Source organism: Trachypithecus francoisi, unplaced genomic scaffold, assembly GCF_009764315.1.
Source record: "Trachypithecus francoisi isolate TF-2019V2 unplaced genomic scaffold, Tfra_2.0 Lachesis_group2, whole genome shotgun sequence".
NCBI classification, from domain to species: domain Eukaryota; kingdom Metazoa; phylum Chordata; class Mammalia; order Primates; family Cercopithecidae; genus Trachypithecus; species Trachypithecus francoisi.
This window is the reverse complement of record NW_022681465.1, coordinates 50,883,030-51,027,208: the sequence shown is the minus strand read 5'-3', so window position 1 is coordinate 51,027,208 and position 144,179 is coordinate 50,883,030. Positions and strand designations below refer to the sequence as shown.

Below are 144,179 nucleotides of genomic sequence, written 5' to 3'. Positions count from 1 at the left end.
GATGGGACTTGCCTTGTCTCAGATGAGACTTTTGACTGTGGACTTTTGAATTAATGCTAAAATGAGTTAAGACTTTGGGGGACTGTTGGGAAAGCATGATTGGTTTTGAAATGTTGGACATGAGATTTGGGAAGGGCCAAGGGCAGAATGCTACGCTTTGGCTGTGTCCTCACCCAAATCTCATCTTGAATTTTAGCTCCCATGAGTCCAATGGGTTGTAAAAAAAAAACTGGTGGGAGATAATTTAATCATGGGGGCAGTTGCCCCCATATTTTTCTCGTGGTAGTGAATAACTCTCAGGGAGTCTGATGGTTTCCCAAGGGGTTTCCCTTTCACTTGCTTCTCATTCTGTTTGTGCCTGCTGCCATGTACGATGTGACTTTTGCCTTCTGCCATGATTGTGAGGCCTCCCCAGCCATGTGGAACTTTGAGTCCATTAAATCTCTTTTCCTTTATAAACTACCCAGTCTCGGGTATGTCTTCATCAGCAGTGTGAAAATGGACTAACACACAGTTGCTCCATGCTGGGAGTCTGGACCTGCTTCTCGGCCCCCACAGACAATCCAGTCTGGAGACAGCAAGGTAAGGGCTGCAAGACAGCAAAGATAGCAACCTGACCCTACCACTGCAAGTTCTGTTCCAGGGAGCTGCAGAGCTGACGAGGAGTTTCTAGAGGACTGAAGGACCTGCCGAGTAGGGAGATATGGGATCGGAGGCCCACATAATGAACAGTCTGGCCACTTAGGGCTGCTGCTGTGTGCTGGGTGTCCATTCTAGTGCCTAGTCACCTCAAATGTTCTGGTGTTCTGGTACCTAAAGGGATCAACAGTGAAGGCTGCCAAATAGCAAAGATGGGGGCCTGCCCCTCCCTCTGGGAGCTCCATCACAAGGAGGTACAGGCCTGTTGCCAGCCCTAATACACCTGCAGGAAGTGGCTGGAGACCCCAGGAAGAAGATCCCACCCAGTGAGGAGGAACAGGATTGGGGACCCACATAAAAAAGCAGCTTGGCCATTTTTCCATAGGGTAGCTGTGCTTTGTTGGGGGTCTGCTCCAGCCCTGGTCACTTCCGACTCTCTAAAGATTGAAGGCAACACCAGCTAAGGCTGCTAAACAGCAAAGATTGTAGTCCACCCTTCCCTCTGAGAGCTCCTTCACAGGGAGGTTTGAAACTGCTGCCAGCCAGAAAACACCAGCAGGGTAGCTGGAGACCCCTGAGGATCTCCTGCCCAGTGAGGAGAAATGGGATCAGGGACCCATGTAAGAAAGCAGTCTGGCTGCTTTAATTTAATTTAATTTTATTATTATTAAATTATTTATTTATTTATTAAATTATTAATTTAAATATTATTATTATTATTATTATTATTATTGAGACGGAGTCTCTCTGTTGTCCAGGCTGGAGTGCAATGACACGATCTTGGCTCACTGCAACTTCCACCTCCCTGGTTCAAGCGATTCTCCTGCCTCATCTTCCTGAGTAGCTGAGACTACAGGCACACATCACCAAGTCCAGCTAATTTTGTATTTTTAGTAGAGACAGTGTTTCACCATGTCATGCTGGTCTCGAACCATGCTAGTCAGACTGGTCTCAAACTCCTGACTTCATGATCTGCCCGCCTCGGCTTCCCAAAGTGCTGGGATAACAGGCGTGAGCCACCACGCCCAGCCTTGACTGCTTATTTTGTAAAGCAGCTACCCTGTGCTGGTGTCCGTTCTATACCCTAGTAGCCTCAGATTCTCCAAAGCCCAAAGGCAAGAATATCTAAGGCTGTGAAACAGCAAAAATGGCAGCCCAACTCTCCCTCTGGGAACTCCATCCCAGGGAGGTTTGAACTGCTGTCAGTGGGAAAACACCAGCAGGGGTGACTGTGGACCCTGGTCTGGAGATTCCACACAGTTAAGAGAAATGAGATATGTGTTCCATTTAAATAAAGTATTCTGACCACTTCTTCGTAGGGTTACGAAGCGTACTGGAAACCTCTCCAGTATCTAGTTGCCTCGGCCTCCCTAGAGCCCAAAGGCAGCTAAAGCTGTGGTACAGCAAAGATGGCAGTCTACCCCTCCCTCTGAGAGCTCCATCTTAGGGAGTTGCAACGCTGCTACTGATGGCTGTGGGTCTTATCCTGCACGGGGTTTTGGAAGTGTGACCGACAGACCATTGCTGCTCAGCTTTCTGGAATAAGCCCTTTTCCTGGCGGTATGTATGGGGATTCAACCTCCCACTTTGCAGGAGTTGCAGTCACTTATCCCAGGAAGCTTGGGTAACTAAGGCTCCCGGGGCTCCACGTGTGCCTGAGTGGCTGTTCTGTGGAGTCTCCACATAGCTCTGCATGCCAGAATGAAGGCCCTGGTGGGGTGGATTCATGAGGGGATCTCCTGACCCAAGAGTCGCAAACATCCTTGGGAGAAGCGTGAATCTCTGGGGTTACTCACTGAGTCATTGCTTTCCTGGGCTTCTCTGGCGCTGTGTTATTCCCAAGTGGGCTGTCATGCTGCCTTGCTTTACTACTTTCTCTGCGGGTCGAGTTGTTTCCTGGATGAGACCCAGTGCATGCACCTGGATGTTTCAGTTGAAGGTGCTGTATTTACTCACCCCTTCCATTTCTCTCCATTAGAGAGGTGCATGCTAGCAGCTTCTAGTCAGCTATCTAGGCCATAATCTCAGAATTTTCTTTTACTGTATTTATTTTGTTGTTGTCTTCTTCTCCTCCTTCTCCTCCTCATCCTCCTCCTCCTTCTCCTCCTCCTCCTCCTTCTTTTTCTTCTTCTTCTTATTCTCCTCCTTCTCCTTCTTCTTCTTCTTGAGTTGATCTCCATTGTACTTTGCATCTGGTTCTATCTACTTACGAATTAAATGTCTGCTTTCATGCTTTGACTGTGATGCTAAAAAGAGACACCTTACATTTTTTTCAACAATAGATAACTTTTATGGATAACCATTAAACAGTGGCAGAAATTTAAACAGTTACCTACAAATATTATATGAAAGTGGAGCAAAGCATCATCATATTTTAGTTATGATGGAGGCATACTCTATGAAGAAACAACAAAAGAGAATTTTACTGTATTAACAAATGTGTTCAATTTTGCATGAAACTGTTTATCAGTAAAATAATGCAAGTAAAAATAAGGCAATAATTTCTTTCCAAAGTTTTGGAAAATGTTGGTAATCATAAATGTTGACAGTTTTTTTTTTTTAGTTTGTGGTATATACATTCTTGGTATTTTGATTGTAATTTTTTTCAAGGTAGCTTTTGTTCCCAGAGTTGTGAGAACAAGTCTGTGACAATGATCCAGTAATGATGATATACCTCAGAATAGCACTACTTAAATGCCACCTGTAAAAGCAGCAGGAAGGCAATATAGTGAGGAACGGAACAGCAGGTAAGACGGTGTTTGTGTAAGTGCTAGCCATGTAGTTGTTAAAGCTAATGAGGTGTAAAAGGTAATGCGACTTATCTTGTCTTGTCCAGAGTTTGGAAGCATATTGTAGAGTAAGTCCCAAGAGAAAATGATGGAAAATTGCCTAGATAGAGTGAAATCAATGGCCAACAGAACGAATGACTTTTGTTTCTTGAGTCTACAGTAACCAGGTGCCGAGTTAGTAGAAAGGAGTGTGTTGACCTACAGGTCCTTAGAGATATATGACATATGATATCATATATGATATAGGGATATTTTATTATTTTTAAAATTTATTTAATGCCTCCCAATGCTGAAAAGAGATCTCCATGAATGTGTGAAATTTCTCTTTGAAATTAGGCAATAAAAAGTAAACCATGATGAGTTTCATCCCCAGGAATTAAAGCACTAAAGGAAAGTGAGGATGATATTTTGTTTCTTATAATCAGTCAAATAAGGAGGTAGAGTGAGATCAAGTCATGAAAAGTTTCATTATTTGTTGATAACATCAGATATTTTTTCCTCCTTCTGTCCCAACAAGATGAATCTTTGCTTAGTCATCATATTAAGCACAAAGGTAATAGATACTTAATATTAAAACATAATGGTATAAACATAAGCCCTGTATGTAAATTTGTAATTACCTGTATATCACCTAGTAACTGTTAAAGATTAGAAAAAGTTACCTTAAAAGTTAAATATTTTGAAAATTCGGATTTTTATTGCTAAATATTTCTTTCTTTCTTTCTTTCTTTCTTTCTTTCTTTCTTTCTTTTCTTTCTTTTTCTTTTTCTTTCTTTCTTCCTTTCCTTTTCTTTCTTTCTCCTCCCTTCCTTCCTTCCTTCCTTCCTTTTCTTTCTCTTTCTTTCTTTCTTTCTTTCTTTTTCATTTTGTAGCTTGATGATTATCAAATTTCATCATTCACTTACACTGTGGAAATCATCTGTATATAAAAAAACTATGTATGCTATGCATGGCAGATTTAAGAAAATGTCAAAAAAAAGTTGCATAATTTAAAAGTATTTGATGATAGCCCATATGAGACTTTATAGTCTAATTCCAAGCAAAACACAGTCTCAGCTATGTGAATATATTCTGTGTGCATATATATGTGTGTGTATTTATATATATGTAGTGTGTATATATATATTTATATATATAATGTGTGTATTTTTATATATAAATATATACATGTGTGTATATATATATAAATACACACACACTATATATAAATATATATAAACACACAACATACATAGTATGTGTGTGTATATATTTATATAAATACACACATTTATATAAATATATATACACACACACACACACATACATACTGTGGAACTGGTTCACTCACGTGGGAACTGGGAACCAGCTAGGAAGCTCCAAAATCTGTGTAGTGGGCCATCAGGAAGTGCAGGTTGAAACTCTTGGAGATGAGCTGACTGCAATGTGAAAGCAGAATTTCTTCTTTTTCAGGGAAGCTTCATTATTGTTCTTAAATGACTTAACTGATGAAATCAGGTGTTTTCCCAGATTATCTGTTATAATCTCCTTTATCAAGTCAATGTATTACATAATCATATCTACAAAATATTGTCACAGCTATACCTAAGATTTGTGATTTGTAGAATAAGTGAACACTATGGCCTAACCAAATTGATACATAAAAAATGACTAAAGCAACTATTTATTTCAACTATGGAATATATCATATTTTTCCAAGAGGCAAATAAATGACATGGATGATTTGTTTTAGGGCACATGTAGTATTAAAACATTTTGTTTTTCTCCCAATTTTGAAACAATAGTCATTGATTTTGAGGACCATGTGAGCATGTGTACATTTTTATTCTATATTTTAATTTGTAGCATGAAAATTTTCAAACCTATATGGCTATTCAGAGAATAATACAATGAAGTGCAATGTACTCATAACCTGACTTCAGAATTTAAAATACAAACATTTATTTCTTTAATCACTAAGATATACTACTAACTGGATTTAGTTATCAATTTATAAAAGGCATACGGGAACTTAGTCTCTCTGAGGGATACTGGACTTACATTTTTCATTTATTGGTTAACACAAGAGAAAATCCATGTGAGTAACAAGGTGGACAGAATAACCTGCACTATTATTTTCTTTTTATTTTAGCTTTTTCACCTAATGAATGCAGTTGAATTTTATGACATCACCATTTGTTGAACAGATGTAACTTTCCTACTGAATCATATTAAGAAAATACTAGAGAAAGACGATACTGAGTAGTAAAAATCAAGGATGGCAAGATAGAAATATATGATAACTTTTTAACTGGTGCATTTTAAGAGGGTATAAAAATAATTCCCTTAGCAATATAACAAAAATTATGTTACTGGATTATTAGGGATAGGAAACTCAGGTTGGAGAAAAGACAAGGTATTTGCTTGTTTATCCATTGTAAGTTTTCAAGATATAGCACAACTGATGAACTAGTGAAATACCACACTGCTTCTACTCAGTGCAGTATTGTTTTAATGTAAAACGCATGCTCAATTGCCATTTTCCCTCTGAAGGTTTAAATGAGCCAATGGATTTTGAAAAATGTACTGAGCAGCTAAAGTCTTAACAGAGTTATGGTGTTAATAGCAGTTGAGATCTCTCTATTCTGCACCAGAAATAGGTATGGTAGAGTCCATAAGGAAGGGGGAAAAGGCTCTTTAAAATTATTTAGTAACAAAAGTGAATGTCACATGATTATTACCCTTGTCTTAGGGAAACATGCATGATAATGTCTTCGTTATTGATTGTTTCTCTGTAGGACTTCTGCTTTGGCTCATTGCTCATTTTAAATGGCTCAGTATGTCACAAGTGTTGTCAGTGCTTCCTCATTTAGTTTTATATCATTTGTTTACCACATCTGTTCAACACTAGCCTGCATTATGGATGAACTCCTATAGTCTGTGAGGATTTAATGCATAATGCAGGTTTATATTAAATATGTTACACGTATGTCATAGCCACAGTGGAATTGTTTGAAGACAACTGTAGATAACAGTGCATTATTTTATTCTGTATCCCAAAGGCTTAGCACAGTGCTTAGAACATAGTATTAATTCTATGAATGCTTGTTGAATGGTTGGTGTATAGATAAATGAATGAATAATAATAAAAAAACTCTGCTAATTTTTATGTAAAACTTTGCACAGTGATATACATGGCATGCTGCACTATTGTCCTCTGCTTGGAATTCTAAATAATTGCATTTTTTCCCCTATCCAAACCCTCTTCTTCAAGGATTTGCTTTGCCTTCATGTTCTCTATAACTTTTACTTTATCACTTCATTGAATGTTAGTCTGTCTTTTGTTAATCACTTAACACTTTACAATAACTTAGTAGGAGAAAGAAGACATAAACAAGTGATGCATTAAATTATAATATATGAACTGAAACATTAAATCAATATAGTTCCAGATAGGGACTGTGTTGTACCTTTAAAGAATACAATATTAATGTTTGGATTCAGGTCCTGTTTATTCAACTAAACTAAATCACTAAGTATTATGAACAGACATCTTTCCCTAAGCACCTTGTGAAGATGAGACACAGCAGTTTCTGATCATGATGAGAGACACAAAGTTTTTGTGTTAAAGAAAACTCATTGCAAATTTTTCTTTATTTTAGAATATCTCTTACCTGAAATTATGTTTTTCATATAATAAACATATATTTGAAAAATCATAAATATTGAACAGCAGAAAATTAGCTTTTTATCACTCAAGGCAAAGATCTAGAACAGCTTGACATATCAGTAGTAATTTTGATCAGGAGATTAGCATTGAAATATTAGCATTCTGTTCTTTCAAGGAAATATGAAAGATATAAAGTAGTCATACCACTATAATGTTGAAATTTCATCTTTTAAAGAAATTGGAGCAATTATTAGCTCTCAATCTTCATACAGAGCTTTGGTGCTAAAATCTTGTATTAATTATTCCTAAGAATGTCCTGCTTTTTTGGTAAGTATGAAATATGTTGTTTGAATTAATAGAAGAAATTATCAGTGGAAGAGTAAGTGATGCAACATTCATTCATTCATTTATCTATTTAATCTATAAACATTTAATGATACGATACTTTCTGGAGACAAAATTACTTTCATTTCTTATTTCTGAAATAAAGTAAAATATTCAGAATCATAAGTCCCACAGTAATATCTTAGCATGGTGACTTACTTATACTGCACAAGATAAACTTGCAAGTTTAAAAATACTCATTTAATGAAATGATATCACAGAGAAGTCACTATTGAGGCTTTCATGAGATCATGGCTAAGGTGTGGAAGGTTTCCAAATGGATACTCTAACATACCCTGAACTGAAATTGGTCTGCTCCTTTATGGATTCACAAGTACAGTTGTGCTTTACAAAAGCAGTAACATTATAAAAATACAAGTCTTCTAGACTTCTTACGTCTCTACCACCTCCCTTAAGATTCACACTCACTGCCACCGTTTGCCTTTTATCTACCACTCATGATTCTGATTCATCTCCCTTCTAACTTCTTGCTCTATATTTCAGGCATTTGTTTACATCATATTCTCACCTGGATGGATTTGTTCGTGGGATGTGGGTGTGAGCTGATAATGTAGCCTTTTCTTCATAAAGACCGTGTAATCTTTAGAAGTAAATATAGAACGATGGGATTAAAAAGTGGCTTTCTTAAGATGAGTTAAGAGTAAGAGAATAAAAGTCTAGAAGACCAATACACTTTTCTCTTGCTTAATCTGATAGTGTGTGTCCCTCATAGCATAATCCTCATTGTTACAATTACAGAACCTCTGCTAATTTTAGGGTATCTAAAGAAAAATATCATTAAATTGCATTTAGAAAGAATTGATGACAAAAATAACTATAGCTTCATCAGAACACCACATCAACACTGTATGATTGTTGTTATGCAGATTTGGTAGTGAGAATTTGTCCATCTGTGACAGACTGGATTAAGAAAATGTGGCACATATACACCATGGAATACTATGCAGCCATAAAAAAGGATGAGTTTGCGTCCTTTGTAGGAACATGGATGCAGCTGGAAACCATCATTCTTAGCAAACTATCACAAGAACAGAAAACCAATCACCGCATGTTCTCACTCATAGGTGGGAACTGAACAATGAGATCACTTGGACTCGGGAAGCGGAACATCACACACTGGGGCCTATCATGGGGAGGGGGGAGGGGGGAGGGATTGCATTGGGGAGTTATACAAGATATAAATGATGAATTGATGGGTGCTGACGAGTTGATGGGTGCAGCACACCAACATGGCACAAATATACGTATGTAACAAACGTGCATGTTATGCACATGTACCCTAGAACTTAAAGTATAATTAAAAAAAAAAAATCCCATAGATAAGCATTATCTTCTATCATTGGAAATTGCCTATCTGTTGGACAGACACTGAACTTTCCAGCTAACTGTGCTTTTGACTGGCAAATGTGTCCTTTCTAAGAAAAGAAGCGGATGTAGGGAGATTGGAATAAAAATCCCATCCTGCTAAAGATAGAGGAAGCCTTTAAAAATTGTTCTCAGAGATCTTCATGATAACTAGCACTTAATTACAATAAAGTTATCATGTCCTGTTATTAAAAGAATGGACATACCGAAGAAGTTGGAAGTAGGCCACTATAGCCTGTTTTCTTCCTTCAGTTTTTGATATAGTTTGGATATGTGTCCTACCCAAACCTCATGTTTTATTTTAATCCCAATGTTAGAGATGGGGCCTTATGGGAAGTGACTGCATCAGGGGAGTAGATTTTTCTTGAATGGTTTAGTACTATCCCCTTGTTGCTGTTCTCACAATAGTGAGTGAGTTCTCATGAGATATGGTTGTTTAAAACTGTGTGGCACCTCCTCATTCATTCTCTTTTGCTCCTTTTCTGGCCATGTGATGTGCCTGCTGCCCCTTCACCTTCTGTCATGATTGCAAGTCTCCTGAACCTCCCCACAAGCTGAGCAGGTGCCAGCATCATGCTTCCTGTACAGCCTGCAGAACTGTGAGCCAGTTAAAATTATTTTCTTTATAAATCGCCCAGTCTTAGGTATTTCTTTAAAGCAATGCAAGAAGAAACAAACACAGTTAAACACAGTTATAGAAACATTTTCTTTTCCTTTTTTTTTTTTTTTTTTTTTTTGTAGAAAGTACCTGATCTATACAAAGGAACAATGAGATCAAACTATTTCAAAAGTTGGTACTTTTTAGACAGTTGGATGATCTGTTTGGGAATAATTGGCTGAATCTGCAGGGTTGCTGTGCTGACCACATTTGCATGGTTCTGGGATTCTGTTAATAAGGCAGAGATTAGGTCATATATGCAAAGAACCAGTCTCAGCTAACTGGTTCCACTGGGCTTGGCATAGATTTAAGCTTTCATGACTTTCTGAAAGATCATAGCCCCATCGCAATACACCATTTAAGCAAGGACACTGTTTTATTTACATAAGCAGAGACAATCAGCAGTGCATTTTTTTTAATAACGGTGCTTAACTTCCCAATAAGTGAGATTAATATCAACTTCTGAAGCATAAAAGATTATTACCTTACCATTAGGTGATATTGAGAATAAGTAAACAAGCTTTCTTTTTCCCTTTTGGTGAATGTATATGTATTATTTCATTCTCACATTACTATACAGAAATACCCAAGACTGGGTAGTTTATAAAGGAAAGAAGTTTAATTGACTCACAATTCTCCATGGCTGGGGAGGCCTCAGGAAACTTACAATCATGGCAGAAAGTGAAGGGAAAGCAAGAGCCTTCTTCACATCATGGCAAGAGTGAGAACAGCAAGCAAGAACAGGGAAAACTGCCTTATGAGACCATCAGATCTCAGGAGAACTCACACACTATCACGAGAACAGCATGGGGGAACCCCCTCTCCCATGATCCAATCACCTCCTCCCTTGACATGTGGGGATTACAATTGGAGATGAGATCTGGGTAGGGACACAGAGAAAAACCATTTCAGAATATATACGGAAGTAGGAGAGGGAAACACTTAAGTCCCTAGTACCAGTGATAAGTTGCTTAGACCAATGCATATAGAAAATTTTGTATTCACTTTCAATAACTAAATGACACAGACCTTGGAATAAAAGAGAAGCTTGAGAAAGAAGGAGTCTAGATGTAGATTAATAAGGAAGGTGTCAAAAATTTATAACAGATTTCATCTAGAAGTGAGTTTTTACCTTACGTTTTTAGAGCCAATTACATAATGACTAGCTAGAAACATAAGGAGATGTTAGTTACAGTGAATTTACATCCTATCTCTTAATCAAGGAAACTTAAGCAAAGCAATTAGATAAAATAGGTCAACATTTTCTGCTAAATTGCAGATAGAGTTATGAACGAAAGGAAAAGAAACAGGTAAAACAACAAGCAACAGAAATAAATCCAGTGTCATATCTAATTAGTGCAAGCAACTAATTGAAAATTGAACCAGTATTATAATAAATTAAATTCACAACCCTTATTTGTACATCAGCAAAACCATACAATGAAAACAGCATTTGGGAAGATTCACAATTAGAACATTTAATGATACAAATGATACATAATATCTAAAATATCTGCAGTTTAAAAAAATACTTCATAATAACCAGCAAGAATTGAAAAGTGTTTATTTCTAATTATTAAAACTCTCTTAGTTGAGATGATTATGGAAATAAAGTTAATTCACATGTTAACAGAAATGACTTCTCTAGATAAGAATTTGGATTGACACCAAAACTTAAAAGCTGTATTATAATATTCCATTTCATGGAATAAATAGAACCATCATTAAATTATTTCAACAATTTTGTTACTGCTTATAATAGCATTTAAGGTAAAGCCACATTATTATTCCTATTTCATTAGAAATCATGGTGTTTGAAACTTTAAAAAATTATAATGGTCTGTGAACTGCAAATACTGGAATGAGTTCAAAATCACTTAAGAACACTCAGAAGAACTATCACAATGCAGTCTGTGAGGAGTGTGTTCTCTTTCTTTTATCCATTCGAAATAGAAATTGTAAACTACTAATTTTGAAATAGAAACTGTAGAAACTAACACACATAGAAATTACATGTTTATATAAATGATTATTTAATTCAGGGTCTTTTGAGCAGTCACAAGAGTGGCTTCTTTTGCAATACATTTTTATTGTTGTTTATTTTATGTATTGTTTTTAGAGATAGAGTCTCGCTGTCTTGACCAGACTAGAGTGCAGTGGTTTGATCATTGTTGATTATTCATAGTACAATACCGAGTTTCATGTGCTAAATATTGTTCCAATTTAGCCTTTAGAAACACTAGGTATATATTAAATATAATCAGTCTTTCATATCTGTGGATTCTGCCTGTGTGGATTCAACCAACTGTGAATTGAAAATTTTGAGACAAGGCCGGGCGCGGTGGCTCAAGCCTGTAATCCCAGCACTTTGGGAGGCCGAGATGGGCGGATCACGAGGTCAGGAGATCGAGACCATCCTGGCTAATATAGTGAAACCCCGTCTCTACTAAAAAATACAAAAAGCTAGCCGGGCGAGGTGGCTGGCGCCTGTAGTCCCAGCTGCTCGGGAGGCTGAGGCAGGAGAATGGCGTAAACCCGGGAGGCGGAGCTTGCAGTGAGCTGAGATCCGGCCACTGCACTCCAGCCCGGGCGACAGAGCGAGACTCCGTCTCAATTAAAAAAAAAAAAAAAAAGAAAATTTTGAGACAAAAAGTATGATTGTTTCAGTACTGAACATATACAGACTCTTTTTACTTGTTATTATTTCCTAAAAAATATAATATAACAGCTATTTACATATCATTTACATTGCATTAGGTATTATAAGTAATCTAGAGATAATAAAAGTATAGTGGAGGATGTGCATAGGTTATATGTACATAGATTAGTTTTTATAAGGGACTTGAATATCAGTGGATTTTGGTACCTGTAGAGAATTTTGGCACTCTCATGTATATTGAGAGACTACTGTAATTCATATTTAAAAGTCACGTATGACTACTGTATGTTATTATAGCAAATATTTCTTCAGAAATAAGCTATAAACAGATATTTGCTCTTCCTTGTTGTAGTTATGTTGGAGGACACTTTTGTAATGTGGCATTTGCAATATGCATGGGCATGAAAATGTTTGTTGTGCTTCCAGTCTGTTCTCAAAGGCAATAAGAAGACCTTTTCTCTTGTACTGACAGCCAAAGATAAACAAAAAAAAAAATAAAATAGAGAGGCTGAATCAACAGAAAAAACAAATACAATTACAAAACAGCAAAATTTTTCAAATTGGGGGTAATTCACAGAAATACAATAAAAGTTTCCAAGATAAATTTTTGTTTAGTGAAACCTTTATAGAATTTTTAGGATGAATGGGACGTATTTGAAAAGACAAGCCTAACTCAATACATTTATTTTTTCAGAAATATGAGTCTAAATTTTGATAACTTTCTTAATTTTAAGATCTTTTTAATAACAGTTTGATTTTGTATTGTGAAATAGCATACTTGAAATATATGATTGTTTCTTGTCCTTGTCCTTAAGAACTACCAAAATTGTTACCTTGGCTAACATATTGAGTTCAAGTTGACAAAACTTTCTGATTTTTCAAAATAGATATTGTTATTTATTTCATAGGGCTATGATTAGAATTTAATGGTAGCATGTAGGAAGCTCCAAACACCTGTTACTCTCACTGAAGCATTGAAAAACAAATAGTAACTGTCAGAACCAACTTTGTCAGTACTCTAGAAAACAGTCAAATGTATACAACAAATAGGCAAATACGGAACAAAGAAAGAGGTAATATAAAAATAGTGGGAAAGCTTTGTGGCATTTTTACTTACCTTAACACCACTACTCTGAAGCTTGATGATGATTTGGAAGACTGAAGGCAGAATTCTGAATGTGGGCCCCTAGTTTCTGCTTCCAGAGGGAGCAGAACATACCTTATTGAACAATGAGAATACATAGACACAGGAAGGGGAACATCACACAGCAGGGCCTGTTGGGAGTGGGGGACGGGAGGAAGGATAGCATTAGGAGAAATACCTAATGTAGATGACGGATTGATGGGTGCAGCAAACCACTAAGGCACATATATACCTATGTAACAAACCTACATGTTCTGAACCTGTACCCCAGAACTTAAAGGTATAATAACAAATACATACATACATATATACATACATACATACATACATACTGTGTTTCGGCCAGGTGCAGTGGCTCACGCCTGTAATCCTAGCACTTTGCAAGGTCGAGGCAGGTGGATTTCCTGAGCAGAGGAGCCCCAGACCAGCCTGGCCAATGTGGCAAAATTCCAACTCTACTAAAAATACAAAAAATTGGCAAGGCATGGTGTCAGGTGCCTGTAGTACCAGCTACTTGGGAGGCTAAGGCACAAGAATTGCTTGAATCTAGGAGGCAGATGTTGCAGTGAGCCAAGATCACACCACTGCACTCCATCCAGCCTGGGAGATGGAATGAGACTTTATCTAAAATAAATAAATAAATAAATAAATAAAATAAAAATCCAAAACACTACTGTGTCTATTTGTTCTAACATGTCCAGAGGCAGAGACATTGATGATGGAAAGGTGCTCATCTCTGTTTCCCCCAACTTGACACTAACTGCCTGCAGAAAAGTAAGTGGTGGGCATTGTTCAAATAAAAGTAAGTTGATTGAAAAACCTGTAGCTCTCAGAGGCAAAAGATTACAGTTAAAGCATAAAATTATGTATATCAGGAGAGAATTTTCCTCATGAAATTAAAGCATTCAAAAGTGCCCACATAGACTGGACAATTTAGAAAACTACATGCATGCTTACAGGCAAGAGACACATTCTGAAAAGGACTAAGAACATTTCTATGTGATCTCTAGACTCAGTGCTAGCAGGAACTGAACAGTCAGTGAATGAAATATAAAATAATTACAGGGGTTTCACAGCAGATCTGAGCAGGCAGAGCAGAGAATCAGTAAACTCAAAGACAGCACAACTGCAATTAACTAGTCTAAGAAACAAGAAAAGAAATGAAGAAAAATGAACAGATACTAAGGAAAAACGACATTCTCACATATACAGAAAAGTCGTTTGTTAGCAACAGACCTAAGAAATGTTAAAGGAATCCCTTACACTTGAAATAAAAGGACATTAGGTAGAAGCAAAAATCATACAAAGGAATAAGAAAAGGTGAAGGTGACTATGCTGGTAAATACAAAGGCCACTATTATAGTGATTTTAATTTGTAACTCCCCTTTTTATTTTCTACATGATTTAAAAAGCAAATGAACAAAAATAGTTATAAATCTATCCTGTCAAATAATGTATACAGAAGTAATTTGTGACATAAGAAAGATAAAGGGGAGAAGCAATTCTACAGGAATAGAAATTTGTATATCATTGAAGGTAAATTGGCTTTAGGGAAAACTAGATTGTTATACATTCAGTATATTAATTTTAATTCCTGTTAGCCACTAAGAAAATATCTATCTATTTATTATCTATCTAGCTATCTATCTAGCAATAGATACTTACATACACATCTACAAATGTTACATATATATTATCTTCTCATTTCCTTTTTTGTGTGTATACTATACACATAACTGTATATAACATATTTTTTCTTTTGTGTTTATATAAGTACCTGTATAATGAAGAATGAATAAACATTGTGTGTGTGTGTGTGTGTGTATGTGTAATATGTATGGACAATTACATACACACAAAATGAAAGATGAAGGGACTCGAAAACAGTATACTACAAAAACAACAATATCAACTAAACATGAAAGAAAGCTGTAGTGGAAGCACTGAGAAATGAAAAGGCAGAAGGCATTGAAAATAAGTAATAAAATACCTGAAGTAAATCCGTCCTTATAAGTTATTACTTTAAGTGTAAATAGCACAAACTCTCTAATAAAATTGCTGAGATTATCAAAATGGATTGGGCACAGTGGCTCACACCTGTAATCCCAGCACTTTGGGAGGCCAAGATGGGTGGATCATGAGGTCAGAAGTTCAAGACCAGCTTGGTCAAGATGGTGAAACCCCATCTCTATTAAAAACTACAAAAATTAGCTGGGCGTGGTGGCAGGTGCCTGTAATCCCAGCTACTTGGAAGGCTGAGGCAGGAGTATCACTTGAACCTGGGCAACAGAGGTTGCAGTGAGCCTAGATCATGCCACTGCACTCCAGCCTGGGCGACAGAGTGAGACTCCATCTCAAAAAACAAACGGAAACAGTGATCCAATTTGTATATTCTTTACAGAGATTTACTTTAGATCTAGTGACACAAATAGGCTAAAAGTGAACGAATGGAAAAATATGTTTCATAATCAAGAAGAGTTGGGATGGCAAAAATAATAATGTACAACATAGAATTTAAGCCCAAATCCTTTGCAAGAAACAAAGTAAATTAAAGGGCCAACTAATTAAAACAACCATTTTTCGTATATACACCAAATAACAGAGCCCCAAAATATGCAAAGCAAACACAATAACAGTCGGAGACTTCAATAACCCACTTTCAATAGAGATTACAACATTTAGACAGAAGGTCAATAAGAAAATAACTTGAGCAACAATACAAACTACCTAGATCTAACAGACATAAGGAGAATACTCTACCCAACCATAGCAGAAAACATATTCTTCCCAACTGTTCATGGAACATTATCTAAGACAGACTGTATGTTAGTCCACAAAACAAGACTTATTAAATTTAAAAATACTGAAATTATACAACGTGTCTTCTCCAAGCACAATTGACTAAAGCTAGAAATTAATATTTGAAAACAGCAAAACTCACAAATGGGAGTAAAATAACACAGCACTAAAACAATGGGTTAAGGAAAAAATGTCAAAGGGATTTAGAAAGCACTTTAAGCAAAATAGAAAGAAACCAACAAACAGAAAACACACCAAAACTTATTGATAGCAACAGGAGACAGACAAATTCCCAGGCAGACAGGGACAGGTCCCCAGTGAAACCCGACCTTAAAGCCAAAGACAGCTTGAAGCCTGAAAACCGATCTGCCAGTTCCCTGTAGAGTCCACGACCAGAGTGAGAACTTCCTCTATGCCTTTTAGCCAATTGAATGGTGCTTTCTTCGGGCCCGCCCCTGGACCTTTCAGCAAGTACTTCCCCATTCTGGACCTTAAAAACCCCAGACTCAGCCTCACAGCCTACTTGCTTTTGGGCCCCCTCTCACACAGAGGACTACCCACTCTCAGGTCCTTTGTTGGCTGAAAGCTTTCCTTCTGTTAATAAAATTCTTTTCCTTCCTAGTTACTCTCCACTGTACAACTACCTTATTCCTCTTGGTGGAGAAACAAGAATCCAGAACTTACCAAATGGCAAGTGCCAAAAGAGCTGTAACACACCCCAGTTCACTGAGCTGTGGGCAGCGAGAATGAGGTAGAGCTGCAACATTTCTTGAGGGTTCAGACCACAGAACTTCCCAGGAGGGAGCTGTACACCCCTTTGGGGCTCCACAGTTGCTGGCATCTCCGAGTTTTCTGGCGCCACCACATTCCCCTCGCCCAGATGCCAGTGTCCAAGCATGCCTGGTTCAGCCACAGGCTGAGCGTGGATCCTACTGAAGGTGTGGGAGCCAGGCCAGGGCACAAACTGAGTGCAGCCTACTGGACCAAGCAGTGGAGTGAGCCCAGCAGCCCCGAGTGAGGCACAGACAGAGGTAACGGTGGCCGCAGAGATTTCCAGCTGGTGAAGCAGCACCGAAGAAATCCTGTAACACTGTAACCCTCCCTCCTACTCACTTAACAAAGCAGGATAAAAAAAGGTGCTTGAGAAAAGAAGATCCCTCCTGCACACCAAACTACAAAAGCTACAAAATTACGAGATGTTTTGAAAGCAGTGTTAGGAAGTAATCGTAAACGCCTGCATTAAAAATGAAGAAAGATCTCAAATGAATAACGTAACTCTACAATTTAAGGAACTAGTGGGGGAAAAGTAACAGACTAAACCTAAAGGTAGCAGAAGGTAATAAAGTTTAGAGAAAGCTGACAAATTAGAGAACAGAAAAAAAAAATAGAATCAAGAAAAACAAAAGTTGTTTCCTTGAAAAGATCAACAAAATGTATAAGCCTTTAGCTAAACTGACAAAGAAAATAAAGAAAAAGAATTAAAATCTAAAATAAAGGTGGATATGTCACTACTGACCTTACAGTAATAAAAAATACTATAAAGGAACACTATGAAAAAAATGTATGCCATAAAATAGATATCCTAGATGAAATTAACAATTTTCTAGGAACACACAAACTATCAAAAGTGACTCAAGAAGAAATACAATATCTGAACAAATCTATAACATGTAAATAGATTAAATCAATTAAAAAATAGAAAGGAAAGTCCATGATGGACCAGCAGGCTTAACTGGTGATTTCTAACAAATATCTGAAGAAAAATTAACCAAAATTTTAAAATAATTTCCAAAAAGAGGAGGGAACATTTTCTAGCTAATTCTTTGAGGCTAGATATCTAAGCTAACAATAGCAAAAGAAAATAAAATTACAGATCCATATCTCTTATAAACATAAATTCAAATGTCCTCAACAAAATACTAACAAATAAAATCAAAGAACATATTTAAAATATTATACAATATAACCAAGCAGGTAGTACCAGGAATGCAAGGGTGTTTCAACCTAAGAGAATCAGACTGTGTAATACAAGTGCACTAAGAGGACATAAGGGGAAAAACACGTGATCATATCAATTGAAGTGAAAAATTATTTGGCAGAACCTAACATCTTATCATGTAAAAAAGGCTCAGACAACAAGGAATAGAAGGAGGCTTTCTAAATATGAAGTACTTTCCATAAAAACCCCACCTAACATCTTGCTCACTAGTGAATACTGAAAGCTTTCTTTTTAAGATCAGAAAAAGGACAAGGATGCCTACTAGTCAACATTTTGCTGGAAGTTCTATCCAGAGAAATTAGACAATAAAGAGAAATTTTAAAACATCCAAATTAGATAGGATGATATAAAACCATCTCTCTTTTCAGGAGATATGACGCTGTTTGGGATGGTTAGTTTTACTTTGTACCAACTTGACTAGCCAATAGTACCCAATTATTTAATCAAACACTAGGTTTTGCTGTAAAGGTCTATTTTTTAATAATGGTGTATAATTTTTATTGCATTTTAATGATCCTCCAAAAGATAATATAAACAAAGTATATGCAATCAAATGTGGTTAATATCTATAACCATTTGATTTAGAGCCTGTGCACCCATATAGTCTGAATAACGAGGATTTAGATGACATCCATGGAAACCTGAAAAGGTTTTGAGAATTTTGTACCAGCAGAAACACTGCCAACTTGGGCTGACAGGAACCGAAATGGGACAAAACGAAGTTATAATGACTCTGAGGCTAGAGACATGGATGCAAAGGCCAGAGGGCAAAGCAAGGATTCCAGAAGTCAGGCTGAAGAATTCTGTGAGAGGCATGGGCTGAGAAAGCCTATGCATGCAAGATGCCAGGGCTGTCATCCAGGAGAACCAAAACAGCAGAGCCACCACCCTGGAAGACTGAGAGAGGCCACTATCCTGGGAGGATAAGAGGGCAGAACACTGAGCCACAGGGCATTCCCCTCAAATTTTAGAGGCTAATAGATATGGCCCTGTTGGGTTGTAAACTTGCTTTAGACCAGTAACACCTTTATTCCTTCCACTTTCTCCCCTTCAGAATGGAAATGTCTGTCCTGTGCCTGCCCCACTGTTGTACTTTAGAAGCATATAACTTGTTTTCTAGCATCACAAGTCTGTCAGTAGAGAGGAATTTTGTCCCAGGATGTACCATATTCAGAGTCTCAGTCACACTTGATGTAGATGATTTAAATGATGAAATATGGGGATTTTCCTGACTTGATATTTAGATATTTGGGTTTTAGAGTTGACCCTGGAGTTGTTTATACATTTTTGTCATGTTGGGATGGAGTGAATGCATTTTGTATATGGACTGGATGTGAATTTTGGGGGTCCAAAGGACAGACTCTACTAAACCGAATAGTGTCTTCCCCCAAGTTTGTGTTTACTCAGAACGTTAGAGTGTGATCTTATTTGGAAATATAATCTTTGAAGATGTAATTTGTTAATATAAGGTCATCCTGAATTAGCATGGCCTTAATCCAATGGCCATTATCCTTATAGGAATAAATGAATACAGAAGGGAATACAGGCATTCAAAGTTGGAAGCAGGAATTGGAATTATGCTGTCAAAAACTAAGACATACCAATAATGTCTAGCAACTACCAGAGGCAAGCAAGAGGCATGGGGAGATCCTTTCCAATGCCTTGAGAAGACATGGCCTTGTGGAGACTGGTTTTAGGCTTCTAGTCTCAAGAACTCTGATGCAATAATTTTGTTGCTTTAAGTCATTCAGTTTGTGGTGCTTTGTTATGACAGCCTTAGGAAAATAATATGTTACATATAGAAAATCCTAAACAATTCACAAAACTACTAGATTTAGGAAATTAATTCAGCAAAGTTACTGAGTATGTGATCAAGAAACAAAAATCAGTTGTGTTTGTATCATCATCAATGAACTATGTGAAAAGGAAAATAAGAAAACAATATCATTGACAATAATCAAAAGAATTTTTATTCAAAAAAATGAAATAACTAGGAATAAATATAACCAAAATGGTGAAAGACTTGTACAATGTAAATTACAAAATATTGCTGAAAGAAATAAATAGAAATATATTCTGTTTATGAAATAGAAGATGTAATATTTTTAAGATATCAATAGTATCCAAAATGATTTACAAATTCCATGCAATTTCTATAAAAACTCCTATGACCTTTTTGTAGAAATTGACACGTTAATCTTCAAAATCTTATGGAATTGCAAGGAGCTTTGAATAGCCAAAACAATCTTGGAAAAAAGAACGAAGTTAGAGTACTCCCACTTTTCAATTTCCAAACTTACTACAAAGTTCAGTGATTAAAATAATATGGTAATGGAATGAGGATAGGCATATCCACTCAATTGTTCCATTTACAATTGTTATATTATATAATGAATTTTACTTTAACTTTATTTAATAATATTTCCTGTAAATATTTCAGCATACTATCATCAAAATAATATACTAGTTTGCTCTATCTAGCTTCATTCTCTTTGTTTTAGTTTCACTCATTTATTTCATTAATTACCATCAACACAATTTCTAAGTATTGAGTTTATTTGCCTTGTCTCACTAACGTAATAATTGATGTGATAGACTCCAGCACCAGGAAGGTTGAGCTAATACCATATTGCCCAAGTTATATGCTTGTTCAACCAACTTTATTTGTTGTTATTGTTATTTTTGTTCTGCTTTGTTTTATTTTAGGCTTTTAGCAGACTGAAGCCATGATTTTTAGTTTCTGTCTCTAGTGATAAACAGAAAGAGACTTTACCAGAAACAAAAACTCAGAAACTTTTCTCTCACTGAGAGGGACACTCACAGAGGGACACCCCTCTGGCTTGGCCTAAAGCCCCGAGTAAACAAGCTCTTACCATGAAGGATGCTCCAAAGATTTACAGGTCAACTCCCAGGAGTTGAAAGCAAAGCTCAGATATATTTTGGGCAGGTTAATATTTTTAGTAACTTTTCCTGCACAGCCTTAGTGTCTTATGTAGAAGAAACATTCAGTAATGCCATTCATTGCTCAACTCTTTTCTAGTATCTGATTGTTTAGAAAAGTATTGCAAGCTCGGTGCAGTAGCTCTGAACTGTAATCCCAGCACTGTTGGAGGCTGAAGCAAGAGGACTGTGTAAGCCCAGAAATTTGAGGTTGCAATGAGCTATGACCCTGCCACTGCATTCCAGCCTGAGTGACAGAGAGAGACCCTGTTTCCAAATAAGAAAAGAAAAAGAAAAACTTTGTAAATTAAGCTATAGAATACTTCATTCAATTTATAAAAAGATTAACGTTTAAGACATTTATTACAACACAAATTATTTTTATATAAATGTACATAATTCAAATTATATATAAAGCAAATTTAAAGTTTTATATAATATATATGTATACTATAAACCTTTAATTATCAACCTAGGACATAATCTAAATTGTTGAGAGCTAGGTAGAAATTTGAATATCATGGGAAAGTTTTTTATCTCTCTAGACATTTTTCTTACTAATAAATGAGAACTAGAAAAAATCTAGTTTCATGCTTGTCTGCTTTCCACAGTGCAGTGCTCCTTATAACAGTAGCATTTTGTAGACAGTGGTTCAGCTTAGATTTCACTGGAGAAGGAATATTAAGGACCTTGTCTAACTTGTGCATATTGGTGTATTGGAAAATGAAGAAATGTAGTTACAACTTCACACTACATTGCTCAATTGTTCAAGGACTGTGGAATTGGAAAAACAAAATTGACTTCCAGAAAATTTTACAAAAATAAGGATGATTAAAAGCAAACTCGGATATCTCTTTTCAAAATTTAAAAACTGTGTTATTTGTTACAGATTTCAGGTGTCATGCCTGCTATTGCTCTTTTAATGTAGGTAAAAATAGTGTTGGCTTTCAGTCTTATGGAAAAAATGTATTTAACAAAAAATAATGGGAACTATCCTCATGCAAACAAAGTGCTGGTCTTTACATTTTCTTTCCAAATAGAAAAAATATTAAAATATGTTTTACTTGTCAAAATCTCTTATAATAAAATATAAATAGCCTTGTACCTATGCTAGTTTTCATTTATATAAGTCAACTCACAGGTGAGTATATCAGAATGTCTTTATTCGTCCAGAATGGAGATGCTGTCGGTATTGATGCAACCTGTTTGATGTGTCATAGAGGAGAAAAAAAAAAAAAACTTTCCATGACTGTTCTGTATCAGCAGTTAAGAGATCAGTCATTTCCTGTAAGGACAATTTTTGTCCTTAAATAAACAAAAGCATCACATTTTTAAAAATCCATACTGCAGACAAACAAAATATTAAGCACTTAACAAACAGTTTATGTTACTATTTGTCTTAATAATTTAATAATTATTAAATAAATAAACAAGTGCAATTTGTTTCCTTTTGAGCTACAGAAATTTCATCAAATGGCTACAAAGACTAATTTAAACAGACGTTTTATTTTTTTCTTCTAAATAGTATCTATTTTACACATAATATTTTATTTTTATTTATTAATTTAAGGGAAGTGTGTAAATTTAGCCACTACTTACCAATGAGTTAAATTTACTTAAAAACATTTAAAAAGTAATTCTCAATTTTTAAATTTCATTTATTTATTTTTACTTTTTGTATGTAGAAAAGCAATTTATTCCATTTTGAGCACTTACACATTTAGTCATGGAAAGTAACAGGCTTGCTGGTGAAACAGGTCACACCCAAAATGGAGACGGTATCGAACTAGTAGCCAAGGACTAGCTCCTAACAAAAAGCAGTTTTTATCAAGGATTAATTTAAAAACAAATACCAGTTATTGATTTACTCTTCCCAACCTGACAGTCTACCTGTGGTATAACTGTCAGGTAAAATCATACATCCCTACAAGTTCGTGTTCCTAAGTTGTTTTTAAAATAAACAAACAAACATCATTTCATAGAAAGGAAAAAAAAAAAAACAGCTCAAGACAAACACTAACAAGCAAAAATGTATAGGGGAAGAGAAATGTGTAGTTTTGAATTAACAGAAGAAAACAAGAGGAAACTGGTCTGCATACGAAAATGTACATCCTGGAAATTCAGGTGTGAAGATTTCAGAGCAGGAATCTATTTGACTTGAATCTCCCCTATTTCCTTAATAGAAATGATAAATTACAGTATTTATATTTCATGGCTCAGAGACCTATCTCCTTTGTCCCTATTCCTTACTCACTTGAGCCTTTACTAAAATCACTCTGAAAAACTTGAGGACAGTGCATAAGAAGAAAAGCAATCACACATAACATTTCCCTTTCTGCAACTGAAGTAGTTTCTTTGGTTTCCTTTATCCTTAACAGTTTTTCTTATCCTTTGGACCTAAAAAAGTTTCTGAGTTCCTTTTATTTTCTTCTTGTGATCATGAGAAACAGAATATATTTTACAATAGTCCCAAGGGTCATCTGTACCTTTTTAAGCTAAGTTTCCCTTTCTGTAACTTTATAGAAAGAGGAAGTTTATGGGTTTGTTACTAGAAAATTACTGAAGAAAATTAAAATGTAAGTATGTGATTTTGGTGCATCAGGTGTCTCCTAGTTAATATATTTAGAACATACTCATTATTTGGGCTAATAGCATTTTTGGTGGTACTTGTTATACAGGGATAGTGTGTTTTTAAACCACTGTTAAATCAATCGCAGGGTTGAGCAAAAAATAAAGAGGAGTCTACAATCACAAGAAGTACAGACATATCTAGGACCCTTATTCTTCTGAATCTATGCTTCCTTCAAGGTCTTCATCACTATAAATGCTCTGTACTATTTGCCACACTACTTGCAGGACATTGTCTTGTGATACACGACAAATCATCAAAGTTCATTGGGATTCCATGAGAAATCAGGTATCTTGGAAATGAAATGACCATGAATAAACAACAATTCTGGTAGCCCATTTTCTGAATCTTACGAGGATTATTCCTCCCCAATTATAGTTAAGTCTCAGACATTCGGTCTGTAATCAGTACCACTGGAAGCCAACAGCGTCATATTCTGAGGCGACCACTGAACCTGGAATAGCACAATCCTTTTGTGACTCAAAGGAATGCGACTTAAGTTTCTCAATTTACATGTCATTTCATTGTAAGGAAAATGAAGAAAAAATATTATTTAAAAATATTTAGACACTTCAGTGTTTGCCATGATATACACTTTAGAATTCAGCAGGGGTTCGAATTTTAATAGGAACATTGAAATAATTTTCAGACTCTGAGCATAGCCTCAGATCTATCCATATACATATTTAGGACATGATTAAAAGGAAGATGAAGAGTTGAATCTTAGGGATCAATCAACTATTGCCAGGTTAAAAAATGACTTTCATTTTATTTTATTTTATTTTTATTAAACTTTAAGTTCTAGGGTACATATGCATAATGTGCAGGTTTGTTACATATATATACTTGTGCCATGTTGGTGTGCTGCACCCATCAACTCGTCAGCACCCATCAACTCGTCATTTACATCAGGTAAAACTCCCAATGCAATCCCTCCCCCCTCCCCCCTCCCCATGATAGGCCCCGGTGTGTGATGTTCCCCTTCCTGAGTCCAAGTGATCTCATTGTTCAGTTCCCACCTATGAGTGAGAACATGCGGTGTTTGGTTTTCTGTTCTTGCGATAGTTTGCTGAGAATGATGGTTTCCAGCTGCATCCATGTCCCTACAAAGGACACGAACTCATCCTTTTTTATGGCTGCATAGTATTCCATGGTGTATATGTGCCAATTTTCTTAATCCAGTCTGTCACTGATAGACATTTGGGTTGATTCCAAGTCTTTGCTATTGTGAATAGTGCCGCAATAAACATACGTGTGCATGTGTCTTTATAGCAGCATGATTTATAATCCTTTGGGTATATACCCAGTAATGAGATGGCTGGGTCACATGGTACTTCTAGTTCTAGATCCTTGAGGAATCGCCATACTGTTTTCCATAATGGTTGAACTAGTTTACAATCCCACCAACAGTGTAAAAGTGTTCCTATTTCTCCACATCTTCTCCAGCACCTGTTGTTTCCTTTTTAATGTTTGCCATTCTAACTGGTGTGAGATGGTATCTCATTGTGGTTTTGATTTGCATTTCTCTGATGGCCAGTGATGATGAGCATGAAGTCAATATAGTATCTCTCAGCTCAGAGATTTACCGACTGTGTAGAAAATGAAGACAGAAAATATGGGAAGTAGAAGGATTATAAACAATAATGATATAGTTAATGAAGAACTAATATGTATTAAAAGCTTTTGATTTTGCATGGCATTTAAACAGACACCACCCTCCTGTTTCTCCACAGTAAACGTCTTAGGTTTGTATCTCATCAAAACACATTTTATGAGAAAATGTTTTAAATATTCATATTTTACTGATTTGTAGTGAGGATCAGAGATTAAATGACTATGTTAAGGTCAGTAGCAATGTACCAGGATTTAAACTTAAGTACTCATCTCAAAACTTGCCTTTTTTTATTAAACAAAACTGCCTTTATCATATTTCAGGGTCACCAAATCAATACCATTCCTCAAAAGACAAAATTGAGACTAGCCTGCATGTCTCCAACATTCATGCCAGGCAAATATTTATTTCAATATTATCCAGCTTATTCCAACATATTATTTATCTTGAAAAATAAGCTGACAATGAGTATAAAATGAGAATTTAACCTACAAATGGTGTATTCTGTGAATTAGAACTTCCGACATTGAGGACATTTAAAATAAGTTATATACAACTGAAAATACTGGAACAGTTTTACTTATCCTTTAAACCTAAAAAAAAAGAAGTTTCTCAGTTTCTTTTAATTTCTTCTTGTGATCACGACAAACAGAATATATTTTTTAAATTGTAGTAAGGGTCATTTGCACCTTTTTAAGCTAAGTGATGTTATTTTTATCTTTCTGACAAAGCAAAATTAATCCTTCCTAATTTTTCAAGAAGCTGCCATGTGCCAGAGAATGTTCCTATTGTAATATCCATAACACTCGAAGAGACATTCAGGATGTTATTCATCAGCCAATTCAATGTTCTTGGATTCTAACATTCCATTTTAATTTAATATGGATGATGGTTCCTCAGCTTGGTCAGCAAGGACATTTTATATAATCAGTCAGCAATGTAGGAAAAGATATGACACTAGGTTATGCCTTCATTGTTACTGACTGCATAAGCACTTTCGGTATTTAACTAACAATTTCTCCACTTGATGTAGAACAACTATAAAGTTAACACGGTGGGAATATTTAGCAATCTGTTTAATTATTATTTGAAACAAAATTAGAAATCTAATATAGATATAGAAATATCTTTCTGATATTTCTTTAAAAGCATACTCTCATATTTGAGTAATTTAATCTCTCATATAATTCTGACTTGCAAATTTCCACTTAACTTATTTGTAAAGTAATGAACAACAATTTGGCATGTAAGTTGTGATGACTGACAACCAAATGATCAAATTGATTCTAGGTGAAATTCCTAATGTGCCTATTTATGGTTCTGGGACTTGATTACTGGTCTAACGTCATCAAATTTGTAGCATGCTGGTCAGTGGAACTGGGAAGCTGAAAAACCATTCAGATATTCATTTCTTATATGAAACTATGTCTAAATAGTTTACCTAATCCTTATTTATTTTCTAATTCAAAGGACTAAATTTATATATAAGATTTTCCCCACTTAGATAATATAATGTGAGTTCATTACAATAACAACTGTTACCATGCTGAAGGTAATAAACTAAGACCTCAAAGGGACTAGGATTTTGTCTCTCTATGAAGTGATAAAGGAATCATAATACAGCAGCTTAATTCTAAGGTTCTATTATTGTTGAAAGTGTTTGATATTTTTAATTTCTTGAGGGAATTAGAAAAATACACCTAAATCCTACAGTTTTAAATTTGAAGACACTTGGATTTAACATTTACTGAACTCCTAATTTACAAAGAAATGCAATGTCCTATAAGACACTGTAGTGGATACATAACAATGTACCCATTGCACCTGTCCTGCCATAATAAATCTAGTGGACAAGATCAGATGGAAACAGTTCCTGAAATTCAAACACTAAGGGATTAGTTCCATAGAAGCGGATGTGGTAGATTGACAAATGGACAGAATTACTTATTCCCTTCTATCCAGGTCCATTTACAATGTGATGTTTTTTAGCTTCTCTCGATAACAAGTAAAATTTATGGCTGGGCGCGGTGGCTCAAGCCTGTAATCCTAGCACTTTGGGAGGCCGAGACGGGCGGATCACAAGGTCAGGAGATCGAGACCATCCTGGCTAACACGGTGAAACCCCGTCTCTACTAAAAAATAAAAAAAACTAGCCAGGCGAGGTGGTGGCCGCCTGTAGTCCCAGCTACTCGGGAGGCTGAGGCAGGAGAATGGCGTGAACCCGGGAGGTGGAGCTTGCAGTGAGCTGAGATCCGGCCACTGCACTCTAGCCTGGGTGACAGAGCGAGACTCCGTCAAAAAAAAAAAAAAAAAAAAATTTATTTCTCCACCCCTCAAATGTGCATTGTCCTAGTGATAGCTTTGACCAATAGAACGTGGCAGAAGCAAAGTTGTGTTATCCTTTCACTTTCTTTTTAAAACCTGGCAATGCAATCATGTGAACAAGACTAGGCCAGTTTTCTGAAAAATGAGCTACCACATAAAAGAAAATCAAAGCAGCCAATACCAAGTAGATTCTCAGAAGCAGACCCAATTAATTTATCATCAGCTTACAGTAAATACATGGAAGAGAAGGCCCAGGTATAAACAAAAGAACCAGACAACTGGAACACATTAAAAGCAATAACAAATGGTCATTGTTTTAAGCCACTAGGTTGTGGAGTGGCTTGTTAGGCAATGACAGCAAACTATTGTAGAGATCAGTAAAATCTCCTTAAATGTGTCAGACTGTACATCTGAAATTTATAGGTAGATGCACAGAGGTGAAAAAGATGCATCAGAAGGAGAAGTTCACTTTTGATTAATACTATGGAATATGTGTCTAGAAATAAAATAGCATGAACTTCATTTTGTATTATCTGTTGATGTTTTTAATAGACTATTTTTTAGGGTTTAGATTTGCACTGAGAAAACAGTTCCGAGTTCCCATATATTCCACACCCATTTCCCTCATTTTAAAAATCTTATGTTAGTATGTTATAATTAATGAAACAATATTGATACATTATCATTAACTAAAGTTTATACTTTATTCACATTTTCTTAGTTTAGTCTTAAGTCCTTTTTCTGCCTCTCAATTACATCCAAGATACTACATTTTATTTGGTCATCTGGTCTCCTTAGGTTTGTCTTGGTTGTGGTAGTATTTCCGACTTCCTTGCTTGTGATGACTTTGACTGTGTCTAGGAATACTGGGTGTGTATTTTGCAGGGTATCTATATTTTGGAATTTGTCAAGGATTTTGCATCATAGTTTACTGTGGTTATGGGTTTGGGGGCGGAAGATCACAGAAGTGTCATTTCTTTATATTGTACCTACTTACAAGCATGATATGAGGGTATTGAAATAATTTTTCATGGTTGATATTGACCTTAGTCACCTGCATGAGGTAGTGTTTGTCAAGTTTTCCACTGCAAAGTATTTCTCTTCTCCCTTCCCAAATTGTCATTCTCAGAAAGAAATCACTAAGCATAGTCTACCCTGAAGGGGTGAAGGCTTATGCTCCCCAACTTTAGGACAGGGCATATAAATATATTAGGGATTCTTCTGCATGAGATATGTCTCTTCTCCCATTATTTATTTATTCAGGCTTTTATTTATATCAGTATGAATTTGTGGATATTTATCTTATAATTCGGATTAAAATCATAATATTTATTTTATTACTCAAATGTTTTCTGCTTTGGCCATTGGGAGATCTTTCTCCTGGCTCCTATTTTCCTTTACTACCTCCTCATTAAGGTAACTTGGTTTTGTTGAGGGGGACTTCCTTATTTTCTTTCACAACAAGATGCTGAAGTCTCATCTTGCATATTTTCTTTTTTGCCTTAGTCTTGGCATCAGCCATTTTTCCAAGGAAACTTTTACTATAGAATGTTATTAGAAGCTGAGATCTGAGTGCTGAATATGCTTGTGGCTACTTGGATGCCCTTGCTTCTAGGTTTTCTTTACTATCAGAGCAAGAAAACATCATATAGACAGACAGATAGGATAGATAGAGAGATAGATAGATAGATAGACCAATAAATAGATGATAGACAGACCTATGTTTATAGATGTATAAATAGTTCTATGAGTAACTGTCTGCACCTACATTTTATGAAACGTGAGTCCACACTGATGTCTCCAGGTCTACTGCATTACCACATAGATCATTTTAGATCTTTCCCCCTGCTTACATGTAAACCCTAACTCCAACAGAAGTCTGTTGGCAAAAGCATACCATGCATATATTGGCTCATTTCCAGTAAACATGTATGGCAGATACAGAATCATTAACCTGTATTCCCATGGAATGAATTTATCAGTTAAAGCAGTGATTATTCTACATGACAGTAAGGGCCCTTCGCAGGAAATCCCTAAAGATGATGTAGTTGTCCATTAATGCCCTGCTATAAAGAAATGCTTGAGACTGGACAATTTATGAAGAAAATAAGTTTAATTGGCCGACAGCTCTGCAGGCTGTAAAGGAAGCATGGCTGGGGAGGCCTCAGGACACTTACAATCATGGTGGAAGATTAAGAGGAAGCAAGCACATCTTCACATGGTGAAAGGACAGAGAGCGAGTGAAGGGTGAAGTGTCACACCCTTTAAACCATCAGATCTCATGAGAACTCCTCACTATCAGGAGAACAGCAAGGGGGAAAATCACCCCCAGGATCCAATCACCTACCACCAGGTACCTCCCCCAATATTGGAAATTACTATTCAACATGAAATTTCGGTGGGGACGCAGAGTGAAACCATATCATATGATTATGAAAATATCTTAATTCTAATATTATTTTAGGATTTATTAGGCATACTTTAGATCTACGATTTTTTACATTGAGTCACTAAAATATTATGCTTTTACAAAGTCTAATATCCTGAAATAAAATTTGAATAAGTTAAATAATTTATTAATCTATGTTGCATATATATATATGCATATATGTATACCTATATATATACATACCTATATATATATATATACACACCTATATATGCCTAGGTATTATATAATATATTATTATTATTATTATTTTTGAGATGGAGTCTTGTTCTGTCACCCAGACTGGAGTTCAGTGGTGCAATCTCGGCTCACCACAATCTCCACCTCTGGGTTTAAGCAATTCTCCTGCCTCAGCCTCCTGAGTAGCTGGGACTACAGGTGCGAGCTGCTGAGCCTAGCTAATTTTTGTATTTTTTTTTTTTTTTAGTAGAGATGGGGTTTCACCATGTTCGCCAGGCTGGTCTTGAACTCCTGACCTCAGGTGATCTGCCTGCGTCATCCTCCCAAAGTGCTGGGATTTCAGACGTGAGCCACCACACCCAACCTAAAATATATTATATAATAATAATAATAAATCATTATTATTATTTATTAGTCTAAGAATTATCAGTCTAAGAAATATATATATTATATATATTTTATATATATAATATATATAATTTAAGAAACTATGTCTCTGCTCTCACAGAAATCTTAAGTAGCAAATCCAATACTTTAGCTAACACTAAAGTTTACCAAGGTCTACTTCTGTCCAAAGACTTTTCAGATACGTTCCAGCATCTCCAAGGTCAGCACCTTTGTGAAAGCAATATATATATATAGTCAAATTATACATCACATTCTCCCTGCCCCATCCTAGTACTCTGTAACAGGAACTAATATGATTAGTTAACTAATCTTGGTCCATTTGAACCTCCTGGGAAAACTAAGCCTTGTTTTATACAGTTCAAAAGTCTTTAAATTTCTGTCACAATATGTTATTAACAATTATCTTAATTATATGCCTGATTTATGTAACATCTAAAAATCAATGATCCCAATTTAAGAAGCTGTGTCTCTGCTCTCACAGAAATCTTAAGTAGCAAATCCAACACTTTAGCTAACACTAATGTTTACCGAAGTTTACCTCTGTTTAAAGACTTTCTAGTTTGTTCCACCATCTCCAAGGCCAACGCCTTTGTGCAAGCAATCTTCTTTCCTCATGTGAACCAACTGCTACAATTGGTCTCAAAACTGATTTTCCAATTCCCACTTTGATATTACAAACTATTTTCCACACAGCAGAAAACATAGTTATTTAGAAACAATAGAAATTACATTTCTACCACATTAGGTACCTTTTGTTGTTTCTCATTATACTTAGAATAAAATTCAGACTTTCAGTCATCAGTTAAGAGGTACTACATCAACACATCCCAGCTGTTCTCCATGCCACAGTGAAGTTTCAAGAAAGAGTACTTCATTTTTGTTTCTTGAAAATATCCCCGGTTTTGTTTCTTGTTTTTCTCACTCTGTCGCCCAGGCTGGAGTGCAGTGGCCAGTTCTCCACTCACTGCAAGCTCCGCCTCCCGGATTTACGCCATTCTCCTGCCTCAGCCTCCAGAGGAGCTGGGACTACAGGCGCCCGCCACCACGTCCTGCTATTTTTTTGTACTTTTAGTAGAGGCGGGGTTTCACTGTGTTAGCAAGGATAGTCTCGATCTCCTGACCTTGCGATCTGTCCACCTCAGCCTCCCAAAGTGCTGGGATTACAGGCGTGAACCACCAGCAAGGCTCGAAAATACCTTTTTTATAATTGTTCACTTGACTACTCGTTACTGTTCTTTAGCTCATGCCCTGACTCTTTGAGGTGAGTGCTATGATCCCTTCCTCTATGCAAACCTCTCTTCTCTGGTCCTCTCTATCAAATTTGAAAGTGTCTTGTTTGCTAAATAGTACATTCTAATTTTTTTTTTTTTTTTAATCCCCTTCTGGTAGATTGTAACCTGCATGAGAAGTTCAGGTCATTATTGTGCATGCCTAGATTAAATCTAGGTCAGTGACTATCGTACACCTGTCACAGACTTGCTATCAAAGATATATAACTGAACTACTGGGTGACCAAAATAAATACAATAACATTGTTCCAAAGCATTTAATTTGGGGCTAATATAAAGCACATTTGGGTCAATTTTCAACATTTTCTAGCTTTTTCTGCGAGTTTAAATATAGCTTTAAATATAGCTGAAATTAATAAAGGGTTACTAATGTTGAGCAAAGGATTAAAAATTGAAGTAACTTGGTGTAAAACATTTTAAATTTTGCCAAAGTGATTGTATAGTGAACTGAAGAAACTGACTGTAAAGTTATTTTTATTTGGGAAATAATTCAGCAACTTTAGTAAAATCATAAAGGCCTTTACTTTAAAGCAAAGAAAAAGTTACTTTTAAACAAAATTAACGATCCCCGATACAAGGATCCCAATTATTTATTAAATTACATCAAACCCTTAATAAATATAACACATAAGAAAATCACTTATTTAAATATCTGAAATGAAGTTTAATTTTTAAACTTGGTTTTATTTAATGAAAGTACACAGAGCAGTTCTGTGTAATGCATGTTATAATAAATTATATTTGTGTAGTTAATTCCACGTGTGATTTTTCTTGTTATAAATACTAGGAAAATGTTCCATAAAATTTTTATTTTTTAATGTATGACTTTCCTTGTTCATTTGTTTATGACGCGTTCTTTTTTGCTGTTGTCATTTATGTTTGTTACGTAGACAGATTTGAGACTTTTAAATTCAGTCAAATCTGCTATTTTTAGATGTACAGAGGTATTCAATAATATAATAACTACTACAATCAAGATACTGAATATTTTCAAAACCTCAAAAAGTTGCCTAAAGTCCTTCTGTAGGTAATTTTCTCTCCTTACGTGCAGACCCTGTAAATCAGTAATCGTTTCTTTCTTTACAGTTTTTCCTTTCACAGAATGTCGTGTATATAGAATTTTATTTTTAGCCTTTTCAACCTGGTTTTGTTCAAATTGCTTAATACTTTGAGATTCATTCACATTGTTGCATTTAACAGAAGTGTGTTCCTTCTACCGCCTAGTAGTATCCTATTGCATGGATACATTGCAGTTTGTGTAATTCAGTCACCAGTTGATGGATATTTGAGTGCTCTCTAGTTTTGGTGATTATGGATAATTCTGCTATATACATCAATGCAGAGGTCCTTTTGAGAACATATGCTATTTATTCAAGAGTAGAATTGCTAGTAAGACTATGTTTAACTTTGAAAGAAATTCTCAAACTGTTTTCCAAAGTGAAAGTATTATTTTTACTTATCACCATCAGTGTATAAGCTTTCCAATTGCTCTGCAGCCTTAAAAGCATTTAAAATAGAGTTTATGCAGTTGTTATCTTTACATTAGTAGGTGTGTAGTTGGCATTTATTGTGATTTTAATTTGCATTTTCATAAGGACTAATAATGCTGAACAATTTTTCATAAGTTTTTTTGCCATTATTTCTCACCTTTGGTGCATGGTTCATTTTAATAAGTTGCCCAATTTAAAATATGGATGATGTGTCTTCTTATAATTAAATTATTAGGGTTCTTTAAATGATCCTCATAAAGATCCTTTACCAGACAAGTGTTTTGAAATATCTTTGAGGTTTGTAGTTATTGTTTCAATTTCTTAATCTTTTAAATAGCTGAACCTTTTAAAGTCAAATTTTATTTCTTTTGTGGTTCGTATCTTTTTATGTACTGTATAAGACATCTTTGTCAAACTCAAGATTGTAAGAATGTTCTGTTTACTTCCAGATGTTTCATTTTCTTAACTCTTACACTTACAGCTATGAACCATATCAAGGTAACTTTTTGTATATCGTCAAATAAAGGTCAAGAATTTCTTTTTTATTGAAATATGGATGTCTAGTTGCTTCAACATCATTTATTTAAAAGACACATCTTTTTCCATTTAATTATCGTGATACATATGTTCAAAATTACATAAATGTGGGTCAGCTTTTGTAATCTCTATTCTGATCCAATTGTCTCTAGGGCTCATGGTTCTCTTCTTTTTTATTGTTTTGGTTTTGATTCACCTTTTTATTTTTAAATTTGATGAATATATAATATTTTCATATACTTATGGAGTATACGTAATATTCTGATACAAAGAAACAATGTGTAGTGATCAAAACAGGATAATTGGGATATCCATCACCTTAAGTATTTGTCATTTATTCGTGTTAGAAACACTCCAACTCTACCTCTCTAGTTATTTTGAAATATATAAATAAATTATTGTTATTTATAGTTATCCTAGTGTGCTACGAAACATGAGTTTTTATTTCTTCTACCTGACTGTATTTTTGTATGCATTAACCAATACCTATTTATTATCCCCTCCTTCCTTATCTTTCCAGCCTCTGGTAGCCATCATTCTACTCTCTACCTCCGTGAGATCAATTTTTTAAGCTCCCACATATGAGTGAGAATATGTGATATTTGTATTTCTGTGCCTGGCTTATTTCACTTAACACAATTTCCTTCAGTTCAATCCATGTTGTTGCAAATGACAGCATTTCATTCTTGCTTATGACTGAATGACACTCCATTGTGTAGACATACCACATTTTCTTTCTTCATTCCTTGATGGACATTTAGGCTGATTCTGTATCTTGGCTGCTGTGACTCATGTTGCAATAAACATGGGAATCCAGACAGCTCTTCAATATACTGATTTCCTTTTTTGTTTTAATATACACAACAGTATGATTGCTGGATCATATGGTACTTTTATTTTTGTTTTCTTTAGGCACCTCTATATTTTCCAGAGGGGCTGTACTAATTTACATTCCCACTGACTGTGTATGAACATTCTCCTTTCTTCACATCCTTGCCAGTATCCATTGTTTTAAATCAAAGTCATTTTAACTGAGGTAAGATGATATCTCATTGTGGTTTTGACCCTCACTTCTCTGATGATTAGTGATGTTGGCAATTTTCACATATACCTGTTGGTCTTTTGTCGTTTTTTGAGAAATGTCTGTTCAGGTCTTTTGAGAAATGTCTATTCAGGTCTTTTGTCCATTTTTAAATCAGATTGTTTTTTCTATTAAATTATTGAAATAGTAATAACACATTAATATGTATTCATACATTCTAGCCATTAATCCCTTGCCAGATGGGTAGTTTGCAAACATTTTCTCCCATTCTGTGGGATGTCTTTTAACTTCTTTGAGTATTTTCTTTGTTATACAGCTTTTTAGCTTAATATGATCCCATTTATTCATTTTTACTTTGGGCACCAGTGCTTTTGAAGTCTTACTTAAAAAATCTTTGCCCGGATCAATGCCCCGGAACATTTCCCCAATGTTTTCTTCTAGTAGTTTCAGAATTTCAGATTTTAGATTTAAGTATTTGATCTATTTAGATTTGATTTTTGTATTTGATGATAGGCAGGGGTCTAGTTTCATTCTTCTACATGAATATCCAGTTTCCCCAGTACCATATATTGAAAAGGCTGCTCTTCCCTCAATGGATGTTCTTGGGGCCTTTGTTGAAAATGAGTCAACTGTAAATGTGTGGATTTGTTTATGGGTTCTCTGTTCGGTTCCATTGATCTATATGTCTATTTTTTTGCCAGCAATCTATAGATTAAATCCAATCCCTATCAAAATATGAATGACATTCTTTAAAGAAATAAAATGTATATAGGAGCACAAAAGACCCACAATAGCCAAAGCAATCCCAAGAAAAATGAACAAAACTGGTGGCATCACATACCTGACTTCAAATTATACTTCAAAATTATAGTGACCAAACTAGCATGGTACTGGCATAAAAAACTTATGTAGACCAATGAAATACAATAAAGATCCCAGAAATGAAACGTATCGTTCTTCTTATGTCAGTAGCACACTGTCTTTACAAGTATTGTTTTATTTATGGTAAACTTTGAAATAAGGTAGTATGAATTCTCCCAATTTTTTACATTACTTTAGAAAATCTATATCTTTTGCTTTTCCATATATTTTTATTTTAACTAAGTTTCTAATTTCACAAAATATCTTGCTTCAAATTTTGTGTGTGAGTGATTTCACTGATTAATTTTTCAATTAGGGGAGAGTTGATACATGAATGATATCGGGTCTTCTTATGGATTATGGATTATCTCTCCAATTACTTAGGTCTGTAATGATTTTTAATGAGTATTTCATATTTTTCATTATCCAAATGCTGCACATATTTTATTAAATGTTATTACATTTACCCTTGCTTTATTTAATACTTGTTGTTGCTCTTGTGTATGGTTCTGTTTTTAACCTCAATATATAATTGTTCATTGATATTATGTAGAAATATAGTCAATTTTATTTACTAATCTTTTGGTTTAATTTGCTCTTTTCTACTCTCATTAGGAAAAGGCTTAAATTATTAATTTTTTCAGTTCAAATGCAAACATTCAATATTATATATTTCCTTTTAAGCAGTATTTTATTTGCATCCCTCTGGTGCTGCTGTATTGTGTTTTACATTTTCTTCAATTCAAATACTTTCTATTTTCTCCTGCTAATTCTTTAATTCACGTATTATTTGGAAGTGTGTTGTTTAATTTCCAAATATTTAGCGATTTTTCAGGTATCATCCTGTTATCTATTTCCGGTTTCAGTCAGTTAACGACAACATTTTTTGTTAAGGTCAAATAACATTCTTTGTAGGATTTTAATTCTTTTAAACTTTTTGAGTTTTGTTTTATGGCACATATTGGGGCTATGTTGCCTAAATAGAATATATATCACTCTTATATTCTATAAAGCAATTAAGTTGGCTGTCATATTGTTGAAGTCATCTATATACTTTTTGATTTTTGTTGGTTTGTTTATGTGTTAGATCTACTATGGAGAGCAAGTGTTGAATGTCCTATGATTTTAAATCTTTGTGTTGTTTCTTTTAGTGCTAAGATATTTGGAATTGTGTATTTTTCACATTTTTGCCATTATTCTCTGTAATATATAGAGAGTAAATCAGGTCATTTATTTTGAACTCCCTAAAAATCTTATTTTGATCTTTCTTTATCTGAAGTTTCATGTGTGCATTCTTTTTACATTTGATTATGAGATTTGTTGAGTTCCTTAATTGGTATCTTCCGTAGTATCTTTCTTCATTTCTAAAATTGTTGGCTACTTTCTCTGCAGCCACTTGCCTCTGTCATTATATCTCTCTTTCCTCTCAAATTTCAATCAGGCATTCATTCTGTCTTTGGAAATTTTAATATCTTTAGTTGCTATCTTTCTGTTTCTTCTATAAATTACTTTGCTCTGGCTTTCTTACACGGTACTTCTATTTAAAAAAGTATTTTTTGACTATGAGCTTATGTGTCTAACAATATTTTCCAGATTTGAGGTTCAGTTGTGATTGGGTCCTTCTAGAGGGGTTTTCAATTTGCTTCTGTTAGCCATCTGAATGACCGACTCTCCTTAAGTAGTTCAAACTAAGTTCTAGGATTGAAATGGTTTAGGCATCCCAGACATATGAATTAATTTTAGGTAACCCTTTGAAGGCTAAATTATTCTTTCACATTCTCAGAGAAGTGCTTCATATTTTATTATTTAACTTAATCTATTGTTTAAAAATGGGCGATTTTCCTTGATGTTTCCTATGTTTGTTTCTATTTCATCTTTAATGTGATGGTATACATCTTTTGGTTTAAGTAAGGATATAATTTTCAAACTCTTCATGCTGAGTAAGACCTGAGTTGTTTTTTTTTTTTTTTTAACTTTTATTTTAGGTTTAGGGGCACATGTGCAGGTTTGTTATATAGGTAAATTGCATGTCATGGAGGTTGGTATACAGATTATTGCATCACCCAGATAATGTATATACTACACAATAGGTTGTTTTTGTTTATCTTCACCCTCCTCCCATCCCACACTCTCAAGTAGACTCTGGTGTCTGTTGTTCCCTATTTTGTGTCCATGTGTACTCAGTGTTTAACACCTATGTGTAAGTGAGCACATTCGGTATTTGCTTTTCTGTTGCTGCATTAGTTTGCTTAGGATAATGACCTCCATCTGCATCTGTGTCGCTGCAAAGGACATAATCTCATTTTGTTTTATGTATCCAGTGTATTACCATTGATGGGCATTTAGGCTGATTCCATGTCTTTGCTATTGGGAATAGTGCTGTGATAACCATACATGCACATGTCTCCTTATGGTAGAATGATTTATGTTCCTTTGAGTGTATAACCAATTATGGGACCTCTGTTTTTAGGTCTTTGAGAAATCTACAAACTGCTTTCCACAATGACTGAACTAATTTACATTTCCACCAGCAGAGTATAAGCATTCCCTTTCTCTGCAACCTTCTCAGCATTTGTTATTTCCTGAGTTTTTAATAATAGTCATTCTGATTGGTGTAAGATGGTAAGTCATTGTAGTTTTGATTTGCACATTTTTAATGATTAGTAATGAACATTTTTTTATATGCTTGTTGACCGCAGGTATGCCTTTTAAAAAGTGTTCAAATCCTTTTTACATGTTTTAATGGAATATTTTTTCTTGTATATTTGCTTAAGTTACAGATTCTAAATATTAGACCTTTGTCAGATGCATAGTTTGCAAATATTTTCTCCCATTCTGTAGGTTGTCTCCTTATTCCGTTGATAGCTTCTTTCATAGTGCAGAAGCTCGTTCGTTTAATTAGGCCTCAATTTTTGGTTTTGGTGAAATTGTTTTTGGCATTTTCAACATAAAATCTTTGCCAGAGCCTGTGTCCAGAATGGTATTTCACAGACTATCTTCCAGGGTTTTTATAGTTTTAGGTTTTACATTTAAGTATTTAATCCATCTTGAGTTGATTCTTATCTATGGTGTAAGGAAGGGGTGCAGTTTCAGTCTTCTGCCTATAGCTAGTCAATTATCTCAGTTCATTTATTGAATAGGGAGTTCTTTTCCCGTTGCTTGTTTTTGTTGGCTTTGTCGAAGATCATGTGGTTATAAGGGTGCAACTTTATTTTGGGGTTCCCTAACTTGTTCTATTGGTCTATGTGTGTTTTTGTACAAGTGCCATGCTATTTTGGTTCCTCTAGCCTTGTACTATAGTTTGAGGTCAGCTAGTATGATGCCTCCACTTTTGATCATTTTGCTCAGGATTGCTTTGGCTATGTGGGCTCTTTTTTTTTTTTTTGGTTTTATACGAATCTTAATATGTTTATTTCTAAATCTGTGAAGAATGTCATTGTTATTTTGGTAGGAATAGCAGCTTTGAATCTGTAAACCCCTTTGGGCAACATGGCCATTGTAACAATACTGATTCTTCCTATTTGTGGTCATGGAATTACTTTTGATTTGTTTGTGTTGTCTCTGATTTGTTTCCGCATTGTTTTATAATTCTCATTGTAGAGATATTTTGCTTCCCTGGTTATCTGTATTCCTGGGTATTTTGTTATTTTTGTGGCTACTGTGAGTGGGACTGTGTTCTTGATTTGGCACTCAGCTTGGATGTTGTTGGTGTATAGAAATGCTACTGATTTTTGTACACTGATTTTTGTATCCTGAAACTTTACTGAAGTTGTTTATCAGATTTTGGAGCTTTGGGGCAGAGACTATGGGATGTTACAAGTGTGGAATCACATAATCTGCAAACACAGATAGTTTGACCTTCTCTCCTCCTACTTAGATGGCTTAGTATTATGTTAAATAGGAGTGGTGAGAGAGGACATCCTTGTCTTATGCCAGTTTTCAAGGGAAGTGCTTCCAGCTTTCCCCTTGGGTTTGTTGTAGATTACTTTTATTATTTTGAGGTATTTTCCTTCAATGCCTAGATCATTGAAATTTTTAACATGAAAACAATGCTGACTGTTTTAATTTTTTTTTCTGCATTCAGGGATAGGCTGATTAATTTCCATGTAATTGTATGATTTTGATAATTTTCTTATTTTTCATTTCTGTTTTATTGTCCCATGGTCCAAAAGCATGGTAGGTACGATTTTGCCCTTTTTTGAATTTACTGAGTATTATTTTATGACTGATAGTATAGTCAATTTTAGAGTATGTGCCACCTGCAGATGAAAAGAATGTATATTCTGTTGTTGCTGGGTTGAGGTCAATTTGGTCAAGTGTCAAGTTCAAGTCCTAAACGCTTCATTAGTTTTATGCCTCAGTGATCTATCTAACACAGTCAGTGGGCTGTTGAAGTCTCCCTCTATTATTGTGTAATTATCTATGTCTTTTTGCAGGTCTCTTAGAACTTGTTTTATGAATCTAGGTGCTACTGGGTTGCATGCATATATATTTAACAGAGTTAGGTTTTCTTGTTCAATTGCACTCTTTACCACTATGTAATTACCTTATTTACCTTTTTTTTTTTTATCATTGTTGGTTTAAAGTCTCTTTTGTCTGAAACTAGGATTGCAACTCCTGCTATTTTCTGTTTAATGTTTTCTTGGTAGATGTTTCTCCATCTTTTTACTTTGAGCCTATGGGTGTCATTGTATGTGATATGAGTCTCTTAAAGACAGCATACAGTTGCATCTTGCTTCTTTATCCAACTTGCCACTCTGTGCCTCTTATTTAGGGCATTTAGTCCATTTACATTCAAGGTTAATGTTAATATATGCAGACTTGATTCCATTATCATGTTGGTATCTGGTTATTATGCAGACATATTTGTGTGGTTGCTTTAAAATGTCAATGCTTTGTGTACTTAAATGTGTTTTGTGGTGACTAGTAATGGCTTTTCCTTTCTATATTTATAAAGGCCTCCCTTAAAGACCTTTGTAAGGCAGGTCTGGTGGTAACAAATTCCCTTAGCATTTGCTTGTCCTATTTCTCCTTCACTTAGGAAGCTTAGTTTTGGCTGGATATGAAATTTTAGATGGAATTTTTCTTCTCTAAGAATATTGAATATAGGCCCCCTATCTTTTCTGCCTTGTAGGGTTTTTCCTGAAAGGTTCACTGTTAGCCTAATAGGGTTATCTTTGTAGGTGATCTGCCCCTTCTCTCTATCTGCCTGTAACATTTTTCATTCTGTAACTTCATTCTCTAAGTAGTCCTCAGTAATTTGTCAACTTATTGTTTCACTTAAAATTATAATTTAAACAATTTTTTCAGTAACTTTAGTTGGTTTCAGAGGTAGCATCTATTAAGGAACCATATTTGTCTCAGAACGACAGAAACAAACGTCCTCTCTGGCTATTTGATCTGTCATTAGGGCCTCTTAATAGACATTTTACTTCTGTGTAAATCAGGAACCGAAAATGTGATTGTCTTGCTTAGTCATTATACATCAAGTTGATCTGTTTAAACTCTTCTTTGCTTCATTTAGTGGAAAACTACCTTTAAGTTCTTAAAAACTATCTTGCTATGGTTGAAATCCTAAACAGAATAAATAGGACATGTTTTATAAATTAATATAGATCTACTATTTCTTATGACACTTACGTTTTTAAACTAATTAACTAATTAATTGGTAGCATGGGAGATTCTTCTCATTAAGTGGAGTTTACTTGGGTCATGGTAATTTCTTTACTGGAAAAAGTAGACATAATTATTTTTTCCCTATGTCTCCATCCTAAAGTGTAATATAACATATTCCTCTTTTCTTTTAGACTCACAGTAAAAGCTGGCCACCAGTGAGCAGTCACATACCTAAGAACATAGTCAAGTCATTTGGTAAATGGTTTCCTTAGTTCATTAACTGTATCTCTAAAGGCTGTGTTGGCATCCTTAACATAGCCAAGAATTCATTTATTTATAAAATTGAATATAGAAACAGTAATTGGATATAGAAAACAAAACTTTAATTCACCTGGTGATTTAATTTGTTCTTTTATATAGGTAGGTAGTTCTAATTTTACATATATGTTTGTTTAATTCTTGTTTGAGATTTCAAGTGTATATATATTTCTCTTTTTTCTAAGAAGAGATAGTAGAGTGCTCTCCCTCTTGGGATACTGGTGCTTCAACAGGAACAGATTTTGCTCCTTGCATCAGTAAATATGCCAGGGAAATCAAATTAATAGGAATTTATCTACAACACAAGAATTTTCTTGTCATTCCATCTTTGCATAAAGAAATAACTCTAGAGGATATAAGACAGATGAATAGTGTGTGATTAATTTTGATATAGTTACAGACTCCATTTGCTATAAAATCAAAGAGAAAAAGATAAATATTAACATGAATATATTACAGAACTGAGAGAGGACCTCTAGTCCAATTTTTCTTTAACGTTTTTACTCTGACATAACAGAATTATCTTTCTTCAATACTAGATTTCTCTAAATAATTACATTTATACCATTTAATTAAAAACCTGGAATACAATTTCAATTCTTTGTAATACCATGAACCATTACACTCTACTTTCTAGCCTAATGACTCATCACTATTTGAACATATCCTCCAGGTAAAGTTGGATTTAAAATTTTTGAATAAGCGATACTGTTTCTTAGTTTCATTAGTATGACATAACCTTAGTTTTATTCCCACTTTATAGCCATACAAATAATTTAAAGAAAAACTTGAAAGTCATCTCCGTTTTCTTATTCCTCTTACCTATTCTTTACTTTTTCCATTACAATTCATAACTCGTGGCTTGCAATTTCTTCATATGTTTCATTCACTTCTAGTAGAATTAGCTATTTGAATAATGTTTCCCACTATGCCAAAAGAAGCAGAATATAGTTGAGAGCCACTCCTTGAGTCAATGAATGCTACACAAATGGATTTCTATTAAAGGGAGTTTTTTTTTTTTAATTCTATAGTCTAATTTGATGAATACATGCAATGAGGGAGGTGCTCTGATACACATGAGTAATTTAATGCTACTTTGACACAGTTCCTGAATGTAAGAGGTACACAATGCTGTCATACACACACACACACACACAGAGAGCTAGAGTATAATACACTTAAAAATAGGGAGATGCACAGTATTCAATTGTTTAAAACATCTCACTATAGATGATTGACCAGGACCATGCAGAAAAGTAAAAGTGTGACTGAATGAGAAACAGAATGCTAATTTCTGTCTGATTGTAGAAGCTGGACAAATAAGTTGACTAAGAAAGGGTGCAGGGAGAGAGTTAGCCACTTACTTCCTGAAATATAGACATAATTCAATGATGTAGTTCTTCCTTCTACTTTAACTCAGGGCTTCTTGTGCCTAGCAAAATAAATGAATTAAGTTTTATTACAAAAGAAGGACATGCAAATTAAGACTACAAAGATAAACGTTTCTATACCCACCATTAGCAGCAATAAAATGTCTAAGACATTGAGTGGAGGCCAACGATTTTCAAATGGGTAATTCTTATTCATTAAAAATGAGAAAATGTGGCACATATACACCATGGAATACTATGCAGCCATAAAAAAGGATGAGTTTGCGTCCTTTGTAGGGACATGGATGCAGCTGGAAACCATCATTCTTAGCAAACTATCACAAGAACAGAAAACCAAACACCGCATGTTCTCACTCATAAGTGGGAACTGAACAATGAGATCACTTGGACTCGGGAAGGGGAACATCACACACTGGGGCCTATCATGGGGGGGGGGGGCAGGATTGCATTGGGGAGTTATACATGATATAAATGATGAATTGATGGGTGCTGACTAGTTGATGGGTGCAGCACACTAACATGGCATAAGTATACATATGTAACAAACCTGCACGTTATGCACATGTACCCTAGAACTTAAAGTATAATAAAAAAAAGAAATAAAAATTATTATGGCAAATTATTATTAAGAAGGAAACACAGACTTGTAAGAATAGATGAAGGGAAACAAAGACTGAAGTATGAGTTTAAAATTGAAATTTATGGCCGGGTGCTGTGGCTTACACCTGTAATCCAAGCATTTTGGGAGGCCGAGGCGGACGGATTATGAGGTCAGGAGATTGAGACTATCCTGACTATCACGGTGAAACCCTGTCTCTACTAAAAACACATAATTTAGCAGGGCATGGTGGCGTGCGCGTGTAGTCCCAGCTACTCAGGAGGCTGGAACCGGGGAATCACTTGAACTCGGGAGGCAGAGGTTACAGTGAGCCAAGGTCGTACCACTGCACTCCAGACTGGCCACTGAGGGAGACTCCATCTCAAAAAAAAAAAAAAAAAAAGAAAGAAATTTATGCAACATTGACAGTACCAGACAAATGAAAAACATCTAGGGAATTCTGAATATTAACTAAAATGTATGAATACAATGATGCAAGGTATAAAAATTAAATAGAATTTGTGTATAAGATTTTAGGACTGTGGGGAATGTTTGAAAGTAATAATTTTTATCAACTAAGTGAATAATCCATGTTGTAAATCTTGAACACTACTTAAAGCACAATAAAACATGCATGCATAAATAAGTAAATTGAGGAAAAACGGGCTGATAGTATTTTATTCATCTAAAAGAAGCCAGGATGGGGTAAAACAAATTGAAAACTGATATATCAACTGGGAAACAAATGATAAAATGACAGATATTGATGGATGGCAGAATATGTACCCCCAACTATGCCTTGTGGGTATAAGAATTATTTTGAGCTAAAGGTGCTTCCAAAGCAGCAAAGGTAAAAATGTCATTCTAATCTCTTTTCATACTGGAAAGAGGAGATAAAACTTCCCATGTGAGAGATATACTAGAAGAAAAGAAATATCCTTGGCTGAACAGTCATGACCAAGATAATTCTGTACAGATCTTGTTAAAATAATTATTATTTTCTTATATTGAAATTTGTAATCAAATGTATTGAGAGATTGAGCTAATGTCTCCTCAGGACATGATACTTATGTATTACTATTTTCATTTTATTGAAAATGTCTGGTCTGAGGATCTAGCTAGCCATCAGCTGTTTTCTGTGTTACAGAGTTATGCACAAGCTTATCAAAATATACAAATAGCAGTGGATCAAGGGGGGAACAGAATAGTTAAATTAATACAAGACTATGAAAATCTATGTGGTGGCTTTCCCGGACAAATTAGATTTAAAAAAAAAGTCTTGAACATGTCAAAAAGAACCTTTATTTACTTTCATAACAGCCTCTTATGCAATATTGTCAAATGACTCTGGAGCAGGTGCTCTCGGAACTGGAGTTTTCTGACCCTTCTGAGCTTTTGGAAGAGGCACTGCCTTCTGGCCTGTGGCTTCCTGGGAAGGAGCCTTCTAGACTGGAGCCTTCTTTCCTACAGTGGTCATGTTTTTTTGCTGGAACTTTAATAGCAGCTGCAGAAGCTGCAGCAGCACCTTTAGCAGCAGGTGTTTTTTCGGGAGAAGTTTTCATGACAGCTGCCTCTTTAAGCTTCTTAATTTCATTCTTGATTATTCTGCTCCTCATTTTCTTTGCATTCATAACTTTAAAATTATCAAAATCTGTCATGTTGGCTTTCCTTTCTATGGCTTCAATCCTTTTGTTCCACCTTGTGGCTGTCCATTTTGTACTGACATTGGCCTTCTGCCAGGCTTCTCGGACATACTTCTGGAGGGTGCTGTGTAGGAACTTGGGGATGAAGTCAGTGAGCCACATGCATTTGAAAGGAGCGGCCTCTCTCCTTACCCTAGTGCAATGTCCATCAACCAAAGTTCTGTTTTGATCAATAACATTCACAATCGGGACCAGCTTTCTGGCATGAGGTCCAAAGGAGACTTAGGCCACCTGGCCAACCTCTGACACACCTGAACACCTTATGTAGATCGATCCCTACTCTACACTGCTTCTTCAAATGTTAGGCATATTAGTGTTGTTACTATTTCTACATCTGTTCTATAATGCTACACATAATGTAAGTATGCTGACAGATATGATCATTTTGCTTTAAGGAGTCTGTGACCAGACACTGGAATTCAAATTTTTCATTGTGTTCTGGCATCACTTCTTAGCATTAAAAGAACAAACACCAGCTTGATTATTTTTATTTTTACCCTAAGGGATGATTTGCTTTGCTTGCCTAATGCCTGAAAGTTTATTTCTCTATCCTTGAAATTTAACAATTTAAATGAGTTACTTTTAAAAAAACAAAACAAACAATACATCTCTCTCAAATCAATATTCATCTCCCATGATTTCTTGTGCCATATCTTCAATATTATGCATGTAAATATATTTCCTAATTGTTTTTGTTAATCCTTTAGAAGTGCATTGCCTCATATACAAGCTGTTATTTTGTTTTCTTTAAACTTACGTACTTACTTCTTATGTTTAGCGTAATGTTAATGTATTATAATTTTTTTTCTTTGAAACAGAGTCTTCCTCTGTCACTCAGGTTGGAGTGCGGTGGCACAGTCTCGGCTCACTGCAACCTCCATCTCCTGAGTTCAAGTGATTCTCCTGCCTCAGCCTCTCGAGTAGCTGGGACCACAGGCGCGTGTGTCATGCTCAGCTAATGTTTGTAGTTTTAGTAGACATGGGGTTTCGCCATGTTGGCCACGCTGGTCTCGAATTCCTGACCTCAGGTGATCCAACCAACTCAGCCTCTCAAAGTGCTGGGATTACAGGCAAGAACCACTGCACCCAGCCTTAAATTTTTTTTTAAGAATGATTTCCATCCTTTGAAATGTGATGAGGCTCTCTAGATGAATTAGCTTATGTTTATTGTGATGGTTAATATTGAGTGTCAACTTGATTGGATTGAAGGATACAAAGTATTGTTCCTGGGTGTCTGTGACGGTGTTGCCAAAGGAGATTAACATTTGTGTCAATTGACTGGGAAAGGCAGACCCACCCTCAGTCTGGGTGGGCACAGTCTAATCAGCTGCCATCACAGTCAGAATAAAAACAGACAGAATAACATGGAAAGACTAGACTGGTTTAGTTTTCGGGCCTACATCTTTCTCCCATGGTGGATGCTTCCTGCCCTTGAACTTCAGACCCTACATTCTTCAGCTTTGGGACTAGGACTGGCTTCCTTGCTCCTCAGCTTGCAGATGGTCTATTGTGGGACCTCACCTTGTGATCATGTGAGTCAATACACCTTAATAAACTCCCCTCTATATATCCTATTAGCGCTGTCCCTCTAGAGAACTCTGACTAATACAGTTGTTTTTTTTTTTTTTTTTTTGAGACGGAGTCTCGCTCTGTCGCCCAGGCTGGAGTGCAGTGGCCGGTTCTCAGCTCACTGCAAGCTCCGCCTCCCCGGTTTACGCCATTCTCCTGCCTCAGCCTCCGAGTAGCTGGGACTACAGGCGCCCGCCACCTCGCCTGGCTAGTTTTTTGTATTTTTTAGTGGAGACGGGGTTTCACCGTGTTAGCCAGGATGGTCTCGATCTCCTGACCTCGTGATCCGCCCGTCTCGGCCTCCCAAAGTGCTGGGATTACAGGCTTGAACCACCGCGCCCGGCCCAATACAGTTGTTTTTGTGACATTTCCTCGTGCACTTGAAAGGAATAAATCCCCAGCCATTATTTTTTCCATTGTTCTACATATCAGTAGGTCAAGTTGGCTAAATGGATTTTTTAGCTGTTATCTTTCTTTTGTTTTGTAACTACTTGCTCTAATACAAAGATCTGTATTAAAGTCTTCTACTATGACTATGGATTTATACACTTCCCTTTTTAATTCTGTATAATTTTTTGTAAAATGTGTTTTAGAATTATGTAAAATGTGTTTTAGAGTTATGTTTTTTGATATACACATAATTAGAATTACAACTTTTTTCTTTTGGACTGAACCTTTTCTTATTATTAAACATCCCTTTTATTTTTCAAAAAGCTTGTTATTAAAAGTATATAGATAGTCTTATAATAATTCAGCTATACCAGTTATCTTTTTGTTGGTGTTTGCATGATAATTTTTTTCTTTTCTTTCACTTTCAACCTTTATGTATGTATGCGTGTGTGTATGAGTTTTATTTGTTTGTTTTTTTCTATCAAACATAGACAAACTGACCAAGGAAATAAAAAAATGAAGAAGAAGAAGAAGGGGTGGAGGAGTCCAGCAGTGGAGTCACTCATATACATTGATCTGACTTAAGCTTAAAGCACTATACTAGGGTGTTAAAATGTTTTATTAAAATAAATGGTTCTATGTTGATTGGATACAAATATAGGAAAATGATTTTTAATATATTATTGACAACATAGACAAAAAATTTCCCTTACCTATTACAGTCCTAAATCTGAAAGGTTAAACAAGTGAGTATTTAGGAAAAAAAAAAAAAAACAGAAAAACATCTTATGATATTGGTGTAAGCAAATATTTATTACACAGGACACAATAAAATCAATAATGTTATACTCAGAAGATTAAAAAAATTAAGAATCAAAAAAATTAGACAACCAAAAGAAAAATAAACACAGGTATAGACAGTTACTCTAAAAGTAAGCTAACTAAATAGACAATAAATAAATTTAAAACATGCTTGATGTTATCTGAGAAAAGCAACTCATGTCCCAAAGCTATACAATAGATCAAAGAGCTTTATGAGTGAAACAAAAATAGAAAAAAAAACCCAGATAATTTCAAGTTTTAGTGAGAAGATGAAGTAAAACAGATCTCCTAAACTTAACACTTTAGCAAACTATTTGACATCTATTAACCCCCGATAAACATATCTCATATTTCTTATAGACATATACATAGTTCTAGTAATATGCACAAGATAAATTTCTATGTGTATTCACTAATGGACAAGTAAAATAATGTTTATAGCAGCTTTTTTTTTCTTACAAGCCTTGGTACAGTAAAATCTTAAATACGTATGAACAGAATTATGGATAAATAAATTGTGGTATATTCATTCAATGTACTACTATTAACACATGTATAGCAAAAAGAAAGATTGAACCAAAACCATATTCAAAAACATGAGTGAATCTTCCACACCTAATATTAAACCAAAGAAGCCAAAAACACAAAATTGTTCATTCTGCATAATTTATTTGTATACTATTTTAAAAATGGCTGGAATATATATATATATATATACATACACACACACATATATATCCCACATATATATATTCCACATATATATATGTGTATATATGTATATATATATATTCCTAGAAGTCAGAATAGCGATTACCCTTGTCATGTAATGTAACAGCTACAGGATGACTGGTATATATTCAACTTGCTTTGACATAGGTGCTGATTACATAAGTATGTTCACTTTGTGAACTATTATTGAGCTGAGCACATACACTTTAGAAACTACTATTTGCTTATTGTGCAACAATAAAATATGTAAAATGAAAAAATGCTATAGGTTTGCTATGACCCCATATATTAATATTATAAAACATACCAAAAAGTCAACTGATAAAGAACTTTTAATAATAATGACCTAGACTGTTGTTGCTTCTATATTTACTAACCCAGTTGTGTCATATCTACCACCAGAATGTGGGTTCATTATTTAACTAAGAAAATAAACATTTAAAAAAAAGCTAAGCCAGTGTGAATATATCTAATTTCCTTTTTTTTTTTTTTTTTTTTTTTTGAGACGGAGTCTCGCTCTGTCGCCCAGGCTGGAGTGCAGTGGCCGGATCTCAGCTCACTGCAAGCTCCGCCTCCGGGTTTACGCCATTCTCTCGCCTCAGCCTCCCGAGTAGCTGGGACTATAGGCGCCCGCCATCTCGCCCGGCTAATTTTTTTTTTAATTTTTTTTTTTATTTTTTTTTAGTAGAGACGGGGTTTCACTGTGTTAGCCAGGATGGTCTCGATCTCTTGACCTCGTGATCCGCCCGTCTCGGCCTCCCAAAGTGGACAAGTGTGTATGGGGAAGTGTGAATATCCCCAGGCATAATCTGTTTTTACTCAAAATAGTTCAGAAACATTAATAGGATGCATATATAATTTACATATACAGCTATGAAAAGAGGCATAATAACATTACTTGGCTTTATTTTTTTAATTTTACTTATAAACATACAGACTTAAACAGTTCTTGGGTTTTGCTGTTTTTCATTATTTTCTATTGAATAGCAATAGTTAGGGTCATTAAAATGAGAAAGAGTTGGACTAAGTTGGACGAAGTTCAAGATTTCAGAGTAGACAGTTGCAAGATCACTGTTAAGAGTAAAGTTAACTTTGATTGTCTTGTTTTTAACTGGCTTCCCAGCTGTAGACCACAACATTATCCCCCAGGTTAAATATTGCTGAAATGATTCTTACTAGCTCTAGTAAGAGATCATATACTCTCTAAACTGGGAATTTCAAACAAATTTCTGCTTGACACATGAGTTGGGTGTAAGCTTTGAATAAATTATTTGGTATCTCAGGAAGTTTTTTTTTTTTTTTTTCCAGTCTAGTGGATGTTTCAGAGATTGATTTTTTACTGCTGACTTCTAGTAGACAGTTTATGAACTGTTTACTTAGTTCCAGATAGTATAAGCTTTGCCAGCAACAAAGTTTCCTGTAGAATGTCTCCTCCAGGAAAAATGCATCAGGATCTTAACTATGAGTGCTGAACAAGATTTAGTTTTCATACAAGCTGTAGATTTTGAGATTATATTACAGAAGTAATACTTGGGTTTCTTTGTTTTTATTTTGCTAAAATGAAAGTGGTTACTACATATCATGACTACTGAAGAATATAGAGTTATCTGATACTATTATTAGCTCATTTTTAATGTCAAATTTGTTACTTTACAGTCATTCTACATGGTTCCTCAAGTTTGAATGTGATAGAAATGTTTCCAAATATATTTTCCACAATTAAATACAGTATTTCAGCAAAACATTTAGTAAGATATATACTAAACACTTCATTGTGTCCTTACCTTTGTGGTAGATGCTGGATGGTAGAAATATACCAATATATAACACAAATTTTAAATCCTAGAGAAATGTCTTCTTTAGATGAAAATAATTATGTATGTAAAACAATGTACACATATATTCATATTCAATAGTATATACTCATATTCTATTGGTTCTGTTTATAATATATATTTATATATAATATATTATGTGTAAATATATACTTATATATTATGTATGTAATATATGTATAATAGATATATATGTAAATATAAACTTATTTACATATAAAATATAAATATATAGATACATAAGTATATATAGTACAAAATTTGTAAATCTATCTAATATATTATATATAACATATTATTTATATGTTATATAATATTTATATAAATATATGTAAATATATACAATATGATTATACCAGCCTATGGTATAATGTATTACAAAATAAGTGCTATATATATCACAAAATCTAAAGGAATAAAATACAAATTAAACTGTTTGTTTTCATCATATTTCATGTAACTAGAACTCTTTCACAAAAGGGTGTGCTATATAGAAGAATATTTGAAAGTAAGTCTATAAAATTCATTTCCTTTCATTTTAACTCAATAAAATGGCTTCCTAATGTAAAACATTGCTAGGCATTTTGTGCACTTTCAGCTGATATGTCAAAATGGAAAATTCTAAATGCTTTTTAAAAGTGAGAGATTTTAACATGCATTTTGAAACATTTTGTCTTTGATATCTGAAAATAAATTGTTATAAAAGTTGCCAAGATCTTAAGATTAATGAATTCCCTCATCTTTTGTTTGTCTAAGGAAATATTTATTATTTATTTCTTTTTAACCTTTGTTTATTTATTTATTTATTTATTTATTTATTTATTATACTTTAAGTTCTAGGGTACATGTGCATAACGTGCAGGTTTGTTACATATGTATACTTGTGCCATGTTGGTGTGCTGCACCCATCAACTCGTCAGCACCCATCAACTCGTCATTTACATCAGGTATAACTCCCAATGCAATCCCTCCCCCCTACCCCCTCCCCATGATAGGCCCCGGTGTGCGATGTTCCCCTTCCCGAGTCCAAGTGATCTCATTGTTCAGTTCCCACTTATGAGTGAGAACATGCGGTGTTTGGTTTTCTGTTCTTGCGATAGTTTGCTGAGAATGAAGGTTTCCAGCTGCATACATGTCCCTACAAAGGACACAAACTCATCCTTTTTTATGGCTGCATAGTATTTCATGGTGTATATGTCCCACATTTTCTTAATCCAGTCTGTCACAGATGGACATTTGGGTTGATTCCAAATCTTTGCTATTGTGAATAGTGCCACAATAAACATACGAGTGCATGTGTCTTTATAGCAGCATGATTTATAGTCCTTTGGGTATATACCCAGTAATGGGATGGCTGGGTCATATGGTACTTATAGTTCTAGATCCTTGAGGAATTGCCATACTGTTTTCCATAATGGTTGAACTAGTTTACAATCCCACCAACAGTGTAAAAGTGTTTCTATTTCTCCACATCCTCTCCAGCACCTGTTGTTTCCTGACTTTTTAATGATTGCTATTCTAACTGGTGTGAGATGGTATCTCATTGTGGTTTTGATTTGCATTTCTCTGATGGCCAGTGATGATGAGCATTTTTTCATGTGTCTGTTGGCTGTATGAATGTCTTCTTTTGAGAAATGTCTGTTCATATCCTTTGCCCACTTTTTGATGGGGTTGTTTGTTTTTTTCTTGTAAATTTGTTTGAGTTCTTTGTAGGTTCTGGATATTAGCCCTTTGTCAGATGAGTAGATTGCAAAAATTTTCTCCCATTCTGTAGGTTGCCTGTTCACGCTGATGGTAGTTTCTTTTGCTGTGCAGAAGCTCTTTAGTTTAATTAGATCCCATTTGTCAATTTTGGCTTTTGTTGTCATTGCTCTTGGTGTTTTAGACATGAAGTCCTTGCCCATGTCTATGTCCTGAATGGTATTCCCTAGGTTTTCTTCTAGGGTTTTTATGGTATTAGGTCTAATATTTAAGTCTCTAATCCATCTTGAATTAATTTTCATATAAGGAGTAAGGAAAGGATCCAGTTTCAGCTTTCTACTTATGGCTAGCCAATTTTCCCAGCACCATTTATTCAATAGGGAATCCTTTCCCCATTTCTTGTTTCTCTCAGGTTTGTCAAAGATCAGATGGCTGTAGATGTGTGGTATTATTTCTGAGGACTCTGTTCTGTTCCATTGGTCTATATCTCTGTTTTGGTACCAGTACTATGCTGTTTTGGTTACTGTAGCATTGTAGTATAGTTTGAAGTCAGGTATTGTGATGCCTCCAGCTTTGTTCTTTTGACTTAGGATTGTCTTGGAAATGCGGGCTCTTTTTTGGTTCCATATGAACTTTAAAGCAGTTTTTTCCAATTCTGTGAAGAAACTCATTGGTAGCTTGATGGGGATGGCATTGAATCTATAAATTACCTTGGGCAGTATGGCCATTTTCACGATATTGATTCTTCCTATCCATGAGCATGGTATGTTCTTCCATTTGTTTGTGTCCTCTTTTATTTCGCTGAGCAGTGGTTTGTAGTTTTCCTTGAAGAGGTCCTTTACATCCCTTGTAAGTTGGATTCCTAGGTATTTTATTCTCTTTCAAGCAATTGTGAATGGAAGTTCATTCATGATTTGGCGCTCTGTTTGTCTGTTACTGGTGTATAAGAATGCTTGTGATTTTTGCATATTAATTCTGTATCCTGAGAATTTGCTGAAGTTGCTTATCAGCTTAAGGAGATTTTGGGCTGAGATGATGAGGTATTCTAAATATACAATCATGTCATCTGCAAACAGGGACAATTTGACTTCTTCTTTTCCTAACTGAATACCCTTGATTTCTTTGTCTTGCCTGATTGTCCTAGCCAGAACTTCCAACACTATGTTGAATAGGAGTGGTGAGAGAGGGCATCCCTGTCTTGTGCCAGTTTTCAAAAGGAATGCTTCCAGTTTTTGCCTATTCAGTATGATATTGGCTGTAGGTTTGTCATAAATAGGTCTTATTATTTTTAGATACGTTCCATCAATACCGAATTTATTGAGAGTTTTTAGCATGAAGGGCTGTTGAATTTTGTCAAAGGCCTTTTCTGCATCTATTGAGATAATTATGTGGTTCTTGTCTTTGGTTCTGTTTATATGCTGGATTACGTTTATTGATTTGCGTATGTTGAACCACCCTTGCATCCCAGGGATGAAGCCCACTTGATCATGGTAGATAAGCTTTTTGATGTGCTGCTGGATCCAATTTGCCAGTATTTTATTGAGGATATTTGCATCGATGTTCATCAGGGATATTGGTCTAAAATTCTCTTTTTTTGTAATGTCTCTGCCCGGCTTTGGTATCAGGATGATGTTGGCCTCATAAAATGAGTTAGGGAGGATTCCCTCTTTTTCTATTGATTGGAATAGTTTCAGAAGGAATGGTACTAGCTCCTCCTTGTACCTCTGGTAGAATTCAGCTGTGAATCCATCTGGTCCTGGACTTTTTTTGGTTGGTAGGCTATTAATTATTGCCTCAATTTCAGAGCGTGCTATTGGTCTATTCAGGGATTCAGCTTCTTCCTGGTTTAGTCTTGGGCGAGTGTAAGTGTCCAGGAAATTATCCATTTCTTCTAGATTTTCTAGTTTATTTGCGTAGAGGTGTTTATAGTATCCTCTGATGGTAGTTTGTATTTCTGTGGGGTCGGTGGTGATATCCCCTTTATCATTTTTTATTGCGTCTATTTGATTCTTCTCTCTTTTCTTCTTTATTAGTCTTGCTAGTGGTCTATCAATTTTGTTGATCTTTTCAAAAAACCAACTCCTGGATTCATTGATTTTTTGGAGGGTTTTTTGTGTCTCCATCTCCTTCCGTTCTGCTCTGATCTTAGTTATTTCTTGCTTCTGCTAGCTTTTGAATGTGGTACTTCTTGCTTCTCTAGTTCTTTTAATTGTGACGTTAAAGAGTGTCCATTTTAGATCTTTCCAGCTTTCTCTTGTGTGCATTTAGTGCTATAAATTTCCCTTTACACACTGCTTTAAATGTGTCCCAGAGATTCTGGTATGTTGTATCTTTGTTCTCATTGGTTTCAAAGAACATCTTTATTTCTGCTTTCATTTCGTTATGTACCTAGTAGTCATTCAGGAGCAGGTTGTGCAGTTTCCATGTAGTTTAGCAGTTTTGATTGAGTTTCTTAGTCCTGAGTTCTAGTTTGATTGTACTGTGGTCTGAGAGACAGTTTGTTATAATTTCTGTTCTTGTACATTTGCTGAGGAGTGCTTTACTTCCAATTATGTGGTCAATTTTGGAAAAAGTGTGATGTGGTGCTGAGAAGAATGTATATTCTGTTGATTTGGGGTGGAGAGTTCTATAGATGTCTATTAGGTTTGCTTGCTGCAGAGATGAGTTCAATTCCTGGATATCCTTGTTAACTTTCTGTCTCGTTGATCTGTCTAATGTTGACAGTGGAGTGTTGAAGTCTCCCATTATTATTGTATGGGAGTCTAAGTCTCTTTGCAAGTCTCTAAGGACTTGCTTTATGAATCTGGGTGCTCCTGTATTGGGTGCATATATATTTAGGATAGTTAGCTCTTCCTGTTGAGTTGATCCCTTTACCATTATGTAATGGCCTTCTTTGTCTCTTTTGATCTTTGATGGTTTAAAGTCTGTTTTATCAGAGACTAGGATGGCAACCCCTGCTTTTTTTTGATCTCCATTTGCTTGGTAGATCTTCCTCCATCCCTTTATTTTGAGCCTATGTATGTCTCTGCATGTGAGATGGGCCTCCTCAATACAGCAGACTGATGGGTCTTGACTCTTTATCCAGTTTGCCATTCTGTGTCTTTTAATTGGACCATTTAATCCTTTTACATTTAAGGTTAATATTGTTATGTGTGAACTTGATCCTGCCATTATGATATTAACTGGTTATTTTGCTCATTAGATGATGCCGTTTCTTCCTAGCCTCGATGGTCTTTACATTTTGGCATATTTTTGCAATGGCTGGTACCGGTTATTCCTTTCCATGTTTAGTGCTTCCTTCAGGGTCTCTTGTAAGGCAGGCCTGGTGGTGACAAAATCTCTAAGCATTTGCTTATCTGTAAAGGATTTTATTTCTCCTTCATTTAAAAACTTGGTTTGGCTGGATATGAAATTCTAGGTTTAAAATTCTTTTCTTTAAGAATGTTGAATATTGGCCCCCACTCTCTTCTGGCTTGGAGAGTTTCTGCCAAGACATCTGCTGTTAGTCTGACAGGCTTCCCTTTGTGGATAACCTGACCTTTCTCTCTGGCTGCCCTTAAGATTTTTTCCTTCATTTCAACTTTGGTGAATCTGGCAATTTTGTGTCTTGGAGTTGCTCTGCTCGAGGAATATCTTTGTGGTGTTCTTTGTATTTCCTGAATTTGAATGTTGGCCTGCCCTACTAGGTTGGGGAAGTTCTCCTGGATGATATCCTGAAGAGTGTTTTCCAACTTGGTTCCATTTTCTCCCTTACTTTCAGGCACCCCAATCAGACATAGATTTGGTCTTTTTACATAATCCCATACTTCTTGCAGGCTTTGCTCATTTCTTTTTCTTCTTTTTTCTTTTGGTTTCTCTTCTCGCTTCATTTCATTCATTTGATCCTCAATTGCTGATACTCTTTCTTCCAGTTGATCGAGTCGGTTACTGAAGCTTGTGCATTTGTCACGTATTTCTCGTGTCCCGGTTTTCATCTCTGTCAGTTCGTTTATGGCCTTCTCTGCATTAATTATTCTGATTATCAATTCTTCCACTCTTTTTTCAAGATTTTTAGTTTCTTTGAGCTGGTTACGTAATTCCTCCTTTAACTCTTAGAAGTTTCATGGTCTGAAACCTTCTTCTCTCATCTCGTCAAAGTCATTCTCCGTCCAGCTTTGATCCATTGATGGTGATGAGCTGCACTCCTTTGCATGGGGAGATGCATTCTTATTTTTTGAATTTCCAGCTTTTCTGCCCTGCTTTTTCCCCATCTTTGTGGTTTTATCTGACTCTGGTCGTTGATGATGGTGACGTACTGATGGGGTTTTGGTGTAGGTGTCCTTCCTGTTTGTTAGTTTTCCTTCTAACAGTCAGGACCCTCAGCTGTAGGTCTGTTGGAGATTGCTTGAGGTCCACTCCAGACCCTGTTTGCCTGGGTGTCAGCAGCAGAGGCTGCAGAAGATAGAATACTGCTTAACAGCGTGTGTACCTGTCTGATTCTTGCTTTGGAAGCTTCCTCTCAGGGGTGTACTCCACCGTGTGAAGTGTGGGGTGTCGGTCTGCCCCTAGTGGAGGATGTCTCCCAGTTAGGCTACTCAGGGGTCAGGGACCCACTTGAGCAGGCAGTCTGTCTGTTCTCAGATCTCAACCTCCATGTTGGGAGATCCACTCCTCTCTTCAAAGCTGTCAGACAGAGTCGTTTGTGTCTGCAGCGGTTTCTGCTGCTTTTGTTGTTGTTGTTGTTGTTGTTTAGCTGTGCCCTGTCCCCAGAGGTGGAGTCTATAGAGACTGGCAGGTCTCCTTGAGCTGCTGTGAGCTCCACCCAGTTCGATCTTCCCAGGGCTTTGTTTACCTACTTAAGCCTGAGCAATAGCGGGTGCCCCTCCCCCAGCCTCGCTGCTGCCTTGCAGTTAGATCGCAGACTGCTGTGCTAGCAATGAGGAAGGCTCCGTGGGTGTGGGACCCTCCCGGCCAGGTGTGGGATATAATATCCTGATGTGCCTGTTTGCTTAAAGCACAGTATTCAGGTGGGAGTTACCTGATTTTCCAGGTGTTGTGTGTCTCAGTTCCCCTGGCTGGTAAAAGGGATTCCCTTCCCCCTTGTGCTTCCCAGGTGAGGCGATGCCTCGCCCTGCTTCAGCTCTCCCTGGTTGGGTTTCAACAGCTGACCAGCACCGATTGTCCAGCACTCCCTAGTGAGATAAACCCAGTATCTCAGTTGAAAATGCAGAAATCACCTGTCTTCTGTGTCACTGGTGCTGGGAGCTGGAGACTGGAGCTGCTCCTATTAGGCCATCTTGCTCCGCTCCCTCTCTTTTTAACCTTTGAAGCATAACTTTGCTGAATGTAATATTCTGCGTTAGAAGGTTTCTCCCCCTGCCCTCCCCCCACTTCAGTACTTTGCATATGTCATCCAATCCCTCCTGGCTTATGAGGTATCTACTGAGAAGCCTCCTGTCAGGTGTTTCAGAGCTCTTTTAGATGTTATTGGCTTTTTCATCCCCTCTTGCTGCTTTTGGGATCCTTTTATAATTCTCGACTTTTGAGGGTCTGATTATTTATATGCCTTGAGGTAGTTTTATTTGGGTTGAGACTACTTGGTGTTCTTTTGCCTTCTTGAACCAGACACTTTTGTCTTTATCTGTGTTTGTAAAGTTCTGTTACTACTTTTCTGAATAAAAGTTTCACCCTATTATATTTCTCTACATCTTCTTTAAGGCCATTCTTCAATAACTCATATTTGCCTTTTGACACTATTTTCTAGATCTTATATTCATTTCCTTGTTATAATAATTATTATGTCTCCTCTAATTATGTATTTTCATGTAAACTATATTTGAGTTCACTAATTCTTTCTTTTGCTTGATCAATTTTGCTGCTGGGAGACTCGCATTTTTTCAGTTTGTCAATTGAATTTTCAGCTCCAAAATTTCCACTTAAGTTTTAAATTATATCAAACTTTTGTTAAAAGTCTCAGACAGAATTTTGACTTCTCTTTTTCTGTTACCTTGAATTTTATCGAGCTTCCTTGAGACAACTATTCTAAATTTTCTGCCTGAGAAGTCACATATCTCCATCACTCCAGGACTGGTCACTGGATTCTTATTTAATCTATTTGGAAAGGTCATGATTTCCTGGATATTCTTGATCTTGCCTATGTTCACTGATGTCTGAGCACTGAAGAGAGAAGCAATTATTCCAATCTTCCCAGTATGAGCTTGTTTGTGTACATCCTTCTTGAAAGGGCTTTTCACATAGAACTTAAAAGTATAATTTTTAAAAAACAACAAATAAAAATAAATAAATAAATAAAATAAAAAGGGCTTTTCAAAAATCCAAAGGGAATTGAGTTTTGTTGTCTAAGCCTGTGGTCACTGTAGCTACTTCAGAGCTAGTGGACACCTTAAGTCCAGGAATACTGCAATTCTTGAAACTCCTATATATGCAGTGATGGGGGACTTGGGAAAGTTAAGGGAGAATTTCCTGGGTATTCAGGCAAAGTTTCTCACTCTTTCCCTCAAGCTGAAGGAGTCTCTTTCAGCATTATGGTGCTTTGAATTGGGGAAGGAGTCCATGCTTTGACATGGACACTCCTGTGGCCACCACATCTGGCACCATAATGGGTTGCACATAAAGCCTATGGTCTCCCAGACCAGCTTATCTGGGGCTTGCCTAAGGATGTGGCCTTTACTGTCTGGCTGTTGCTGATGTTTATTCACAGTTTAAGGCCACTTTAGTAAGCAGGTGGTGAATCCTGCTGGACTGAGTCTGTTCCACTAGGTCAGAGGATTTCCTTCTGGCTAGGGGTGGGTCTGGAAATGCTATCTAAGAGCAAAAGTCTGAAATCAGAGCTGCAGTATTTTGCCTGATGCTGTCTTCTATTGTTGCTGAGCTAGTATCCAAGTTGCAAGAAAAAGTTCACTGTGTTCCTTCCCTCTCTTTTCCCCAAGGTTAAAGGGTCTCTCCTGACACTGCACTGCCTAGAGTTGGGGGAAGAACCACAAAGGCATGTATGTGGCCACTGCAGCTGGTGTTGTACGGGGCTGCATCACAATTCCCCTGACAGTGAGACCATCACATCACTAGGTCTTGCCCAAAGACTGCCATCATCACAATGGCCTGATTACAACTCAAACGTATTTAGGGTTCCACTTTAATCAGCCTGTACTGAAGCCAACCAGGACTTGAGTTCCTTCTCCTGAGGCAGGGGATTCCCCTATGCTCCAGGGCTAGTTGAAATATGTCTTCCTTGAGTACCAAAATGTTCTGCCTAGTGTTTTTTTCCATTGTATTAGGATGGCACTGAATCCCATCTTCACTTCAGTCTCCTTTTCACAAGCACAGAGATTCTCTCTGCACTACTCTGCCTGGGGCTGATGGATGGTGGTGTAAAAAGTCCAAGAGTTCTCTTGTTTTTCTGTCTTCTTCAATGTCTCATTTATTGTTATTATATTAAAACCAAGTACTGGGATCATTCATTTGATTTTTTTGTGTTTTTATGAAGATGCTTCTTGCATGGCTAGTTGTTCTAGCTGTTCAATGTGGTGTTTCTATAGAGAGATCATCACTGGAGGGTTCTATTTGGCCATAATGCGCCATCTCTGACCCTACTAGATTTTCTTTTTTTTCCTTCAATTTTTACGTTCAAGAGTACATGTGCAGGATGTGCAGGTTTATTGCATAGGTAAATGTGTGCCATGGTGGTTTGCTACACAGATCATCCCATCATCTAGGTATTAAGGCCAGCAACCAGTAGCTATGCTTCCTGATTATCTCCATTACCCGGTCCCATCCTACAGGCCCCAGTGTGTGTTGTTCCCCTCCCCGTTCTTATCAGTCAGCTCCCACTTATAGGTGAGAATGTGCTGTGTTTGGTTTTATATTCCTGCATTAGTTTCCTGAAAACAATGGCTTCCAACTCCGTCTATGTCCCTGCAAAGGGCATGACCTAATTCCTTTTTATGGTGGACCTCATTTCTTGTATTCCATGGTGTGTGTGTACCACATTTTTTTTAATCCAGTCTATCACTGATGAGCATTTGGGTTGTTTCCATGTCTTTGCTGTTGTGAATAGTAAGTGCTACAATGAACATATGTGTGCATCTATCTTTACAAGAGAATGATTTCTATTCCTTTGGGTATATACCCAATGATGGGATAGCTGGGTCAAACGGTATTTCTGTTGCTAGGTCTTTGAGGAATCACTACATTGTTTTCCATGTGGTTGATCTAATCTACCTCTCACCAACAGTGAAAAAGCATTCCTTTTTCTGTTTTTTCTTTTTCAACCTTTCCAGCATCTGTTGTTTCTTGACTTTTTAACACTCATAATTTTGACTGGCATGAGATGGTGTTCTCATTGTGCTTTTGATTTGCATTTCTTTAATGATCAGTTATATTGATTTTTTTTTTCCCCATATGTTCGTTGGCCACATGAATGTTTTCTTTTGAGAAGTGTCTGTTTATGTCCTTTGCCTACTTTGTAATGGGGTTGTTTGTTCTTTTCTTGTAAATGTGTTTAAGTTCCTTATAGATTCTGGATATGAGTCCTTTGTCAGATGGATAGATTGAAAAATTTTCTCCCTGAAATAATTTCTTCCATTCTGTAGGCTGTCTGTTCACTAAAATGATTGTTTGTTTTGTTGTGCAGAATCTATTTAGTTTAATTAGACCTATTTGTCAATTTTGGCTTTTGTTGCACTTACTTTTAGTGTTTTTGTCATGAAATCTTGGCCCATGACTATGTCCTGAATGCTATTGCCTAGATTTTATTTGAGGGTTTTTATAGTCCTGTGTTTTAAATTTAAGTATTTAACCCATCTTCAGATAATTTTTGTATATGTTGTAAAAAAGGGATCCAGTTTCCATTTTCTGCATATGATTAGCCAGCATTCCCAGCACCATTTATTAAAAAGTGAATCATTTCTCCATTGCTTGTTTTTGCCAAGTTTGTTGAAGATCAAATGGTTTTAAGTGTGTAGCTTTGTTTCTGAGTTCTCTATTTTGTTCCATTGGTCTGTGTGTTTGTTTTTATGCCAGTACCATGCTGTTTTGGTTACTGCATCCTTGTAGTGTAGTTTGAAGTCAGATAGTGTGATGCCTCCGTTTTTTTGTTTTGTTTTCTTTTGTTTTTTGTGTTTTTTTTTGCTTAGGATTGTCTTGGCTATTTGGGGTCATTTTTTAGTTCCCTATGAATTTTAAAATAGTTTTTTTCTAATTCTGTGAAGCATGTGAATGGTAGTCTAATGGGAATAGTATTGAATTTGTAAATTACTGAGGGCAGTACGACCATTTTCACAATATTTATTCTTCCTATCCATGAGCAAAGAATGTTTCTCCATTTGTTTATGTCTTCTCCGATTTCTTTCAGCAGTGGTTTGTAGTTCTTCTTGAAGAAGGCTTTCACTTTCTTTGTTAGCTGTATTCTTGAGTACTTTATAATTTTGGTAGCAATTGTGAATGGGAGTTCATTCATGATTTGTTGTTGGTGTATAGAAATGCTGGTGATTTTTGCACATTGATTTTATGTCCTTAGACTCTGCTGAAATTGTTTTGGGGCTGAGACCTTGGGGTTTTCTAAATATAGGATCATGTCATCTGCAAAGCAGGGGAGTTTGACTTCCTCTCTTCCTATTTGAATATCCTTTATTTTTTCCTCTTGCCTGATTGCCATGGCCAGAACTTTCAATATTATGCTGAATAAGAGTGGTGAGGGGGGTATCTTTGTCTTGTGCCAGTTTTTAAGGGGAATGCTTCCAGATTTTATCCATTCAGTATGATATTGATTGTGGGTTTGTCATATATGGCTATTATTATTTTTAGATGTATTTCTTCAATACCTAGTTAATGAGAGTTTTAATCATGAAGGAATGATAAATTTTATCGAAGGCCTTTTCAGCATCTATTTAGATAATAACGTGGTTTTCGTGTTTAGTTTTTTTTTTATGTGATGAATCACATTTATTGATTTGCATATGTTAAACCAAACTTACATGCCAGGAATGAAGCCAACTTAATTGTGGTGGATAAGCTTCTTGATGTACTGCTGGATTTGGTTTGCCAGTATTTTATTGAGAATTTTTGCATCAATGTTCATCAGTGATATTGGTCTGAAGATTTCTTTTTCTTTTTTTGTTGTATCCCTGCCAGGTTTTTGTATGAGGATAATAATGGCCTCATAGAATGAGTTAGGGAGGAGTACCTCCTTTTCAATTTTTTGGAATTGTTTCAGTAAAAATGATACCAGTTCTTTGTTGTGCCTTTTGTAGAATTCAGCTATGAATCCATCTGTTTCTTGGTTTTTTTTAGTTGGTAGGCTATTTATTATGGCCTCAGTTTCAGAACTCATTATTAGTCTACTCAGAGATTCAATTTCTTCCTGTTTTAGTCTTGGGAGGGTGTGTCCAGGAATTTATCCATTTCTTATAGACTTTCCAGTTTATGTTCATATAGGTTTTTTATAGTATTCTCTGATGGTTGTTTGTATTTCTGTGGGGTCCATTGTTATATTCCCCTTATCATTTCTGATTATGATTGTTTGATTATTCTTTCTATTTTTCTTTATTAATGCAACTAGCAGTCTATTTTATTAATTTTTTCAAAAAGCAGCTCCTTGAGTCATTGATTTTTTTGAAGGGTTTTTTCATGTCTTTATCTCCTTCCATTCAGCTCTGATCTTGGGTATTTCTCGTCTTCTGTTAGTTCCATTTGTTCATTGATGAGCATTTAGGTTGATTTCATCTCTTGGCCATTGTGAATAGTGCTGCAATAACTATGGAAGGTCAGCTCTCTCTTCAACATACTGATTTCATTTCCTGTGAATATGTACCCAATAGTGTAATTGCTGGATTATATGATAATTTCATTTTTAATTTGTTGAGAAAACCCCATACTACCTTCCATAACAGCTGTACTAATTTAAATTTCCACCAACAGTGTATAAAAAGTATACTCTTCTTTTAATTCTTACCAGCATCTGTTTTGTTGTTTTTGTTGTTGTTTCTGTTTCTTGATGAAAGCCATTTTAACTGGGGTTAGGTAATATCTCTTCATTCTTTTTATTTGTATTTTTCTGATGACTAGTGATATGCTTTTGTCAAATAACTGCTGGCCTTTTATATGTCTTCTTTTGAGAACACTTCTTTTGAGACCTGTTCAAATCTTTGCTCATTTCTAATTGGATAATTTGAATTTTTTGTTTGTTTGCTTACTGAATTGTTCTGGTTACTTATATAGTTTGCATGTTAACCCCATGTTTGATGCATAGTATGCAAATACTATTACCCATTCTGGAGGTTGTGTCATTGCTCAATTAGTTGTTTTATTTGCTGTGCAGAAGCATTTTAGTTTGATGTAGTCATATTTGTCTATTTTTTCATGTTTTGCCTGTTCTTTTGAGGTGCTACCAAAAAAAAAAAAATCTTAATATGGGTACATTATTGGAGATTTACAGGTTTCTTTTGGTGATGCCATTTTCCTATTTATTGATTGATTTATTTATTTTTACAATTCTTGTATCTTTATGCTGATGCCCGTGCATTTGAGGAGAGGGCCACCACTTACAGCTTTTGCAAGTGTACTTTGGTGATGTTATATATTTATTATTTAATAATAGAACTCAATCACTGACCTGCAATTATTTCCAATTGTGGGGAGGAAATATTATTAGCATTGGAACTTACATAGTACTATGAAACTAAATTGTTGCCCCACCATTGTTTCCCAGCTTGGTGAAGACTTATTGAGAGAACCAGAATTGAAGACTCCACTGATATTTAATCACAGATATACAGTGATTTCTGGGCTTGAGGCAAACTTAAGTGATGTTGGAAATTAATCACCAAACTTTTAGTTTTTTCTAGGTCAGGGTAAGGCTCCATACCAGCACCTGGTGTTGCTGTGGTGTTGGAAATCTGTTCAATCTCTTCATCATGGTGTCTCTGCTGATCAGAACCCAGAGAAATTACCACAATTTGGGTGTCAGTTACTGTGTTCAGTGCTCCGACTCTTTGTCTCCAATATATCCTATGTGTTTCAGCCCCTGTGGGACTCCCATTGCTTCTCGTGGAATAGGACCAAAGTGGGCTTCCCACAAAAATCCCAGACTACTGAAGAGATTAATGTACACTTTCAAATTCCTCCCCCTATCATGGAAAAAGTAGGTCTAGAAAAAGTATCTGTGACTGGCATTGCACCTCCTTGGGAAAGGGGCTAGTACAGTCTAAAACAGTTATCTTTTTGTGGTCACTCATTTTCTTATTTCTTCAGATCGAGGGGTTGGTTTCTTCCCCCTAAAGTTCTGGTAAATATAGAGTAATATTCTTGTCTTTGATTAGTTGCTAGTGGTACTTTCATTGTGGGAGTGGGTGTGATGATGCTGGAGAATACTTTAGTTTACCACCTTGCTGATATTACTCCAGATACCCTTTGTGTGTGTGTGCTTAGATTACTTAAGAGCCACTCTCTTATAAAATTTCAAGCATACAATATATCATTTTAACTTTAGTCACTATGCTTTAACTTAAATCTCTAGAACTTAGTTACATTATAACTACAAATGTTTACCCTTTCACCAACATCTCCTAACTACCAATCTCCCTGGCCCTTAACCCCTAGTTATTACCCTTCTTCTCTCTGTTTATATGATTTTGACATTTTTAGATTTCACCTATGAGGAGACTTCAAAAACTTCATGGAAATTAGAATTCTAATAAAGTAGAATTAATAGATAAAAATGATAATATAAACTTTATTTCTCAATCTAAGCTCCATTAAATTTATGACACTTTTATAAGTGATTATTGCTACCATTTAGTTCATCCTTAAAGGACTGAGAGTCCTGGGAATTTAACTATGTTAATGCAATCATTTTACATTGCCAACTGAAGAAAAATAAGTGCTCTTTAAAGACCTGTTAAGATTAGGCAACAAAAAAGTCAAATAGAGACCACTGAGGAGTATAAGCCAGAAGTATAATAATTTCCCATTGAAACTCTTACAAAATTGCTCTTGTTTGATGAGAGGAATGAATGGGAGCCTTGTTGTGGTAGAGAAGAACTATCTGGTACAGCTTTTTTCTGCTGAAATTCTGGCCAATTTTCTCAAAACACTCATATAATAAGCAGATGATATTGATATTTGACCTTCCAAAAAGTCAACCAGCAAAATGTTTTGAGCATTGCCAAAAAATGTTGTGATAACTTTTACTCTTGACTAGTCTGCTTTTGCTTTGGTTGGACCACTTTTACCTCTTGATAGCCTTGCTTTGATTGTGCTTTGTCTTCAGGATTATAGTGGCAAGGCTATGTTTTATCAGCTCTTACAATTCTTCAAAAAATGCTTCAGGATTTTGATCCCACTTGCATAAAATTTTCATTGTAAGCTATGCTTTTGTCTTCAGCTGACCTGGGTGCAATTTTTTTTTAGCACCCATTGTCTGGAAAGTTTTGCTCAACTCAAATTTTTCAATCAGTGTGTAATCTGAATCAGTTGAGATGTCTATCATGTTCGCTATTGTTTCTGATGATCATTGTTGGTCCTCTTTAGGGCACAAACAGATGATTTTTTTTTTCTCTCAAAGTGAGATGAATGGTCTGCCACTGCAGGTTTCATCTTCAACATCACCTCATCCCTTCTTAAAATGAATTGTTCATTAGTAAACTGCTGATTTACTTGGGGAATTGTCTCCATAAATTTTTCATAAAACATTAATTATTTCACCATTTTAAAACTCAATCTTCACCATATATTTGATGTTTGCTCATGCTGAAATTTTAACAAAATTTATGTTTTTCTGATAATCTCTTCATAAATGGATACTTAGTTATTCTTAATGCCTTAAATTAGACCTATTCAGAAATATTAGCAAGCTTATATGGGTTTATTTTGGTGCAAAATTTGGTTTTGAAATTGATGCATAGTCTTGTCATAATACACATTTTCCATGAAGTCTTTGGTTACCCTTTGTATAATTGAGATCATGGCATTGATCCAAAAAGACATACAAATGGCCAACAGTTATAGAAAAAGGTCTTCAATATCATTGATTATTAAGGAAATGAAAATCCCAACCATAATGGTATATCACATCACACTTGTTGGGAAGACTATTTTTTAAAAAAAAAGATAACAGGTTTTGGAGAGGACATGCATGAAGAAAAGAGAAATTTTATACATGTTGACTTGAATGTAATTTGGTATGGCCATTATGGAAAGCAGTATGGAGGTTCCGCAAAACAAAACAAAACAAAACAAAACAACAAAAACAAAACAAAACAAAACAAAACGTAATATCCATATGATCCAGCAATCTCATTTCTGGATATATATTATAAGAAAATAAAATCACTATTTTGAAGAAATATCTGCCCTCCAAATTCACTTCAGTATTATGTACAATAGCCAAGATCTGAAGGCAATCTAAATGTCTGTGGACAGATAAATAAACAACAAAAATGTGGCATATATGTATACAATGTTATATTATTTAGCCTTAAAAATGATAAAAATCGGCCGGGCGCGGTGGCTCAAGCCTGTAATCCAGCACTTTGGGAGGCCGAGACGGGCGGATCACGACGTCAGGAGATCGAGACCATCCTGGCTAACACCGTGAAACCCCGTCTCTACTAAAAACACACAAAAAACTAGCCGGGCGAGGTGGCGGGCGCCTGTAGTGCCAGCTACTCGGGAGGCTGAGGCAGGAGAATGGCGTCAACCCGGGAGGCGGAGCTTGCAGTGAGCTGAGATCCAGCCACTGCACTCCAGTCCGGGCGACAGAGCGAGACTCCGCCTCAAAAAAAAAAAAAAAAAAAAAAAATGATAAAAATCCTGCTTTCTGCAACAACATGAATAAAACTGGAGGAGGTTATGTTAAATGAAATAAACCAGGTAAAGATCATCTACTTTTTAATATGTAAATATATGAATGTTTGAGTGACTTACTAAAATTTCTTATTTAAATAATGAACACTGGATAGATTAAAATGAAATTATATTTTACTTGGGAAAACACATTGACAAACTATAATGATAATATATAATATTAATGGAGATTTACTACGTGCCAGGTACACTGATGTATTCTTTTGCATAATATTGTGGAATCCTTAGAAATAGCTACATTATTAAGTCAAACTGACAGATTAGGACCTGAGACTTAGAAACAATAGGTAATTTGACCGATACCATAGAGATGTCAAGTGTAAGAGATAGTATTTTACTCTAGCATCTCTCTTAAGAACCCATACTATCAAGCACCATGATACATTATTTCATATAGCACCTCAGGAGACTGTTAAAAATGAGTTATTGAAATAAAAAAGTTTCAGACTTTCTATCCCACCATAAGAAGTACCAGTGTAAAACAATTTTCTGTGTAAATTATTTACCTATACCGTGACAAAAAACAACAAAATAGTTTCCCTCCCTTTGCTTCACATTAGAAATTAAAATTCAAATATCTTGCACTCCTCCATTTCTTATTGTGCTCAGGTACGGTACAGCAGTAAGCACATTGGGTGAAGTCTCTGGATTTTGTTTGTAATTACATCTTAACCTTTGTGTGTCTTATTTTAAAATTTAAAGTTTCACGTTTCTTGATTTTGCAAAATTGCAAATGATAAAAATGATCCCAGAAATTATTGACCTCTCTGTTCCTGAGAACACAAAGAATAATTGAACTTTTATTAATCAAAGTAACTTACAATCTAAATTTCAAACCTCTTGTATTATAAGGTTTCCCCTGCCACACTAGTATTTCTGAAACCCAGTTATTTGTGCAATCTAACTTGCTATTGACAAATATAGAATACAGTTATTAGTTAGTGCTGTCTGGGAAAAAAGTTAGACAGCAAAGTACAAGAGAATGTGGAAGGCTTTCTTAATAAACCTGAGTCATCTTCAAACCATATATTTTGAGACAATTAACGCTGACTCTAAGTATTGTGCTAGTTCTGCTCATATAGTAGCCCCTTTTTGGATAGCCTTATTAATTTCTCATTCTCCCTGGATACAACAGGGAGTAGATTCATATAATTTTCTTCTCTTATAACTTGATTAGCTTAAGAAAGCACATTTTACCTAGGTTGAGACAGAAAGAATAATTAATTTCAGGTTGCTCAAACTAATGTGTACAATTTTAGCAAATTACATCATGAAAATATAAAAGCTAAGGCAGATTTATTTTTTCAGATAGAGAGAATTAATCAATTTAGGACACACAAAACCATCTAACAGCAAGTTATAAACACTTTTTAATGCCTGGTTGAGTCTATATGGGCTCTGCATTTATTAAGAAGACTCTGAGCCTTAATAAATATTTTTTCCTGTATGATTACGTGAGCTTAGTGTTACTTCTCTAACTTGTAACCAAAGAAACATAGTGGAAAGAGCTACTTATCTTCCTGACTACCAGGAAAGCCCCTAACTTGCAAATCTCAGGTTCATCATAACCCTTATTTTCTTCGTTATTGTGAGATTAAACCAGAAATTTATGCATATTTTCAAGCATAATACCTGATCAAAGGTAAGACTGAGATATGCTATCTGTTATCAATCACCAAAACAAACACACAAAAATCCTCCCTAATCACATTTATCTCGGTCTTTAGAGCATATTTAATAAATAGGGCAGGGTTTTCTGCTCTGTGTTAGGGACTTTTCACATTTAACTTCAAATTACCAAAGGAGAAAAATATTTGAAAAGACACTATTACTATTTGTTACCATTTGTTTACTCAAAATAAAATAACAACATACTGTAAATGTCCCCTACTTACAATTAATTGTGTAAATATTTCTTATTTAGAAATGAAAGGTGATATTTAAATTGAGAAACACCATATTCCCATAATAATTTCTAAATTTTACAAAGGGAATATATTTTGAATTATATGGTATGTGTCAGCATTGTCATTTTGCATGTTTGATACTATAAGGGAAAAAAGACATGATATATTATATTCTGATTATAATTTAACCATTTTAGTTCTATGAAATGTATTATAACAATTTGCCCCAATGTGGAAATATAACTTTAAAAATTCTACAGAGAATTGCTTTATAATAAGTATAATCATGTAATTATAAAGATATTCCTTTCCCCAGCCAAGCTCCCTAAAGGATTATAAATGATTCTACTATAAAGACACATGCACACATATGTTTATTGCAGCACTGTTCACAATAGCAAAGTCTTGGTAGCAACCCAAATGCCCATCAATGATAGACTGGATAAAGAAAATGTGGCACATATACACCACAGAATACTATGTAGCCACAAAAAGGGATAAGTTCATGTCCTTTGGAGGAACATGTATGAAACTGGAAACCATCATTCTCAGCAAAGTAACATAAGAAGAGAAAACCAGACACCACATGTTCTCACTCATAAGTGGGCATTGAACAATAAGAACACATGGGCACAGGGAGGGGAACATCACACACCGGGCCCTGTCAGGCGGTGGAAGGCTGGGGGAGGGACAGCTTTAGGAGAAATACCTAATGTAAATGACGAGTTGATGGGTGTAGCAAACCAACGTGACACATGTAAGAGCAACTACCAGAAGAATAAAAATCATGTGGATCACTTTCAAGCCAAAAGAAGTAAAAATAGTAACAATTAAATAATAAATAAATAAATAAAATTTAAAAAAAACACAAAAGGTATTCCTTTGGACCAATAGAGTTTTATTTTGCTTAGGATGGTTATATTTTAGTGCTTTTCTTTCATAAACAAATCTCTAAATATGTCAAGGTGTCATTATGTAAGAGTAAAATAAATAGGTTAAAGGTATAATAGGATCCAATGTATCTGAGATACTTTCAATGCCTGGAGTATAGAAAATTCAAAATTATACAAGATCACCTACATTTACAATAATAGTAACCATTCTATTATTTTCTAAATCTATGAGTCACTTCAATAGAGTTTAATAGAAAAATGTGGCAGTTGACATTTTTATAAATATTTTGGAACTTAGTCACAGGTCAGTTACATTCCATAGAAGGAATTTCACTGAAACTGCTGCAAAATGAGCACTTTAAAAAATCTCTTGTTGATTGCTCTACTTATTTTCTCACCTTCAGAAAAGAAGTTTGTGTTAAGTCCTTTTCTTGGATTCAAAAAGCAGACTATTGCTGACAATTGTGTGTGTGTATGTGTGTGTGCGCGCGCACACGCGTGCACATGTGTTTACCACACAAAATATGACTTACCTTTCTTGTGTCAGGGGCAGTAGAAGTTGGAGGTAATATCATCAGTGTCAATGTCAAAATGTACATTTCAGCAATGTTGAAAATCACAAGTGTAGAGCACTGGAAAAAAAAAAAAATGTTGTGGCTCTTCCCCTTGGGCTGCTGTTTGTCCTTTCCATTTTTCTTTTGGCAGTGAGTGTGAGGGTTGCTGTGTTAATGGGAGAGGAAAACCAAGTCTTCTTTGAGCTCAAGGCATAATTTAAGTCACTGCTCCCTCCACTTCCAAGAGGTTCTCAAATCATGAGAAACTGAGTGATCACTATTGAAGGTACAAAACCATAAGTTACAGACTTAGTTTTGGTTTCTGAAGAGACAGAAGTACATTTTTATATGAAAATATTGTGCTGATTTACATTATTTTAAAACTTAACTAAATTTTAAAGGAAAAGCTAAAGGAATATTAGGGAGTAGTTTAAGTAGAATTTTGGTTTTGTGCACTGATGGTGGAGCATAATGCCTCTTCCTCAAGTTGCCCTAGGAAGACATATTCTCCATTCTTGATTTAAAAGACGAAAGTAAGAATATATACTACAAGGACCTCTTCATTTGTGTATTTTGTTCTCAATTAGGCTTGTGAATAGAGTTATACTGAGAATGAGAAATAAGTACAAGAGGGATGATGCTTGGCCAATAATGGTGAAGGGGTGTTCGGTGAGCTATCCTTCAATCCGTGTAAGTGTAAGAAGGTATGCTACTAGAATTCAAAATAGATATTGACTTTATAGATGGAATATTATGCTTCATTATTTGGATAAATAGATTATTGGCACATTGGTTAAGAGAAGACCAGGATGAATACTCCTAGTTAGTTAGGGATGGATCATAGGGTTGCATAAGCAAAGAGAAAATATCACTCTAGTTTAATATGGGGTGGTGTATTAAGGTGATATGCTGGGGTATAATTTTCTGGGTCTCCTAAGAGGTCAGGTGAAAACTGAACTAATATGAACGAAAGTAATAAGATAAAAAATAATTATGTTTTATAGATACTAGGCACTCCACATATACATATATATGGTGTATAATTATAAACATATGCATTTTAACCTATTTTTCATAAGTAACAAAATATATACATGAAATTTTCACTGCTACATTTGAAAGTTGCTTAAATTTAATTAGGTAAAAAATTTCAACCACCACTATTTAATCCTCTCTCGGAACATGCTATAGACTAAATTGTATTCCCTCAAATTCATATCCTAACTCCTGATGTCACTGTATTTGGGGACAGGGTCTTCAGGAGGTAAATAATGTTAAATGAAGTCGTAGGGTGAAGTCCTGATCAGTTTAACATCCTTTTAAGAAGAGACACCGGAGAGCCTATTCTCTCTCTCTCTGTCATCTCTCTATCACTGTGTGCCCTCACTTAGAAAGATGTCATGTAAAGTCACAGTGAGAGGGTGGCTGCTTGCAAGCCAGGCAGTAGATCTTCGTCAGGAATTCCATGAGCTAGCAAGTTGTACTGGAACTTTTGCCCTCTAGAGCTGCGTGAAATTAAGTTTTGATGTTTAAGCCACCCAGTGTATGAAAGTCTGCAATATTTTGTTATGGCAGCCCAGGCTGGTTAATACCACACATAAGCAGAAAATCATAATCCAGAAGGTGATCCAGACAGAAGATATTCTATTCACTATTCTCATATAAGAATGCAAAAACCTGCAAAAAGAAATGAGGTGGGAATACTTATGTTTTGAGAATATTTCTGTTACTGTTATTTCACCTACTTTGTTTTTCACTTCTAATCAAAAACTGCAAATCCGAATCTAAGTTTTATGTTTGCTTGTTTTTCTTCTTTAAAATTATGTCAACTAATTACTCAATTCAGCATTTCCCATGTACTTTTTAAATATCTTCTCCTTTCAATTAAAGAAGATTAAGACTAAAGAGATTTTACATACTCTACCATTCTAACATTGTGTACACTGTAAAACATGCAAATATTGATTTAAAAGGGTAAGTTAAAACTAGAACAGGAATGACAGTGACTCCTCACATCATCCCAATGATTAACCTGGTCATCATCTAGGCACCACAACATACTCTTAGACACCACTACGCTAAACTGTAAAGCTTGAGAAAAAGTCATGTTTTACATTATATATCTTGGTCTCCAAATAGTTAAATGATTTTTTAACTGTATAAAGTAATGAAGATATAAGGATTGATACTCAATATCATCCCTTTCTCTTTACTTCTAAGTATTTTCTCCCCAACACTCATTATTCTCAGAATTCCTGAAAGTTCACATCTTTTTACTTTTATAATTGAATACTCTCAATCCAGGACAACTTTGTACATAATGATATATACAGTTAGAAGATTCAAAGCTATCTTGAGCACTTTTCTCCAAAAGCAGTTAATGTAGCCTGCTAGGTTATCACAGAGACCCAAGTCTTCATTGAGTCTCTAGTCACTATGATAAAAGAGCAATAAAATTTATGTGTATGTGGCATCTAAATAGTATTATAGAAAACAACTACAAAATTAATAATAAATCTCACATTTTAAGTTTTAGAAATAAAACAAGAATAAATATTTGCAGTGAAATACCACAGGGCTTGTTATTTCATTCCTGAGGACAGTTTTCCCACTGAATCAAATTATGTGACTTTAAGTATTTCAGATTTTTAAAAAACTTAAAGAGGAGTCAAACTATTATACCGGTTTCTTTGAAATTAAACATGCTACCATGTGCTGTGTGTTTAAACTCCAGTGCTCAATGTTTTGTGCTGAATCAGACGATAAATCAGAATGCCCCCCTACTGCCTTTATGAATTTTATGGCAATGAATGATGTTATGAAGAATTTATGAGGGCAAAATCTTCGCTAACGAAATAGTTACTGCCTTTTCCACAGGAATAAATCTTACCTATCCGAGACCAGCAGTATAAAGTTCTTGACACTATAGGATTTGTAACTGACAGGCACAGTTCCAGGTTCTTAACCATGGAGGGATGTTTTCCTGTTGTAAATGTAAAAATGAGCCAGAATAAGAATATTAATAGAGCTCCTCAAGTAATCAGTCCAAATACCCTTTGACTGTCTGTGCACCACTCTGGGAGTAGACTTGGACTTTTTCCTTATTGAATAAACAATGGCATTTGAACTTCTTACATACTATCTTTTATTTAGAAGTTTGAATATGCATTTAGTTGCAATCGACAAGATAGTCACATTAAGCCCCGTAAAATCATATAATTGTGTTAAAATATCTGAAGTTTACACACACACGCACACACACACAAGCACATTCATTCATTCAATCAATTCAATCGTTTATTGAATGATTGAACTCAGGAGGAGGGTAGTTCTCTTACTTTGTTATTCAGCCAGAGTGGGCAAATTCAGTGAATCATAGGATCATGGAATTTTATGTTCAATTTTTCTTAAAATCTTGTGAGTACACAGTAGTTCAGATAAAGGTCTTGCTATACAAACAGAGTCTATAGTTGCCCACTCTGAGCAAGCATGATTTATTCAGCTGAATTAATACATGCTGAGAGTGATATAACTTTTTATGTATAGTTATTGAATAAGTCAATTTTGTTATTTAGCCACATGCTGAAAAGATTACCAATAATATTCTTCCATCCCAACTTCTGAATGTCTTAAATATTGATTTAATGCAAACATTGGCTTCATTATTTACACTGTGCAATAATAATCTTGGGCATGATTATGTTGACACTGTTGAGAATGTGTTTTAAAATATTTTCAAACTTAGTGTTAAAGAGGAAATATATGCACACGCAGTGAATTGTAAATCACCTTTCCACTACATCTCAGCCACTCGGAATGCCCTTTCCACTGATATTAGATTTGGGTGTAATTTGTTTACCAATTTCCATAGATGACCCATTTATATCCTAAGATAGGTGTAAGGATAATACATTTTTATTCAAATGATAACGGCATTTGTATACAAATGTGAATATACTATACACACTATTCTAAATCTCATCTTTTACATTTACAGTCTTGATTTTATCTTGGAGATTATTTCCTAACAAAACATGTAGTTCACATTTTAATGATTACTGACATTATGTTTAATAATGCTCTATTTTTTTACTAAGGTCACTTGATATTTTGCCTTTAGATTATTACCAGTGTTTTGAAAGTATTATCAGTGTTACCATTTACATGCTCAGTTCATAAATGTACACTCATTTCTAGCAATAGGTCATAAAGAATGTCATATTCTTAACTTAGATAGATATTGCCAATTGTGTCCCATACTCTGACTCAATTCATAGACCGTCTCCTCAATTGTATGGATGAGTGGCAATTTTCCACACTTTCTCCACTACTAATCATCAACTTGTTTCAGTTCTGTTAATTGAGTGTTGAATTATTTCAGATCATGTATCAGTTTTCTGTACCACTATGGCTCTAGATGATAGAAATATATAGTGATTTTTAAGTCAGTCCTTCTTAGACCAACCATCTGACTATCATTTTTTATTTTAGTGCTCAATTTTCTATTTACTTATTTATTCAAAATAGAGCCTCGCTTTGTCACCCAGGTTGGAGTGCAGTGGCCCGATCTTGGCTCACCACAATTTCAGCCTCCCAGGTTTAATTGATTCTTCCACCTCAACCTCCCAAGTAGCTGGGATTACAGGCACCCACCACCACACTCAACTAATTTTTCTATTTTTAGTAGAAACAGGGTTTCACCATGTTGGGCAGGCTGGTCTCAAACTCCTAACCTCAGTGATCTGCTCACCTAGGCCTCCTAAAGTGCTGGGTGAGCCACCGTGTCTGGCCAAGTGCTCATTTCATATCATATTTTAGGCCTCTTATACATATCTTTTGAACAGTGTGGTGTAGGGGTCCAGTACTTACAAAGCGATAGTTTATTAGCTTGGTGAAAAAAAGTAATTGTGTTTTTTGCCATTGAAAGTAATGGCAAAAACTGCAATTACTTTTGCACCAAATTAATATATTTACATCTTCAAAACTAAACATGTTAAAAAAATAGAAGTGAAAATTCTTTATTTACATTCCAAATTCAATTGACTGAATATCAAAATCAGAATCAAATGTGTAGTTGTTTGAAATGTGTAACAGGTGTGAACACTGATGGCAAGCAGTCTTGGTTACTGCTAATGCTAACAGAAACTTCATAGAGTTAGAGTTCATTTGAATCATTCTCCTCCATTGTTAGATTGTTCCAAGCATCTTTACATAAAATATTTTATATCTGGTTTTTGTATTTGCCTAATTTTACAATAAATCCTATCTCAGTGGAACATTTTTAAAGAGATTTGTGACAAGTGCAAAAGACAGAGAAAGGTAATACAAGAAAAGATATTGTTATGCAAGCAAACAATTTGTTCATTAATAATTATATCAACTGTTTAGTGATTGGCAAATAATGTTTAAAGCGGTTTATAAACTAATATGATTGCAGTTTATTGCTTATCTGCACATAGTTTATTGTGTTTTGGTTTGGGAATTTGAGTTTTGAATGTACTCATTCTAGTTGGGAAGAACTTGTGAATTTTTAGGAATATATTATTGTCCTCAAGTAAATGAAGATCCCCATAAATCTTCACACAACATACAAGCAGTTACCACTTTGATAGCCAAACTCAGAGACATGGGCCAGTGGTCTACTCCGTTGAAATAATTGTTCTCAGATACTCAGACCAAATAATTGTGGTCTAAATAAATGTGGCCTGAAGACATATTGGAAATACAGTATTATCAAGACTCCCCTAAGTTTTACTACAGCTCACGTGCATAGTGTTTACATTAATATCATATCCAAAATCAATCTGTGTAATTTCAAACAAAACAACTATATGATTGGTGAAAAATATCCAACAGACACATGTAAAAGTATATACTTTCTTCAATGAAACATGACACAGTCTTATGAAGAGAGTTATACAATTCAGGAGAATAGACGAACTTGTCACCAAAGAGTTGTAGAGTTGACGATACCCTCATCTGAGGAGCAGCAACTACCACTCTTAACCATTCTCATGGGAGTTCCGGTCCATCCTGCCGTGCTCCTTACTCTCACACCCATTTCACAAGTGCGTACATGTGAGTGTGCGTGAGTGTGGAGACACTGCTTATATATCCATCTGGCAAATAACTGGAGCAAAGCATTCTCAGTATATTATTATTTACTGTAAGACTGACTAAATTCAATTCATTAAGAAATCTAAGCTGCAATAGTCAAATATATACAGTTTTTAAAAGCAGCAGCATAAATACCTTTTCGTGTATTGGACGAAGAATGCCAAACTAATTGGTTATTATTTTAATATGATGAGATAGTGTATTTGAATTACTAATAATTTTTTTTTATTTTTTTAACACATGACTCAACATTCCTATTAAGAGGCGTATAATGCACTTTCTGCTCATTGCCTTGAGTAAGAGATAACAAAACAAAGCACAGTAGCCAAGTAGTTGCTCCTATTCCACTTTTGAGTTACAAACTTATAAACTTTGAACTAAGAAACTGAAATATCTTTTGTTCAGATAGAAATATAAATATTTGGATCAATGGAGATGGTAAAGAGCAATGCTTATGTCTCCTGAGGTTTGAAAAGGTTTCCTGCACTAAGGAAGTGGGCATGTCAGAAGAGAAGCAAAGAATACTATTAATGGCTCTGTATTAGTCAGGGTTATCTAGAGGGACAGAACTAATAAGTTACATTTATATATATATATATATATATATATATATATGTGTGTATATATATGTGTATATGGATAGATTAGATAGATAGATAGATAGATCAGAAGGGGAGTTTATTAAGTATTAACTCACATGATTACAAGGTCTCACAATAGGCCATCTGCAAGCTGAGGACAAAGGAGAAACAGTCCAACTGCCAAAACTGAAGAACTTGGAATCTGATGTTCAAGGGTATGAAGCATCCAGCATGGGAGAAAGATATAGGCTGAGAGGCTAGGCCAGTCTCTCTTTTCATGTTCTTTCTGCCTGCTTTATATTTCAGCTGCCCTGGCCACTGATTAGATGGTGCCTGCCCTGGCCACTGATTAGATGGCCACAGATTAAGGGTGGGTCACTTTCCCGGGCCACTGACTGAAATATAAATCTCCTTTGGCAACACCCTCACGGGCACACCCAGAATCAACACTTTGCATCCTTAAATTCAATCAAGCTCACAGTATTAACCATCACAAGTCTACCCCTTGTCAACTTGAATCCATACATATCTCCTGAGATCACACATAATCTTCATAAAAGACAATAATGAGGTCATAATTACACCTAACATAATACACCTATCCTTTATACAATTGTAACACAACAATCCCCAATCCAAATACTATTACATAAAGTTAATGATACTTAAATACTGATAGGAAGTCAAGAAGTCTTATGTAACATGATAAAGGAAAAAGGAAATAAAATGAAGATGTTCTTTAGTACAAGTGTATACATGCATGCTTTTCACAACAAAATGCATACATACATGTTTTTAACAAAAGAAGAAGGAAACACTCATGACAATTACAGTCCTTGTTTCTGTAGCCAGTCATTTGGTTGTAGCTAGTATTGATGACTATCTTCCTCTACTACCCATTCTCTATTCCCTTTGCTTTCATCAAGCGCATGAGCAGGTGGTGGTTTTTTTTTTTTTTTTTTTTCTGGTGGAGTGACTCCAAACACTCATTCCTGAAGGGTCTGGGCCATTTGTAGTCCTGCCTGGATGGAGCTGTTGTAGTTTCCCAGTGACCTTAATCACAGAGCATGGTAATACTAAGAGACGCCCTAATGGATCTCCTGTATTCAATACATACTCTTCCTTACCTCCATTGTGGAGTGGTAGATCGATTTCAATTTGATAGTCTGGGTCAATCACCCCAGCCAACCTGTAACTCCCTACTTAGTCTATTGACTTAAAGGTAGAAGCCCAAAGTGTCCAGGTGGCAATCTTAACTTCCAGTTTAATGGAATGGTTGTTGTGTCTCCTGGTGGCAGCTTTCCTTCCTCTGGAACAAAGACTTCTAGCTAGGCTAGCAGAATGTAATGTTGCAGGAACAGGAAACAAAAATTTTGCTATTGGAATACTAGGGGTGATGGTGAGTGGTGCCACTTCCGTTTCCACTCCTCGATTCCTGGACCTATGAATCTTGGCTATGGGAGAAACTGTACCATATATTGGATGCTGATTCAGAGCATACACGGCCTTCTGGAGAGCTTTGTCCCAGCTCTGCAAAGAATTATCACCTAGTTGGCATGGTAATTGTGACTTCAAAAGGTCATTCCATCATTCTATCAATGCAGCTGCTTCAGGATGATGGGGAACAAGGTAAGATCAGTGAATTCCATGAGCTTGAGCCCACTGCTGCACTTCTTTAGCTGTAAAGTGAGCGTCTTGGTCAGAGGCAATTCTATGTGGAATACCATGACAGGGTATAAAACATTCCATGAGTCCATGGATGGTAGTCTTGGCAGAAGCAATGTGTGCAGGATAGGCAAACCCATTTCCACAGTAAGTGTCTATTTCAGTAAGGACAAATCTCTGATCTTTCCATGGCAGAAGAAGTCCAATATAATCAACCTGGTGGTAGCTGGCTGATCACCCTGAGGAATGGTGCCATACTAAGGGCTCAGTGTTGGTCTCTGCTGCTGGCAAATTGGGCACTCAGCAGTGGCCATAGCCAGTTCAGCCTTGGTGAGTGGAAGTCCATGGTACCTAGCCCATGCATATCCTCCATCCCTGCTACCACTGTTACTTTGTTCATGGGCCCATTCGGCGATGGCAGAGGTGGCTGCAGAAAGAGGCTGAGTGGTGTCCACAGAACGGATCATCCTATCACTTGATTATTAAAACTCTCATCTGCTGAGGTTACCCATTGGTGAGCATTCACAGGGGATACAAATATCTTCACAGTTTTTGACCACTCAGAGAAGTCCATCCACATATCTCTTCACCAAATTTCTTTGTCACCAATTTTCCAATCATGCTTTTTCCAAGTCCATGACCATCCAGCAAAACCATTAGCTACAGCACATGAGTCAGTATATAATCACACATCTGGACATTTCTCCTTCCATGTAAAGTGCACAACCAGATGTACTGCTCGAAGTTCTGCCCACTGGGAAGATTTCCCTTCCCTGCTGTCCTTTAAGGATATCTGAGAAAGGGGTTGTACTGCTGCAGCTGTCCACTTTTGGATAGTGCCTGCATATCATACAGAACCATCTGTGAGCCAGGTCTTAATTTTCTCTTCCTCTGTCAACTGATTATAGGGAATTCCTCATGAGGCCATGAATGCAGGCCAGAGGAGAGAAGGCATGGTGGCAGGAGTGGAGACCATGTGCATTTGAGCCAGTTCCTCATGTAACTTACTTGTGCTCTCAGAACCTGCTCAAGCCTGATAAGGTATATACCCCTTCCATTTGATGATGGAATGCTGCTATGGATGCCCCACTTTATGGCTAAATGGGTTAGAAAAGCACCCAGTTCATGATGTGCAGTTCAGGTCGCATGGTGACTTGATGACTCATAGTCAAATGTTCAATTTTCACCAAAGCCAGTAACAGGCCAAGAGCTGTTTCTTAAAAGGAGAGTAGTTATCTGCAAAAGATGGCAGGACCTTTCTCCAAAATCCTAGAGGTCTCCACTGTGATTCACCTATGAGGGCCTACCAAAGGCTACAAATGGCATCCCTATCTGCCACTGACACCTCAATCACTTTTGGATCTGCTGCATCATATGGCCCAAGTGGCAAAGCAGCTTGCATAGCAGCCTGGACCTGTTGCAGAGCCTTCTCCTGTTCTGGACCCCACTGAAAACCGGCAGCCTTTCAGGTCACTTGATAAATGGGCAGGAGTAACACACCCAAATGAGGAATGTGTTGTCTCCAAAATCCAAATAGGTCCACTAGGTGTTGTGCCTCTTTCTTGGTTGTAGGGGGATGGGCGCAAATACAGCAACTTATCCTTCACCTTAGAAGGAATTTCTTGACAGGCCCCACACTACTGGACCCCTAGAAATTTTACTTAGGTACAAGGTCCCTGAATTTTACTAGGATTTATTTACCATTTTCTAGCATGCAAATGTCTCACAAATAAGTTCAGTGTGTTTGCTACTTTTCAGTCACTGGGTCTAATTAGCATAATGTCATCAATGTAATGGACCAGTGTGATATCTTGTGAAACAAAAAGTGATCAAGGTCTCTCTGAATAAGATTACTTGACACAAAGTTGAAGAGTTGATATACTCCTGAGGTAAGAGTAAAGATATATTATTGGCCTTGCCAGTTGAAGGCAAATTGCTTCTGGTGCACCTTATGGAGAGGAATGGAGAAAAAGGCATTTGCCAAGTCAATGGCTGCATACCAGGTACCAGGAGATGTGTTAATGTGCTCAATCAATGAAACCACATCTGGTATAGCAGCTGCAAGTGGAGTCACCACTTGGTTAAGCTTATGACAATCCACTGTCAGTCTCTGAGGTCCAACTGTCTTCTGCACAGGTCAAATGGGAAAGTTGACCTGGGATGTGGTAGGAATCACCACCCTTGTGTCTTTTCGTTCCTTGATGGTGGCACTAATCTTCACGATCCCTCCAGGGATGCGATATTGTTTTTGATTTACTGTTTTCCTCAGCAGAGGCAGCTCTAATGGCTTCCATTTGGCCTTTTCCACCACAATAGCCCTCACATTACCAGTTAGGGAGCCAATGTGGGGGTCCTGCTAGCTGCCAAGTATGTCTATGCCAATTACACATTCTAATGCTAGGGAAATGACCACAGAATGAGTCCGGGGACCCACTGGACCCACTGTTAGTCAAACTGTAGCTAAAACTCCATTAATTACCTGACCTCCATAAGTCGCTACTTTGATGGAGGACCAGAATGACATTTTGGGTTCCCTGGAATCAACATCAGCTCAGAGCCAGTGTCCAGTAGTCCCTAAAATGTCTGATTATTTCTCGTTCCCCGGTGCACAGTTACCCTGGTAAAAGGCCAGAGATCTCCTTGGGGAAAGATGGGAGAAACATTAATAGCATAAGTTGTCAGCAGTATAGTGGGGTCTTTCATCAAGGGGACCCGTCCTCTCCTTCATTCAAGGGGTTCTGGGTCTATAAACAGGGTCAAGTCTGGAAATTGACTGAGGGGTCATGATTCTCTATTTATAATTCAAATTCATTTTTTTGTCCATTTGACTTAGAAATTTTCTGCTTATATAAATTAAGTAGGATTGCAGTAGGCTTCCTATTAATTTCACTTCTAGGAACATCATGGTTAATTGGCCAATGCCAGAGCTCTACATGAGTCACACTATTCTGATCTCTGCTTTGCTTCTGCTGTCCCTTATGGTAGCTGTGCCCACCTTGCCTTTGACAGTTGAGTGGCACCACTTGACCCCTGCCACCTCGGGATCCAATTATTCTCATTGTATTTAAATGCTGTGGTTGAGTGACTGTGGTTCCCACTGTTAGATCTGACAAACAAGAAGAACAATTACAAGGCTCTTCAAAGATGAGGTGCTGCTCTCACAGATGTATTTCACAAGGCATTGATCAAGGGCATATTTTCTGGACACTCCTAGCTAGGATGAGTTGGTCTAAAGTAACTAATCTACTCCACCATCGCAATCTCCCTAAACCTTTGGATCCCTTCCTCTACATTAAACCAAGGGAGATCAGGCATTTCCAGTTCACTCACAGTGAGCCATCTTTTAATCCTTATCTCAGGTAACCAAGCAAATAAACCATTAGAATCTTTTTTAACTCCCAAGCTGGAACGTTAAATACAGAGTCCCTACTTAGTGGGTCCAAATCAATAAATTCAGCCTGATGCAACTCTATATTTCTTCCACCATTATCCCACACCTGTAATATCCATTCTCATGCCTGTTCTCTAGATTTCTGCTTGTATAAATGAGAAAACTCAAGCAGTTCTTTTTGAGTGTAACGTACTTCCTTATGGGTCACATTCTCAACCTCACCTCAAGAGGTCGGACAGGACTTTAATCTGGTTACAGGTCTGGAAGCAAACAGAGGTGTTGAGGTTGGCTCCTGAGGAGAATCAACATTATCTTGCCTGGCAACTATTTCAGGGGAGCCCATCACTATTGCCTCTGGCGGGTTTATCTCCCAACAAAGGTGGAAAGGCTGATGGCAACATGGGTCGGGAAGGAATGTTGCCACTACTGGGGATAGGGAAACTGTTTCTTCTGGTAAAAAAAAGATTCATCGGTGTTTACAAACTCAGTGTCCCCAGCTTCATCAGGGTCCTCCCACACATCCCCATTCCATGTTTCAGGGTCCCATTCTTTTCCAATCAATGCTCTCACTTTAACAGTAGACACCTGGTAAGGCTGTGCATGTATCTTTCATTGCAGGTCAGCCATTTGCATGATAAGAGCTTGTATCAGTTTTTCCACAATTTCAGCTCTTTCTATACAGGAGATAAGACTCTCACTCAGGGCAATCTTAGCAGATTTGAAGATCAGTATCTGCTTCTGAAGCCAGGAGTTAGAATCCCAGAGTTCAACATTTTATTTTATCATTTTATCCACTGAACTTAGAGCAACCAACTAGTTTCATTATGTTCCTTTGTTCTCCACATATGGTCAAAGGTATTATGCATAGAGTTACTAAACTCCTTGCCTCTCACAAGCAGTAAATTGGGAGTGTCAAATGCATTTATTTTGCATAACTCTCTAAACAGTTCACACCAAAGTCTATCAGTGTTCTCCATACTATTAGCAGTAGAGTCCTTAGCATTTTGGGGTCAATCATATTAGGCAGTCAATTCCAGAAAGCACAAAACTCAATGAAATAATTTCATTCTTAATATTCTGTTCCTCTAGAACCACTCTTGGTACCAAAATCTGTATTAGGGTTCGCTAGAGAGACAGATAGGGAGTTCATTAAGTATTAACTCTCACGATCACAAGGTCCTACAATAGGGCATCTGCAAGCTGATGAGGAGGGGGAGACAGTCTGAGTCCCAACACTGAGGACAGGAAGTATCCAGCATGGGAGAAATATGTAGGCTGGGATGCTAGGCCAATCTACTCACGTTTTTCTGCTCGCTTTGTATTCCAGCCATGCTGGTAGCCGATTAAATGGTGCTCACCCAGATTAAGGGTGTGTCTGCCTTCCCAGCTCAAACGTTAACGTCTTTTGACTCAAATGTGAATCTCCTTTGGCAACACCCTCACAGACACACCAAGGATCAATACTTTGCATCTTTCAATCCAATCAAGTTGACACTCAGTATTAACCATCACAGGGTCCTTGCGAAAAAGATAGGCAGATAGAATGCTGTGTCTTGCAGCTTCTCTCTCATATATTTGTTTGCTGTAGGGAACTAAAAATTTCCAAAAGGTTTTTTTAAACCTGAGAGCAGAGAGGCTAGTACCTTTCTTTACAGTTTACTCTAGGGAGGAGACAAAATCCTTTGTGTTGGCTAACATTAATTACTACTTAGTGGAGGAGCCTAGGAAAAAATTTTGTGTTTAGTTATACAGAATTGAATCAAATAAACATTTCTTGCATATCTGAATTTATGGATTTAAATTGGCAACTGTAAATAAGAAAGGATTTTGAAGCACATAAAAATAGCTAGATTAACAACCTACTTTACATTTTATAAGAGAAATAATATTTGCCAACTAAAAACATTCTTCATTTGGATGTACTATGAAAGACAATGGCTCTTGAAGAATTAGTTTTTTCTGCAGCTACAGTAATCAAGATTATCTGTATCAGAAGTAAGACCAGTGATATATGTCTTTGTTTGCTCATACATTAACTTGTTTACCATGCATCTATGGAGGATGTATTGTAGGAAATGAATTGTGATATGTGTTTGGAAGGTTATAAATCAGAAACACAGTTTCTCTCTTTAAATAATGTATCTGTGTATGCATTAAAAAAAAAAAAAAAACAGCCTTTCAACATAATTTAATGAATTCTAACAAGGTGAAATGAGATAAAGAATCACCACATCTACTTTACACCAAAATTCTCATTAACTCATTGTAATTTTAAAGGGATGCTTTGTCTCCCTCAAAAGCAAATACATGACTAAAATACACTGTCAGGGAATTCTAACAACCTCAATAATCAAAAATAATTTTGTTATATTTCTCTGTCATGGTATTAAAATAAAGCAAGATGTGCATATCTGATTAATGTATTTTAAAGTATTATAGTTTTTGAAATCTTTCAATGACCACATAAAATATGCATTCAAAAAAATACATTCTCTTGAGTTCAAAAGTTAAAAATTAATGTTCAGGCATTTGGACTTATCATAAGCAACATTTGTATTAAAATATTGGCTGAAACAATTAGTGATATTTATGACATTCATGCTTGTCTTTATTTGTATTTTGTCCTCAATTCTTTAAAGAAGTCTTATAAGATGGATTACAAACTGTTATTTAAAAGGTAAATAATGACCTATGTAAAGATAATTAGGGATGAATAAATATTCTGTTGGACAATATAAATGTTACAGAATTGAAGGACATGTAAACTTCTGATTTATAGATGGCAGGATATTACTGTGTATTTTTCTACCATTTTGTATATAATATGCTTCAAATTGCAGAGCTGTAAGGAGCAAGCACAGCATAGGTCAATGCTATATTACCAGAAATTGAATCATTTCTAACTGAAATATGGTCTATAATGTGAATGAAATTTTCATGGTGCCACAGTTCATGAACTGTGTACTTGCCTTATGTCTACATGTGGGAAGAAACTATTTTTTTTTTTCTAAGACTTTGCCTAAAGGAAAAGCACAAATTTTTAACACCTCATTTCAGCAAAACATCAATGACATTTTATTCCAAAGGACAGATTTGTTTTCACCTAGATAAAGACCCCTTAGCACATGATTTTTTTCATGTGTTAACTATAAGTAGTATTCCAAATAACTCCCATCTTATAAATTAGTAAGTACATTCTGAGGATAATAAATAAACATCTGCTTTAAATATATCTTTATATTTATTATTAATTAACACTTTTTGAAGAAAAAATTATGTTTACACAAAAGTTTGGATTAGATGGTTTTGGTTCTCTTTTGCAGACTTTCAGTCTTTTTGGAGAAACATATTTACAATTGCGGAACCTAAAATATGAGCTTTTTATACATTATTAAAGGCTTTAAGTTAAAAACTTTTACATCAATCATTGATAAGAACAAAGGACTCACATAATACATGCCTATGTCTTTGAACTGTAATGAAAGTCGTCACAACGGGAAATTGTTTGTTTGAGTCAGCAATATAAATTCTAAATTTTCTCTTATATGTGGAAAGAAAAATGCTTAGTAATGTGAAAAGTTGCATCTTAAAACAATGAGTTCTTATGCCAAAATTTCCCTAGAAAATACATTTCTAGAGCATGTTTTAGAATCTTTAAGCCAATAACATAAAATGGATTTCTAAAATTTATTGACCTATGTGAACTTTATTTAAATAATACATTTCACTATACAAAGCCTTAATAGTTACATCATGTAATAAAAATTAAAATTATAGCAAATTCAGAGCTTAAGAAACTTAAATTTGGACCAATTTAAGCAAGTGCAAATTATGTTCCTTTTGAAATTTAACTTACAAAAGCCAAACATTTACATCACATTAATTTTGTAGTTTTTGAATATAAACAGGAGAATATTTTTTTCATACCTGCTCACTGAAAATAGTTGTCTGCATGTTGTATTTTAAGTGGACATACATGGTAAAATCCAAACAAGAAATAAGAAATTAGATTGAAATTATTTACTATGCTAGCATTATGGTTAATAATTATTTTGATTCAGAATATAGAATATCATTTAGTAACTGAACAATTTGAGAGTATTTCAGCTCAGAAAAGTGAGTAACTTCAAGATATACACCTACAATAGCCAACTTATATATCCATATTGAAATGTAAGCGTCTTCTAATTTAATCTAACATTTCTACTTTTAGCAATATAATGAGGGCTCAGGTATTTTTTTAATCACCAATTGTAGGAGGAGACAGTATGGCAAACCACCTTAAAAGTGTTAACTTTTCAGATATTTCTCATAAAATTCCAACCCGATTATACATATTTATTGATTTTCCTAATAAAACTGATGATACATTAAAAATCAACTTATAGTTCTGAATTGCATTATTTTAAGTTAAGATATTGTTATGGAAAGTTATTCGATGTTACATTTCCTAGAGGAAACACAAATATTGTACATTTAAAAAGTATTTCTTTAACAAATAAATAACAAATAAATTTGAAATATACACCTCAACTCCCAAAACAAAGGCCTCATATTTCTCTGTGTCACTCTTCTTTTTATGGCATGGGAGTAAAAATAAATGAGTTTAAAGAAAATATTGTTTTTGCTTTTTTTTTTTTTATACTTTAAGTTCTAGGGTACATGTGCACAACGTGCGTTTGTTACATATGTACACATGTGCCATGTTGGTGTGCTGCACCCATTAACTCATCATTTACATTAGGTATATCTCCTAATGCTATCCTTCCCCCCTCCCCCCTCCAGGTTTACTTTACACTTTACTGTACATTAATTAAAACAGTTGACAGTGTTGCCCAGGTTATAATCATGACCCCATGTGGTTCAATTTATGCTATGATTTGCACTGAAGGAGGCATCATTTAACCTCAAATAGTAACTTAAAAGGAGTACAACCTTTACTTATTTTCCTCAAAGAACATTAATGAGCCTCAACTCAATGCTCCAAGCAACACCTTCAGAGTCTCCTTTGCTACTTCATAAAACTGAAACTGATAAAATACTAATCCACTCACATAGCAAGTCTCCATGCTCTGTCTGGTATTTTGACATACTATTTATGTATGTTGGGTTTGACTTAGGTGCTCTCATTTCTTCCTTTCTTTTCTTTTTTTTTTTTTTTTTTCACTGTGGTTGGACAAAGACTCTCCTTTTGTGGTCAGTAGAGGACAGGCTTAAAGAAAGGCAGATACACTTACATATTAACTAATCTTTTGAATTTTCCAAAAGACTACAAATTACAAATTTTAAATTTCTAAAGAACAATATATAATTCCACTGACCATTTCAATGTTCTTGGGGCTCCTAAAATTTGAACTGTGATCCAGATGTCTATGTTTATACTATGATATTTGTAATCTTGTGCCCTCGTGTCTTCTCTCACTACATTCCTTCCCACATCAATACCAACATTGTTCCTACAGAAATTTACAATGTTGCAGAGCCCTTTATGACAACTAGACATTGCACAAATTAAGTATAAACCTCAGGAGGATTTGAATATTAATGGGAGATAATGTCTTAATAAAACAAAGCAATATAGAACATTAACATTTCAGATACTAAGGCAAGTTATTATGGTAGATATTTTTCAGCAAGAAGTTTTTAATCTGGTCGATTTTGTAGAAGTAAACATGGCTTAATTGTACATAAGTATCTGTGAAAAAATGGTGAGCTGTTAATAGAAATGCATAGAAATGCTTTAAAAATACTGGAAGCATTTGTAGATTTACTATGCATTTACAGCTCTATTATGCTTGTACAGACTACCAAAATAATGATTTAGCCTAGTTACTGATGTGATCATTTGTATACAATTATTTCTTCCAAAACCTCTAGTCTTTAGCACATTTGGCACTAACTGCTACAACTAATTTTTACTACCTGAATTATTTTCTTTACAGATGTACTAGAAAATAAAATTCAGTGTTTTGTATTTTTTTTTTTCGGTCTCACTTCACAATTTTTTTTTGTAATGGGAATTAACCTCCTCTCCCTCCCTCTTTTGTTTGATCAAGTGGCAAATGGTACAGAACAAGGAATGCAAAACTCTATGTGCCACCGTTGTATTTCATCAGAAATACACCAAACAATGATAACTCAGTCTACTATTTTTATTCCCTGTGAACATAACCTCAGAAATCTTCCCAACCCAGTGGTTTTGCACCATCTAAAACCCAACTGGAAGTGACATAAAAGTTGAATCTCTCTCATCCCGGTTGCCTGGTAACATTTCACAAATTATTTAACACTTCTATTCTTGATTTCCCAATAAATATAACAGAAAACAGTGCATTATTCAAATGGTTTCACTGAGGTAGGAAGACCTATTAATCCCTTCTGCTTTAAGAAAATTTCTTTTTTTTTTTTCCTTTTTTTGAGACGGAGTCTCGCTCTGTCACCCAGGCTGGAGTGCAGTGGCCGGATCTCAGCTCACTGCAAGCTCCGCCTCCCGGGTTCACGCCATTCTCCTGCCTCAGCCTCCCAAGTAGCTGGGACTACAGGCGCCCGCCACCTCGCCTGGCTAGTTTTTTGTAGTTTTTAGTAGAGACGGGGTTTCACCGGGTTAGCCAGGATGGTCTTGATCTCCTGACCTCGTGATCCACCCCTCTCGGCCTCCCAAAGTGCTGGGATTACAGGCGTGAGCCACCGCGCCCGGCCTAAGAAAATTTCTTTTTTTTTTTTTTTTTTTTGAGACAGAGTCTGGCTCTGTCGCCCAGGCTGGAGTGCAGTGGCCGGATCTCAGCTCACTGCAAGCTCCGCCTCCCGGGTTTACGCCATTCTCCTGCCTCAGCCTCCCGAGTAGCTGGGACTACAGGCGCCTGCCACCTCGCCTGGCTAGTTTTTTGTATTTTTTAGTAGAGACGGGGTTTCACTATGTTAGCCAGGATGGTCTCGATCTCCTGACCTCGTGATCCGCCCGTCTCGGCCTCCCAAAGTGCTGGGATTACAGGCTTGAGCCACCGCGCCCGGCCGGAAAATTTCTATTACTTCCTGAGAACAGACAAGTGTGGACAAAAATAATTGCGATTTTATCTTTAAAAGATTTCCATTTAAGGTGACAGAGCAATTTGAATTTTTTGGACACATGCCTTCATGTCGAAAGACATTGCAATGATAATTAAAGTATTAAAGGGAAAATCAACATAGAAAGCATAGGTAAGGAAAATCCCAAGCTCCACAGGTCACAAAAGAAAAATTACAAAGGAACATTTTGAACGTGGGTGAAACAGTTTATGCTAGCTTCAGGTCCCAAAGTAAGCAGTGATAGACATGAATTTGTTGTCTGAAGTGTAATGGGTAAGTGGAACTAGCATTTCTGCCTGTCACCAGGGGTTAGGCAGCATCTCTTTCATTTTAAAAAGTAGGCTAAAGATGTATTATTATCCTTCCTTTGATTATGACTTTGAGTCAAGGATGTGTGCAGACAAAGACCAACCATTTATTTATTTCTCTTCCGATTTCCGGCCAAGTAACTGACTCAGCAAAATCATCAGCATCTTAATAGGCATCTCACCCTACTGTTACAAAATGTGATTGTAATCTGGATACATAAGTAGAAGAAAGCACAAAGCAGAAAAGGTTACACATGAAAATAAAAAGATATATTCAAATAAGTGAAAATAAATTTAAAATTATAAAATAAAAACCGAGAAAACATAATCCAAGAAAACAAAGCAGGTAAAAACAATACTAGAAATTCTGTAAATGTTAAAATGTGGTGTGGCATTTTGTCTCTTCAAAGACAGTTGCAACAATAACGCTTATCTCACATATTCTATTCCCATCAAGAGTTGGGGGTATATTTTTCCAACCCTTGTATTTGGGGATGAGCCTATGACTACATTGATCAATAGAAGATGGCAGAAGAGGCTTATGCCAGACGTTATATTAGTTCTGGGCAGCTTCTAAATCCTGCTTTCTGGAATTCTGAAGCCCTAAGAAGTCCAGTCTAATCTGAGGGGAAGTGGGAGAATGAGAAGAAATACTGAGACACTAGATATGTAAGTGAATAAGCCATCATGAACATCTAGCCAGGCTAGGTATTAAATAACCTCAAAGCCCCATCTGCAAGCTGACTGCAAATGTGTGAGCAACACCAAGTAAGTATTGTCTAAGTCCAATCAAAGCACAGAACCATGAGCAAAATAATAAGATTTTGAGGTGATTTGCTATGCTGCCATAGATAGCAAGATCATACAGTAACTAAAATGAAAATAGACAGCATATGAAGTAAGTAGAAACTGATCATACTTAAAGTGAGAACTTAATGAATTGGAATTTAAGACTAAGAAATTAACAAGAGTTTAGTAACATAAACAAGTTGTTAAGAAAAACAGGAAATATAATAGAAAAGTTTAAAATTGTACCTTATGGAGGCTTCAGATACACAAAATTGAAGCAATGACAAAGAAGAGATAAATAAATGTAAAATAGTTAAACAACTTCCTAGAATTAAAGAAAGGCATAGTCCTCAAAATCAAGCAAAATTTTTAATAATAAATAATATGTGAAAAAATCATAGCTAGATGCATTTTTTTATTATACTTTAAGTTCTAGGTTACATGTGCACAACATGCAGGTTTGTTACACACGTATACATGTGCCAAGCTGGTGTGCAGCACCCATTAACTTGTCATTTACATTCGATATTTCTCCTAATGCTGTCCCTCCCACCTCCTCCCACCCCATGCTAGATGCATTATAAAGGCTGAATTGTATACTCCATAACCCACAGGTGGAAACTCTAACCCCTAGGACCACAGAAAGTGACTCTATTTGAATATAGAGGCTTTAAAGGCATTATTAAATTAGAAGTCATTAAGACTGGCCCTAGTCCAATTTGATTGTTGTCTTTATAAAAAGAGGAAATTTAGACACACACAGACAAACCAAGAATCAGGAAAGATCACGTAAGGACACAATGAGCAGGTGGCCATCCGCATGTCAAGGGGAGAGGCCTCAGAAGAAATCAGATTGCTCAATATCTTGATATTAGACTTCAATGTAAACCAGTAAGCAGCTTATTAAAATGTTTCAAATATACACAGCAATAACTAAAATGGCTACAAGAGAAAATTGGGAAAATTGTAATCATTGTTGGAAACTGAGGAGACTAACAACAGCAGTTTTAAGCTGACAAACATTAGAAAAATATAAAAATCCTGAACAACAAGGTTAAATAAATTAATATGGATGTAGTTGGTTATAAGTAAAATATAGACAGTAGATATTGAGGTAGCCGTAACAATCAAGAAACAAAATTTATAAAGTTATGCTTAAGAATATGTGGATGGCTCACACCTGTAATCCCAGCACTTTGGGAGGCCAAGGTGGGTGGATCACGAGGTCAGGAGACAGAGACCACCCTGGCTGACACAGTGAAACCTCATCTCTACTAAAAATGTAAAAAATTAGCCGGGCTTGGTGGCGGGCACCTGTAGTCCCAGCTACTTGGGAGGCTGAGGCAGGAGAATAGTGTGAACCCGTGAGGCAGAGCTTGCAGTGAGCGGAGATTGCACCACTGCACTCCAGTCTGGGTGACAGAGCAAGACTCCGTCTCAAAAAAAAAAAAAAAGTATGTGGAATATTTTCAAAAGTCTACTATTTATAATATCACAAAGGATGACTCAATGAAGTATGTTTTGATGTAATTTAGAACAGTTTCTCGACACAGAAAATACTAGAAATTAAAATTAAGTTACAAAAATAAATTAGAAGTCAGAAACAAAATAAGAGAGTAATACAAGACTACCATACTGGGAACATTTTTAAACGTTAACTAGCAGTACATGAGTCTAGGAGAAATCATGATAAAAATGTTATGTTTTGTATTTGAACAAGAATAAAGAAGTATATATTGAATAGTATGGGTTTCAGCTGAATCATTACTTGGAGATTAATTGATAATCTAAAGTGCATATATTTGAAAAATGATTGGAAAGAAATGCTAAGCCAGAGTACACTTTCTGTGTACTCTTCAGTTTCTCTGTAAATGTTATGGTTCTTTCCATACCCTCAGGGCAAGACTGCACAAACAAGGCAACAAAGGTCTTGGCTGTGGCAGAAATCTTCCAATATCTGATTAAACTATTCAGTCAACTCAAGTTTACTGTAGAAAGAAAAGATATTGATTCATAAAAGTTCTAGTGCTTCGCATTGGTATGATTTCCAGATGTTTTAATTACATATCGCAATGCATCTCTTAACAATGAATGCACTAAACTGAACAGAAAAGTTACAGCCAGTTGGTTCTCTGTCAGGTTAAATAAGTTACGTTCCTTGTTTCCAGCTATTTACTTTTATCGCTCTCAGGCCTCAATAACTCCAAGATTAGGAAGGATAGTCAATATTATACTTCAGGGTACACCTCATAGATTTATGCAAATTATATCATTCTACTAACTTGCTTTTTGATGACTAATACATTAATTTTAATAGTAATATCTTCTGAATATTCTTGTTGTTTAGAAATAACTGATGTCACATAATAGTGAACCTGTGTAGTTGCAAAATCACATTTTAATGCTTTTATGTTTCTTCAGTATTCTTGCTTTTCTTTTCACTTCCTTTTCGTTTGCTATTATTTCTAAGGCATGAAGATTCCCCACTTTCCTCAAAATATTACTATCTTTACATTACACACAGGCTAATATTCTGCCCAACAATTTTCCTCCTTTTCTGTGTTTAAAAATGTTCATAAAAACACAGCATATAGGCTGGGTGTGGTGGCTCACGCCTGTAATCCCAGCACTTTGGGAGGCCGAGGCGGGTGGATCACGAGGTCAGGAGATTCAGACCATCCTAACACAGTGAAACCTCGTCTCTACTAAAAATACAAAAAATTAGCAGGACATGGTGGCGAGAGCCTGTAGTCCCAGCTACTCGGGAGGCTGAGGCAGGAGAATGGCGTGAACCAGGAGGCTGAGCTTGCAGTGAGCAGAGATCGCGCCACTGCACTCCAGCCTGGGCGACAGAGCGAGACTCCATCTCAAAAAAAAAAAAAAAAAAAAACATATACATCTAATTCCATGTTACCAATTTCAGGTATGTCTATAAACAGTCCTGAAAATCAAAGGAGTAGAGGATGCCTTGATTAACTTTAAAGTAATGTCAGAGAGAAACCCAAAGATGAGTAAGGCCTGGTCTCTACTCTTAAGCAGCTTCTTAAATCTTAATATTAAACTAAACAGAAAATAATGAACCATCATTTTTTTCAATTTTTAAATAAAATAATTTAGATAGCTTAGAACCAATAAGTAGAGGGCACAAAGTAATAACTAAAGATCAATTATTTCACTCTGTAAGCCAGCTGGAGGAGAAAAAGAGAAAATTGTGGGTACTTGTATTTTCATGTACCTGTGCAAAATCACTGGGAGTTCTCCAAGTCGCTTTATAGATGCAGAGGAGGAAAAAGCTATAGTTTTTATAATTTGTCAAATATATACAGTTGAGAAACGTTGTTTAGTTAGTGGTCTTCTGATATTATTCTTTCCCTAGACTGCTATAATATGAAGATAATAATTTAGTGATAAACATAAAGCATATTGGCCCATTGTTTTTTTCTCTTTTGATTTTCTTTTGTTTTCCCTTATGAATTTATGCTCAAATGATAAATTCTCTTCTGTTTCTTGTGATAGCTGTAGAATTGAACCTTATATAAAAGTCATTTTACATGTTGATGCTTTATTATCAGTTTATATTTATTTCCATAGTGTTATTCTTGTTTTCAAATAATGTTTGATACATAAGCTCATATGAAGGTTGTGACTTGAACATTTTTCCTTATTATTGCTGTAACAGTTACTATCAATATATTTTCTGGATATTATATTAAGACTCAAGATATAAGTTATCTATATCCCAGATAGTTATTCTCCAGTGAAAGAATCAACTTCCCACTCATTAATAATAACTTTCATGTTTATGACATTGAAAATATTTTTTGTTTAAAAGTTTTCAAAAGCTTCATGCCACTTCAGTAAGAATATTTTATCCTTTGAATAAATAAACTTTTAATTTGCATTTATAATACAAATGTAGTTCATTAAACTACATGAAATTCTTTAGAGAGCCTGCAATTGTGTTTGATCAAAGAAATTTCCAGTTAATACAAAATTAAATGTCAAATGCTTTGCACATAAAGTAAAGGAATTAAGTTCAACATAATTGAAGTTTACCTCCATTCATAAATACATATGTGACGTGACTTGTTAATATAACTATTTTTATTGAATTAACTTATCTAATAATAATTCAACTTTTACTTTTATAGTTTTGAGTACATTAGTAATTAAATAGACTTTAAGGCAAAAGCAGTTATTTGAAAAATTACAACAAATTTGATTGTGGGTATTAATTACAACATATAGGTTGTGGTAAGATAGATGAAGGAGAATGACACAATCACACAAAGAAATACGAGGAGGAAGGTTACAGATCACTTAGCCTCTGTGAGAGGCATTCATGCTTAGGCTATAGCAAGCTGGGTGTCTCATGGTTTTACTGCATGGGAATCCACTTTCCCCTTGTTCTTCTTCTAGTGAATACAGTAAAATTGACTGAGGACTTAATAATGGGTACAAAGTAGTGTGTGTGGGGATGCCAAAATGTCTGAGGTTAGATGTAATCTATTTTAGAGGATCTGGGTAAAGGCAGCTGTGCAACATCTGGGATCTCGAGGTCCTAAGAGAATTTGGAATCCCTTTGGCTTTGCAGGGAATGCTGTTGGTTCTCTTGGGAATATGAATTTGAGTGAAGACCTTTCCAGGGGTTTCACACAAAAATTTCATTCCCAGAAGCTAACTGTCAGACAAAACCAAAAGGAGCATTTGGAGTATGTTAGCAATCTTGCTTATCCCTGCAAAGATGAAGAGTAACATACAAAGATCACAGTAAATAAAAATGTGAATTTAGTAGCAAATTCTAAGTGCAAATATGACCAATTGTGTTTCATGATTTATTAGATGTGATTCATTTTAAAGTGCCTGTTGAATTAAATTATAGACTGTTTTCTTGCTTTTATTTGAAGTATGTCCTATACATGGAAAGCACTACAATTTCAATGTGTTGCTCTAAGTATTTTAATGTTTAAGTAGAGTCAACTTTGACATTTTAAAAATATTTAAAATGAATTTTCCTCCTTAATAATTTCAGCAAAGTAAATTCTCTATAATAATTTGGTATGAAATTAAAAAAGTAGATGTAACATTTAAGTCTCTAACCCATCTTGAATTAATTTTCATATAAGGAGTAAAGAAAGGATCCAGTTTCAGCTTTCTACTTATGGCTAGCCAATTTTCCCAGCACCATTTATTGAATAGGGGATCCTTTCCCCATTTCTTGTTTTTTTCAGGTTTGTCAAAGATCAGATGGCTGTAGATGTGTGGTATTATTTCCGAGGGCTCTGTTATGTTCCATTGGTCTATATCTCTGTTTTGGTACCAGTACCATGCGGTTTTGGTTACTGTAGCCTTGCAGTATAGTTTGAAGTCAGGTAGCATGATGCCTCCAGCGTTGTTCTTTTGGCTTAGGATTGTCTTGGCAATGCGGGCTCTTTTTTAGTTCCATATGAACTTTAAGGCAGTTTTTCCAATTCTGTGAAGAAAGTCATTGGTAGCTTAATGGGGATGGCATTGAATCTATAAATTACCTTGGGCAGTAATACCATTCAGGACATACGCATGGGCAAGGACTTCATGTCTAAAATGCCAAGAGCAATGGCAACAAAAGCCAAAATTGACAAGTGGGATCTAATTAGACTAAAGAGCTTCTGCACAGAAAAAGAAACTACCATCAGAGTGAACAGGCAACCTATAGAATGGGAGAAAATTTTTGCAATCTACTCATCTGACAAAGGGCTAATATTCAGTACCTATAAAGAACTCAATCAAATTTACAAGAAAAAATCAAACAACCCCATCAAAAAGTGGGCAAAGGATATGAACAGACACTTCTCAAAAGAAGACATTCATACAGCCAACAGACACATGAAAAAATACTCATCGTATCTTGCCATCAGAGAAATGCAAATCAAAACCACAATGAGATACCATCTCACACCAGTTAGAATGGCAATCATTAAACATCAGGAAACAATAGGTGCTGGAGAGGATGTGGAGAAATAGGAACAATTTTACACTGTTGGTGGGACTGTAAACTAGTTCAACCATTGTGGAAAAGAGTGTGGCAATTCCTCAAGGATCTAGAACTAGAAATACCATTTGACCTAGCCATCCTATTACTGGGGATATACCCAAAGGATTATAAGTCATGTTGCTGTAAAGACACATGTACACGTATGTTTATTGTGGCACTATTCACAATAGCAAAGACTGGGAATCAACCCAAATGTCCATCAGTGACAGACTGGATTAAGACAATGTGGCACATATACACAATGGAATACTATGCAGCCATAAAAAAGGATGAGTTTGTGTCCTTTGTAGGGACATGGATGCAGCTGGAAACCATCATTCTCAGCAAACTATTTCAAGAACAGGAAACCAAATACCGCATGTTCTCACTCATAGGTGAGAATTGAATAATGAGATCACTGGGACACAGGAAGGGGAACATCACACAATGGGTCCTATTGTGGGGAGGGGCGAGAGGGAGGGATAGAATTAGGAGATATGCCTAATGTAAATGAATAGTTAATGGGTACAGCACACCAGCATGGCACATGTATACATATGTAACAAACCTGCACGTTGTGCACACGTACCCTAGAACTTAAAGTATAAAAAAAAAAACCAGGTAGATGTAAATGGAACAAAGAACAGGTTCTTTTATGTTCCCTTGTATGAGTTTATTGATCAATTATTTTATCATTAATTATTTTAGAAGCAATAGAGGTATTTTAATTTTTTTTGTTTCAAAACTTTCTAGCTCTTCTGTATTATTTTATATACATGTTTAATCATAAAGTTTTCCATTTATATAGATTAGTTTTTATTTGCGTGGATAATCTCTTCGTAGATGTGTTCTGAATATGAAAAATGCTATCTTTTTAATTGTTTTGCATCTCAAAGGATTTATCTTTGCTGTTAACAGCTTTCTTTTAATTTACTTGAAATTTTTTAAAAATGGTTTATCTAACTTTCATAATTAGAGCGAAAACCTGTGGAAGTTTTTGGTTAAAGAGATAAATACAAATAAATATTTAAATACACTTAAGAAAGATGTACTAAGAAATTTTGTGCTGGGCGCAGTGGCTCACGCCTGTAATCCCAGCACTTTGAGAGGCCGAGGCAGGCAGATCACCGGAAGTCAGAGTTTGGAGATCAGCCTGACCAACATGGGGAAACCGGTCTCCACTAAAAGTACGCAAATTAGCCGGGAGTGGTGGTGTGCGCCTGGAGTCCTAGCTACTCAGGAGGCTGAGGCAGGAGAATTGCTTGAACCTGGGAGGCGAGGGGTACAATGAACTGAGATCAGGCCACTGCACTCCAGCCTGGGCGACAAGAGCCAGATTCTGCCTCAAAAAATAAAAACAAAAACAAAAATTAGCTTTATTTGCACGATTTGCTTCATTTGCATTTATTTGCATTATTTAACGAATAATATTTTTACATTCTCATTATCATTATATAAGGTGCTACAAATTATCACAATGCATGAGGAGAAATGCATAAAATATTGATTTCAAAAAGTAACAAACATTCAGGATTCGATCAGCTAGCTCTCTGGCATTAAGTAAATGAACACTTACAGTCAAATTTTCAACATATACTCAAGGCAAGTTTCCTTTTCCCAACCACACTACCTTGTTAGTATCAACATAGTTGAGATGTACACGTGTAATTCTTCATAGGATTTCATCATGCCCAAAAACGTTAAGCCTGACTAAGTAGAAACAGATAAATGTCAACCACATTTGAATTAGGTTTGATTTTTCATGTGATATTCTTCAAAGGCAATTTAATTGCAAACATAAAAATAGTAACCACTCTCACATGCTGTGAACTTTTTTGGTTTATAGTGAACAAACAGGTAAAGGAGAAGCTATTACTTTTTTCATAAGCATAATAATTCTCAAGGAAATGTTTGCAAATGTGGAAATGTCAGATAACACATTCTATATTATCTATCTATCTATTTATCTATCTATCTATATACCTATCTACTCTTAGGTTATTTATCTATCCATCCCTATGAATCAGGGATGTTCACAGGGATGGATAGATAAATAACCTAAGAGATGATAGATACATATTCTTAAATTTGTTACCCTCATTTCTATGCTCCTCCATCCTGAGGAAAACGTCTTTGATAAATGCTTGAAACATAAATGATTAGGTATCCAGAGTTTGGGTATACTGGCAAAAATACAGCTATATTTATATTTGTATTAATACAGGATATAAATGAGAGGTCTGCAATTTGGAAAATAGGAAGGGAGAGGAAGAAGGACGAGCTGATGATTGTAAATGGAGACGTTTAAAATTGCCTGTTGGTTTGTTTAAAAAAAAATGCAGTGAGGTGGCTGACATTTGTGAATTCACATGGGGTAAAATAGCACACATGCATTAAGATCTTGAGAATGTAAAAATAAACTAAGGAATATTAGACTTACTGAAGAGACTTGGGATTGTTTTCAGTTGGTCATTCAATACAGATTTTTGCCTAGGTTTCTAGGCAAAGAAATCCCAAGTGGTAACTTTTGTATACCTATTTTTGTATCCTTCTCGTCCACAAAATACTCTGAAACAAAAAAAGTATTAGAAAATAAATACCACTGAATCACTGACTATACCATGGTTTGGCAAGCTATAGCCCTCGGGCTACATTCAGCCCTCTGTTTGTTTTAGTAAATGAAGTTTTACTGGAACACAGCAATATCCATTTGACTACTATTTTTTTAATATTGTTTTTAAGCCACAGAGACCATCTGACCCACAAAGCCTACAATATTTACTATCTAGATCTTTACAAAAAAGAAAATTTCTGACTCCCAACCTACACTAACACAACTTGTGCTTCATCAAATTTACTTTGTAAATTGGTGAAATTTTTTTTTAATTGCCATGTTACAGCAAATAACTTTGTCTATTTCCAACTTAATATAATTTTCATCATTTGAAAGCCATAACTTCTAAAATCTTGAAGTTCCTTCAAATGAGATTAACCTAATGCTTACCAAAAGTTTACCAAGCACAAATAGGCTTTCTGTATGCAGTTTACTTATTTATTTGTTATTTATTTATTTTTGGATACAAGTGTAGTCAGAAAAGAATGTAAATTAAATTTCCATCATTTTTTGTGCTCTTCATAATCTTCTAACTCATGTATTAACTCCACAATTTCCCAGTACCCTTTTAAATTCATAAAACAAATTTTTTTACTTTATTCATTTTTATCAAAAATTAATTCTGATTTTTGTAAATTGATTTTTTTGTCAGAAGTCTGTTAATTTTCATTTTACTTTTTGAGACACACTTCTTTTGAATTTGTTTTTTGCTTATACTAGCTTGAAAAGATTATTTGTTTCACTTTTATCAATGTTTTTCTTCCTTCTGTACTTTTTAAATTTCTGACATTAAAGGTTTATTTCTTAACTTATTTATATTGTTAAATTTATTTAAGTATTTTTAAAAAATGGCTTTTTTGATGACTTGCTTATTCTTGTTTAGGTTCTCAATAATCTTTGTATTTTGTAGTTCTTTTACCTCATTAAATTGTCTAATAGCATATTTTAAATTGTTTCTACTTTAGATTTTTGCCATTTCTTTTCCTTAACAGTAAGTTTTATTTGAAGATTTTATGGGTATTTCACATATGTTTTTCTTATATATTTTTATTACATATTCTATTCTTAACTGTTCATGATTTTTCATTACTTATCTCTGATTCCACTGTAATCACAAATTTGGTAATTCTGTCTTTGTTACCACCTAATTTTTACAGATATAAAATTTGTATATTTATAATTGCATATTACAATTCAAAACCTTACATCAGTCTCTAATTTGGTTATATACAGAAATTCATTATTTTCTGTATAATACAATCCTTATATTAATCATTTCACACCTATTTTTCTGGTCCTCCAATTTTACAGAAATTTAAAAGTTGATATATAAATTCCATGCTCAAATTTTGCAGAGAAAAACAGTTAAGTTTATGTCAAAGGAAGAAGCACAATTCAAGCTCCCAGTTCTTGATTTAGAGTTCCTGGAAAATAAAGGGAAAGTGAAGAAACCAATCAGAGCAAAGTCAAGGTGTTATATGAACTGCAGTGGAAGGGAATGAATTGCCAGTCAAGAAGCCATTTAATCTTTAGTGTACCCAGAACACCAGAACCAAAATCAACTCCTCTTGATGTTAGCTTCTGCCTTATGAAGGTGGGAAGCTTCCATTTTAAAGCAAGGATGCAAACTTTGCTGGTTCATACTGTAAAAACAAATGAGGTTGAGATCTTTCCTGATATCTCTCAATGCCTCCAGACCTAGTTTGGACTGTGGCAATGGGATCTGCAAAAGTGTAATTTTAGTTTGCCTTGCTTCTTCCTCTTGGGTGGGAAGGTCATAGAGAGCAGACATATAGGTATCCTTTCTGTCTTATTTTTATTTTTCAAAAAAGTAACTTCCTTTCAATATTGAAACATTCCTTGAATATTTTTAATATGGAAAAGTACTATTTTCAATGTTGCTATTACTCTTTATTTATTTATATGCCATGGTGGATATGGTGGAATTTGATAATGCAGAGCCTTGCTATTCAAGCCACATTTCCATGGTTTGTTTTTCCATTTTCAGAAATTGGTAAGGGCGGATTTTATTAGAAACTAATTAGTTTGGCAGCAAAATAATCACCAGATGAATACAAGTTACTTTATCCATAAAGTCAACAAGCTAAACAAACCCCATTCAGCATCTCTGAATATCCAAACAGAAGTGAGGACGGACATGGTTAAGTTATTTTATTTTTCCTTATGAAAATATTGTTTTTTTTTTCTATTACAAATAATATCCTTGGCAGATCAATGCTCTGTTTAATGAATGTCTACAGAATTTAACATATTTGTCTGTGAATATAGTGTGGTTTCTTTTGTTTGTTTTTTGGAACAGAGTCTTGCTCTGTCACCCAGGCTGGAGTGCAGTGGCACGAACTTGGCTCAATGCAACCTCCACCCCCCGAGTTCAAACAGTTCTGCCTCAGTCTCTGGAGTAGCTTGGGATTACCGGCGCCCACCACCACGCCTGGCTAATTTTTGTATTTTTAGTAGAGATGGGGTTTTGCCATGTTGGCCAGGCTGGTCTCGATGTCCTGACCTCAGGTGATCTGCCTGCCTCGGCCTCCCAAAGTGCTGGGATTGCAGGTGTGAGCCACCGACCCAGCCAATATAGTGTTTGTTGGGTGTTCAGTTTATTTTAAATGGTATCCTTTGAGAGGCCGAGGCGGGCGAATCACTGGAGGTCAGGACTTTGAGACCAGCCTGACCAACATGCTGAAATCTCGTCTCTACTGAAAATAGAAAAATTAACCAGGCATGGTGGCACATACCTGTAATCCCAGCTACTCAGGAGACTGAGCCAGGAGAATCGCTTGAATCCGGGGATCAGAGGTTGCAATGAGCTGAAATGGCGCCACTGCACTCCAGTCTGGGAGACAGAGTAAGACTCTGTCTCCAAAAAAAAAAAAAAAAAAAAAAAAAAAGTCATATATTACCTGTTACTTTTTAAAAAATATTTTGCCTCTAACTGTACCAAGTGACCAAGTGCGTATGTAGTGGATAGCACACATGGTTCATTTAAATTGGCTTCAGTCAACTCAACTTAACCCTCTTACATTCAGCAACATAAGATTTGAGCACACATTAAATTACCTGATTCTCATTTTAATTTAATAGAGTTATCAGAATTAACTAAACCGACATCTAATATGATGGGTATCTATTATACTTCTTGGTATTTTACTAAATATAACTATCTTTCTCTTTACCTGTCTTGGGTTGAATTATTTTCCACAAAATGTAACTGAGCCTTGAAAACTAAAAAGAAAGATGCAGTTCAATACTTTAAAAAATGTACACCATCAATTTATGCTCTTTATTTTCCATATTTTCAAAATTTTTATGTCTGTTGAGATTTCTTTGGGAAAAAGTTTGTATCCAGTACATTTTACTAATATCCATTTGAATTTATCCTAAATCTCACCGTATTTTTAGATTTTGCTTTGGGAAATAATACTGTTCTTTTTACAATAATATTTTTAAAATAAAAATTCTAGAAAATTATTTGTAATAATTTAATAAGCACTTAAACCCGGAAACATGACAATTTTCATTAACCTATTGTCCAGTTTACACTATTACACTTATTTATAAAAATTTTATATTGAAAACCTGCAAAGTCATATGCAGTATCACTCAACTATGCATCTATAACGTGATTCCAAGGCAGCATGTATGTGCGCTACAACAACATGTGTAATTGTTCATAAGATTCCAATGATACCGTTACAATTTTTATAATACAAGAACCATCTAACTAGAGCAAGGACTTTTCAGTATCTCTGATTTTCATTTAGAAAAGTAAAAGTATCCCTTATGCTAAATCTTTATTATTTTCTATTCCTTCTCCAAATCCATGAGCTAGTTTGAGTTTGTCAGTTTATTGTTTGTTTCTGAGTTTTGTTGTTTTTGTTTGTTGTGGGGGGAATTAAAAGATCAATGTGTAGTAAGATTTACTCGGAAACACAAAATATTAATGAAAAGGAGAGGAGTGGTATTACAATAGTGGGCTTTTTTTTTTAAGATGTCTTTGTTTCAGAAAATCAGAGCTGACTTTGTGGATTTTATTATTAATGGGGATTATTATAATAATTTTAAAGTTCATATGCAGAAAAAACTGCATAAAATATCAATAGTATTCTCTTTGGAGCATACTTCAAATACACTATACAAAGCACTTGTTCTGAGGTCTAATGATGTTAGTTATTAGCTGGGACAAATTGGAAGTCAGCTTGTCAGTGTTTGCGGATACCCTCTGTAACATAAGGACAGGAGAGGATCAGTTTAGTCAAGTGCGACAGTGGCATCATTAAAAGTGTCAAGCTGTGTCACAGAGGGATCGCTGAAGCAGGGTTCTCTAGCAAGTCCATGAAATAGCTAAAACAAAAGTTAGAATTCTGAAGAAAAAAAAACTTCATTGAAATTGACAGCAATAAATATTAAAATTAAGGCCTAAGGGTAGCCTGAAGAAGAAAGTAGACAAAAATTAAAGGAAGAAGAAAAATGAATAAAAGGCAACATCGAATAAAATAAGATGCCTATGCATAGAAATAAATTCATTTGTTTATTAATTTCACAAAGTTGCATCTATAGAGAATCTATACAGGAAAAAAAGCTGGTGTATTTTTAAGAGGAAGGTCAAAAACTGTCACATGAGTGTAGGTTACATTGATACCATGCTCAGTTACGACATATATTTCAAAGTTCCATAAAGATGGCTCATGGTGAATTACTCTAATCAAGAACTACAAAATGAGAATATTAAAACAAATTGAGACTCATTCTGTCATATGCATATAAAGAAAAGAAAAAAATATAGTCTGACTATTGTATACCTGTAAATATAGAAGGAAATTGTGGCCCCCCCAATTAAGTGACATGTTACTCTGAAATTTCTGAAAGTATAGGTCTGCTCATTTCAAACATATTCAAGAGTGACTCAGCATAAATAACTTGCTGGGGAAAATGATCTGGGACACAATAAACAATGCAAATAAAATTCTTTCCTGAGCCCATATTAAAATATGTAATGTGAGTTGATAAAATAAAATATAGCCCCCTTGTTCAATCTAGCTATAAAGTCGAGGTTACCATATGTAATACATTTAGGTAACAACGCACATTTTCCCATCTTTTTTTTATCAAACTACAACTTAGATGTGAACAGAAAACACATTTTCCCCCCATAACTACTTTTTCTTTCTTCCTGAGCATACAATCACTAGTTATTAGGAAAGTAGAGGTAATAACAAAAAACTAAGTTTCTGAATCTATTTAAAGATTATCATACTGTATGTATTTTATAATATATTACATAGTACAATGTGTAATACATGTGTAGTATAGGCATCACATATACATTATATATATACACATACATACATTGTATATATATACACACACACACACTATATTGCCTCTCATCTCCAAATCTACCATTCATTGTCTTCTTTATGCAAATGATGCTAGACCCTGTAAAGAGATCTTCCCCAGATGACATAATGTTAAGCTTTGACAATAGAGGGCACTGCATGGACTCTAGAGAAGTAAAGCGCTTCTCTTCCTTGGTTTGAGTGTGCCCCTCCTGCCAGGCTTCTGCAGTACACACCATGGCTACTGTAGAAGAAGTTGGCTCTTTCAGCATGGGTGACTTCCCCAGGAACAAACTCTTGCAATGCCTACAACTTCTGCTGCATGTACAGCTTTTCCAGCACCTGGCTCTTAGAGCAGGAGCACATTTCTAGCAAGTTCTGTCTAACACACATTTGCAGCTTTTCCACATCCAGTAAACCACAGCTTTGTCCTCTCTAATGAGAGATCTCAGTCCTGAAGGAGAGATTCTCTACTGGATGGGGATGCCCATTTTTATAACAACGACATGAATCTCTTTCCACCCTTTTGCCATTTGCTCATAACTGGAGTCACATCTCAACATTCACCAGAGATAGTAGTATACACTATGACCCAGGGGGAAAAAAACTTCTGCAGCAAAATAATCACAAGGCTTTGCTTACATATATCAGCAGAAAGCTGGAAAACCTGTGTGAGAGTGTATTCTAAGGATCAAACAGGACAGGATATAACACTAAATTGGGTTTTATTCATTTTTATGGGTGTACCTAATTTAGCTCTTACAGCTGGAGATGACTGGAACAGCTAGAAATAGCTCTGTAATTGGCAGATTAAATGAAACTTGACTTAGTGGTGACCTATATTTAATGAGGCTGAGATCCCAGAGTTCCACAGCATAATATGGAACAAATAATTAGAAAGCTTTGGGATATAGGGAAGTTTTTTTGGATTTATCATGTGTGCCTTGTATACCCAGACCCCAGGTGAATTCCATGTAGCCCAGATATGACCACAGGGAATGCTGTCATTGAGATGTACTTCCTGATTTCAGTGGAGATTATGGGATCTTAAGATATTGGAGGTCAAATGGCAACACTTAACATCAAAGGCAATGTGGGCACATCTACTGTAAAGAGAATCAGGGATATGTCAGATATCAGGAACATTCCCAAACTGTTTCAGATGAACTAGATTTGTTAAAAGTGTTCTAAATGGCAGACTACAAAGTACATCAATGTTTTTCCAAAACTTATTGTTATCTATGTGTGTGAGTGCATGTGTGCACGTGTGTGTATATGTGTGTGTGTATGCTGCACAAATGTTAGGTCAAAAAGGAATCTCAGCCTTGCAGAAATAGAGGGTGTAAACATTTGGGAAGCTGACAATAAAAGCTGCTAAAAATTGTTTTCACACGTATTTGGGAGGAGGGAAAACCTTACATGGGATTATCTCATGGTTTTGTGACAACCTGCTCTATCTCTTGTAAGTCTTTCCATGTGTATTGTTCAAATTGCAACAAGATGATCAAGAAAGACAGTATTTTCCCATTCATATCTAGGACAGTATATCACTAGAACTCCTGATGCCATATTATCTTAACTCATATTTTAATACAGAATTTGGGGATTTTCTATCTCTAAAAAAATAGGGAAAATATTTAATATAGGAGGCATAAGGCTAAGTTTAATAAAACTAATATTTGTGGTTAATAGAAGATAAAAGAAAGAAAGAGAAAGACAAAGACAAAGACAGAGATAGAGGAGATGTAATTCTCATTATGCCACACAACCCCAGGCAAGTTCTCTTTTTTCTTTAAGAATTATAGGTGAATGAAAAACTGTAGTGAAAATAGTAACACTTTCCTCCAGCAATGTATAGCTGTAGCGTAAGTGTGTGAAGTGCATCATAAAATCCAACTCTACTTGTCACAATACAGATATAGAGATTCGAGGAGCACCATCTCTTCTGGTAGATAGTAATAGGTCTCTCTATCTATACATTTTTTCTTTTATTGTAACAGAAAAAGTTTTTACTGTTGCACATCTGAAAATACAGTATCATATATTTCATCATTATTATAGCTTTGGGACATTAGCTGGTGTCAAAGAAAAATCAGAGGCATAATAAAATATTAAAGAGTTTGAGTAAGAAGCAACCAATATAGTGTTCCAATGACAAAATGTCGGAGGCAATATTTATTGGAAGAATGCAAAAGCACACTAAGTAAATTATTGGAATGGTTTGCAATTACAGAATTACTTCTTTTTAGTCCACCTTGGTGGAAAGTCTCTAATCACATAATCATATGTTAATTGGCTGCTTATGGTTGGTTGAGGTTAAATTTTAGTTCTGTCTAACATAAGCGTTTATCGGCAATGACACAAGTTAAGTTTTACTTATGTTTGCTATTAAGCAAGATTAAGGCTATCTTTAAGGCTTTTTTTTTTTTTTTTCTTGAAATGGAGTCTTGCTCATTCTCCCAGGCTGGAGTGCAGTGGCGCGATCTCGGCTCATTGCAAGCTCTGCCTCCCGGGTTTCACACCATTCTCCTGCCTCAGCCTCCCGAGTAGCTGGGACCATAGGCGCCCACCGCCACGCCCAGCTAATTTGTTTTGTATTTTTAGTAGAGACGGGATTTCACCGTGTTAGCCAGGATGCTCTCCATCTCCTGACCTCATGATCCGCCCGCCTTGGCCTCCCAAAGTGCTGGGATTACAGACGTGAGCCACCGCCTCTGGCCCCAGGCCTTTGGTTTTGTTTGCTCACATTTTTCAGGACTGTTATCCATTTTATTTTTACTTTACATTAGTTAACTTTAAATTTGGGTGAGGAGAAACACACGGTGCCTCCAGCCCCTGCCTCTCCTCCTTTTCTCCTGATACACACTAGTAGAGAAATATTTCATGGAGGACCATCCTTATTGAGTATAAATACAAAAGCTAAAGTTTATCTATACCTACCCCCAAAACACACACAAACACACACTCTTCTCACACACCATTTTGACTCGAGGAAGATGTATTTTTCTGGGTTACTCCAGTATGTGATTTTTAGACTGTATACTCTTCTTTTGTGTGAAACTTCTCTATTCTACATTCCACTTTTTATTTATTAATGAATAAAACATACATTAGTTCCCTAACTCCCTGCTTCTATGTTCTTGAAACTTTCTTTTAAAAATATTCTACTTCATTCATTCTACTTACCTCTTCTTCATTCTGTCTCTTCTGTCACTCCTCGGTGTCCATTTCTATAATAAATCGGTCACTGCATATTGGGGATAAGCTATATTCTTGTTCTTGGCATATTAGAATGTCCATTCATTATCCAATTATGCTGTTTGCTCAAGGCAGACTCTTACAGTGGAATAAAGAGAGCTCCTTCCTACCTTTTTAATTTACTCTTTTCAGGGGAAACTCATGACAGAAATACTTAAGTGGATATATTTCCCTCAGCAAATCTAGCCATGAAACATTAGAAAGTTGAGGATGAATATTTAAAAATTACCCCTGGAAGAGGTTTCACTCAGTGATGAACACGTACTCTGCACACCTCTTCCTCCCGGAATTATCAATCTATGAATACCAATTAAAAATCTGTTTTTAAAACTCATATTCATAACTCTATTAATACAAGAATATTACTAATTAATCAAGTAAAAACAAAGCCATAGAAACATCAATTTCTGTGATATTTAGTTCAGGGATGTTTTGACCCATATGGAAACAGCTACCTCCCGGTAGATCAATATGCTTCATAATCTTATATGAAAAATGTACAAATAATTTAATATATTTTTAAATTTTTATTCAAGAAAAAAAGATAGGCTTAGAAGATCATTTTCATCATGCAAAATTATAATTTTTAGGCCTATCCAGAAGGTTGGACCTTCCAAACATTAATATCAACCATGCTGCAATGGTTCAGTTGAAATTCAGTCTGGCAACTGGCTAGTTCTCTTGAGCCAAGCAATGCATTCAGTAAGGCCTAAACTTATAGCACCAAATTTAATTTTACCAACAGCAGAATTTCCTGGTATTGCTATCGGGAGAAAAATCTTTTTCCCTCATAACAGGTCAAAGACAGAAAAGCAACAATCATTTTGCCTTATTTGCCTTGAGAAATTAATTCTCAAGTTGACTCAGCTCCCATATGCAAATACAAACAGAGTGAGATTTTGGCACAGGGAAGAGTTTTTCTTATGTTTACTCTTTTCTTTTTCGTGCCTCGAATTCTTTATCAAGGCTTCATTTCTGAAACTCTCAACTCTACGAAGTTTAAATCATGCAACTTTTAATGTCAATGTACAACTTACTTATTGGGTCTTATCATCATTTCACTCCAATTTTACAGGTCATCCACAATCTCCATTTCCTAGGTGGTGGAGAAACCACACAATCAAGTGTTTTCTCTTAAACAGCTTAGATGAGATTTTCTATTTCATTTACGTTCTCTGTGGATATTTTGTGTGACCTCAGTATTATCCTTCCTGTTGTATAAAGGAGTCATTTTATTAAACCTATCTAGCTTATCCATAATCTCCTATACTCACTCTTTCTTATTTATATATAACTACGTATAGTCATACTTTATAGACAGAATCAACTGCATACAAGCATGTGATACCCGTACTTGACTTAAGTCTTTTAAAATGTTTACATACATTGTTAAATTTTATCATAAATCTTCAATTATTCTGAGAATAAACTGCTGACCATTGACAATCCTTAGCCAGGATAAGCAATCTTTATGTTTCCTTTTTCATTTTTTAGTAGAACTGACTGAAAGTGAGTTATAAAATTTTATTCCTTATCCTGTTTGGCTTTTATGACCTACCATTCTTTCATTTTCTTTAGGTGTTTCTCTATATAAAGTATATTTTAGAAGTAACTCCAACTAAGTGACAAGCACAGTGTTCTTGATATTACAGTTATCAAACTGTCCATAATATTGGTGAACTTTTGAGCTGCTATAAAACTAGTGGAACCTCTTCTTACTGCATAAAATCACAGAATTACTTCTGAATGTATCAGAGTCACTGATTCATAGTATGAATATTTCACAAATTTTCTTTTAAGATAATATTTTTAATTTTTTGTTAATTACCTATGGAAATTGTCAGTATCAATTGTCCATTATTCAGATAACAATAATCTTATTTGAGCCTCTTTCTCACAACAAAATCATAATAATTCTCTCATTCTCACTTGATGACGAGTTGCTGCAAATGCTTAACAAGGTTTTATCTGTAGTTGATCTTTCCACTTAAATACATTCTTCACTTGGTTTCCAGTATTCCTAAAACTACGTTTTCATCTGCTTTGTAATGCTCTAGAAGTTTATTCACTGGTTACTCAATCAACTTAAACTCTTCCCTTTACTTTTCCAGTGCTCTATAATTTGACGTCTCTGTCACACTAAACTCAGTACTCCATAGCTAGATCTTCTATATTTAATCAACTTCTTGATAATCTTTAACCTTCTATGCTAAATCCCATCCTTGTAAATGGTTATGTTACTCCCCTACTCATAATGCACTTTACTCCTCAAAAGCATAATTTTGGAATTTGATCCTGCTACCATAATGAATTGTATGTCTCTTTATCTTCATGGGTCTGTCTTTACTTATGTGTAAAGCACCACAATAACAATACCACCTTACTAATTTTGAAGGGGATTGAAATAATATATGAAAAGGTCATAGCATTGCAAAAGTACCTGATATGCCATAACTGCTCAGTATAAGCGAGTTACTGTATTTTCTTCTAAAGTCCAAATTATAGTTATCTATGCCAAGAAAGTGTTGCTACTTATTGCTCTGGGGAATATTTTTACTTCTTCATATAGACTATAAGAGCTAGTCTTTAAAAGGAAAGAAATCTAAGTTGTGTTGGAAAGAATTCAAATACTGGATACAGAATTTACTGTTTCTGTTGAATTCTTTGCTTGAACATTTTACGAAAAGACACTACCTTCTTAGATGGAGCTGAATGCTCCAAATAGTTCTATTGGCTTGATATATTTATCTTCTTCTTCAGGACAAATGTGTCTTTCTGCAATATATATTCACTAGTCCACCTACTATTTGTTGAAATTACAAGAGGAAATAAACAATAACAGATAGTTTCTATGTACTTTCGTGTTTTTGTTCTCTGAGATAAGAATTCTAAGTCATAAAAGTACTGTTCAGATTTTTATAGATGCTAATGAATAGTTCTGCCACTGTATCTTAATAAACTCATGGAAAGTTAAATCTGCATTATGTTTTTTATGTTTATCTGATTTGATTTCCATTGTATTACACATGGTGATTTGGGCCAGAAAAGAAACTGTTTTTGGTTGTTCAAATACCAATGTTATCATTTATGAATTTAAGGAAAGAATTTAATTATAAATCTTCTTTTGGTTTCTACCTTTTAATAGCTGATCATATAGGATAAATTATTATTTATCCTACAGAAGATATAATTATCTTATATTTTTCCTTATTATTTTGTAATAAGAAAAAATAAGATTATTTTCTGTAGGATAAAATCAGATTATCCTTCATGCTCATGTGTATGATAAACGATTGCTGGGTGGGGAGTTTGAATCACAATAGGAATAATTATATTAATTGCAATGGCAATAATAAAAACATGCTAATTATAAAAGGAAAAGGAGAGATAGAACAGAAAGTATGAAAAATAGATAATTACTAACGTTTATAAAAGATTTACTATGTGCCAGGAACCGTACATGATATTTGTTGATTTTAATGAATTCTCAAGATAACATACAGATAAATACAATTGACATTCCAATTTGAAAAAAAATGGAATCTAGGTTTTAAAGAGTTTAAATGATTCATTCACTGAAATGTGTCTAGTAACATGATTGAATTTGGAAACTCACATGGGGATAAACAAAAAAAAATTGTAAAGGCATGTATTTTGAGTACTTTCCTAGTGAAGTTAAAATTTTATTTGGCACATAATTATCACTCAGTGACTAAGATAATATTGTCAATATGGACCCTCACCTTGTCATTTACTAATAAATATTAATGCTTTTCTGATAGTCTCTCTATCAAATCTTCTTAACACATATACAACATACATATAATAGAATATATGAACACAACATATTCAAATGTAAGACTGGGATAGTTCCTTTCTGTCAAACAGATAATATAAACATAATATATCCACATATATATGATTTTTTCTGGAATTAGTGGAAAATATTCTTTATAATCTATGGGAACTTTCTGTTTAATAACACTGTTTCAAATTTAGCACCAAAGGAAATATGAATAATGGTTGGTTTCAGAATGTTTGTTTGTTGTTATTATTATTATTTTTTTAATTGAGACAGGGTCTTGTTCTGTCCCTCAGGTTGGAGTGTAGTGGTATAATCACAGCTCTACCTCCTGGGCTCAAGCGACCCTCCTATCTTAGTCTCCTGAGTAGCTGGGATGACAGGCACATGTCACCATGTCTGGTTGGTTTCAGAAACTTTCAAAACTAGTTGACATCTTCTGTGTAATTTGAATATAGGTGCACTTCAAGCTCCTTAAAAGTAAAACGGTATACCTCCAAAAATTGTTGTATTCCTTAACAAGACATAACATAAATTACATTACTTTGTCATTTAAACTTTAGATTATGTTGTAGAGTCTACTGGAAAGAAGAAAAACAAGAACATGAAGGAAGTTTTTTTGTGAGAGTAATGTAGCATTCTAAAAATTACTTTTATCTTCCTTAAATTTATATTGTAACATATCCATTGTAAAATTAAAAGTATATTCACTAGCTTAGCAAGTTGATAATCTACATTATGAGTTTAGCCAGATGACTACAATGTTATATCAGAATATCTTGAGATAGTATAAAATGAAAAAAAATGACAAATGTAAAATAGCAAGTCACATACTACATTTTCTAAAAATGGGCAATTTATTTTTCCTTCACCAGAAACTAAACTATATACTAGAGATGATGATCAAATAACTAGCTTTTTTCAATAGCATTTTTAGAGAGGAATTTAGTGTTGTTTATTTCTATAATAATCCTACTGTACTATTTCGCAGAATATATACTATATATTTTTATTAGCTGAACAAATTGATTTGAGATGTAGTTTTAGCTATTTTATCATTTTTTGCTTTGACTTCATAAATGCAGTTCTCATGCTCAGCCCATTAGGGCAAGAAAGGCATCTTCCATATGAGCAGAATAGAAATGTTAATGAACATGAGTTCATGAAGATGGAGCCTCAACCTAAACCTGACAATTTGACTATTTAACTACAATTTAACTCTTTCTCACATAACAAGAATATTGTTAAGTTTATTTAATATTCTTATTGCTAAATAAGCTTATCAATATTCTTGTTACATGAGAAAAACATGCATGTATGAGTTTTCTTATGCATCTCTTAGGTGGTCAATGTGTGTAACCAGGCCGAATGTCAATCAATACAGAATTGTACATAGTTATTCTTATACAAAAAAATAAATAAATAAGTGAACTGCCTCCCGGTTTTAAAAACACTGCTATGGGTTGAATGTGTCCCCCAGACAAGCATGTGTTGGAAACAATCCCCAATGTAACAGTACTGGAACGTGGGGCCTGATGATTAGGTGATTAGGCTTTGAATGTGGAGAGAATGGATTAAGGCCATTAGAGTGGTAGTAGATTTGCTATCTCAGCAGTGGGTTCATAATGAAAGGGGCAGTTTGAGCCCCCTGTCTCTTGATCTGTCCCTCTCTTTTTCCTTTCACCATGTGATGAACTTCTGCCATGCTGTGTTGCAGCAAGATGGCCAGTGCCAGATGCTGTCAGCTTAATCTTGGACTTCCCAGCCTCAAGAACTGTGGGAAATAAATTTCTGTTCATTATAAATTACTCAGTCTATGCTATTCTGTAAAACAGTTTAAGAAAAAAAAAATCAAAAGAATAAAAGGCCAGGAGACATTTGCTATTTAAATTATATACATTTATAAATGTGAAAGATATTTTACATGTGAGTCAGTCATAAGATTATGATTTGAAGCTACGTATTTGTTTCCTGTTTGGTAAAAATCCGATTGAAATTATCAAGGAAAAATAAATGTGAAAGAAGAGAAAAAGCCTAAAATCTTCAGATGTCACACACACTTAAAATCTTGAAAGTGCAAAATAAAATTACGGAAACAAACCTACTCTGTTTCACATTTTTGAGAAATAAAAATATTTGAGCAGTGGCCTATACAATTTATTTAACTAATTTCTTTGGAAAATGCCAGTTTCTCTATATTATTTTTTTTAAAAAAAAGAAATAAGAGCCACATAAAAGGCACACAACATCGAAAGGATTAGCTCATTCTAAGAAACCAGAAATATTCATCAAGAGAACAAACTTATAGTGTGACATAAAACAGTATGTAAAATATTTAACTTAGATTTTCAATGATAACCAAGCCGATATTGCACAGTAGAAAACTTCCAAATACCAACCAAGACTATATTCAGAAAAAAGAATTATTAATAACAAAATATAACGGATACAGTAAAACACAGATTACATGAACATAGAATTGAATTAGTAATTCAGTATTCAGCTTCATAGTGTTTCCAAAAACACAGAAGAGACTAAATTAATAGTGATTCATTTCCCAATAGCCATGTTATTATCCCCTTTGCATCCTCCTAGACATTTCTCAGAGCCTTTACATGTAGATGGGGCCATTTACCTAACACCTGCTATTAACATGTGGCCAAGGTATGTCTTCTGTATGCATTGAATTTTCTTGTCTACCGTTACATGTAGAAGTCCAATAATAAAGGGGTCAATTTTACAACAAATATAAAAATCCTAAATGTGTATGCAGTTGACAACAAAGCATAAAATCACACAGTTACATAGATATTAAACGGCCTGCTTCTGAATGACTATTGGGTACAGAATAAAATTAAGGCAGAAATTAACAAATTCTTGGAAACTAATGAAAACAAAGATACAATATGCCAGAATCTTGGGACACAGCTAAACCAATGGTAAGAGGAAAGTTTATAGTACTAAATGCCTACAGCAAAAAGTTAGAAAGATCTCAAATTAACAACCTAATATCACACCTATAGGAAATACAAAACCCAGAATAAGCTAACACCAAACATAGCAAAAGATAATAAATAACCAAAATCAGAGCTGAACTGAACAAAACTGAGATGTGAAGATGCCTATAAAAGATCAATGAAATCAAAAGCTGCTTATTTGAAAGAATAAGTAAGATTGATAGGCTACTAAGTAGGCTAATTTTAAAAAGGGAGAAGCTCCAAATAAACATAGTCTGAAATGACATTACTGCCAATCCCACAGAAAAAAAAAAAAAAAAAAAATCAGAGGCAATTATGAACACCTCTATTTACACAAACAATATAAGCCAAAAAAATGGATAAATTACTAGAAACACATAACCTATTAAGATTGAATCAGGAAGAAATGGAATACCTGGACGGACCAATAATGAGTTCTGGAGTTATATCATACCAAAAAGCCTACCAACCGGAAAAAGCCCTGAGCCAGATAGATTCACAGTTGAATTCTACCAGCTGTATAAAGAAAAGCTGATACCAATCTTACTGATACTATTCCAGAAAATCAAAGAGAAGGGACTCTTTCCTAACTCATTCTATGAGCCCAGCATCATTCTTATACTAAAACCTGGCAGAGACACTAAGAAAAGGAAAAATTTCATATCCTTGATGAACACATATGCAAAAATCATCACCAAAATACTAGTGAATAGAATTCAGAAGCACATCAAAAAGCTAATGCACCATGATTATGTAGGCTTTAATTCCTGGGATGCAAAATTAGTTCAACATACACAAGTAAATAAATGTGATTGATGTCATACATAATTAAAAACAGAAATCACATGATCATCTCGATAGACTCAGAAAAGGCTTTCAACAAAATTCAGTATCATTTCATGTTTAAAAAACCAGCAAATTAGTCATCAAGGGAACACCTCAAAATAAGAGGCATCTGTGACAAAGCCACAGTCATCATCATACTGAACAGGTAAAGGTTGAAAGCACTCCGCAGGGGGCCTGAAACAAGACAAAGATGCCCACTCTCACCATTCGTATTCAGTGTACTACTGGAAGTCCTAGCCAGAGCAATCGCACAAGCGAGAAAAGTAAAAGGCACCCAAACAGGAAGAGAGAAAGTCAAACTGCATCTCTTTACAGATGACATGATTCTACACCTAGAAAACCCCATAGTCTCTGCCCAAAGGCTCCTAGACCTAATAAACAACTTCAGTAAAGTTTTAGGATACAAAGTTAATGTTCAAAAATCAGTAGCATTTCTGTTCACCAATAATGTCGAAGTTGAGAACCAAATCAAGAATCTCATTTACAATAGCCACAGAAAGAATAAAATACCTAGAAATATAGCTAACCAGAGAGGTGGAAGAACCTGACAATGAGAATTACAAATCACTACTGACAAATATGAGAGATTACACAATAGAAAAAAAAAAATCCATGATCCTGAATAGGAAAAATCAATATGATTAAAATGGCCATACTGCCAAAAACAATTTACAGGTTCAATTGTGAACTTGCATCTAACTGTGAATGTCATTTTTTCACAGAATTAAAATAAACTATTCATAGGGAACCAATAAAGAACGTGAATATCCAAAGCAATCCTAAGTGAGAAGAATGAAGACAGAGAAATCATACTACCCAACACCAATCTATACTGCAGAGTTACGGTAACCAAAACAGCATGATACTGGTATGAAAAACAGACACGTAGACTAACTGAACAGGTTAGAGAACTCAGAAACAAAGTCCCATAACTTCAACCATCTGACCGTGAACAATTACAAACACAGGGGAAAGGACTCCCTATTTAACAAATGTTGCTGGGATAACTGGCTAGCCATATGAAGAAGACTGAAATTAATCCCATTATTTACACCATATACGAAAATCAATTCAACATTTATTAAAGACTTAAAAGTAAAATCTAAATGTGTAAAAACCCTAGAAGAAAATCTAGGAAATACTATTCTAGGCATATGCCTTGGCATAGATTTCACCATGGAGATTCCAAAAGCATCTGCAGCAAAAACAAAAATAGATGAGTAGGATCTAATTAAACTGAAAAGCTTCTGCACAGCAAAATACACTAACAACAGAGTAAACAGAAAATTTACAGAAAGGGAGAAAAAATTTGCAAACTATGCATTCAACAAAGGTCTAATATCCATAATCCATAAGGAACGTAAACAAATCAACAAACAAAAAACAACTTTATAAAAAAATTTGCAAAGGACATGAACAGACAATTTTCAAAAGAAGACATACATGTGGCCAAAAAGCATATGAAAAAATGCTCGGCGAGGCATGGTGGATCACACCTGCAATCCCAGCACATTGGGAGGCCAAGGTGGGTGGATCACCCGAGGTCAGGACTTTGAGACCAGCCTGAGCAGCAAGATGAAACCCCATTTCTACTAAAGATACAAAAATTAGCTGGGCACAGTGGTGTGTGCTTGTATTCCCAGCTGCCTGGGAGGCTGAGGCAGGAGAATTACTTGAGCCTGGGAGGTGGAGGTTGCGGTGAGCTGAGATTGTGCCATTACACTCCAGCTTGAGCAACAGAGCACGACTCCATTTAAAATAAATAGATAAAAACAAAAATAAACAAATAAATAAAAAATTAAATAAATAATAAATAAAGGAAAATACCTAACATCACTAATCATTAGGAAAATGCAAATGCAAATCAAAAGCACAGTGAGACAACATCTCACATCAGTTCGGATGTGTTTTTTAAACAGTCAAAAAATAAACAGATGTTCGTAAGGTTGCACAGGAAAAGGAATGCTTATACATTGATGGTAGGAATGTAAATTAATTCAGCCACTGTAGATAGCATTTTGAAGATTTCTCAGAAAACTTAAAACAGAGTTACCATTTGACCCAGCAATGCCGTCTCTGGGCATATACCCAAAATAATATAAATTATTTTATGATAAATACATGTGCATGCCTATGTTCATTGCAGTGAGAGGTGAAGCCAGTTGGACTTCAGGGGTCAACTGGGGACTTGGAGAACTTTTCTGTCTAGCTAAAAGGTTTGAAAAGCACCAATCAGCACTCTGTTAAAACACACCAATCAGTGCTCTACGTCTAGCTAAAGTATTGTAAATGAATCTATCAGGACTCTGTAAAAACGCACCAATCAGCTCTCCGTATCTAGCTAAAGAATTGTAAATGCAATAATCAGCACTTTGTAAAATGGGCCAATCAGCTCTCTGTAAAATGGACCAAGCAGTAGGATGTGGGCAGGGCCAAATAAGGGAAGAAAAGCTGGTCACCGAGCCAGCAGTGGTAACCCCCTCGGGGCCCCTTCCACGCTGTGGAAGCTTTGTTCTTTTGCTCTTCACAATAAATCTGGCTGCTGCTCACTCTTTGGGTCCGCAGTACCTTTAGGAGCTGTAACACTCACCACAAGGGTCTGCGGCTTCATTCCTGAAGTGAGGGAGACCACAAACCTACCAGAAGGAAGAAACTCTGGACACATCTGAACCTGTGACGGAACAAACTCCGGACACACCATCTTTAACAATTGTAACACTCACCGTGAGGGTCCGCAGCTTCATTCTTGAAGTTAGTGAGACCAAGAACCCACCAGAAGGAAGCAGTTCCAGACACAGCAGCACTTTTCACAATAGTAAAGACATGGAATCAATCTAGATGTCCATTAATGAGGTACATATACACCATAGACTACTATGCAGCCGTAAAAGAATGAAATTGTGTCCTTTGCAGAAACATGAATGCAGCTGGGGGCCACTATCTTCCGTAAATTAACACAGGAAATGAAAACATGTTCACTGTGAAGTGGGAGCTAAACATTGAGAATGCGTGGACCCAATTAGGGTAATAATAGATATCAGGGCTTACTTGAGGTTAGAGGGTGGGAGGAGGGTGATGATAAAAAACACTACCTATCAGCTGGGCACAGTGGCTCATGCTTGTAATCCCAGCACTTTGGGAGGCTGAGGTGGGCGGATCATGAAGTCAGGAGTTCAAGACCAGCCTGGCCAACATGATGAAACCCAGTCTCTACTAAAGATACAAAAAATCAGCTGGATGTGGTGATGTCTGGCTGTAATCTCAGCTACTCGGGAGGCTGAGGCGGTAGAATCGCTTGAACCCAGGAGGTGGAGGTTGCAGTGAGCCAAGACCGCACCATTGCACTCCAGCCTGGGTGATAGAATGAGACTGCATCTTGAAACAAAACAAAACAACACAAAACACAAAACAAACAAACAAAAATACCTATCAAGTACTATGTTCACTACCTGGGTGTCAAAATCATTTGTACACATAACCCCAGAAACACACTATTTACCCATGTAACAAACCTGCACATGTACCCACCCCAACCTAAAATAAACGTTCCAAGAAAAAAAAAGATCCTTAACACTACCAAAGTCCAAGTCTGACTGTTTTAAAAAAGATAATTAACATTGTTAAACATACACCCAGGCTAACAAAAGAACAAGTGGGGGAGAGAGAGAGAGAGAGAGAGAAAGAGAGAGAGAGAAAAGAAAGGAGAAAAGACATAAATCCTGCATATCAGAAATAAAAGAGAGGTCATTACTATTACTCCCAATGTTATCATTTCAAGAATAAAAAAAGAAATACTATGAACAACTCTATATCAAAAAATTTAAAATCAAATGAAATGGACCAACTCCTTGAGAGACACAACCTACAAAAATTACAAAAATGAAGAGCTCTACATCTATTAAACATACTAAACCAATAATTAAATCTTTCCAAAAATATAAAGCACCACTTCTGATTTTCAGTATGGCATATAGGAAAGTTAAAAGTTTTCACTCCATTCTAACAACAAATTAAAAGCTGAACAAAAAGAAAAACCAACAACTTTTCTTCAGAATAGTTTTCAGAAAAGTGAGGTCACAGGGCAAACAGCTGTTCCAAAAATTAGAGAGATAGACATGTGGATAAAGAGAATCACAGATTAACAGAGCAGAAATTCATTAGCAGAAACAGTTGCAGAAACCAATGCTGGGGCACAAAAACCTGAAACCGTAGTTGATGATTTGCTGAAGGTGCAGTTTGGACAAGCTAAGACGTAAAAGCTCCCAGGGGACTCAGTCATCGGTGGTCTGACACTCCTGGTTTATCATCAGGAGCTCTTCCAGGTCATCATAGTAGATAGTGGAAAAACATTAACCACAAAAACAAACAAATAAACAACAACAACAACAAAAACTAAAGTGCAGAAAATTTCCAAATAATTTTCTGCTCTCAAGCAGTATGGACTGCACATACTTCCTTCTAAAGACTACAATATGGTAAAACGGGGTAAAGGGTAATTTTACAGTAGAGAAACCTGACAAACATTACTGCAGCCATGCCATCAACAGTGATTAGTCATATGAATGGTAAGTGCTCTTAATATGATGTGGTGAAACTGGCATATACCTATGTGATCATTCTCCAGTAAATCCACTTGAATCATGAGGAGACCTTTGAACAAATCCTAATTTAGGGGCATTTTGCAAAATACTTGTACAATAATCCTCAAGGTTATCAAAGTAATTACACGAAGAAAAATCTGATGAACTTTCAGAGTCAAGAGGAGTCAAAGGAGACGTGACAAGTAAATGTAATCATGGGATAGAGACAGAACATGAAGTAAAAACTAAGAAAATCCAAGTATAGTCTTAAATTAATAATAATTATAACAAATGAACCACACTTATATGAATATGTTAATAATATAGGAAACTAGGTTTATGTTTATAAAAACTTTCTTATCTTCTCACAGTTCTCTATAAATCTAAAACTGTTTTAAAATTAAAAGTTCATTAAGAAAAAGAAAGTGCCACAGGAAAATACAGAAGTAGCAATGTAGGTGACTATTTCCAATATAATTGCATAATTAAGAAATTGTGTAATCATCCAATAATAATAAATTATGGTTTTTTATAATAATATAAAATAAAATATAGTATTTTATTTTTATTTTAAAAATAAGTATTAAGTTGCTAGGACATACATGTTTATTAAACTGTTTGAACCCAAATACTTAAAAGGAAATTGTTGGCATATTACTTTTTTCTTGTCACAGTTTAAAAAATGATTAAGACAGTAAGGGAACGACAAACCTAGATGGTTTGGAAACATCTTCCCTAATTGGAATACATGGCCCTAGAACAGTGGTTCTCAAAGTGTCCTCCAGGCACCTCTGGGAATCCCCAGCGCTCTTTCACTACCCTGAATGGGTAAGCTATTGTAAAATCAATACTGAGATGTTAAAATCTTGCTTTTACCTTTCAAAATTATTTTAAATATATTTAATTTTAGGTAATACTCAAGTATTTTTAAACTCGTTCTCTGAAAATGTACAGCACAGTGTTCCAAATGCTACATGACATGAGATACTGAAAATTACTGAATGCAGAGGTAGATATCTGAATGTGGCTGTTGTCTGCTAAGCTAGACACTAAAGAGACTTGCCACAATGTGAAACAATGTTCACTTCTCACCAATTTTCTTTGCTGAAAACGATAGTTTTAAAATATTAATTACGCTAATACATAATGAATTTATTACTGTTTTTAAATAGAGTAAATAAACCTCTCTAAAATTGAATCTGTTTACATTTTTACTATAGTAAATATATCAATTCATATAACTTATTTAAATGAAAGACCTTGGGATTCTTAATAATTCTCAGAAATGTAAAGGCTCCTGAGACTAAAATCTTTGAGGATTTCACTGTAGATGACTGCAGAGTCATTAGATCAAAGATACAGGAGTTCGTGGGTAACAGCATGTAGCAGAAATGCACTTACTGCTATGCAACATTACCTGAGCAAATTTGTCTTCAAATTTGGTTCTACAAAGGTATCAGAGGAACAATGTAACTGCTCTTCAGTATTCCAAAAGCAGTTTCTGAATTTCCATCTCCATTCTAACTATTATTACTTCTAAGGGAGTTCAGCACCTCTAGTGGAACTGAATGAAAAAGATGTTAACAGCAGGTGTGATGTTAAAAACTTAAGCTTACATTTCAAGGCCTATCAATTTAATTTATTTTCTTCAGGTTCTAATAAATGAATCTGTATGTCTGCAAACAACTATTAGCTTATAATAAGTCTCATTATATTGACAGACCGATCTGCAAAGTACAGTATTCACGATATCCTTTGCTGATGCAGTTTTGGTTTTTTTCTCAAACTTAGACTGTGTCCTGCTATTTTGTTTGGAAATCATATATATGGACCTGACATGCTACTTCCAAAATAATTTCTTGCATGTTCCATATATTGTCTGTCATTAAAAAACAAGGAAAAAACCTCTTTTATATTTGGAGATAAATATTTATATTTTGCTTTCTAAACACATATATAAATAGTATTACAAAATATCTTAAGCTTGTCATTCTTAAATCATGCATAATTTGTATTTTGATATCACATGCTTGAATATGAGATTTTCTGAGACTGTACCTCATGTTGAAATTTCCTTGAAGTACTTACAAAATTAAATTGGTATCACAACATGAGTCACCCTTAATAACATAAAAAATAATAATCAGAGATTATACAACCATATTCTATGAAAACACAAACCCCCCAGAAACCCTTTACTGTCTATATTTTTATGAACCTAACACTCCCCTAATCTATGAGAGTAAGAATGTAATGAACATGTTGTTCTGGAAGTACATATTGGCTAATGGACCTAATAGGAGAATGAGCTAGATAAGAAATTGTATTTCAAAATTAGTTGTTTCTTGATAAACTAAGCTTTCTCCACCTTGTTTTTTGTAAGTATGAGGCAGTTTAGGAAAAAAGAAAAAGAAAAAAAAGGATCACGCCTTGGCACACTGGCATTAAAATGTTTCATGATCTCTTAAGTTAAATATGACAAAAATTTCACTTATTTAGAATGTTAGCATGTAGAATTATAAGTATTCCTCAAGTATAGGAGGAGAAACAGGCACCTAGATGTTACTTACAAATGAGAAACAGAGTTGTGTGTGTTTGTTTCTCTTTTGAAATGGAGATTTACTCCTCTTGCCCAGGCTAGAATGCAATGGTGCAAGCTCAGCTCACTGCAACCTCTGCCTCCCAGGTTCAAGCCATTCTTCTGCCTCAGCCTCCTGAGTAACTGGGATTACAGGAGTGCACCACCACGTCCGGCTAATTTTGTATTTTTAGTAGAAATGGGGTTGCAACGTGCTGATCAGGCTGGTCTGGAATTCCTGACCTCAAGTGATCCACCCCACTCAGCCTTCCAAAGTGCTGGGATTACATGTGTGAGCCACCGCGCCTGGTCGAGAAACAGAATTTTTGAGACATGTCTTGATATTTGACTGTTCAGGAACTGAACTTTTATCTATTCTTAGGAAATTTCAGTCCTATCATTGTGAAAGTCAAACATTCAAATACCATATTCGCTTTGAACCTGTCTGCAGTCCAGGACATGGACCCGTGGACTTTGGCTTGCCCGTCTGACATATCATTCTCGAGCTTTGAATCTGCACTACTGATGCAATGAAGAATGAGGAGAGCAGCATTCGAGGGCCAAGTGAGATGCCAGCAACCTTCAAATTTCAGAGACAAGAGCTGCTATCAATGAACAGCCTGATGTCCAATTTTAGTGGCAGTAAGAACACAAATACCTAGTATTCAATAATTATGGCAATACGACTAAATGATGCCATGATCACACCTGTAATCACTCTGCTTAGATTCCCTTTCTTTCTGCTCATTTTATGACATTGTCTTCAGCTTCTTATCAGTTCCATAAACTAAGAAAATTTACTCATTATTTCTTTCTGTGCAATTAGTCCAAAGAGGTTCTGTATTTTATAACTAGGATACTTACATGCTATAAAGAAATTGATTGCACCAGAATTTTAGAATTACTTTCTTAGATGTGAATTTTTCATATTAATTTTGTCTAGAAATCTGCATATGCCTTACTGTATTAACGTTGGATCATGTTTTCTTATACTATGGCTGAGACTTTCATATTCCACAATGTATTTTATAAGTTCTGTGAATTGGGACATCTTTTCTTCCCCCGTTTTCATATTTCTCATTGTACCAAAGTAAAAGAAAATTATATGATATTCATTGAACATCTAATGTGAGCAAGGTATTGTGCTGGATGATACAATTCTATAAGATGATATAACTTATTTTGGATGACACGATTCTATAAAATATGTCCTGACTTTCAAGGGGCTTTTATATACTGTTGAGATAACTGTACAACAGGATAGTATAACACTAGACATGTCACCAAAGCAGGTTAGTGTTGCAAATAATTTTAATACCTATTCTATTGTAGTCTACAAAGTCAAATAAATTAGAATATTTTGTGACCACCCTGTCAAATTACAATCACTAAAGGTTATATAAAATGCACACATGTGGCCGGGTGCTGTGGCTCACATCTGTAATCCCAACAATTTGAGAGGCCGAGGCAGGTGGATCACCTGAGGTCGTGAGTTCAAAACCAACCTGACCAACATGGAGGAAGCCTCATCTCTACTAAAACTATAAAATTAGCTGGGCATGGTGGCACATGCCTGTAGTCCCAGCTACTGGGGAGGCTGAGGGAGGAAAACCGCTTGAACCCAGAAGACGGAGGTTGCAGTGAGCCGAGATGGGGCCGTTGTACTCCAGGCTGGGGAAAAAGAGTGGAACTACGTCTCAAAAAAAAAAAAAAAAAAAAGAAAAGAAAAAAAAAAGCACGCATGCACACACATATAATACAGATAATATAAACGGATAAAAAAGGCACTGGCCCCATAATTGTGAGTTTCCTATTTTTCTACTTTCCTCTGAATGGAAAACTTCTACATTTTTTTTTTTGGACTAAAATTGCATGGAATAAACTATTTTCTGCATGCTTCCACACTTGTAGAGAACATCTACCTAGCCACAGTTTTGTCATAGGCAACTACTCTAACACTAATACATCTGCCAGGAAAAATTTCAAGACTAAAAAAAAAAAAAAATTGTATGAAAATTTACAGCAAATAACCATGGGTAGATGTATCTGTACATTTAACATTTGACACATTTTCTCATCTGAGGTTAATATACACAAAAAAATTACATTATAAATGAGAAATCAGAAATACCAAGTATTTTAATGTTAACATTAAATCACAAACAAATATAATCATATGGTTCTACAATAGTACACATACGTTTATCTGTATAGTCTTAATAGTAAAATGTGAAATTTAATTTCTTCTAATAGGTTTTAAATAGGGTTTTGAGCTCCTGGAAAGGTGTAAATAGCCTTCATTAATTTATCTCAATAGATAATAGATTGCTATAGAAAAGAGACTACTCTAGATTATTGTGGCAATAGATTATAATAATGATAGATCATTATAAAAATTATTATAATAGAACTTATATGTTTACCTAAGAAAAACTGTATCTTTTGATTTGGAGACAATAAACAGGTTAATAGATTCTATTTCCTTATAATTTACATAATAAAGCAGAACTTTGAATTTTCTTAAGCTCTTATTAGAATTCTTTTGTAGAAATAAACGTCAGATGCAATTTATTAAATTATTTATGTAATTTATGTAAATCAGTAATTTTGAAGTGTATTGTCAAACATAGAAAATATGGAACTCAGTTCATGGATGATAATAACAAAAATATAGCTGCAATCCTCACTAATAAAATTATACTTCTATCATTAGACTTTGTAACTAATTTCTAGAAAGACAAAACAGACTATCTTAACAACAACCCACTGGGCTTAAAGGAATGGACACTTGTTAAACCATCTCTGCTAGTCAGTTTTCCATATTGGACAGAATGTAGACATAACGAAATACCTCATTGGATGAGTGATGACAATTTTAATGTTTTTAGTTGGTTCATCTTGGTGAAAAGTTAACTATTTAGATAGACAACAATTCCTTGATTCTTATTCCAGTATATAACAAAAAAACTCTAGGCTTTGGGAAGTTTGGCTAGGTGAGCCCTAAGAGTACCATGTTTTGTAAAAATGTATATTAATTAATGATTATATATTGAATATACTGTGAAGCAAAAAGGCTAATAGTAGTTGTATTAAGTAGGTTTTTCATATCAAATAGGCTGAAAAACATGCCAACTAATTTCAATCTACTATGAAGCTTGAATAAAATTGGTCATAAAAGATGAAGATGAGGAGCATTTTTTATTAGGTACTGGAACTTAAAAGTATTGTTAAAAAGGAGGAGAGGAATGGCCAGTCACATTAAATAAATCTATGAACTTCTTATGCTGTGATTTCTTTATTTCTTCATTATTCTATTAGTGTTTTATTATTAGTTTTTAAAATAAAAATGCTGTCCCATAACTTTACCATTATATTTTATCTTGTTTTAATAACTATTGCTTTACAACCTTGGAAAATATTTGTCAGGTTTAAAAATCACCGACCTAAACCCTATAGAAGGAATAGTTTTGCCAATATTTCTTGAGCAAACTTTCAGAGAAGAAATACAAATATACCTACCAGACATTTTATTTGCTCTTATTCACAGTTGAATTCCAAACCATGCAGGCAATTAAATAGTAGCAGGACAAAAAAAAAAAAAATTGAATTTGGAGTTAGGGTAGAAAATATTTTCCTTGTACTTTTGACTACTTTGAAGTTATGTAGGCAAAATACCACTACTATTTCTTAGTTTTGGTGAAATATGCTTTTTATGGTAATGTTTATTTTAATAAGACTCTACCTTTGTTTCAGTTCCACAAACTAATTGTCAAGTCAAGCATTTTAGTGAGACTTTCTTTCTTTTCCTTTGAGGTAATAAAGTGAATATCGCAAGATTATGACTTCATTATGTTTTAAATTTAGGGGTTGCATTTATCTCATGTAACTCTTCTAGCCAAAGAGGGAGAAAATAGTGTGGGCTATATCACAAACTCTGTAAGTCCATACTTGCATTGCTATAAATACTTGAGACTGAGTAATTTATAAAAAGAAAACAACAAAAAAAGGTTTATAGCTGAGAGTCGTGGCCCACACCTGTAGTCCCAGGTACTCAGGAAGCTGAGGCATTATAATTGCTTGAACTTGGGAGGCAGTTTGCAGTGAGCCCAGATCACTCTACTGTACTCCCGCCTGGGAAACAGAGTAACACTGTCTCAAAAAAAAAAAAAAAAAAAAAAAAAAGAGAGAGAGAGAGAGGGAGCAAGCAAATAAATAATAGCAATTAGAGAGTTAAATGAAAAATTCAGAGAGTTTAATTAAGATGAGGAGTATAGAAGTAATTAATAGAACCCAGAGTATCCCACTGTTCTTATAGATACGTTGCATACCTATCTTACCAGAGATTAGAGGCTGGGAAAATATACGGCAATACCTAACTAGACGTAAACGTTTTTTCAGTGATGAACTGTAACTGTTTTCAACAATTTGGTATTGAATTACTACTCTTGAATTATATCAGCTCTACCTTATATTCGGTACAATGGAACAGGTCATATGCACATTTAGCCTGCTTAATTGTAACAGTATAACTGAGAAAGATGATACTAAAATGAAGATAGAGATAGAGATTGAAAGGAAGAGAGAGAGAAGCAAAGAGTTAAAAAAAAAAAGGGATAGAATATTTCCTCATTCTAACAAAAACTTGACCTCCATTACTTCCAGAGGAGAAAAAAAAAATGAGTAAAATGCATATTATTTTAAGAATCTGAGGTTCTAGGTTTTGAAATTGAAGGATTATTTGTGAGATTATCAAGGCTAATTTTGGCTATATGTGATTTTTCTACAGGCAGTGTGACTTTACAATGCAATCCAAGAGTAAGAGGGAACCAATTTTATACAAATTATTAAAAAGGGACTGCCAAGAGTAATCTGTGTTTGAAAAAAAAAAAAGCCATTGGAGAAAAGGGCATATGCCCAATTCCCTGTCATATCTCTCAGGGTAGATTAAAGTTCATCCTACAGATTTATTCTGATTATATTTGCATTTATGGGCTCTTCCTTCATCACTGTCCATTTTTCCTAATCGGCAAGCGTTTTTCTCAAGTATCGGACAGTTCCTTCTTAAGTTCAAAAGGCTATAAGGTCCAGAAAGGATTTACCAAAAGTAGCATGAGATTCCACTCTAAATGTGATTAGAAATGATCTTTAAATGTCGACTTGACTGAATATAATCAGCTTATACCACTGAAAAATGTGTGTCTGTTCTGTCATCCTTCTTATGTCTGACAAGGTGAATAATACCAAAGCTGCAGAGTCAAGATAGCTTTTTTTTTCTTTTTTTTTTTTTTTTTTTGTCTGAACTATATACAGGACCACTAGGGGATATAAGGCAAAATGTGATTTGGAAAAAATGAATAAAACCTATTTTAGCATTAAATTTAAAACCTTTCCAAAAACTGAAATGTTTATAACAAATATATAATAATGAAAGAAAAAATCATATATATACATTATATATTATATATACATATATACATTATATATATGAAGTATCTTGGCTATGATAGCTTTGCCTTGTCTCTAATAATGCTACATATGTTACACTTTTAACTATTTAAATCTTTAGTTGCCAGGTTTCCCAATGTTTTAACTTCTCTGTCATATATATCAATTCTGACTTATGCTTTGTGGTGTTCTTCTATATTTACATAAAACATAACAAAAGAAAAGGATCATACTATCATGTTATGGACAAATATAATATAAAAAAATGACTCAAGTCACATTTTTACTGTTTATCAATGTTTTCCTACATGACTAGGATCACAAAATACCCACCTGGCTTAATATAAATCATTGATTTTTATGTCAGTTTGTAATTTATCCACTGTAGCTGAAAAATAAGGTTGCATAGTTCTATGATTCAGAAAGAAAGTGATCATGAACACTTAATTATCTTTTTATTTCTGCATTTTACTGGAGGCTGCAAAAATAACAAGGTATATCAAAAATCAGCAAAGAGAGAGCTGGAGAATGTAATGAGTAGTAGGCTGGTGACTGAGTGCCAATTCCCATAATAAAACAAATTGCATATTAACTTTCAAAGAGTGTTGAGGGAGAAAGAAGAAAAAAAAAAGGAAAAAAGGCCTCTTTTAGAATGTAGATAGGCAAGTGGAAAGCCACAATACTCTTATGGTAATAGCAGTAGCCAATATGGGTGTATTGACATTTAACCAAAGCCATCACTCAATCACTTACAGTGATTAAGTGATACTAGACATTCTTGTCCTATAGGGGTATATCACTCAATACAGGAAACTTCCACTCAGGATCTCATTAAAAAAATAGAATATATGTCAAATTCATCCAGATAGGTATCTGCATAATAAATGTTAAGTCCACAGGGGAGTATAAGCACAGTTGTCAAAATTAGGTTCAATTTAAGATAAATAATTTAAAAAGAGATATATAAATGTCTGAGCAAATTAAAAGTTGGGATTCTAAAATCTAACTGAGCCATCCTATATGAAAACTTATTTTCTTTGGATATTGCACCCGTTATCCTAACTCTGGACTTTTAAGGTGTTTCTGCATAGGATAATCTTTCTCCTTTTACCTCTGCTAGACCAACTTATCCTTCAGATAGTATATTCATTGTCACTTTGCCAAGCCATTCTTAGATAAGGTCAGTTCTTATTGCTACATGAAATATCCACAGAATTAATTCTGATTTCATTTTAAAATAGATCTCTTTTTTTAGACACCCCCAGTATCTATCTATTTTTGTCATTAGAAGTTTTAGGATAATTTTTGTGCACTGAAAGTATATCAATAGTTTGTTTGTTTTTTGTTTTTAAGATGGAGTCTCTCTCTGTCTCCAGACTGGAGTGCTGGAGTGCAGTGGCACAACCGTGGCTCACTGAAACCTCCGCCTCCTGGAATTAAGCGATTATCCTGCCTCAGCCTCCTGAGTAGCTGGGACTCCAGGCGTGTGCCACCACACCCAGCTAATTTTTGTATTTTTAGTAGAGACGGGGTTTCAGTTTCACCATGTTGGCAAAGATGGTCTCAATCCCCTGACCTCGTGATACACCCACCTCAGCCTCCCAAAGTGTTGGGATTATAGGCGTGAGCCACTGTGCCTTGCCTATCGATAGATATTTTTTATAGGTGTCAGTCATGTATTTGACTAAGAGAGGGAAACACTTCCTAAGGCTTTGTCACCTAAACTATAATATTGCCATGTATTTTTCAGCATCCTCCAAAGTACTATCTCCTCTATTCTCCTTGACAACTCATATAACAAAAAGATAGGAAACAGGACTCTGATCCTATTTAAGTCAAAAGTTTTTGCACATATTTTGCTGTTTCAGAATATATAGTAGCATCAATAATTATTATGCATGAATTAGTATTATGCTTTGAAGATACGTGGTTAACTATAGTTTATATAACTCGGATAATTATAGAACTAGGCATTAAACATTGTGAACATTATAAAAATGATAAGAAATTTGTATGTATGGAATATATACATATGCACAAGTACATGTATGTATATATACACATATACATATATGTCATATGTATAACATACATATAAATGTGTATGTATGGAATAACAGCTTGTATGTACAGGCTGTTATTCCATACCAGATAGCAGAAGTGAGAACAAACTTCAGTTCTTCTCACTCTAAAGGTACACTGAAATTCTGTTTTAAAATTAATCCTCTATGACTATTTTTACTTTCAATATTAACTTTAAAATATCCTCTTAGACCTGTACGAGGAGAAACTCCTGTACTAAGCTTATATGCTTTAGAAGGCTCTGCTAAACTTAATGATTAATTCGAGTACAAACTAAATACAAGAATAGAATGTGTGAGCTAAACCAGGTCCTCCGGTCGAATGGATGTGAATCTGAGAGTTCACGAGCGTGTGAGTGAGTGTATTTGTGTGAGTGTGTTGATGGCAGGGAAGTAGAAAAGCATGGCTGTAGAAAATTTGGCTGCTTTTGTTTCAAGCTGGCCATCCAAATCAGTTAAAATGTGTAATCAAACACATAGCTGGGTTTTCTGTCTTCCCTTGATTTAGGTGGTCTTAATTTGAAAGACCTTACCTGCCTGGAAATCCAGAACAGGTAAGTTTATTTCAAGGGATAGAGAAAGAACCTGCTCAGCTCTCTGAAGAGTGTGACCAGGTCAGTTTCTTTCCTGGTTCAGGAGTCCTTGACTCAGTTCCAGCTTTGCTATCTCAACCCATTATAAATATGTTCAGGTTCCAACCACCAGACCTGCCGTAAGGTGAAATATGACTCCTGGAGAGCCCGTGGGTTGTACAGTTAAGGTGTAAAGGGAACTAAAAGTGGGATCCATGGCTAGGAAAAGGGATGGGTGATAGTTATATCTTGGGTTAAAACTTTAAATATTTAGACCTTAGTATATGTAACTCCGTTTATGGCTCCTATTATGAGGAGTGGGTCAGTAACATGCTTTATACTTTGTTACTTTCTAGCAATTAGACAAGAAAAATTTACTAATATAAATCTGGAACACAGTACATAATTAATAAGTATTTGAAAATGAATTTATGTATAATAACATGACCAATTAAATTCAATAAGCAAGCAAATCAGACATAAAAACTTGTCATAGGCTAGATTTTTAAACTGGCTTTAAATTAGGATGCCTTAACAGATGAGAGTAGATTTTTAAAAAGGTTTATATATGCATGTGTTGTTTATATAGTGTATGTATATTATAGTGGTATACATAAACATGTAAATATAACTAGAGAAGTTTTATATATGTATGTATATAAATGCAATAAAACATTATGAGGAATAAAGATTGTTTCAAAGAGTTTGTGTTAATATCAGAATACCCTTAAAATTATTGGTGGATAAAGGCATAATGCATATTTATACACAAATCTATGGATGGCTGAGTTATGAATAATTAATTGACTTTTCCTTAGGTTTTTCTATAATTTATTATCCAGCAGGCATTGGAACCAAAATTTTAAATTTAATGTAAAAATTTTTTCAAATATGTAAAAGTGTCTATTTGTTCATTTAAAATTTTTAAATAAAAAAGTTGGTGGCATATTACTTAAAGTTTGAAAATCTTCTTTTAATACTGAAGATTAACAAATATTATACAGATTCTAATGATATATGTAGTGTGACTTCTAAATTAATTTGTATTTCTTCCCCTTCACTCGGTCAGCCAAGCCAGGATGGTGTTATTAGAAGAAAAATATGCCATTTAACATTTGACGTTCTTCTCAATACTCAAAAATAACTCAGCATTTTGACTAAATTATATCATTTATTTTATGACAAGTATTAGTAGTTTCTGAAACTTCAAACAAATTTAATAAAGTCAAATGAAAAACATATTTGTTAACTCTCCAGTATGTGGGCATGTAGAAGAAAAGCTTGAATTTCTTATTTGACATTAACTACTTAAAGACCACAAAATAATGAATACGTGTGAAAAATCTAGTAATGCACTGCTAAATGTTGACCCTTTCTTTAGAAAGATGACACTTGTGAAGATTGTCAATTATGGTTAAAGGTAAGAAAATAAACAAAAATATGGACCATGGGAGGAGGGAGAGGAAATTTACAAATACAATAAATACAATCTTGCTACATGCTTTGAATATAATGTGAGTGTGAGTGACCCAGAAGTTAGCTGACAAACATTTGCAGGGATTAAATTAGGATAATGTAGTCCTTGTCAATTATAGGTACGATGACAAGAGAGTAAGAGAAAAAAATGTGGATTTTGTTATGATTTTTAGTGCATTAAGGTAAAAATCCTATTGCCTTCGAGAATAAAATTAGACCAAAAACTTTTCGTTAACTACATAATCAAGTAGTTAACTTGATTCTATACTTTATATTGCATAGAACCTACACGTTCTATCGAAAACTACCGGTCTAGAGATGTCCAACTCATAAAACCATGGAGATGGTTTATAACAAGACTATTCAACTAAGGTGATATGAGAGACTAAGGTGAGGTGATGTGATTGGATTTGCCTAAATGAGGTATAAACTGGTTCAGCTGGCTCTGTTTAGGTTTTATACCCAGAAATGTGGAAGGAAAACATATGGTTTGGAGAAGCATATTGAATCAGGTATATCTTAACACAAATATTTTCTAGTCATCAGTGTTACCTCTGACCCTAAAAGCTTAGCTTTCCAGGGCCTGCATATATCCATAAAATATCACAAACTGCTTGAGAAAGTCAGCATGATCATTTGCAGCAACACACAGTATACACAGTATGTTCTCAGAACATTGACAAATAATACAAATATATATAAGTAACAAAGCCAGATATGAATCCTGTGTTCCAAGAATTTGATGCTTCCAGAGGAAAAGCAAAACTAAAAGTGTGAAGTATCAAAACATTCTTAATAAAATATATGAAATATTTGATGTATTTTGTTTAATATTTATTGATATATTCTGTGGGAATTTGGAAGGATAGGAATCAACAAAGATTACAGCATTTATATTTTCATGGGAAAAAATGAGACACAGGTGAGATTTAAATGGTATATCAATAGAGATAACAATGGAGAGAAAAAGTGTTCTTGATAATGATGTCATGGTCATTGACTGGCAGTTTATGGGGCAGTGTGGAGACTCTCATGAATGAACACATTAGAAATTAGGGTAAAATGAAGACAATAAGGTTAGGGAGTATTTTTGTCTAAAAACCAAGCAACAAGTTTAATCTGGTGATTTAGGAGCTAAAAGGCTTTTAAAGCTTTTATTTGTTCATTTCTGTGTGTATGCCTTTACAAGAAAAAGTGTTGCATGATGAAAACCATATTTTAAGGTTCACTGCTGACAACTAGGCTTCTATCTTATTATGAAGAGTCAGGATTGTAAAGGTGAAGAAAGCTTTAGTGCTGAAATGAGGTATTAATCTTATCATCAAGATTATGCCCCCAGTTGGCTAACCAATTAGTTATCCCATAAATGATCCCTATTTGTTTTAAGAGACTCGACCATACCTTCACTCCATCGATTCTCCTTTTCCTAGATGCTAGGTCTTTCTTCTACCACTTCTATGGTAAGAAATCATCCACCTGATTTTAGATTTTTGTAATGCCACAGGTTGGACTTTGAAATCTGTGAGCTTTGGTTGTTGAAATTAGTCACTACCTCCCATTGGATCATTTTGACCAAACTCTTGCCTGTTGCATTCTTACTGCTGTTATCTTTCATATACTCCAGGTTATCTTTAGGAATAAGATCTGAACCTTTCCAGTTTCAGCACCTCCATAACACTGCCCTTTCTTGATTGGAATGACTTGATTTGTCCCAGTTCTCCCATCAGACACCTTCACTTGTTAATATAAACATAGAGGTTGTATTTTTAAAGTTTCAACTGTTCTTTAAATCACAAAAAAATGGAGCTATCTTGAGAAGAAAAATATTCTAGCCAAAAATAAAACTATATGGCAAATTCTACTGTAACAATAGAATTGAATAAAGCACAGGGTCCAGATGTAATTTGTGGTGCAAATGTAATTTTGGCAGAGTAGATATGTATGTGATCATCCTTTTTTTGTTTGTTTGTTTCTTTGTTTGTTTGCTAGTTAAGATTCCTTTTCTGATGACATTACAGGCATGGATGGAGTGAATATGCCATATACCTCTATATCAAAAAATGTAGAGAAGGATGCACTCATAGACTGCTGCTAGTGGTGAAAACTTAGTATACCAGTAAGAGACACTACTGCTGAAGAGTACTGTGTATAGTCTGTCTCAGACAAACAAGTCCAAACAGGCAATACATTTCAACCTTATGCCTTCTGAAATGGCTAGATCACTAAGCTGTTTTACTCATCCAGGGAAAGTTATGTCAATTTTGATGGGGAGGCAAAGTAGCAATTATAAATTATACTTAGGGTGACAATGTAGTTTATAATCCAGCTGGGAAAATTTTTAGAGTGTTAAGTGTGAATAATTAATTACATGTTTATTTCAGAACAACAGGCATAGAAATCTGAGACAGTCCTGGTAGAACGGGGTATATTATCATACTAGTTGTACTGCACATGAATGACTGATTAAATTAATATTTAGATGACGGTCATTAATGAAATAGTATTAGATCCAGTGGACAAATCTTACAGAAATTATTATATTAAAACTTTTGGCCAGACACAGTGGCTCATGCTTGTAATCCCAGCACTCTGGGAGGACGAGTTCAAGACCAGCCTGGGTAACATACATCTCTACAAAAAAATCCAAAAAAAAAAAAAAAAATTAGTCGGGTGTGATGGCGCATGCTTGTAATCTCAGCTACTCTGGAGACTGAGGCAGAAGAATCGCTTGAACCTGGGAGGCAGAGGTTGCAGTGAGCCGAGCTCGTGCTATTGTACTCCAGCCTGGGTGACAGAATGAGATTCCATCTCAAAAAAAAAAAAAAAATCTATCGATTTGTTCATTCATTCAGAAATGCACCATAAATGTTTCCCTTGCAATTCAAAGTAAAATGTGGGGGTAAGTAAGTTTCCATAAAAACTTCAGCATGTGTATCATCTACTGACTTTCAAAGCTAATTCATAGTATTTATCTCTTTATGTAAAATTTACATACAACGAAATGCTCAAATATTAAATGTATGTTGGCTGAGTATTGACAGATGCTCATGCCACAGTGCCTGACCTTAAGACTGTTTTTGAGACACTTTTCCAAAGGAAACAATTGACATTAACGAAAGATGAGTAGGCTGGTGCAGTGGCTCATTTCAGTGATCTCATCACTTTGGGAGTCCAAGGCAGGAGGATCATTTGTGACCATAATTTTGAAACCAGCCTGAGGAACATAGTGAAACTCTGTTGCCACAAAAAAAAAAAAAAAAAAAAAATTAAAATTAGTCAAGCGTAGTGATACATGTTTATAGTCCTAGATACTTGAGAGGCTGAGGAGGGAGGATCACTTGAGCCCAGGAGTTCAAGGCTGCAGCGAGCTGTGATCGCACCACTCCACTCCAGCCTGGGAAAAAATAAAGCTCTATCTAAAAAAATGAATAATAACAAAAAAATGAAGTAACTTTCCCAATGATACACAATAATATATCTCTAAGATTAAGGGAAATCTCTCTTCTTCAATTTCAAATGAAGCTTAAAGACAGTATATAATAGAGGCTGAGCACCGTGACTCTCGCTTGTAATCCCAACACTTTGGGAGGCTGAGGTGGGCAGATCACCTGAGGTTAGTAGTTCAAGACCAGCCTGGCCAACATGGTGAAACCCCATCTCTGCTAAAAATATGAAAACTAGCCAGGCATAGTGGCAGGAGGCTGTAATCCCAGCTACTTGGGAGTCTGAGGCAGGAGAATCGCTTGAACCCAGGATGCAGAGGTTGCAGTGAGCTGAGATAACACCACTGCATTCCAGCCTAAGTGACAGACAGAGACTCCATCTCACAAATAAATAAATAAATATACTTTTTTAAAAAGACAGTATGTAATTAAAATATGTGAGTTAAAGGGTTGCCATTTGATCATTGATGAGGATAACTAATCTTGACCTCAATATCTTAGTATTCTTAAATAATATGTACTCAATTTGGCATTTATATAGACAGAGAGAAAATGTATGTAAGGGAGGTAATGAGCCTTAGGAATGTTACATGAACTGATATTAAGGTTATAGTCACATTCATGAAGACAATGACTTCAATAATAGATATATGTGGGAGAGAATCATATTGAAAGGAATGCATTAGCGATAAATGGCTCATTCCTGATAAGAACAATAAATTCCTGCCAAAATTGGGTTAGGCATAAGTATTCCCATTTTAAAGATGAGAAAATTAAGGTACAGGGGTGTTTAGAAAGTTGATCAAGGTTACACAAATAGATGGAGTTGAGCTCTGAGATATGGCTCTCTAACCCCAGAGTTGGTACTTTCATCCAATTATGCCCTACATACAAAGATATTTGAATTGAAAATACATTTTTAAAGTTTTGAATTTTCTCGGATTGCCCCTGTTCTTTAGCTACAAAAATTGTAAATAGGAAAACTGAAAATTAATTTTTTTTCCTACTGAATTCTGAAAGCCTAAGTGATTCTATTACAATAGGGTTAGCTTCAGGAAGCGGAATTGTTAAAGGCTTATTATGAAAAAATATCAAAATTCTGTCTCACTTTCCTAAGAATTAGAGATCAGAACCACAGTCTGCCATGCTGAGAATCTTTTGGCCAAGCTTTGCTCAAATGCAAGGTAAATATCTTTAAGCAGTTGTGAGTACACTGGGATTATCATTTGTGCTGAATTTCATGGCAGTTTAAATGGAATTTCAGCACTTAGGAAAAGAAAGTCATTGACAAGATTTATCAGAATATATTTCTCTTTACATATCACAAGTTAATTTCCCATCATCTTCAGTGCTCATAGCCAGAAGAATGCCATTCTGAATTTGGTTTTGATTTGGGTGTGGATGCTGATCTTCTGTATACAAGTTAGTAACTAGTGGTATTTTGTATTACTCAACATACTTGCTTCCAACAAATTTGCTTCCAAAAATTCTCTGGTGCTATATCATAGAAGAAATACAAATTCTCAAAACTATTAAACTGATGACTACCTTTTGATAACCTGTATTTTTAAATTAGAAGTTGAGATATGATTAATGAAAATGGCAGTTTGTTTCTTTTATTAATATTTAATACCTGGAACTAATGGTAACTTCAGGTCCCTGCTGCTGTTTTGGCTAGTAGAACACATCAGAAATAGAAAAACTCCAAGAAGTCACCTTTGTAAGACATCTTTTATTGCGGGAATCTGAAGCTACTTTTCAAAAGCATACATTATGAATACCCTTCTCTTTATGTATGTGACAGTGGGAGTTATTTAATTGTTGGCTTAAAAAAATTTCATGTAGACCTATAATTTTATGCTTCTTGTTCACTGGTTGTGTTAGATAGTTTAGAATCCACTGAAAAGAGTGCTATAGATTGTATTTTATGTTGTTCTTTCCACAAGGAGACTTCTGTCTTCTTAAATATTATTATTATAATTAGTCAAAACAATTTTCTGTCAGCACTCATTATTTCATAATCCTATAATTATCAAGTTTTAACCAAGTGTATTTTCACAGATTTTCTGATTGTAAATTGTTGCCAGCATAGTATAAAATGCTTTTGAAGAATACTCATGTATCATATCATGTTCTAACACCCTCTTTTGGAACTGGTATTAGTTATTATTCAAGTCATTTTTTGTTGGAAAGACAGTAAGGACTCAATAATCTGTTTCTAATGGACATCTCAGACAAACAATTTGATTGAACAAGATATGTGGCATAGGGACTACAAAATATAGCATGGGAGTCATAGTAACTTGTGAAGCTTTCTACAGGTGGCAAACCAAAATTTACTAGAGTTTATTTGGGTGGCCTGGATGTGCTAAAGGTAATTTATACACATACCTCCCCATTGCTCCTTGGCTCTCCCAGTTGATATTAATTATTTCCTCTTCTGCATTCACAGCATTCAGTACATATTTGATATCTGAAGATTCATTGTGGCTTCAGATCAGGCCCTACTCCTTGACTTTGGGACACATTTTGCTGAAGGTAGAAATTAGTCTAAATTGAGATTAAACACCAATGGTTAAAATGTATATCATTAATTTTCATTTCATTAAATAATTGTATATTAACAGAAACCTCCAGGCTGTGAGAAAGAATTGTCTGGTATTTAAATTTCAGTCACTGTACTAAGGCATTAGCAAGAGATAGATTAATAATAATAACAACTTCTACTTATTTGCATTATACATTGCTCCCTCACCATTTTCTTAATTATAAAATATTATTTCTGGGAAAAATAATCTGCAATATAAATTTTTAAAGTACTTGAAGTAGAATTCAATAAATATTTTACTGTGGATTCTGTTTGCCATTTCAGCTTGAGATTGCATCCTAAAAGGCTTTTGTTGAAATGTCAATTTTGTACAACTTGGTCTATGAAGTTAATGATATTAAGCTTTATTGTATTGACAATGCCATTCCAAACCTATTTACATTTTCTTGTAGCTTATGTGTTTTTTATTAAATAATTAGGCTTTTAAAAACTTTTACAATATTAGTTTCTAAACTATGGTTTAGTGGTGTCCCTTCACTATTGTCTCTTTAAGCTTGTGTATAACACATGGAAATGGATTGGGTGCATCATTTACACTAGATGGGGAATAAATAAGGGAAACATTGATAAATATCAACCAGGGGAAAGTAAGAAGAATGTGAAAACTCTCTGAACAATCCAACCATTGATTAGCTATAGAAGTCCAGCTCCTCTTCTGACTTTCAAAGCTTTGATAGGTCAGGAAGGACAGCAGGCTCAGCGATTAAGGTCATTCATTATAAGTGCACCTGCAAATTTTAAGGTACACGTGCTGTTGACAGGTACACCTTCAAAGGTAGGAACATGGCTCTGAATCAGCATGCACTTATGCGAAATAAAAGTACCAGGTTCAAGTTGTGATTTTTTAATATTTAATGGTATTTGTATTTAGGAAATATCTACTGAGCACCTACTGTGCATAGGATAATTAAGGGAGAAACAAAAAAAAATCAATTTCAGCCAATTTATTTTGCTTATAGTAGAAATATAATTTTAAGACTATGAATAAGTTCAATTTGTTCAAATACGCAAGACACAATTCTTTGGCCAAGGCAATCTCCAGAGAAGTCCTTTTTTTGCTTTCATATTTGATTATTTTTGCTTGATGTCTAAATTTTATCATAAAAAGTTAGTAAAACTGGAAACTCTGCACTTCCCATTTAATTCTAACATTTTTAAATTTCTTCTGAACATTAAAATTATATTTTTAAGCATTGTCTAATTTGATAGTCAGTCAATGATTATTTAATAAAGAAATTTATTTAATAAAAATTCCTCATAAAATGTTTCCAATATAAATTGCAATACATTTGGAAACAATTTATTCATTGTTAAACTTTCTCATATTTCTAAATAAAATTGAACTAATATTATTTGAATGCAATTGACACCATATCTCTTTATTTGCTCTTAAAGTGGTATGTGAATAATTATTTTACAAAGTGGTATATGAACAATTCTCAGGAAGCTCAGGAAATGGTAGGCTTGCAGTTTCCTCTTCTTGCTTCCTTACCCACGTTTGACTGAAAGTGAACTTTCAGGCATTTAATTATCCTACAGCTTGAATTAAACCAGTGATAAATAGTTATTTAATTTGCTGTCACCTTTAACTAACTTGAAGTGTGACAGAGCAATACAGAATTATCTATAGCAGCACCACTAAATCAGAGTAGCTGCTATTTAAAATCCTGATGCTTTTTTATTGTACTAGAGATGACTTACACTTAAGTGACAAACTATTTTCAATATTTGGCACAAATAAGATGATAATATTTATATATTGAATACTGTTAGTTGTCCAGGAAGCATACATTCATTAATTTATTGCTTAATTTAGTAAATAATTAATGAATCCTTCCCTTCATGGGCGGCTAATGCCATAGTATACAAAAAATGATAATGGCTTGTATTAATCTGGAAAACTGAGGGGAAGTGATTGGGTTCCAGATATATTTTGAAAGAATAGGTGTTAGAATTCATGGATTAGTTATTGGGTATAAAAGAAATAGAAACATCAAGGATGACATCAATATTTTTGCCCTAAACAACTTAAAATAATATAATTGTCAGTATCACAGATGAGGAAGGTTGTAAAATGAACAGGTTTGGGGAGCTTATCAGGAATTCAATTGATCTAAAATAGTCATTGCCACAACATATAATATGAGGTAATTTATTATTGTTTCTATTAAATTTGAAAATTATTTTTAATGAAAATATGCTTAGTAGGCATTTAAATATACTAAATTTACAGTTTCTATGAATTGAAAGAGCAAAGAAAATGTAGTTTTAAGGTGAATGAATATATATTGTTTACAATACTGAGCCTGCAAAAATGGAAAATGCAAACATAAAAATCTAACACTAAAATTACTATTATAAAAGATGACAAAAACTTAGACATAAAACGGTTTCTTTTTGACTAGTTTTCTTTGACTAGTTTGAAATTAGCATTGTTTATGAAACCTCATATCTTCTGTATGAAATTTTATGAATACAACAATAGGAAAGGTGAAACTAACCTTGGCTACTAAGAGAGCAGTTTACATTTCTGAAGTTGTCATAGTTTCGCATCTGAATTTTAGAATGTAGTTTGTATTACTTTCAATGCATTTTTCTTGTTTCTTTGTTTACTGATAACATGGTCATTTTGAAAGAAACTAATTTGCTTCTCTGATATCTCACTATTTGTGTAATATTCTCCAACTGCTTGTGTCCTCTTTTCTTATTTTTATTTCCTATCCATATCTCACTATACTTTTGGTCCTTTAAGCTATTGTATTTTTACTGTACTCCTTGTTGGTTAATATTTCACCATGTGCATTTGTCCTACTTCCCCTTTAAGAAAAATACATAAAGACAAAGGTATGAAGACATTTCTGAATTTTCAAAAACTGCCAAGTGGTAATGATTACAGCATGCAGATTTACATAATTTAAAATATAATTTAAAATTATTAGGATAATTCATTGTAACTTTTCATATTAATATAATTATAATTATATTAGTTATTTATTTGTCCAGGCTAAAATTCATTGAGATACACAAAACAGCACTCAGAAATTCAAGTGCTTTTGATGCAGGAGTTTTTGTTCCTTGGTTCAGCTAAAATCTGGGTTATTGTCTCACGACCAAGGAATGTTAGTCGCATGGACACACTGAAGGGTGAGGAGGATGGCTTTATTGGATGAAAAGAAAGCTCTCAGCAAAGGAAGAGGGGTCTTGCCAACAGGCTCCCGCATCACAGACTGAATACCAGGCCACCACACAGGAGCTGAAGAGACCAGGCTCATGCGCTTGCACAAGGGGTGAATGCCTGGTGGCTCCACCCCATTCTCCCAGTGCATCTGGACCTCCAATCAGCATCCCCAGACAAGGCCCTGGGCAAGTTCCCTTACCTGCACCAAACCATGTGACATAAATATTTGTGGGGCAGGTCGGAGATTCTTCTGGGACCCTTCCTTATCTGCCTACTGCATCTATCACTCTGAAGGCAATAGAAAATGAACACGGACATTTGAGCATGCATATCAGCTGTGCATATAAACGTAATAATTAGTGGAACAAAATAGAAAGCCTAGAAATAGATTCAAACACATATGGGCAATTAATTTTTCACAAGGGCACCAAGAAGACACAATGGGCAAAGAATAGTCTCATAAATTGTGCTGGTAAAGCTAGAGTTTTAAATGTGAGAGACTAAAAATAGACTCATATCTTACATTTTATACAAAATCAACTCCTAATAAATAAAAATAACTAAACATAGGAACTTGAACCATAAAACTACTAGAAAAATACATTGGGCAAAAGCTTCTTGATATATAGACCTTAGCAATGATATCTTGGATGTCACAGCAAAAGCTCAAGCTACAAAAGTGGAGATCCTGACATGGGACTACATCATACTAAAAAGCTTCTGCATAGCCACAAAACAATCAACAAAATAAAAAGTAACCTTGGAACTGAGAAAAAAAAAATGCAAACTGTATATCCGATAAGGAGTTAATATCCAAAATTTATAGGGAAATGGTACAACTCAATAGCAAGAAAAATATAACCCAATTAAAAAATAGACAAAGGAGCTAAATAGGCATTTCTCCAAAAATGACAAAGAAATGTCCAACTATCTGAAAAAGTGTTCAACATTATTAATCATCAGGGAAATCATGAGATACAACTTCACACCCTTTAGAATATATATTATCAAAAAGAAAGAGATAGTAAGTGTTGGCAAGGGTGTGGAGAAAAGGTAATCTTTTACAGTGTTTGTAGACATGTAGATTGGTATAGCCATTATGAAAATTGTGTGGATTTTTCTAAAGAAATTAAAAATAGAATGACTGCATGACACAGCAATCTCTCTTCTGGGCATATAACCAAAGGAAATAATATCATCAACTTGTAGGTAGATTTGCTGTCTCATGTTAATTGCAGCATAATTCACAACAGCCAAGATATGGAAACAACCTAAGTGTCCATCAACAGACAAATGGATAAAGAAACTGTCATACATACATGCAATGGAATATTATTCAGCCTTAAAATGGAAGGAGATCTTGCCATTTATCACAACATGGATGGAGCTGGAGGACATTATGCTAAGTGAAATAAGCAAGATGCAGAAAGAAAAATATTGCATGAATTCACTTATATGTGGAATTAGAAAAAAAGAAGGTCTAATATACAGAAATACGGAGTAAAACAGTAGTTACCATGGTCAGGGGAGAGGAGGGTAGGCGTAGAGAAATATAGGTCAAAGGATACAAAGTAGCAGATATGTACAAGTCTAAAAATGGAATGTATAGCATTAGAACTACAGTTAATACTGCATTGTATTCAGAATTTTTACTAAATTAGTACATTATAGCTACTCTTCCCCCAGGGTATATAAATGGGTAACTATGCAAGATGATGGTTATTTTCATTTGTTTCATAATAATAACAAATTTACTAATTATATTTATATCATAACTCATGTTTTATGCCTTAGCTATACAGAATAAAATTGATTATTTTTTTTTGTAACTCATGCTAGACATTAGCATTTCAGTCTTTATTTATTTATTTATTTATTATACTTTTAAGTTCTAGGGTACATGTGCATGACGTTTATATCATGTATAACTCCCCAATGCAATCCCTCCCTCCTCCCCCCTCAAGAAAATTCAACCTATCTTTTGATGATTTCATTTAGCATTAATATATAAAAATTAAACATGTAAAAGGAGAAAAATACAATTTTTAATGCAAAAATGCAGAAGTCTTAAATCAGAAAAATTTGATTTATAAGCTGTATTATTAATTAGTGTCATTTAAAATTATATTTAGGAGCTTGGGGAGATAAGGTCATCAAGCAGTCAAACCATTGTATCTTATCTTATTCCTACATCCCCTTCTATTTCAAATGATTCAAAGATCTGTCTTCTAATCTAATTGCTGTATCTAATTGCAAACGTGCGTATCTAATTGCAAATGTGCTGGGCACTTCCCTGCTAAACTTCTTCCATAACTCTATACTGAAGATTAACTTCTTAAATATGGCAAAGAAAGTCCTTATGATGACCCCACTCTGAGTCTTGCTATTTCACTTGCCAAAATCCTGAGCGACACGTGCTTCTCCGTGTACATAGTACAGTCACACACCTCTGCTTTATGCTCAGAATTCATGGAAGTCACTATCCAGGATAGGTTATTAATGTTCTTCCTACAAACTCCTATAAATGGCTCCAACTTACAAAAGTATTACTTTATAAGAGACATTCTCTAAGGGCTTTATGTACATAAAGTCATTTAATTCTCACAACATCTGTGCATGTTAGGAAATATTATTTTATTTATATATAAAGTCTGAGGCAGATAAACTTGGCAAAAGCC

General features: G+C 35.1%; 1 pseudogene; it reads right to left on the bottom strand.

Annotated features, from left to right (window-relative positions):
• Positions 1 to 45,115: 45,115 nt before the first annotated feature.
• Positions 45,116 to 123,197, bottom strand: LOC117066042 (annotated as a pseudogene).
• Positions 123,198 to 144,179: the final 20,982 nt, after the last annotated feature.